Genomic DNA, 143,607 nt, shown 5'->3' on the forward strand with positions numbered 1-143,607 from the left:
TTTTAAATGAAAGTACACTCCACAGAGTCAGGGGACGCTCAAGCAAGCAGCTCAAGAGCATTGGTTACAGAATATTTTGGGGTTTAAACGCCCTCTAGAGATTTCCCATTGGTTCACTCTATGCAAATAAAGTAGTGGGCCATGACCAGTCTGATTGGTTGTGGGAAGGGACCAATCAGAGGCACTTACATTTTCCAACTGCCACGCAGCAACTGCCACAAAGAAAAAGGAGGAATTGAAAGCGGAATAGCCTGTGATGTCCAGTCAGCATGAATCAGCCTTAGGTTCCCTGCCTCCAGACCCTATTCTCCTGCCTCAGAATGTTTTTCCGTTTGTTTGTGTCATCTCTGATTTCTTTGAACAGAGCCAAACCATATCACGTGGGGTGCATGATTGTTCTTGGTGTCCATTGATTTTTTTTTTCCAATGCAGCTGCTGGTGCAATTTTCACATTACCCTGTGATAACAGCTTGGATCTTGTAAGCTAACACCAAGAACAACCATGCACCCCATGTGATATGGTTGGGCTCTGTGTCCCCACCCAAATCTTATCTCCAGTTGTAATCCCCACATGTCAAGGGAGGGATTACAATTGGGCAGAGGGATCATTGAATCATGGGGGTGGTTTCCCCCATGCTGCTCCTATGACAGTGAGTGAGTTCTCACAAGATCTAATGGTTTTATAAGTGTTGGAAGTTCCTCCTTCACTCCTTTCTCTCTCCTGCTGCCATGTAAGACATGCCTGCTTCCCCTTCCACCATGATTGTAAGTTTTCTGAGGCCTTCCCAGCCATGTGGAACTGTGAGTCAATTAAACTTTTTCTTTTATAAATGACCCAGTCTTGGGTAATTCTTTCTAGCAGTGTGAAAATGGACTAATACCACACGTGAGTATTTGGGACCTCACAAGCACAGCTGGTGAGGGCTCAAAGCCAGATGGTTTCATTTCCTCTCTCTTGTGCTTCTCTCTGACTGGTAGAAAATTGGTGAATCACAAAAACATATTTAAAATGGCAACTATGTGAGGCTTGCAAATATGGGGAAGTGAACAAAAAAAGTAATATTTAAAAAGTAGAACACAAAAGAGTTTGCACAGTCTTATTTAAGCTGTGCCATACATGTTCATAAACAAGTTTGCAAGATAATTTGAAAATTATTACAATTTTCAAATACAACGTATTCTTTCAGTTTAAGTTTAAAAGCATGCATTTAGAAACAAATTGATACTAAAAAAAAAAAAAAAAAAAAAACCTTAGCCATCCAAAATCTTCAAATATCCCGAACAAGTCTTTTTGTAAAGGTGTCTATAAGTCAGATTTTACTATACTTTGAAAACTTGTAATAAATAATGCAGTTGACAAAATAATCTACACCGACATAGAAATAATCAATTTTTTAAAATTATTATTATACTTTAAGTTCTAGGGTACATGTGCACAATGTGCAGGTTTGTTACATAGGTATACATGTGCCATGTTGGCTTGCTGCACCCATCAACTCATCATTTACATTAGGTAATTGTCGTAATACTATATATATAATCACTCATAGTTATATAATATTGTACATATTATTACATAGGTATGCAGGTCCTCAACTAATGTTATTTTGTTCAGTGTCATTTAGTTATGTGGGTGAGAAAAAAAAAATCAATTCCTGGCCAAGGCCACTGTCTGTGTAGAGTTTACAGGTTCTCTCTTTGTCTCTTTGTGCGTGTTTTCTCCAGGTATTCCAGTTTTGCCCTACAACCCAAAGATGTGCACATTCGGTTAACTGTTGCATCTACAGTGTCCCAGTAAGAGTGAGTGTCGGCCAGGCATGGTGGCTCACACCTATAATCCCAGCACTTTGAGAGGTCCAGGCAGATGGATCACCTGAGGTCAGGAGTTCGAGACCAGCCTGGCCAACATGGTGAAATCCCGTCTCTATTAAGAATATAAAAATTAGCTGGGCACAGTGGTGTGCACCTGTAGTCCCAGCTACTGGGGAGGCTGAGGCAGGAGAATCGCTTGAACCCAGGAGGTGGAGGTTGCAGTGAGCTGAGATCATGCCATTGTAGTCCAGTTTGGGTGACAGAGTGAGACTCCATCTCAAAAAAAAAAAAAAAAAAAAAAGAATGAGTGTGGGTGAGGGTGTGAGTGTGCCTTACAATGAAATGCAGTCCTGTCCAAGATTGGTTCCTACCTTGTACCCTGACCTGCTGGGATAGCCTCTGGCTACTTGTGTCCCTGAATTAGAATTGGTAAGGTGGGAAATGAATGAATGAATTTATAAAACATATTATAACATCAATATGTGTAAAGTGCTTAATAACCATGCAAATACACAACAATGAACAATGCAGTAATGGAGTACAGACACGCTCGACGAGGCTGACGTATTTTTTGTTTTGAACCCTGAGGTGGTAGGAGGTGCTCTTTGCAATATTTGGTTTCCAAACATGTATTCATTGATTTAACCCATCACCACTATGACCACCATCACTTACTGACTCACTAAGAATTGGGTAAGTAATTATCTTACATGTTCATAGTGGCATGTTCATAGCTCACTGTAACCTCGAACTCCTCGGCTCGAGATCCTCCTGCCTGAGCTGCACAAGTAGCTGTATTAACCTTTCTTAAATGTCTCCATAGCTCTCATATATTTCAATGTTTAATATGAGAAGTGTTTTGGATCTTTATTTAGAAACTTGGTGATGTTTTTGTGACCAGAAATATGCTATAGGAACTTAACTCTTTTCAATATCAATTACCTTTCAGTAAAATTGGTTTAATTATACACATTTTTGCTTAAAGTCCCAGTTTCTGAGAACCTACTGATGATTTAAGTAAGAACTTACTCTACCACTGAACATCTACAATGAGTCAGGCATTGCTACAAGCACTTTTCATCCATTACCTTTCAAGAATTCTCTCTGAGGTAGGTTTTAGTGTCTTCAGTTTAGAGGGTTAAATCATAAACAATATATAGAATTAAATAAGAAACTAAAACATCCAAAACTACAATGTTGAATTAAAAAGGAAGTTAACAGTAGCATAGATAGTGGACACCTTTGTAGAAAATTTTAAAACTTAAAAGGCTAAACAAGGCATTATTTAGGGATACCTACATAAGGAGCAAAATTATGATGAATGTCAAAGGTATTATGATTTTTCAGAATTTAAAATGAACGATGATTCTTTTTGGAGAGGCAAAGAGTTATACTTGGGAAGGGCAATAGAGTGGGAAAGTTGCATTAAGCAGATGTTGGTTTTATTTTTCACATATTTATGAAAAATAAATATATGCAATTGACCCTCTGTGTCTGTGGTTTCCACATCAATGAATTCAACCAACCTTGGATCAAATATGTAGTTAGGCTTATAATGGTTGTATCTGTACTGAACATACACAAGCTTCTTTTTGTCATTACAAAAGATACAGTACAAAAATTATTCACATAGCATTTTAAATGTATTGATAATCTAGAGATAATCTACAGTGTGCAGGAAAATGTTCATAGGTTATATGCAAATACTACATCATTTAATATAGACCCTTTGGCATCCAGAATTTTGATATCTGGGGGGAATTCTAGAACCAATTCCCTGTGAATACCAAGATGATTGTATGTGTGCATTTGTATGTATAAAATAGTTTGTAATAATTTTTTAATTTTTTAAAATAAACTTTGAAATGTAATTCATATACATTTATTATTCAAAGTGTAGAATGTAAAGTTTTTAATATGCTCACATACATGTGTAAGCAACACCAGTCATTTTAGAATTTTTTATCACATTATATGTACCCTTTAACTATCACCCTTCTATTTTTCCCACACACCTTCCCTTGAGCTAAGCAACTGGTAACCCACTTTGTATCTAGATGTCTCTGTGCTGAACATTTCATATAAATAAAATCATATATGTGGATGTTTGTGATGGGATTCTTTTACTTAGCATAATGTCTTCAAGTTTCCTCCAAATCATACCACAAATCCATACTTCCTTCCTCTTTATAGCTATCATAATAATTTTAAAAAATTATTTTGAATACTGGTGTAAGAAAAAATAGCTTAATTAAATTAGAAGAAAGTGAGAAAGACAAATATTTCTCTGAAATTCCTAAAGAATCTTCAGCTACTTTCAACATTAATGGAGACGAGTGGTGCTGGTTCTCTTTCCAAAATGTCACTTTTCCCAAAACTAGAAATACTAAACAGTGGGGGGTATATTTGGTTCCCAAGTGAATGTGAATATGGTACATAGTGGAATTGTTATTTTATTGAGGAAAGGAAAAAAGAAACAACAAAAAAGACATAGTAAGAGTAGGAGGAAATAAAGGAGGAAGGAAGTACAGCTTGTTAAAGTGGATAAACAGACCTCTGAGCAGAGAGAGGTAAAATAAAAGGCATCAGGACAGCTTGGGAACAGACTGAGAGTAAGGTGGCATATTTTTCATTTATTTGTATCTTCTTTAATTTCTTACAGGAATGTTTTGTAGTTTTCAGTCATTTGCCTTCTTGGTTAATTCCTAAATGTTTTATTCTTTTTGATGTTATTAAGGTAATTTTTTTCTTCTTCTTCTTTTCTTGAGACAGGGTCGCACTCTCACCTAGGCTGGACTGCAAATGGTGTGATTATAGTTCACTGCAACCTTGAATGCCTGGATTCAAGCTATTCTCTCACGTCAACCTCTGAGCAGCTAAGACCACAGGCATATGCCACCTGACCTCGTCATTTTAAAAAATTTTTTGTAGAGAGGGGGTCTTGCTATATTGCCTAGGCTGATCTTGAACTCCTGAGCTCACCTCAGCCTCTCCTCAAGCGTAGGGATTACAGGAATAAAGGAATAAGCCAGCATGCCTGGCCTGCTTTTTATTTTTATTTTTGAGATGAAGCCTTGCTTTGTCGCCCAGGCTGGAGTGCAGTGGTGTGATCTCGGCTCACTGCAAGCTCCGCCTCCCGGGTTCACGCCATTCTCCTGCCTCAGCCTCCTGAGTAGCTGGGACTACAGGCACACGCCACCAAGCTCAGCTAATTTTTTTTTTTTTTTTTTTTTTGTATTTTTAGTAGAGATGGGGTTTTGCCATGTTGGCCAAGATGGTCTCCATCTCCTGACCTCGCTATCAGCCCGCCTCGGCCTCCCAAAGTCCTGGGATTACAGGCGTGAGCCATTGCGCCCAGCTACTGACCTGTTTTCTTAATGTCTTTTTCAGATTAGTAATTGTTAGTATATTGAAATGGAATTGATTTTTATGTTCATTTATCCTACAAGTTTGCTGAATTCATTTATTAATCCAAATAGTGTGTGTGTGTAATCATTAGCATTTTCTACATGTAAGACAATATCACAAGATCATATCAGCTGCAAATTAAGATAAATTTATTTCTTCCTTGCCAATTTGGATGCCTTGTATTTCTTCTAGCCTAATTGCTCTGACTAGGTCTTCCAATACAATGTTGAATGGAGGTAGTGAAAAGCCCCCTGACAGGCCCCAGTGTGTGTTTTTTTCTCTCCCTGTGTCCATGGGTTCTCATTTTCAGTTCCCGCTTATACGTGAGAACATGGGGTATTTTGTTTTCTGTTCCTGTGATAGTTTGCTGAGGATAATGGCTTCCAGATCCATCCATGTCCCTGCAAAGAACATGATCTTGTGCCTTTTTATGGGTGTGTAGTATTCCACAGTGTATATGTACCACATTTTCTTTATCCAGTCTATCATTTATAGGCATTTGTGTTGATTACATGTTTTTGCTATTGTGAATAGTGCTGCAGTGAACATGTGTGTGCATATATCTTTATAATAGAATGATTTATATTCCTTTGGGTATATACCCAGTAATGGGATTGCTGGGTCAAATGGGCAAATTGCATTTCTCTAATGATCAATGATGTTGAACTGTTTTTCATGTTTGTTGGGTACATAAATGTCTTCTTTTGAGAAGTGTCTGTTCATATCCTTTGCCCACTTTTTGATGGAATTGTTTCTTTTTTTTTTCTTGTAAATTTAAGTTCCTTGTAGATTCTGGATATTAGAGCTTTGTCAGATGGATTGATTGCAAAATTTTTCTCCCATTCTGTAGGTTTTTCTGTTCACTCTGCAGATAGTTTCTTTAGCTGTGCAGAAGCTCTTTAGTTTAATGAGATCCCATTTGTCAGTCTTTCCTTTTTTGCAATTGCTTTTGATGTTTTTGTCATGAAATCTTTGCCTGTGTTTATATCCTGAATAGTACTGTATACATTTTCTCCTACGGTTTTTATTGTTTTGGGTTTTACATTTAAGTCTGTAATCCATCTTGAGTTAATTTTTGTATAAGGTGTAAGGAGGAGGCCTAGTTTCAATTTTCTGCATATGGCTAGTCAGTTCTCCCAGCATCATTTATTAAATAGGGAATCTTTTCCCCATTACCTGTTTTTGTCAGGTTTGTCAAAGATCAGATGGATGTAGGTGTGTAGTCTTATATTGGAGTTCTCTATTCTATTTCATTGGTCTATGTGTCTGTTTTTGTATCAGTACCTTGCTGTTTGGCCTTGTAGTATATTTTGAAGTCAAGTAGCGTGATGCTCCAGCTTTGTTCTTTTTGCTTAGAATTGTCTTGGCTATTCGGGCTCTTTTTTGCTTCCATATGAATTCTAAAATAGTTTTTTTTTAATTCTATGAAGAATGTCAATGGTAGTTTCATGGAAAAAGAATTTAATATATAAATTACTTTGGGCACTATGGACATTTTCATAATATTGATTCATCCTATCCATGAGCATGGAATGTTTTTCTATTCGTTTGTGTCCTCTCCGATTTCTTTTAGCAGTAGTTTGTAGTTCTCCTTAAAGAGGTTCTTCACTTCCCTTGTTAGTGTATTCCTAGATATTTTATTCTCTTTGTAACAATTTTGAACAGGAGTTCATTCATAATTTGGCTCTCTGCTTGCCTGTTGTTGTATAGGAATGCTAGTGATTTTTGCACACTGATTTTGTATCCTGAGACTTTGCGAAGTTGCTTAGCAGTTTAAGAGGCTTTTGGGCTGAGATGATGGGGTTTTCTAGATATAGAACCATGTCATCTACAAACAAAAATAATATGACTTCCTCCCTTCTTATTTGAATACACTTCATTTCTTTCTTTTACCTAATTGCCTTGGCCAGAACATTCAATACTGTGTTGAATAAGAGTAGTGAGAGAGGGCATTCTTGTCTTATGCCAGTTTTCAAGGGGAATGCTTCCAGCTTTTGCTCATTCAGTGTGATACTGGCTGAGGGTTTGTCATATATGGCTCTTATTATGTTGAGGTATGTTCTGTCAGTACCTTGTTTATTAAGAGTTTTTAACACAAAGTGATATTGAATTTTATTGAAGGTCTTTTCTGCATTTTTTTAATCATGTGGTTTTTGTCTTTGGTTTTGTTTATGTCATAAATAACATTTATTGATTTGCATATGTTTAACCAACCTTGCATCCTGGGGATGAAGCCAACTTGATTATTGTGGATAATCTTTTTGATGTGCTGCTGGATTCAATTTGCCAGTGTTTTATTGAGGATTTTTGCACTGATGTTCATCAGGGATATTGGCCTGAAATTTTCTTTTTGTTGTTGTTGTATTGGTCCCTCCTGCACCTGGAGGTATCACCAGTGAAGTTGTCTCCCTTGGCTGGGGTTGGGGGCTCCGCTGGCTCTGTACTGCTCCTGGGTCGGCTGTTGCCCCACCCTGCTTTTCCTTACTCTCTGTGGGTTGAGCCAACTTCCTAGTCAGTCCTGGATACCTCAGTTGAAGGTGGAGAATTCACTCACTGTTTCACGAGATCCATGGACCACAGCTGCTTCTAATCAGCCCTCATGACTATTTCCCAGCCAACAATAGAGTTTATCTGAGCAAAACATGATTCAGGAATTAGTCAACACTCACAACCAACATGTTCAGAGAGCTCAGAAGTGTGAAAATAACTGGATTGATTACAGTAAGGTGTGTGCCTCATTTAGATATGCTCTGATCTGCTGGCTGCCTGGAATTGGCTGAAGCTCAGTGCTTGTGACTAGCTGAGACCTAACTATCTATATCAAAAAATATACTCCTAAGTTGGGTTTTTGTTTGTTTGCACACAAAGTTAGGTTGTAGTTTATTACACAGGAACTGAAAGTAGAAAAGCAGCATCAGAACAGTGGTCTTCCACTTACTTCATTTAACAATTTCTCCCTTGTGGTCAGCCTCTCAATTCTAAAAGGCTGACAAAAACTTTGGTATTGCAACCACTCTGTGACCATCATAATAGGCTTGTTTAGTCTCAGTATGGAATTCACAGTCACAATGATAGGTTGGTCACATGATCCCTGACATTCTTCCTGTTTTAATCACAGTGACACCATTTAACAAACAATGGAGGGCTGCAAAACAACATTTAAGACACTTGAGAGAATACAGTACACAAGAAAGACTATTACGATGACTGTCAGGATGATAGTACCAATAGATTGAAGTGTACGCCTTAATAGAATCCCCACAAATGAAACCGATTAAAATTTACGAAAGAATCAAGTTCATGAAATACAGGCAATTCATCAGTATTTGAGTTCAATTGGTCATCATCTTTGTTCAAGGTTTAATGCTGATTAAGGACCGTAGTTCACTGTAGCATGGTCTGATTTAATGAGGATTCCATCTTTATCTTTAGCCTGGTAACACAAGTAATAGAAGCCTGGAGACCCACTAGAAAAAACATAAATATTAAAACAACTTTTAAAGTTAAGATTGTCATCCACCATTTAGGATGCCCACAAGCAAACTGTTAGCTTTTCCTATAAACACATCCTGTATTCCTTTCTCTTGATGATTTTATTTAGTGTATTTATTATCAGTGTCTTAAGAAACAGGGATATCAGCCACCTTTTAAATTAAGCTTTCTGTAGTAGCAAATCAGGGGAAGAAAAATACAACATTCAGTTTTGTTTTGCACCACGTACAGGTGTCCAACATAGTCCAAGAGGAGATCTAAAATTGTACCATGTCTCGTTAAGTGCTTCTGCTGAACACACGCTATCATTCACCTTTTGGAGGGTGGCTTCCACCTGTCGGAAGCCCTGGTTGACCACACAATTTAAGAATTTCACCAACGTATAAATTAGTTTCAAATTCCATACAACTGGTAACCCACTGCCAACAGGAGTGAGCTGCCAGGTTCACCTCCACTGAAGCATCTTTCTTCAGTAAAAAGTAGCTCATCTTCATCTATTTAAAGGTAGCTACTAGGAGGTGGCTCACACCTGTAATCCCAGCACTTTGGGAGGCTGAGGCAGATGGATTACTTGAGGTCAAGAGTTCAAGACCAGCCTGGCCAACATGGTGAAACCCCATCTCTGCAAAAAAAAATATATATATATTATATATATATATAAATAAATATAATATATATTTTTAAATTTTATAAATATATACACATATATTTTTGGAGTTTCACCATGTATTAGCTGGGCATGGTGGCACACACTGGCAATCCCAGCGACTCAAGAGGCTGAGGCAGAAGAATCACTTGAACTTGGGAGATGAAGGTTGCAGTGAGCTGAGATCATGCCACTGCACTCCAGCCTGGGTAACAGAGCCAGACTCTGTCTCAAAAAACAAACAAAAACAAAAACACAACAACAAAAATTAAGATAGTCTTTATTCATTCAGTTGTTGACCTATTTAACCTGAGGGTCAATTGTCCAACAATGGACATTCTCTCTTAAAATGCCCTGGCTTTCCACACTTGTAACATCCACTCATAGTCTTAGGAGCTTTTCCCTGCATTTCCCTTCTTTCTTGGTTTGAAGTCTATTATTGCTTTGTCTCTTCTGAGGCGGATCTTGATCTAATCTTTTTCTGACTACCTCTTCCATGGTGGAAACTGTGATTTTCACTTTTTGTTTCTGCTTCTCTTCCTCTGTCCTTACAAAGACCTTCTGAGCTTCCCTCAGGAATTCCTCAATTGGTTTCTCATTCCATCCATCAATCTTTTGTAATTTTTTTGTAATGTGAGGCTAGCTCTTAGTTACAAAGTTGATCTTCAAAACGCCTTGCCCTGCTAGGTAATCTGGATCTAGCCTGGAGTATTTTCTTATCTCTGAGCCTCTGCAGGAACGCAGAGGGAGTTTTCTCTTTTTCTTGTTGAATCTCAAATGCGTTTGAGACATTTTATGTCCTAGGAGTGGACTGATTCCTTGAATTATTATTTCCCTGAGGTGCTGCATTTGGGCCCGCTCCCTGGGATCATTATTATCCCATTGGGATTGACATTTGGAAATGTTTGTTCAGCTGGCAGCACTCCCTGCCCAGGAGGGTGTTGCCTCTCCCTGATGGTCATGGCTGCTCTCCTAATCATTCCCTTCTTCTCCTGTGAACAGGATATTCATGGTAGACATCATTTCAGCCCAGGTGTAAAAGCTGGGTCCTAGGAATGGGTGCAGCTGGTCTGCTAAACCTAGGGGATCTTCTAGGAGTGGCTTCATTTCCTTCTTGAAATTCCGAACTTCAGTACTTGCAAGAGGAGCATTTACAAAGCCAATCTCTCCCTGTCCCACGGGAACTTCCCTAAGAGGGAACATGCTCGATGCCTGCTGTGCTGAAGGGATAGGGAAGTTCTCAATATCCCTCTGACACTCTTCTAATTCTTTTCTTAAATTTGGATAAGGATTTAAAGGAGCAGTTGGCTTGGCTCCCCCGTGGTCTCCGGGTCTTTCTTCCTCTAACCCTCCTGCTGCCCCTTGATCTTCCTGTCCCCTTTTTTGTGAGACATATGATAGGGGTCCCAGGACTTTTCACTGGGTGAGGGCTCTTCACCAGGCTCTTTTTCTTCTTTTTTGAGGGGGATCATGGGGGCTAATTCCTTGATTCAGCAGAGAGTAACCTGTCTCTTCTTGTGAGGATGGGGTTTTATTATTCACATAGAGAATTAAAACTTGGCACACCCAATCCTCATCTGAGCCAAACTTAGGCCAAAGACCAAAGGCTTAGGAATGGGGTCTTTGAACCAGACAAAAAAGCAAAACTCTTTTGCTTTTCCTTGTCCCTGGTTCGAGGTTTGTTCCACCAAACCTGCAGCAATCTCCCCAAAGGACTATCTGGGGGGAGGTCAGAGGGAGTCTCTTTGGCTCCCTCTTTCCTTTGGCTCCTAGACCTAGAATTCCTGTCTCCCATTTTCTGCCAGTCTCTGTGTCTGAGTTTTTTCCTGTGTATTCAATCCCCCTTACTGGAGGTTTCTTGCAAGCCCCGAGACCTCCAAAAATGCCCCACCACCAAGGCGGTACTTACAGTCCGATTTTCCTACCTTGGCTGGTGCATGAGTTTGCCTGGTTCCCGCGGTGCCTGCTTTTCTCCCTGTGTTGCTTCTGCTGCCTCCTGAGTAACAGTCTCTGGTTTGTCTATGGCTTCTGCAGGGAGCTGGGAGGGCTGGACCAAGCGGGCCACCTAAATCTGGTGGGACACATCTCCCCTCTCGGCCAAAGTCCCACTTCACACAGGCACAGGGATCCCAGATGGGCCCCCAGGTTTGTGAGAAACACACTCACCCGTCCAAACCCAAAGAATGGACTTAGAGGCCTGAAGAACAGCAAAAGGGAGACTTTTAATAACGGTCTTGCAAGATGGGGTGTCTGGTGGACAGACACAACCAGGCAGTCACAACAGGTAATTTATCTCCCAGTGCACAAGTCCCTCCCCCAGTTCCTCACTGGTTGAGTACTGTGGGGTTACAATCTTCCCAGACATTGCCCAAGTTTCATTATCCCCCTTGTAAGATTATACCGCTGTCCCCTTCCCTGCTTAAGTTTTGATTTCCCGATAATGAAACTTTCTTCCCTTTTATGGGCTGACCCCTCCCCTACATTCTGTTCACTTCTCGTGAACTTCTAGGTGCATAAGCCGTGCGGTCTGTTACATTTGCAGGCTGGCTGCCAGTGCTTAGATTTATCATGCTGAAAATGGACCATTTAAAATGTTTTCTCACAAGTCTTGCATGTACAAACATGGAAGGCAACATTCACATTCAGAAGCACAAAAAGCAAACAAACTGGGATCAACAATGCTTCATAGATTCAGTAGAGAATTGAGTTTACAGGGCAAACCACTGCTCTAAATTGGAAAGATAGAGAGACACTTTCAGACAATCATAACTTACTTGATCAGAAAACTATAATAAACCTCTGTGGGAAACAGTACAAGTGAAAGAAAATCTAAATTCTAATTGGTGAGTTGCTTAAGTTTGAGAGTTAAAATCTCCAGAGTATCCATTCTCAGGGGTCCTCACAGATGGATGAGTTCTTCTCCAGAAACACTCTCAACCCTGTCCTCATGAAGAACACAGCATTGCCTCCTGCTTCCAGCAGGAGAAAAGTAACAATTTTCAAATATGTCCAGATAATTCTGTTCTTAAAGTTCCAGCCTTCAAAAACAAACAAACAAAAACAAACAAAAAAACCAACCACCTGTTTCTCAAAAGCCAAACTAACTGACATTTTACCAGAGCCAAAACTCTTGGGTTAATGGAAATACCTAATTCTGTCTCCCTCTAACATTCTTGAGCCAACTAATGTCAGTAAAATTGACAAGTACTTATGAAAGTCATAATCCAGGGAGACACAGACTTCCCACAAAGGAGGCCAAATTATAGGTCAGTAGACCATGTCCTGTCACCTTCTACCTTACCACAACATCAACAACAGCAGAACACATACATAATCAAAGCAGAACCCATCTTAAAAGCTATTTGCCTCAGACGTTGTTTAAGAGGCCTCTAAGGGTACAGCAGTAAATTGGATAACATTGATGAGGTGAACCAACGTCTATAAACACACAATATACAGAAACTGAATAATAAAGAAAAAATCTAAACAGACCAACAGTTGTGGGAGATTAATGGAGTAATTAAATGCTTCCCAACAAATAGAAACCTATGACCAAATAGTTTGACTGCTAAAATCTATCATGTGTTTAAATAAGAATTATCATGAATCCTCCTCAAGCTCTTCCAAAAAAACTGAAGAGAGGGGAACACTTCCAGACTTATTCTATGAGGCCAAAACTGTGTTGATGCCAGAAATGGACAAAGACAATACAAAAAAAAATGTTGACAAATGTCCTTTATAAATATTGGTGCAAAAATCCTCAAATACATACTAGCAAATCATATTTGGCAGCATATACAAGAATTACAAAACATGACTAAGTGAAATTTACCCCTAAAATGAAAGAATAGTTCAACATACAAAAACAACCAATTTAAACAGCACATTAGCAATATGCCCAAAACATTACAACAATCTCAATTAAACCCTTAAACAAGTGGAACTAATAAATGAATTCAGCAAAGTTGCAGAATACATAATCATATGCAGAAATCAATTACACTTGTATACAATAATAACAAATAATCTGAAAAGAAAATTAAGAAAACAATTTATTGAGCAATAGCATAAAAAATAAAATACTTAGAAATTAGCCAAAAGGCAAGAAACCTGTACAATGAAAACACAAAATATCACTGAGAGAAATTTTTAAAAATACAAATAAGTGGACACATGCCTTGTGTTCATGAGATGGACAACTTAATATTGGCAAGATGTTGATACTACCCAAATTGTCTACAAATTCAATGCAATCCCTATAAAAATCCCAAAGTCTTGTTTCACAGAAACAGAAAGCACCATTATACAATTTATATGGAATCTCAGGAAATTCCGAATAGCCACAAATAATTTCAAAAGAGCTAAGCTGGAAGTCACACTCTTCCTGATTGTAAAACTTGCTCAGACTTACAGTAACAAAAAGGCTGGTACCAGCATAAAGACAGAAATACATACAAATAGAGCAGAACAGAGAGCCCAGAATATACCCTCACATGCATAATAAAGTAAGTTTTAACAAGGTTCCAGTATTACACCATGAAAAAAGGAAGTCTTTGGAAAAAATGGCATGGGGGAAAATAAATATTTACCATTTAGAAGTATGCAGTTGAACCCTAAACTTCACCACATACAAATGAAATCAAAATGGATTAAAGACTCAACAGCAAAAGTTAAAATTAACAACTCTTAGAAGAAAATATAGGGCAAAATTTTACAATATTGAATTTTACAATGATTTCTTGGATATGACACAAGAAGCATGGAAAAGAACAATAAAACCAAAATTTGACGTCATCAAATCAAAAACATTCATCCGTTAGGGGACATTGTCAATAAAGTGAAAAGGCAACCCATATAATTTTAGAAAATATTTACAAATCATATATCTGGCAACGTGTTGATTTTCAAAACTCGCAATGAAAAGGCATTTAACAAAATTTAACACCCTTTTACAATAAAAGACACCTCAATAATTTAGGAATAAAAGATATCTTCTTCAAGATGCCATAAGTCATCTTTAAAAACCCCATACGTAACATTGTACTTGATGATAAAAGACTGCTTTATCCCTGAAATCAGAAACAAACAAGAATTTCTGCTCCTGCCACTTCTACTCAACAAGGGAAGGGAGGTGCTATCAGGTAAATTAGGCCAAAAAAAAAAAAAAATATATATATATATATATATATATGCCAGTTTTATTAAAGGACAAACATACATAGTTCCCCAGACACAGATTACACAGACTTTGTTACTCACTAACCTTCAGAGACAATCACTCAAAGACACCAATAGATGCTCAGATAGACACACACAACCCAGGCCTCTGCTTTCTTTAACACTATTCTCATTTAACAGTAACTACCATCTGATACACGTGTATTCTCCCTATAGCTCTCATTTCCTCTTTTCCAGAATGTCCACTTTAAGTGGACAAAGAGAGTGGGTCCATTTTATTCACCTCAAAACCTACTAGAAGATCTGTTACACAGGAGATAGTTTATACTTAATAAATCACTGGACACACACGTGCGTAAGCACACACACACACAAATGGGTTTTACACAAACTTCCTCACAGGCTCACATCCACTTGATTTTTTACACAGTGAATTATTCTCAACCCATGCGGCAGAGAGCTGTCTCTTGGACTCCAAACCAATTCCCAAAGGTTAGTTTACCAAAATGAGTTGAAAATGTGTATCCACACAAAAACCTTCACGGGGGCCGGGTGCGGTGGGTGGCTTATGCCTGTAATCCCAACATTTTGGGAGGCTGAGGCGGGTGGATCACCTCAGGCGAGGAGTTCGAGAACAGCCTGGCCAACATGGTGAAACCCCATTCCTACTGAAAACACAAAATTAGCCAGGCGTGGTGGCTCATGTCTGTACTCTCAGCTACTTGGGAGGCTGAGGCAGGAGAATTGCTTGAACCCGGGAGGTGGAGGTTGCAGTGAGCTGAGATCACGCCATTGCACTCCAGCCTGGGCAACAAGAGCGAAACTCCATCTCATATATATATATATATATGTATGAGATATCTATATATAGAGAGAGATATAGATATATCACAGAGATATTCTTAGAAACATTCATAATTTAAAACCTGACAGCAACTAAGATGAAAATGTGTTAGAGTTACAAAATTAAAATACAAAAATCAATTCCACTTTTATACACTTGAAAAGAAATATCTAAAAATGAAATTAAGAAAAAAAGTCATTTATAATAGCATCCAAAGAATAAATACATAGGAATACATTTAACGGTAGAAGTACGAAACATAGACTCAGAAAACTACATACCTTGTTGAAAGAAGCTAAAGCTGTAAATCAGTGGAAAACAATCCCACATTTATGGATTAGTAGGCTTAATATTATTAAGATGGCAATAACTCTTCAAAATATCTATAGATTCAATACAATCCCTTGATAGGAATTCCAGGTGACTACCTTGTGAAATTTTAAAGTTGATGCTGAAATTTACATATGAAATTACAAAAAACTCAGAATATCCCAACAATCTTAAAAAAGAGCAAAGTAGAGGGACTCAAACTTCGCAATTTCAAAATGTGCATCAAAGCAACAAAAAACAAGATAATGTAGTTAGTAAAGGCACAAGGAAAAGTTGTTTAGATAAATGATACACGATAGAAAGTCCAGAGAGAGTGACATCAGCAAAATGGCAGAGTGAGCTACTCCACACACCTGTCACTGCACAGAAACATAAAAAAAAGCACGACTATCAGCAACAACTTTGTCAATACTCTTGAAAACTATCAAAGGTTTACAGTGATCATGTGAATGCAGAATCAAGGAAAACAAGTAGAGTTTTTACTTGTCTTTGCCCAAACCCTCCCTTTCTCAGGGCCAGTCTTAGGCAGCAGCTTGGGTTCCCTATGCAAGAGTCTGGTTTCAGAGGGAGAAAAACAGATCTTATTTGCAAATTATTGCATTTGTATGTTACAATTTCTCTGTGTGCTGAAGAATTGAGAAAGCCCCTTGCCTGCCCAAGAAATACACATTTTCAGAAAAGACTAGAGAAGACTCATTTGCAGCAGTGGTTGATCTCTAGGCTTAGTTCAGTGGGAAGGGAAGGCTGAAGCAGAGTTTTAAACAGCTGAAGTGTGAAAGAAATACCCCTTCACAGAACCGTTTACACAAACCAGAAGAGGTAAGGCTTTTCTCTATTTCTTCTTCTCTTTTCTCATTCAAGGAGATATGTGTCAAAACACTACTGAACACAAGCAAAAAAAAGATCAGACTTTAGTGACTATATACGAGTAATGCAGTCCCTGCAAAAATATTTTGGAAAAGTCACTTTAAAAAGTAGACAACTACATTCTTCCACAAACAAGAATAGCAAATACTAGAGAAGAGGGAATAATTTCCTGAGTTATCTCATTAAAATATTTAAATGTTCACTCTTCAACTACTAAAATTACAAAGCATATGAAGAAACAAGAAAATGTGACTGAGGAATGAAAAAGATTGTTTGAGCTAAACCATTTCTGAAAAACCCCAGACGGACATACTAGACAAAGACTTGAAGTCAATGTATTAAATCTTTAGTATGTATATGCCTAAACCAGAAGATCAAAATACATGAGGCAAAAACTTCTAAAACTGTTAAAAAATTAAATATTTACAATGATAGTGGCAGACACCAACACACCTCTATCAGTAATTGACAGATCAAGGAGGCAGAAAATTAGTAACAATATAGTTTAACACCACAGTATCAATCAACTGAATTTAATTAGTATTTGCAGAATACTTTAACCAACAACAGCCAAGTACACATTCTCATAGAAAATCAATGAATATTCACCAGAAGAGACCACACTCTGAGCCATAAAATGCATCTTAACAAATGTAAAAGACTAGTTAACATATAAAGTATGCCCAAAAAACATATTAAAATTAAACTAGAAAGCAATAACAGAAACAGTTGTAAAGCCCTTAAATAATTGTAGACAAAACAACAAAGTTCTAAATAACACAAGAGTCAAAGAAAAATCTCTAGAGTAATTTAAATATTTTGAAAGAAATAAAATAAAACTATATCATATGAAAATTTGTGGAATACAGCACAAGCAGTGCATAGGGGGAAATTTAGTGCACTGAATGCATATACTCGAAAGGCTGAAAGATCTAAAATCTGTAACCTAACCTCCCACATTAGGAAACTAGAGAAAGAAAGTACATCTAAATCAAGCACAGAAAATAACAATGAGAGAAGACATCAATGAAAATGCAAACAGGAAATCAATGGAGAAAATCAACATACAAAATGCTGGTTTTTCATAAACATTGATAAAATTAATAAGCCTATAGTGAGGCTAGAAAAATAGAAAAAGCATAGAAATGACTAATTAGAAATAAAAGAGGGGCCATCACTACTAATCTCATGGACATCAAAAGGCCAGTTTCATAACCAGAAAGTTGATAACTTAGTTGAAAAAAACCAGTTCTTTGAAAGATGCAATCTCCCAAAAGTCACACATGGAGAGATAAACAATATGACTAGGTCTATATGTATTAAAGAAATCGAATCAATAACTAATAATTGCTTACATAAGAAAAAGAGGTCCAGATGGTCTCACTGGTGAATTGTGCCAAACAGTGAAAAAAGAAAACAGAAAAACTGACACCAATAAGCCACAATCTCTTCCAAAAAATGGAAGTAGGGTAAATACTTTCTAAATTCACTCTATGAGGTCAACATTACCCTACTACCAAACTACATGGATACATTACAAAAAAAGAAAATTATAGACAAAGAAGTCTCATGATCATAGTTGCAAAGATTCTCAACAAATACAAGCAAAGTGAATCTAAAAATGTATTAAAAATTATACACCACAACCCACATGGGAATTACCACAGATGGAAAAGGCTGATTCAAAATTCAGAAGTCAAGTAATGTAAACCATCACATCAGAAAACTAAACAACAAAAATTATTATATTAATAGTTGTAGAAAAACCATAGGCAAAAAAAGGGAAAATATATTGAAATTAAGGAAAAAGAAATTAAACTGTCTTTGCTTTCAGATGATATGATTGTCTATGTAGACGATTCCAAATAATGAAGAAAGAACTGCTGGAATTAGTAAAAGATAATAAAAAGGTTGTAGAATATGAGGTTAATATACAAAAGTCAACCATTTTCTGTACATTAATAAAGAACAATTGGATTTGAAATTACAAACACAATACCATTTTTATAGCACCAAGAAAACAGACAAAAAATATATATATATACACATATATATGACAAAGATCTTCATGACAAAAACTACAAGTTTCTAATGAAAAAATCAAAGATTTAAATAAATGGAGAGATGTTCCATGTTATGGAAAAGAAACCTCAATATTGTTAAGATGTTGGTTTGCCCCAATTTGAATTATATATTCAAAACAATCCCAATAAAACTCTTTATAAGTTATGTAGTCAATAATGAAAAATTGACCCTGAAAATTATATGGAAAAGCAAATGACCCAGAATGGTTAACAGAACAAGGAAGAGTAAATTTCCAGTACTCACACTACATGACTTTAAGATTCATTATAAAATTATAGTAATCAAGACAGTGTGGTATTTGGGAAAGAATAGACAAATAGGTCAATAGAACAGAATAGAAAATTCAGAAATAAACCCACAAAATTCAGTCAACTGATCTCTGACAAAGGAGTAAAGGAAATTTAATGAAAACTGGTTTTTTTCAACAAATATGGCTTGACAACTACACGTCTATACGCAAAGAAATAAATGAGACAAAGACCTTGCCATTTTCACAGAGTTAATCCAAAATGAATCAAAAACTTAAACGTGAAATGCAAAATTTGAAACTTCCAGAAGATAAGGCAACAGAAACTCTAGGACACCTTGGGTTTGACAATAAGGTTTCAGATGCAACACCAGAAGCATGATTCTGGAATGACAAAATTGATGAATTGGACTTTAATCTTGTTTTGCAAAAGATAATGTTAAGACAATGAAAAGACAAGCTGCTGAATGAAATGAAATAATTGCAAAAACATAGTTAATAAAGAACTGTTAGTGAAAATATATAAAGAAGTCTGAACAACCCAGATGCCAGTCACAAGCCCTGTGGGACCATCGACACTTCTGAGCTACTGCCTATAAATTGACCAGTTTATAGGCAGTTAAAAATCTAAGGGAAACTTTAAGACATACTCAGATACTTTGCTGAATTGCAGCAGGAGAAAATGTCTTATCAGCAGACCTATCTTTACGTCACTTGCTTTCAGAATAAGAGGCTATTTCAGGCACAGCAGTTTTAGTCTGTGTTAAAAATCGTAAGCGGCCTAAAAATACCCAAAAATGATGAAAAGAATTTGCAGATATATGGAATACATTATATGTTTTCAAAGTCTCCTGTGATGAAAAATAAATAATGTGTTGTTTGGCTTTGATTTCCTGAACTCATTCCTCAGCTATTTTCCAAAATATTCCATATCCTTCCGACATGCTTCTGCAGTTCCTTGAGGGGTTATGCCAATGATAAACAGTACCATATGGGCACAAATATCAAAGAATTCTGCTTCGACAGCAGAAGTATAACTCTCTAGAACCTTGTTGCATGAGTAGTATGGTCTATGGAGGTACACAGGCTTTGGAGTTACAGTTGATTGTGTATCCCAGCCCAGCTGCTTAGTAGCTGTGGGGTTTTGGAAGTTTCTTGACTAGGAACACTTATATAAACCTCATCTGCAAGAAAAGGCATAATGATACTGATTGCAAAAATTCTTCATTCCTCCCTGTATACACGTACTTTGCAAAGTGCTTTTATAGCTGCTGCCTTCGAAAGGCAAAATCTGTATTTCAAAATGTTTAGAGTCTTACTTGCTCTGGTCAACAGAAAACTGAACATATTAACAGTGTGCTAGTTTGGGACCTAGGCGCAAAACTTGAGTGCTTTTGTTTTTCTTTCAGAATCCTGTTATCTCTGTGATAATAAGCATATGTTAACTTGCTGGGAGATGAGATACCACATGGAGAAGAACGAAGGTGCCCCAGTTGACAGGCAACTCACCCCTAGAAACAGCTGCAATCAGCCTCTGACCACACATGTCTGAAGGATCCCAGCTGAGACCAAAAGAATTGCCCAGCTGAGTTTAGCTTAAATTGCTGACCAGCTGAATCATGAGCTAGTAAGTTTCAGGTGGTTTTTATGCATCACTAACTAACTAATACACACGCCCATTACAGACAGGTTGTCAGAATTCAATGAGAGATTGATTACTAGTTACCTGCAAACAGTAGACACCCTATAGGTATTGATTTTCTTTTCCCTTTATTTAAATTTGGATCTCTTGTTAGACGGTGGTGAGTTATGTAAAGATACAGGTAGACATGTGTACATGTGATTGGTGCATAAATTCACCCAGTCTCCCACACCATAGGGGGAAAAAGACAACCAATAGCCTGTTCATTAGGGCCAAGGCCAAATACCAATATCAGAAGTTTGTTTAATCTATTTTCTCTATATCTAAACTTTGGAAGGCAAAGCTGTGGAAGACCTGAAGACTTGAGGTTAGGTCCTCCTGGGGGCTCCATTGTTCTTTTTTTCACTGCCTGATTTTTGGAAGGAAGATGGACAGCAGGCGGGGCAGCAGTGGTCCACCTGTGGACACTCTTTCTGCAGCCCTTGCTGTTTCTAGGGCCTTGTCCCTTCAGCCTTTGGCCTGGGAAGAGATGATAAGGAGGCACCGATCTTTCACTTCTGGAAGGAAATGAGGGTTCAGACCCTTCACTTCCCTCAGGGCTGCAGGTCAGTGTGACAGCCACTGGCCCTGTGTGCGTACTGAGGGCCTGGAATGTGGCTGAACTGAGACGTGCTGGGAAGGCGAAATACAGAGTGAGTTTCACAGATTGACTACCGAAAATTATATAGTTCATTAATATATTGATCATACATTTAAATGATATTTTGAATATATTGGGTTAAATAAATTATTACAATCAGTTTCACCTGTTACTTCTAATGTTTAAAAGGTGGTTATTAGGAAATTTAAAATTCACACGTGGCTTACATTTCATTTCTTAAAGGATTGCCTCCTTTTTGAAATTTCAGGCTGCCTGATCAAACTACCAGAGGTCAGAAAGGTCATAAAATCTGAAACGTTAAAATCATTGCCATTATATTGTTTTCATTTGTGAATAACATATATATTATTTATAAATGGATATAACCTTATACAAAAGGTTAAATGAAAATACCCCTGGGCTGGGCCACAAGCAGGAAGCCCTGCATGAAAAGCCTGCAGCCAAGAACCCGTCACTTCGTCGCCTTCAGCCCAGCGTCCGATCACGTCCTCCGTCACTCAGTGGCTGAGGGGCGGGGCCTGGAGCCCTACCCAATCAGGGGCGCTGACGCAGGAACCGTCCAATCAGGCGCGCAGCCGGACAGAAGGGCGCGGCTTCCGGGATCTGGCGGGGCCTTCGTCTCTCTCTGCAGCACTAGCTGGGTCTTCTGTGCTCGGCGTGCTCCGCTCTGGGAAGCCCGGGTGGCCGCCACAGCCTCTTGCTCTTTGACCTGCAAGTATCAGGAGATCCATAGCTAAGAAGGCTGGACACCCGGGAAGCTGGGAAATGGTGAGTATGTGGGCGAGGTCCCGAGGTGGGCAGGGGGCTGATGGAAACGGGCTGGAACTGGCTGTGGCGGCCGCAGGCCTCCCCACAGCTCCCTCCGGAGTCTGCAGACCCGAGACCCCGCTGGACCCGGCCCCAGCTTCCCCTGGCCTCAGGATGTGGGCTTCCGCCAGCCTCACCCGGCGTCCGGTCCGCATCTGTGCTCGACTTCCGCCCGGCCCGGGCCCTGGCTGGCAGCTGTGCGGTGGCGGCGGCAGGGGCCTGGGGGAGCGCCCGGACCCAGGAGGAGCCACTGCGTGGGAGGAGCTGTGGGGCCTGGGGTCCCAGGCCTCCCTTCTCCTGGTAAAAATGAAAAGGGAGTCAAGGTTTTAACGTTAAAGAGATTATTTGAGCAAAGAGCTGTTCATCAGTGCAGAGCGCCCAGTCATGGTTTGTGGGTGCTTGGAGCAAAGGCTTTTGTAAGGGGCATGAGGAAGCGAACCACATTCAGAAATTACAGTGACAGTTGTGGAGTCGCCTCATTTGGACTGTCCAGGTGGAAATTTCCTGATTATGTAATGAGAGGTTAATTGGAGGTTTGCGGTTGGTTCAACCTGAATATCGTTTCCCCCTAAGGTAGTAATTTACAAGACATGTATTTAAGCTGGATTTTTTTCCTTAGAAACCAATGGTACTAGTGCTACTTCAGTCTAACTGACTGCTAGTTAATTATTTTAAACACTCCAGAGGGGGACTGGTTTCCACTGCGTTTCCAAATGTGTAACAAGCAGGGTCTCACATCCACCATCCTGTCCCCCCAGCCTATTTGTCCCTTATTGTACATTTCACACACAGTATTTTAATCATTTTTTCACAAAGCATTGGATGGCACTTTTTTAGACATCTGTTTTCTGTTTGTAAACGTTTTATGTGAGCAGAGAAGAATCCCCTGACACACTGCTTTAAAAAAATCTTTGCATCTCTTCTTTTATCTTCCCCAGGCACAGACACCTTATCGGAATGTCTTTGGTTTGAGGTTCTGCTTTGGAAATTGTACAAGGTCATGTGTCCTGAGCCACCCTCCTGTCTTTTTCTGTGCCTAGGTTTCATAATTGTCTGCGGGTGACCCAGGACTGTCTCAAGGCATGTTTAGTGACCATTAGCACCTTGTTCCTTTCCTCCCAGAGGACAGCCTCAGTGATGGAGGTGGAGCCTCTTAAGGGAGCAGATGGATGCCCTGGGGCTGAGAGGAAGCTGGTTCTACCCTTCAGTTACAAAGCTAACCCCTTAGGATATGCAGATTGTCTTCACCCAACTCCAGCTTCTGTTCCTTGGAGACACATTGCTGGTCAGCCAGTTGGATGCTGATATTGAGAAAATAAAACAGAAATGATTTCTGACATCTGGGTTCTCTCAGACTTGTGAAGGGGAAAAAACTGTTCCAAAGGACAAGGAAAACCCACTCCAGTGAGGGGGTGCAAGAATCTGCAGTCAAACCACTTGGGGCACAGTGTGGTGGCTCCTGGGCAAGGGGGGAAGGTGGTCAGTGAGCAGTTCAGGGAGCAGTATGGAAACAGAGGAATGTCCCAAGTGATAGGATGGCCTGACTTGGCGCTTGAGTCAGATTTGTCAGCATTGCCACTTCCTGGGTTTTACACCTTGACAAATTTTTTTCACTTATTTCAAGCTTAGTTTTTTTATTAACTGTCAATTGCATTTTAGCAGTAGAGCTTCAAAGGTAAGAAAATGTTTAAGAGGTGGATTTCAGAAAAGACATTAAATATATAGTCAAATATTCACTTGTTAAAAATTCTGATTTACCTTTTTCTTCACTAGAGTGAGTGTAGTGAGTTTGTCAGGCCTGTTCTTTTTTAGGGGGTGATTTTAAACAGAATCCCAGGACTTAGCTGTGGGAATGCTACCAGGGAAAGTAATAGGGAAAATCCTCTTCCAGTATGGCTATAGGAAATGAATACATTTCCACAAAAAAGTAGTAGATTAATTGGTGAATTACATTGATTCGTCAAAATATGAGTTCCTCTTTTTTGCAGGGTGGAGGACTTGTGGAGTTGATATCTCTGTTATCTAGATGTCTGAGTTTAATACTGAATTTTAGAAGATAGGACTTGGCATCTCCTAGATATGCTCATATGTGATTGTTTACTGAATAATTTGAATTATGGAAATAATGTGACATGTTTATTGTCTGAAACTGATAGTTTTGCTTTTTCTATTGAGGTATACAATGTAAGTGCCTTTTAATTTTATTCTCTTAAATAAACATTCTGTTTGAGTGATTTTGCTGGATCCTTCAAACACTGGGCATTTTCTCATTTACAACTAAGTAACCCGGACTGGGAAATAGAAGTTGGAGCCTAGTGACTCTAAGCTAAGGCCAATCTTGAGCCTGCAAAAGGAGGTCATTGAAGGCCCAGTTAGTTCTTCCTGGGGAGCCTCCCCTGCAGGTGTCCCAGCCTGCACACCCCAGCATGAAAGGAGCACTTCATACCGACAGGAGCTGTATAGCCCTGGAGAGCTGGGATCCACAGGCGGATGCTGTTGGAGTCGGGATGGAAGGAGTCTGGAGGCTCTTTCTGAGGATGGAATTGTTATTGCTCTGGGACTGTTTCTAGACTTTGTCAAATAAAACAAATTCACATTTAGGTAAGAAGTTACTTAATTCTAAAGGAGTATTACAACAGAGGGAAAGCACCAAGTATGATATCTTCCAGGATCTCAAAGGGTGAGGCAGGCAAGGGCTTGCTTTCATTTGGAGGAACAAACCAGAGTACAAAGGTGAGAGTGAGAGGACAAGATACAGGGTGGCAAATCAGATCCTAGATCAGAGAAAGTTCGACTCCCAAATCAGCCTTAGGAGGGGCATAAATAGGAGCTGTATGTTAGCTCAAGCAGAGGGTGGTACAAATTCAGGGGCCTGGGAGGAGAGAATCTTAAGCAGTTTGGTTAATAAGTATTTTGTTCTAACAACTGAAGACAAAATTGTTCAGCTGACTGTTGATAGGGGGAAAAAATGGGAATTTGAGAGTCTGTGCCTGGCCTCGTGATAGGTATAAGAAGGAACTTCATCGAAGTTACAATGAGAGGGGTGTTGCTTTTTATTAAGCTATTCTTGGAGAACACAGAGCTGAAGGATTTCATTAATCACAGCTGTATTTACCCGTTCCATCTTCCCCCATGACTTTCCATTGCCATATTCAGCTCTTCCATTTGACTGTTCCTGAGTTGTGTCTTCTACAGTAAACTGGTAAACGTAAGTACAGTGCTGTGCTGAGTTCTGCGAAGAGCGCTATCAAATTATTGAACTTGAGGAGTGGGTGATGGGAGTTTCTGATATATAGGCAGTAGCCCAAAAGTATTGGTGGGCCCCCGGGGACGTGTGACTGGCCCCTGCCGTGGGGGCAGTGTTGTGGGACTGAGTCTTGAACCTGTGGGTCCTGTGCTCACTTTGGGTGGTGTCAGAATTGAGTTTTTGGACACCCTGTTGGTGTTGGAGAATTGGTTGGTGTTCAGCAAACTCCACACATTTGGTGTCAGAAAAAAAGACATCACAGCCTGTAATCCCAGCACTTTGGGAGGCGGAGGCGGGCAGATCACGAGGTCAGGAGATTGAGACCATCCTGGCTAACATGGTGAAACCCCATGTCTACTAAAAATACAAAAAATTAGCTGGGCGTGGTGGCGGACGCCTGTAGTCCCAGTTACTTGGGAAGCTGAAGCTGGAGAATGGCGTGAACCTGGGAGGCGGAGCTTGCAGTGAGCCCAGATTGCGCCACTGCACTCCAGCCTGGGCAACAGAGTGACACTCCGTCTCAAAAAAAAAAAAAAGACAAGACATCACAGCGGCCTGGGCTGGAGGCATCTCAGGGTGTCCCAGGATTAGGAAGCTCTGTTACGCTGCACGCACATTGCACATTCTCCTGGGATTTCAGCTTTCCTCTCAGGATCAGACAGGACTGAGGACTTAGAAGCAGAGTTCTGAAGACCGACCCCCCTCTTTACTCTGCTGCCACTACACGATTTTCACCCCCTTGTAAACATACCCACTAGGCACTGACATGGCGATATCCCTCCCAGAACAAGGCTTCACCCTCAGGAATCCCGTCACAGCACCTTTGCTTCTAGAGTTTCCTGTAGAAAACCCACACAGGTGCCTGGAAGACTCCTGGCCTATCCCCGCCCCCAGCAACCTGGTCTCTCCCAGGCTTTTGGATGATATGACCGTCATCTCATCTGCCTGCATGAACACAGGAGTGAGCCGGAGCATAGCCCCACTTGGGCCAGTACCTGTAGGCACAAACCACCTCTTCACTAACCCTGCGCTGAGTACTTAACATGGGTACTTGCTAGCACTTTTCTATTTTTTTCTTTCCTACAAACCCTCTTTGATATGCACAGTTTGTCCAAGGCTAACCCTCAAGTGCCTGAATCTAGACCTACAGGAGTTCAGATATCCATGAGTCCAAGACAATGGCCCTTAACTTAGCTGTGGATGGTCACTGAAGGCCCAGTTACTTCTTCCCAGGGAACCTGGGCTGTGGCAGGTCATTGAAAGCCCAGTTACTTCTTCCCGGGGAACCTGGGCTGTGGCAGGTCATTGAAAGCCCAGTTACTTCTTCCTGGGGAACCTGGGCTGTGGCAGGTCATTGAAAGCCCAGTTAGTTCTTCCTGGGGAGCACCCCCTGCAGGTGTCTGTACACCCTAAACATGAAAGAGCTCTTCATACTGAGAGCAGCTAGAAATAAGAGGCTTAATTCCCCCACCAGAAAATAGGAGAATAAATTTTGCTCTTCTCCCCTTTTTTAAAGCTTTTATTTACTTTATTTTATTTTTTGAGACATGGTTTCATTCTTTTCACTCAGGCTAGAGTGCAGTGGCACATTCATAGCTTACTGCAGCCTCAAACTTCTGGGCTCAAGTGATCCTCCTTCCTCAACAGCGAGAACTAAAGGGACACACCACACCACATGGTGAATTTTATTTTTTATTTTGTGTGGAGGTGAGATCTCACTTCTGTTGCCCTGGATAGTCTCGAACTCCTGGCTTCATGCTGTCTTCTTGCCTTGGCCTCCCAAGTGCTGGGATTACAGGCGTGAGCCACTGTGCTGACATAGACATCTTAAAGCCCCAGTTTCAGAGTGGCACCCTTTGAGTTTTCCAAGTCCAGTGACCTGTTACAGTTGTGTGAGAAGCTCCTGGTATAAAAAGAGCCTGGTGGCCGAGGTGGGCAGATCACATGAGGTCAGGAGTTCAAGACCAGCCTGACCAACATGGAGAAACCCCATCTCTACTAAAAATACAAAATTAGCTAGGGTGGTAGTGCATGCCTGTAATCCCAGCTACTCGGGAGGCTGAGGCAGGAGAATCGCTTGAACCCAGGAGGCAGAGGTTGCGGTGAGCTGAGATCGTGCCATTGCACTCCAGCCTGGGCAACAAGAGTAAAACTCCGTTTAAAAAAAAAAGAAAAGGAGCCTAGTGACAGAATCTGTAAATGTAAACAAGAACCTCAGCAGGGCGAGGTTAGGGCCACAAAATAGGCAGAGCCATGGTCACAGTCACACCCACCTGTAATGTGTGATACGGAAGCACTGTTGTCCTTTCTCTTACTCAAGATTTAGCTAATTAGGGACAGGTGATATCTCCTCTGGATTAAGAATCTGCCACTCCACCATGGCAGTTTTGTGTGTTTTTTGTTTTGTTTTGTTTTGAGATGGAGTCTCATTCTGTCACCCAGTCTCATGCTGGAGTGCAGTGGGGTAATCTCAGCTCATTGCAACCTCCACCTCCTGAGTTAAAGCAATTTTCCTGCCTCAGCCTCCTGAGTAGCTGGGATTACAGGTGCCTCCCACCACACCCAGCTAATTTTTTTGTATTTTAGTAGAGACAGTTTCACCATGTTGGCCAGGATAGTCTTGAACTCCTGATCTCAGGTGATCCGCCCACCTCAGCCTCCCAAAGTGCTGGGATTACAGTTGTGAGCCACCATGCCGGCCTGTTTTCTATTTTTGCCCCACAGAATCAGCTGGGATCTCTCTTGCCTAGATCACCATGGGGACATAAGCCCAGGGTCACTGAGGACCCTGTCACAGGTACCGGAGAGTCTTTAAACATTAGTGCAGACTAAGGTCAGGCTGACAAAAAGGTCTAAATCTGCTTCCAGTCTATGGCCATACCACTCCGAACATGCCCAGTCTCATCTCATCTTGGAAGCTAAGCAAGGTCAGGCCTGGGAATTCTGGATCCTGTAGGCTTTTTTCCTGTTTTTCTTATCCATTAAAAATAAATAAATAAACAAAGCTGCTTCCATCTCAGAGGAAGAGAAATGAGTCATGCATGTTTCTTCTTCCCCCCCTCCCAAAAGGAATCTCTTTGATTGATATCCAGATGGGACTGGCTCCAGTTTCCTGGTATTGGGTAAAAAACAAGGAGGAGATCTTGAGACTCAAAGTGATAAACCAGTTGTTTCCATTTCATATGGCCGTTACAAAAACAGATGACACAGTCATGGGTCCTTACCAACCAGGCACTTTCAGTCTAGAGCCAGTGGATAAACGGTTGAATTCAGCATCCTGTGGTCAGTACAAAGAAGGGAGGTAGGGAGGTATACAGAGGTTTGGGGCTTCATTGGGGCCACTTCTCTTTTCTTGTTCTTTTGTGAGTTCTGGTGTTGCCACCTGAAGGGCTATCCGTGGACAAATAGTGGTTATTATCTTTGTTTCTATTGCATTTTCCTTGCCAAGAATAAATATTTAGTTTCTAATATATTTGTCCTAGAAAGCTCTAAGGGTGTTGGTTAAATTGGTCGTTACTGTATCTTGTAAAATAGACGAGGAAGTGGCTAAAATTGGTTAAAATTACACAAACTCTGGGAGTCAAGTGTCTGTTGGTCAGGCTTAGGAAAAACAGAACCGGTAGTACCCAGAGGCATAAAGATGAGAAGCTGAGGGCCTGCTTCTTGGCCCTGCTCTGCCAGATCAACCTGCTTCCCAGGCCTTCTCCCATCCTGAAATCTCCCGCACAGAATTCCTTAGAGGACATCAGAGTTTCGCATGGTGGTTCCTGTGATCTCTCGAGAGGAGGTGCTCACAATTTTCCCAAATCCAAAAGCAGATAAACGAGAACAAAGAACTGTGTGATTGGGGACCTTTGTTTTTCGTTGAGACCAGTGCTGCTGGAGACATGCCACCCAGCAACTGTTCCTTCCTGCAGGTCAAATTGTTTTTCATTCCTGCAGATCCAGTAGTTCCTACTTACAAGAAAGTAAATACAAACACGACAACGAAAAATCCCTGTCAACTACATGTAACCCCTTCTTTCTGTATCTCTCCCATCTGTCTGTATTTGGCTTTTATTCTATATATTTTCTTTTTTTTTTTTTTTTTTGAGACGGAGTCTCGCGCTGTCGCCCAGGCTGGAGTGCAGTGGCCGGATCTCAGCTCACTGCAAGCTCCGCCCCCCGGGTTCCCGCCATTCTCCGGCCTCAGCCTCCCGAGTAGCTGGGACTACAGGCGCCGCCACCTCGCCCAGCTAGTTTTTGTATTTTTTAGTAGAGACGGGGTTTCACCGTGGTAGCCAGGATGGTCTCGATCTCCTGACCTCGTGATCCGCCCGTCTCGGCCTCCCAAAGTGCTGGGATGACAGGCTTGAGCCACCGCGCCCGGCCTATTCTATATATTTTCTTTCTAAAACTCAGTGATGGAGAAACAGATAAAGAACAGCTGGGCCCTTCGTGTAACTCCTGGGGATTACGGAACATTGCATTAATGCCCGTATCCATGTTGTTCTCCCAGTGCAGGCTGGTCTTGAACTCCCGACCTTAGGTGATCCGCCTGCCTCGGCCTCCCAAAGTACTGGCATTACAGGCGGAAGCCACTGCACCCGGCCAAAGCATTTCTGTTGTGATACCAGTGTTGGGCACAAGGGACTCTGTGCTGTGTTTGCCTTCTCTCGCTGAGTGCTGCTGATAAGGAGTCCGGGGGAACAGTATCAGAAGACTTGTTATAGAAGCCAGTTTGCAGACCCCTTTCACACCTGCGGAAACACATGACTTAGAATGGGGCCTGGAATACCAAATTAGAATGCCAAATTCTTTATATGTACATTGAAGCCTGAGAGACAATATTCAGCTATGTTCTCAGCCCAGGCTTCCAATTAGAATCAAATAGCCAGTTTGGAGAACTACCATCACATGTGCCCTCTCCAAAGATCCTGTCTGTGGTCTGAATGGAAGCATAATTGTTGTTTTAAGTAAGTGCCCCCCAGTGATCCTATGGTGAGATGAGAGTCAAGCTTGAGGGCTCCCAGATACAGTCACGAGACTTGAGTTCCAAAAGGAGGTCAGAGGGCTCTACTTGGGTTGGATAGGGGTAGGTCACCAAGGTCCATATTTCCTTTGCTGTACCAGAAATTGCTAGAGTTCATGGCAGGGGAGATCACCTGAAGGCAGGAAATTTTTGGTCTTTATGTGGTAGCTCATTTTTCCTCTCTCCTGTGACAAAGAATAGGGGAGTATTCCCTTTTCTGCACTTCAGGGCCTTCTACCTGTAGGTGTGCTGGTTGCAGTTGAAAGGGTTGTGCTGACACCTTTAAAGGCATATTCTCAAATGCAGGTGTGATTTGTCCAGATAATCGCACCTGAGAAGGAATCCCAGAGAAGAAGGAAGAAGAGGAAGAAATGGCTGGTTCTCAGGTGAATGTGTCTGGGTTCAGGGGATGTGTCCTCTTTTCTTCTGGGACGTTATGTGTTTAGAACTTGCAAACCTTTATTTCTGTACTTCTGATGTACTTGCCTAATGTGTTTCTTTCCAACTACTTCCCCCCCAGCTCTTTCTTATGATTGATTATCAAGGACCTCTGTAAAATCCTTCCTCCTGTATACCAGAACCTTCTCTCCATTGTCTCCATCCAGGCTTCTTATATGTCATGACCAAATCTTACCATTAATGTATGATGGGCAGTATTGAAATGTTCTGTGACATGTCAACATGGGAAAGTGTGGATCCCCAGGATTACCCCTGGGAATGGGGCTGGGTCTTGGGGTGTCAGTGAAGAAGGGGACCATGTACTGTTTAGATTTCATCCACATGCTCCATCATCTCTATGCAGAACAGAATTAAGAAAAGAGACATTTAAAGAGGATGGCATTCATTGCCTGGAATAACTTAAAGTTCTGAAAAGAGAATAATTAGAAGACACTTGCTGTCTAGGATGCTAAAGAAACACTATTGAAAAACACTATTACAGATTGAAGAACCAGGGAAATATCTATAGCTTGAACTTTGCATAAAACTGATGTTTCTGATGCAACTGGAAACCATCATTCTCAGCAAACTATCGCAAGAACAGAAAACCAAACACCGCATGTTCTCACTCATAGGTGGGAATTGAACAATGAGATCACTTGGACACAGGAAGGGGATCATCACACACCAGGTCCTATTGATGTTTCTGGCCAGACACTGTGGCTCATACCTGTAATCCCAGCACTTTGGGAGGCCAAGATGGGCAGATCACTTGAGGTCAGGAGTTCAAGACCAGCCTGGCTACCATGGTGAAACCCCATCTCTACTAAAAATACAAAAATTAACTGGGCGTGGTGACGTGCGCCTGTAGTCCCAGCTACTTGGGAGGCTGAGGTGGGAGAATCCCTCGAACCCAGGAGGCAGAGGTTGCAGCGAGCCGAGATTGCACCATTTTACTCCAGCCTGAGCGACAGAGCAAGACTGTCTCAAAAACACAAAACAAAAAACCAGATGTTTCTACATGATTAGATTCAGATTGTAATTTACTATTTTTGTGGCCAATAATATCAGAGCAGTGATGTTGTGTCCTTGATGTCATGTGATCCTTGTATGTGATCCTTGATGTCATTTTATCCTTGACATCCTTGATGTCAATTTATCCTATTATAGTTGATGTTAATTTTGTTTACTTGTTAAGGTGCTCTCTGTCAGATTTTTGGCACTATAGAGTTATTTTTCTCATTATTATTTAATACCTTGGGGAGATTTACTGACTGATATAAATAAGCCATCACATTTAATTGGGAAGCTCTTCTTTCTTTTTAGATTCTCCTTGCTTATAGCTTGCTTTGGAAAATGAAGGCTCTCGTGTTTATTGGTTAGATAAACTGAAATAAACACAGGCTCTGCCACTTCCTGCATGTTCGAAAGAATATTTTCCTTGGCCCAGACACAGTGGCATCACTGTATAGCCCACTTAGAAATTCAGAAACTCAGGCTTCACCCTAGGTCTGGATCAGAACCTGCATTTTAAGAAGAAGATCTCTAGTTTATTGTGTACACATTAAAATTTGAGGGGTACCTTCTGATGAATCTACATATGAGAAATATTTACAACTTATCCTGTGTGATGTGAATATAGCAGGAAAAAAAATATATGTGCCTGTGTTGATACCCTTAATTTTATACTGTATTATTCACGAGAGTAGAATATCTACACTGGTTATGTGGAGCTTATGCCATCCTCTTTCTTCAGAATTAAGAGAATATGTTAGAGAATATTTCTGTGTTTACAATTATTTGATCATTTCAGTCTCTTGTGTAAGTAAGAACTAGTTCTCTCTGTCTCTCTTTGTGCCTGGAATCAAATTAAGAACTCTACCCATGGCCACTTGATAAGTGTGTGTTTTCTCCTTTCCAGGGACTGTTGATATTCAGGGATGTGGCCATAGAATTCTCTCCGGAGGAGTGGAGCTATCTGGACCCGGCTCAGCAGAATCTGTATAGGGACGTGATGTTAGAAAACTACAGAAACCTGGTCTCTCTGGGTGAGGATCACTTCAATGCACAATTTCTATTTTATGCTAAAGATTTTATTTCCTTCGTTGTAGAATATTTTTGGGAATTTCTGCTTTGCATGAATGAGTTTCAGATTTCTGCTTTCAAGGAAAACTTGGGGATTTGTTGGTGTAGAAGAAAATAATCTTGAAGGTATTTTATCTTGACATTATCTTTCCTTTCTTGAGGTGATGTGCATACTCTAGTGGTGGTAATTCCAGAAATTTCGTGGCATAAAATAGTGTTGCTACACCCTAAAAAATCCAGTTACCACCACCAATTTTTGATTCAGTAGCAATAGGTAGTGAAGCTAGGGACTCACAAATTTAAAATACTTTCTAAATATTCTAAAGGTTCTGTGAGGAAACAGTATTTTGGGATTAATTTTCTAGAATCTGCTATTTCCTCATTTCTCTACTGAGCACAGTACTAGGTTGGTAATTAGAGAATCCAAGCAAGAGTCATGCTACTTTTTAAAAAATAAAAAAGGTCCTTTTAAAAAAATTTTTTTTTAAATAAAACAGGTATTGCTGTTTCTAAGCCAGACCTGATCACCTGTCTAGAGCAAAGGAATGAGCCGTGGAATGTGAAGAAACATGAGACAATAGGCAGACACCCAGGTAGGTGGGAGTAAATGAAGTAGATGATACAGATGAGAGGTTCAAAGATCAAGGAGGAAGCCAGACCTTAAAATGTGGTTTGGGAAGCTCTGCTCCAATGGAAATGGTTTCTGAGAAGCCTGCGTTTCTTTCCCTTGCGCTCACAAAGCAACACCTCTGTCCCACGCTCTGAAATTCTTTTAGGGCTCTGCTTTCCCTTCAGTGACCTTTCCTCACGATGACAGTGAGAGCCAAAGTCGTCTTCATAGCTTGGAACAGACCGTATGATCTGATTGTTCTTCCATTGCTTTGGGGACACAGGAATATCTGTATTTTTGAAAAGCTGTGTGTTAAACTATTTTTTAAGTTCCCTTTTTGCATTATGTCTAAGGTGTGTGAGAGGAGTGGGATTTGGCTCCGAATCCCAGGAACACTAGAACAGATGTTACATGTTTTCTGCTTTGTGATTTCCCATTCTAGAGAGGTTTTAAATGTCAGTCTATAGAAATTTATACTCAGTAATTTTATAAGAACACTAGATATCTCCCTAAATGTAAGAAACTGTTATTTTTTATTAAACATTTATTGTTTTAGTATAAACTGAGATTGGTAATTTAAACTCTGCCCAAAATTCTCAACTGTAGTATGGTTTAGTGTATCTGTTCACTTCTGTATTAGTTGGTTTTCACACTGCTAACAAAGACATACCTGAAACTGGGAAGAAAAAGAGGTTTAGCTGGACTTACTATTTCCACATGGCTGGGGAGGCCTGAGAATCATGGCGGGAGGCTAAATGCATGGCAGCAGCAAGAGAAAATGAGGAAGAAGCAAAACTCCTGAGAAAGCCATCAGATCTCATGAGACTTACTATCATGAGAATAGCCCGGGAAAGACCGGCCCCCATGATTCAATTACCTCCCCCTGGGTCCCTCCCACAGCATGTGGGAATTCTGGGAGATACAATTTAAGTCGAGATTTGGGTGGGAGCACAGCCAAACCATATCAACTTCCGAGATTTCTTAAATATGCTATGTATTTGGGTAGCTTAGAGCAGTGCTAAGCATATATTTAACTTCCACTTGCTACCTTAGTTTATAATAACTATAATTTTATAATTTTGTTTGCTATGATTGGAACTGTTATTCATATATATGTTGGTGTGTATACATTTGTGTATATATGTACATGTGTGTAATGTGGATTTTTTCACAAATAAAAATTGTGTAAGTGTTGTGTACAATGTGATGATTTGATGCAACTATCTTAGCAAATTTTAAGCATACAGAACACTATTATGAACTACAGTCACAATGCTATACACTAGATCCCCAAAATGTATTTATCTTATAATGGAAAGTTGTACTCTTTGAACAACAGCTCCCTATTTTCGCTGCCTCCAGCCTCTGGCAATCATCTTTGTACTCTCTGCTTCTATGAGTTCAACCCTTTTTGATTCCCCTTATAAGAGAGATTATGCAGTATTTTTCTTTCTGTGCCTGGCTTATTTCACTTAGCATAATTTCCTCCATGTTCATCCATGTTGTTGAAATGGCAGGATTTTATTATTTGTAATGACTGAATAATATTCTAGAGTGTGTGTGTGTGTGTGTACTTTTATTTTTAGTGTCTGCAGACATTTGGGTTGTTTTCATATCTTGGCAATTGTGAAAAAATGTTGCAGTGAACATGAGGGTATAGTGTTTTTTTTTTCTTTTGAGATAATTATTTTATTTCTTTTGGTTATTTACACAGAAGTGGGATGGATGAATTATATGGTAGTTTTATTTTTTCATTTTTTAATTAAGAACCTCCATACTGGTTTTGCTAATGACTCTATCAGTTTACAGCACAGCAACAATATATGGAATTTATTTTTCTTCACACCTTTGTCAGTACTCGTACTGGCTTATTTCAGTTAACATAATATTCTCAAGCTTTATCCTTATCGTACAATATTTCCTTCTTTAAGGCTAAATCTCAATTTTATGTATATGCCACATTTATTTTTATTCATCAGTTGGGGGACATCAGGGTTGATTCTGCATTTTGGCTTTTGTGAATAATGCTGCAATATATCTTCTAGGTTCTGAGTTGCATACTTTGAATATATACTCAGAAATGGGATTGCTGGATTATATGATAATTCCATTTTTAGTGTTTTGAGGAATCTCTATACTGGTTTTTAATAGTGGCTGTGTCATATTTTTAATAGTGACTGTTGTCATATTTTTTCATCAACAGTTCACACAGGTTTCCATTTCGCCACATCCTTGACAGATTAGTTTCTGTTAGTCTTTTTTTTTTTTTTTTCCAGACAGAGTCTTACTCTGTCACCCAGGTAGGAATGCAGTGGCGCAATCTCAGCTCACTGCAACCTCTGCTTCCTGGGTTCAAGTGATTCTTGTGCGTCAGCCTCCTGAGTAGCTGGGATTACAGGCATGCACCACCATGCCCGGTTAATTTTTGTGTTTTTGGTAGAGATGGGGTTTCACCATGTTGGCCAGACTAGTCTCGAACTCCTGGCCTCATGTGATTCACCCGCCTCAGCCTCCCAAAATGCTGGGATTACAGGTATGAGCCACTGTGCCCAGCTCTGTTCGTTTTTAATAGTGACCATTTTGATGGATGTGAGGTGATACCTCATTGTGATTTTGCTTTGCAGTTCTCTACAAATTAGTAATTTTCAGCATTCTTTCAAGTGCCTGTTGGCCATTTGAGTATTATCTTTTAAAGAAAAGTCAGTTCAATCCTTTGTCCATTTTTAAATCAAATTATTATTTTTTGGGGGCTGAGTTTTAGGAGAGATACATTCTGTACATTAACTCCTATCAAATATCTAATAGGTAAATATTTTCATCCATTTTTAAGGTGGCATTTTCACTCCACTAGTTGTTTCCTTTAATGTTCAGAAATTCTGAAGTTTGTGTAGTTCAGTTTTTTTTGTTCTTTGTTGCTTATGCATTTGACATCATATCCAAGAAAACAGTGCAAAGACCAATGTCATGATCTCCTCTATATTTTCTCCTGAGAGTTTTGTTATATTTTCACATTTAAGCGTTGAATCCTTTTAAAATATTGTTTGCATATAATGCAAAGGAAGGGTCCAACTTAATTTTTTTCATGTAGATACTCAGTTTTCAACATGATTTGTTGAAGAGTCTCCTTTCCCTATTGTATGGTCATAGCAACCTTGTGGAAGATCATTCAATTGTATACAAAGGGTTTATATCTAGGTTCTCTCTTCTATTTCATTATTTGTCAATGTTTATCTTTTTATAGCTTTGTGTAATATGTTTAAACCAGGAAGTGTAAAGCCTCCTCTTCTTTTTATTTTATAGTTTTTGTTGTTGTTGTTGTTGTTGTTGTTGTTGTTTTAATAATAGAGGCAGGGTTCAATCTGACTTCAAACTCCTGGCCTCAAGTGATCCTCTCATGTTTACCTCCCAAAGTGCTAGAATTACAAGCATAAGTCACCATACCCATCCTTTTCTTTTTTTGAAATGGTGTTTAGCTAGTCATAGTTTCTAAGCAAATTTTAGGATTTGGAAAATATTTCTGCAAAAAAAGTACCATTGGGATTTTGATAGAGATTACGTTGAATTTGTATATCACTGTTGGTACTGATATCTTTTTTTTTTTTTTTTTTGAGACAGAGTCTCAGTCTGTCACCCAGGCTGGAGTGCAGTGGCACGATCTCGACTCACTGCAAGCTCCGCCTCCCGGGTTTACGCCATTCTCCTGCCTCAGCCTCCTGAGTAGCTGGGACTACAGGTGCCCGCCACCACACCCAGCTAATTTTTTTGTGTTTTTAGTAGAGACAGGGTTTCATCGTTTTAGTCAGGATGGTCTCCATCTCCTGACCTGACCTCATGATCCACCCGCCTCGGCCTCCCAGAGTTCTGGGATTACAGGCGTGAGCCACCATGCCCGGCCAGTACTGATATCTTAACAAAAAATCATCTGACCCTTGAGCAAGAATATGTTCAACGGTGTGTTTAATTTCTACATATTTTGGATTTGGTTAGGAAAAAATACATTGTTTGATTTCAGCTTCTTAAATTTGGTAAGTTGTTATGTGTCCTAACAGAATGAATACACAATTTATAATATTGTGTATTCTGCCTTTTTTCCTGGAGAATTCTGTACATGTCTGTTAGGTCTAATTAGTCTATAATCCTTAAATTTTCTGTTTTCTTATTGATCTTCTATGTGATTTTTCTATTCATTATTGAAAGTGGAATCTCGAAGTCTACAATTGTGTTGCTGTGTATTTCTTATGTCATTTCCGTCAATATTCACTTCATATATGTGGCAGCAAATATTGCTCCATATATACACATACACACACACACATATATATACACACGTATATATGTATATATATATATACACACGTATATATATACACATATATATATACACGTATATATATGTATGTGTGTGTGTGTGTGGAGTGTGTGTATATAAAACTGTTAAAGATTTTTGGTAAATGGGCCTATTTTACCATTATATCAATCTTTGTCTTGTGTGACAGTTTTTAATTTAAAATGTATCTTGTATAATTGTGGCCACACCACCCAATTGTAGTTACTATTTTCATGGAATATATTTTTTTCATTCTTTACTTCCAGCCAATTTGACTCCTTTAGAGTTACAGTTGAGTCTGTTGTATACAGCATATTTTAGAATCTTGTTTGTTCTTAATCCATTCAGCCATTTTCTTTTCATTAAGGAATTTAATCTATTTATATTTAAAATAATTCTTAAAGGAAATGACAGTACTATTACAATCTTGTTTGTAATTGTTTTCTGTTCCTTGTAGATATGTTGTCCCTCATTTCCTCTCTCACCTCTCTCACTGCCTTCCTTTTTGTTTTGTTGACTGTGTAGTGACATGCTTTGATTCTTTTCTCATTTTCTTTTGCATTACTTCTATAAGTACTTTCTTTTTTTATTTTTTATTTTTTTTTTATTTTTTTATTATTTTTTATTTTTTATTTTTTATTTTTTTTTTTTTGAGACGGAGTCTTGCTCTGTCGCCCAGGCTGGAGTGCAGTGGCCAGATCTCAGCTCACTGCAAGCTCCGCCTCCCGGGTTCCCGCCATTCTCCTGCCTCAGCCTCCGGAGTAGCTGGGACTACAGGCGCCTGCCACTTCGCCCGGCTAGTTTTTTTTGTATTTTTTTAGTAGAGACGGGGTTTCACCGTGTTCGCCAGGATGGTCTCGATCTCCTGACCTCGTGATCCGCCCGTCTCGGCCTCCCAAAGTGCTGGGATTACAGGCTTGAGCCACCGCGCCCGGCCCTTATAAGTACTTTCTTTGTGATCACCTTGAGAAATGGACAGTTCATAAAACTTCTTAAAGTTCTGATAATCTATCTCATAACTTCCCTACAATTGAGTATGAGAATTATTTATCTTTATATCCCCCATTTGATATTAATGTCAAAAATTATATCATTTTATATTGTGCGTTTATTAATAGATTTATGGAGATTTATGTTGTTTTTCACATTGTACAAAATTTTTGGTTTTATGTAACATTCGGCAATTCTATTATCTGTGTATATATTTACCTTTAACAGCTTTATATTTTCATATGAATTTATGATGTTGTCCAGCATCATTTTATTGTTCAACATAATGGACTGCTTTTATCATTTCTTGTAGGACCGTACTAGTAGCAGCAAACATTCTCAGCTTTTGTTTATCTTGGAAGCCTATTTTTCACTTATTTTTGAAAGTAAATTTCTTTTAGATCAAGTATCCTTAGTAATATTTTTGGTTTTATCTCATTGAAATTTTAGAAGTTCTCAGCACCGCCCCCTTTTTTAAAAAAATAACTTACCACTTTTCACCTGTATCTTCTTGGTATCTTTTTATTGGTCTACTGAATGGTTTCCATTAAGTCCAATATTTCATCTTCATTTTTTTCCATTTTTAAATGTTACATACAACTCAATATTTATAAATGATATGTCTTCAATTTGCTGATGTTTTTTCTGCCTCATTAAGTCTGCTGTTTTAGCTCTTTAGTAAATTTTTTAACAGAGTGTATTTTCCAGCTCAACAATTTTAGTTAGGTTTTTGTTTTTGTTTTTGTTTTTTTGAGACAAAGGCTTGCTCTGTTGCCCAGGCTGGAGTGCAATGGAGTGATCTCTACTCACTGCAACCTCTGCATCCCAGGTTCAAGCAATTCTTCTGCTTCAGCCTCCCGAGTAGCTGAGATTACAGGCGCCTGCCATTATGCCCGGCTAATTTTTTTGTATTTTTAGTAGAGATGGGGTTTCACCATGTTGGCCAGACTGGTCTTGAACTCCTGACCTTGTGATTCACCTGCCTCAGCCTCCCAACATGCTGGGATTACAGGCGTGAGCCACCACACCCAGCTTAGTTGGGTTCTTTTTTATAGTTTTTTGGTTTTTTTTTTAATCTCTTTGTTGATGTATTATTTTCCTCATGCATGGTTTTTCTGTTTTGTTTTGTTTTTTTTAAACAGGGTTTCACTCTGTCATCCAGGCTGGTGGTATGCAGCAGTATGATCATAGCTCACTGTAGCTTCAAACTCCTGAGCTCAAGTGATCCTTCCACCTCAGCCTTCTAAGTAGCTGGGACTATAGGCATATACCACCATGCCTGGCTAATTAAAAAAAAAAAAATTGTAGAGACAGTCTCACTGTGTTACTCAAGCTGGTCTTGAACTCTTGGTATCAAGCAGTTCTCCCACCTCAGCCTTCCAAAAGCTGGAATTCCAGGTGTGAGCCTCTGTACATAGCCAGGATTTATTTTTAAATGAATAAGCAGAGTATTTTACTTTATGTAAACCATATTGCTCTTGTCACCATGCCCAACCTGATTTTGTATAGTTATCTATATGTGTTCTACTTTTGGTCATTGAACATGTTTAAGATGATTACTGTAAATTCTTTGTCAAAAACATGCAAAAATCTCCCTTTTTTAAGGGTCAGTTTCTAGAGATTTGTTTCTTCAAGTAGGGCAGATTTCCTATTTTCTCTGTGTGCCCTGTGATCCCATACACAGAAATTTCTGTAGTACTAGAATGATGATATATGAAACAACTGTGCTCTGGTAGTCTCACAGAAGCGTGCTTATAGATGACACATTGCTTTTCCCTTTCTGTTTTTGAGATTCTCTTCTCATCTGTAATCTTTTTTTTTTTTTTTTTTTTTTGAGACGGAGTCTCGCGCTGTCGCCCAGGCTGGAGTGCAGTGGCGCGATCTCGGCTCACTGCAAGCTCCGCCTCCCGGGTTCACGCCATTCTCCTGCCTCAGCCTCCTGAGTAGCTGGGACTACAGGCGCCCACCACCGCGCCTGGCTAATTTTTTGTATTTTTAGTAGAGACGGGGTTTCACTGTGGTCTCGATCTCCTGACCTTGTGATCCGCCCGCCTCGGCCTCCCAAAGTGCTGGGATTATAGGCGTGAGCCACCGCGCCCGGCCCTCATCTGTAATCTTTTGAAACTGCTTATAATGTATCTTGTTATGGGTCTGTCTGTGTTTATCCTATTTGAAATGTGTTGAGCTTCTTAATTTATTTTTTTACATTTGAGAATTTGTCAGGGTTTTTTCTTTTATTCTTCAACCCAACAATTTCTATTTCTTTTTATACTTTTCTCATTTTCTTAATTTCATGTGTTTTCCCATTTTACTCATTGGCCATTATTCAGATGGTTATCTCAAAATTTTCAGGTAACTTATATATCTCCATTTCTTTAGGGTTGATTTCTGGATATTTATTTATTTATTTATTTATTTTTTGATTGAGCCATGTTATCCTAATGTATATGTAGCAATCTTTGGTTGAGATTTGGGCACTAAAATCCACCTGTCAAAATCTTTATAAAATGGCCTTGTCCTGGGTAGTCTGACACCAAGTGACTCAGGTTAGGGTTTCCATGAGCCTCTCAAACCTATTCTCAGGATGTATGTTCTCTGGAATTTTGTGTTTAATTTCCAGTTAAAGAGGTTTACCCTTGTTTCTTCTTTCTTTCTTTCTTCTTCTCTAATCAATTATTTGCTAAATCTGTTGTCTGTCTGTGGTACTGCAGCTTCTCTGCTGCTATAACAATTATTTACCTTTGGTCTCAGCAGAACCAACCTGTAATTCAAAGGTTGGTTCTATTCTACCATTATTCCTATCAGCACTTTGGGTCATGGGAGACAGAAACTAGTCTTTGGAAATTCCATCAAAAGTATGGGCATATGTGCCACTACTGTTTCTACTGAAGGAGAAGCTAGGAGTTGGGAGTTTATTCCTGAAGTCATTATGCTGTATTGAGGGGAAGAAAGAGTTGTGGTGGGTAAATGTAACAAGCTTTCCTTCTTGTCTGTGGCTTTTAATATGGTTTCTAGAGTTCTCACAAAGACATTTTGTTCAGTATATTTTTGTTAGATTATGTTCATGAAAAAATCAGGGCCTGTAGTATTTTATTATGCTATCTCGCTAATGTGTTTAGTATAATTTCATACATTATCTTTTTAGATTATATTCACCTAAGTCCAGTAAGTTGGATAATATGTTATTTTAATTTTTTTCAGCTGTTTCTTCTCATTTCACCCAAGACCTCTTGCCAGAGCATGGTATAAAAGATTCATTTCAAAAAGTGATACTGGAAAGATATGGAAGCTGTGGCACTGAGAATTTAGACTTAAAGAAAGATTGGGAAAGTGTGGGTGAATCTAAGGTGCAGAAAGAATGTTATAATGGACTTAACCAATCTTTATCAACTACCCATACCAAAATCTTTCAATTTAATAAATGCATGAACGTCTTTAGTAAACCATCAAATCTAAATAGACATAAGATAAGACATACTGGAGAGATATCTTCCAACTGTAAAGAATGTGACAGTTCCTTTTACATATCCTCAATTCTAACTCCACTTCAGAGAATCCACACTGCAGAGAAATCCTACAAGTGTAGACAATGTGGGGAAGCCTTCAAGCACTGCTCATGCTTTATTGAACATAAGACAGTTCATAATGAAGAGAAACATTTCAAATGTAAAGAATGTGGCAAAGTCTTTAAATCCTTCACAAACCTTTCTAATCACATTATAATTCATACTGGAGAGAAACTCTATAAATGTGAAGAATGTGGCAAAGCTTTTAACCACAGTTCAAACCATGCCAAACATAAGAAAATTCACACTGGAGAGAAACCCCATAAATGTGAAGAATGTGGCAAAGCCTTTAACTGGTTCTCATACCTAACTCTACATAAAAGAATTCATACTGGAGAGAAACCCTACAAATGTGATGAATGTGGCAAAGCCTTTAACCAGTGTTCAAACCTCACTAAACATAAGAGAATTCATACTGGAGAGAAACCCTACAAATGTGAAGAATGTGGCAAAGCTTTTAACCGGTGCTCACACCTTACTGAACATAAAAGAATTCATACTGGAGAGAAGCCCTATAAATGTGAAGAATGTGGTAAAGTCTTTATATCTTGTTCAAGCCTTTCAAACCATAAGAGAATTCATGCAAGAGAGAAATGCAACAAATCTGAAGAATGTGGCAAAACCTTTAACCACTGCTCAGACCTTAATGAACATGAGAAAATTCATACCTGAGAAAAATCCTACAAATGTACAAAATGTGGCAAAGCCTTTAATACCTGTTCATGTCTTACTCAGGATCAGAGTTCATGTTGAACTAAAGAATTATAAATATAATGACTGTCAAAACACCTTTCACAGAAAAAAATAATTTTACCACAGATTAATTTGTTCATTAATGGAACTTTAATTCTCCGTCTTTTTTTTTTTTTGGTCTACATAAATCTATCCTTATGCCAGTACTATATTGTTTAATTACTGTAACATTGTAGTAAGAGTTTATATCAGGAGTGTAAGTTACTGAATTTTGTTATTGTTTTTCAGAATTCTTGTGTGTTTAATTTTCTTTACATGTTTATATGGATTTTAGGAAGAGCTTGTCAATTTCTATTAAAGAAAAGCTACATTGGAATTTGCATTGAATCTGTAGATAAATTTGTTGGGTATTTTGATCTTCAAATTCAGTATTGTTATCTTTGAATATTGAGTATATCTCAGTTTATTCAGCTCTTTGATTTCTTTCAGCATTTTAAATAATTTTCAGTGTATAGTATGTGCAGTTATTTTGTTAAGTTTGTTTCTAATTTTTTTTTCTAGGATACTATTAATGAAATTTTAATTTAATTCTTATTTTGTTTATTGCTATGATATAAAAGTACTATCTAACCTTGCATGTTGATCTTGTGGCATTGATGAACTTCATTAGCTCAAGTAGGTTTTTATTTATTTATTTATCTATTTATTTAATTTCTTTTTTTTTTGTTTTTGAGATGGAGTCTCACTCTGTCACCCAGGCTGGAGTGCAGTGGCCGGATCTCGGCTCACTGCAAGCTCCGCCTCCCGGGTTCACGCCATTCTCCTGCCTCAGCCTCCCGAGTAGCTGGGACTACAGGTGCCTGCCACCACGCCTGGCTAATTTTTTGTATTTTTAGTAGAGACGGCGTTTCACCATATTAGCCAGGATGGTCTCCATCTCCTGACCTTGTGATCTGCCCGCCTCGGCCTCCCAAAGTACTGGGATTACAGGCGTGAGCCACTGTGCCCAGCCTCAAGTAGGTTTTTAATGAATTTCTTATACTTTTAAAATACAACATTATGGCAATAAAAGATTATTCCACTTCTTTTCTAATCTGGAGAATTGTGTTGATTTTTCTAGTATAATTTTCTGGCTCATATCTCCAGTACAATGGTGAATAGTGGTGAAAGTAGAAATTCTTGTCCTGTTTTCAAACTTGCATATAAGGCCCCCAGTCATTCACCATTAAGTATATTAGCTTTTGGTGTGGGGTTTTCCATCTTGGCTCACTGCAGCCTCAACCTCTTAAGCTCAAGTGATATTCCCACCTTAACTGCCTGAGTAGTTGGGACAACAGGCATGCACCACCATGTCCAGATAATTTTTTTTTTTATAATATTTTGTAAAGATGGGGTCTCCCTATATTGTCCAGAATGGTCTTGAACTCCTGAGTTTATGCAGTCTTTCCACCTCAGCTTCCCAAAATTCTGGGTTACAGGTGTGAGCCACTGCACCTGGCCGATTTTGGGTTTTCATAGAGGCCTTTTAGCAGGTCTCAAAAGTTTTCTTCTAATAGTTTTCTTGATGTTCTGTCATTCACAGGTGTTGAATTTATCAAGCTTTTTCTATTTAAATTATTACATTTTTACTTTGTTCAAGTAATATTGTATCATATTAAACCAACATTGCATTGTGAAAATACCCTGCTTAGTCATGGTATATAATCACTCTTATACCTTTTTATATTCATTTTTAAAATATTTCTTGGAATTTCTGTGTCTATATTTAAAGAGGATGTTGTTTCATAGTCATCTTGTGATTCTTTTGTCTCATTTGAGTATTATGGTATTACTGGCTAATAGATGAATTAAGAAGTGTTACCTCTTCTACTGCTTGAAGTTTTTGTGAGAAATTGATGTTTTTCATTAAATGTTTATGAAATGTACAACTTAAGCAGTTTATAACAGCTAGTCTATCTAAAAAGATTTTAATTAATTTTTTGTTATATGGATATAAGTATATTCTTTTGTGTGTGTGTGTGTGTATATATATATGTATAATGAAACAATTCACAGGATGTTTTTTCAGTTTCCTTTGTAATCCATCCCTATCAATATTTTTTTATTTCATAGTATGTCATGAACAATTACTCTAGGCACTTGACATGGAATAATTTGAAAAAATAGAGAATGAGTCCTGTACTACAATCAACAAATAACTCAAGATTTTCTCCATTTTTAGGATGAAGAATATGAATATAGTTCTGTTACATAATATTTGTGTTTACTGTGTGAGACAAATGGGTTACTGAATGTAAAAATAATTAGTGAAACTGCCCTTTGATTTTGGAATGTATGAAACAGGCAAATGCCCTACCTTCTATTTTTATCAATATTTAGATAAGACAGAAAAATAAATTTTAATAAGATATACAGAATAATCTTGTATTTGAAGAATGCTATGAAAAAGATAATTTGGAGTAGTAGTTAGCGTATGGCTCATATAATGTGTTAGGTACTATTCTAAGCTATTAAACGTTTGTATGCTTAATACCTAAGAGTTTAAAGTGAAGAAATCAAAGATTCATTGAAAAAGAAAAATTGAATTTTAAAAAAATTGTATTTTTAATTGAAAAATAGTATATATCTATCTACAGTGTAATATTTTGATATATGTTTATGTTGTAAAATGATTAAATCAAGTTAATGTTTATAGCTTCATTTGTGGTGAAAACATCGAAAATAGTCTTTATAGCAGTTTTGAAATACACATTATTTATTACAGTCACCATTCTGTGCAATTGATCACTAAATCTTATTTCTCCTAATTGAAACTTGGTACATGTTGAAGAACATTTCCCCTCTTTTTATTCACTCCATCTCCTAGCCTCTGTCACATTTTCTTTTTTTTTTTGAGACGGAGTCTTGCTCTGCCACCCAGGCTGGAGTGCAGTGGCCGGATCTCAGCTCACTGCAAGCTCCGCCTCCCGGGTTCACGCCATTCTCCTGCCTCAGCCTCCCGAGTAGTTGGGACTACAGGCGCCCGCCACCGTGCCCGGCTAGTTTTTTGTATTTTTTAGTAGAGACAGGGTTTCACCGTATTCGCCAGGATGGTCTCGATCTTCTGACCTCGTGATCCGCCCGTCTCGGCCTCCCAAAGTGCTGGGATTACAGGCTTGAGCCACCGCGCCCGGCCGCCTCTGTCACATTTTCATTCATATTAGGTAACATTAAGGTCATTATAGAAATTAACTTTTTGGTGTCCCACAACTAAATGAACATAAATAATGTTTACTTTGTTAGTAAGTTATACTAATTAGGCATAGGAAGAAATGGCAGCTGTTTTTGCCAGTAAACAAAGGATGCCCATTATTTTAAAATATTAGATATGAGTATTTTAGGTGGTAAACTTTTAGGCCTAAAATATATCATTGAATTTATTATCCCAGAAACCCAGCAGGTCATATTTTCTGAACATTGTAAATAACAATAGAAATTATTGACTAAAATGTTACCAGCAAGTACTATCTCACCACATGAAAACTGCATTGAAATTTTTAAATTTGTAGTTCAAATGGAAGACTCAAACAGATTCTTTTCATGGATTCAGGGAAGTGCTCATGAGGAAGCATGGTGATTGAAGCCAAAAATCTGAATTCAGGTAAATAATTCTGCCAATATGATCTCAATGGTGTAGAAAATCAGTAGTTTTGGCCATATATAGGTACTGTTCTCTGACATAGAGTACATTTATTTCAGAAATTTGTGCTAAATGTAAAATCAGTTCCCTAGTATTAAACTCTACAAATTATTATTATTTTACAGTATGTTGAGGAAAGGATATGTTCTATATAAAGTAACTTGAGATTTATTGTCTATTACAAAAAAAAATTGTGTAAAATATATTTCACGTGTACACTGTTGACATTTGCGCTTGTTGGAAAATTACTATAGATTCTACACATTTTAAATGTAGAAAGCTAAAATCCTCAGAAAGTTACAAGAATCTTTAAACGACTGTATAGCATTGAAAGTGAAAGTAAAATATGAGAATTTTCCAACTAGAGAAGCAAACGAAAGAAATCATTTAGGAAAATAATCAACTGAGAAGTAAGCGCTCCTGTTAGATATGGGTGGTCAGAGTTGCCAAATCCATGTGGGTTGCCCAACTTGCCATAAAGCAAATTTAAAAAACAGACATAAACTGCAGATGTCTGAAATGTAATATCTCCCATAAGTGAAAAGAAAGTTAAAACTTATGTTACACACAGTTATAGGACTTATTTTTTAAATGTTTAAGTCAACACAATGAGAAAAATAGGAAAAAATATATATATTACAGAGCAAAAGACTACAAGCTTGACAAGCCATATTTGAAAAAGAGCCAAATACAAACAACCTACTTAATATACAACGTATGGGTTAAATATTAAATTAGTCTCAGCTGATGTGATTAGTGAACCGAAATACTGAGCATGATTAATGTAGTTAAATACAGTGAAAAGGGAAAACAGCCCCCAACCTTAGCAGAAGGTCTAAGGCCTGGCCCCTGCCCCCCATCCCTGCCCGGAGCCCTAACCTCTGAGGCAGTCTCCAAGCCTTTGGGAGTAGCTTCTGAAGATGAGTTGGTGGTTGAATTCCTGCAGGACCACAATGTAGCCCTGTATCCCATGCCCCTCAGACATTCAAGATGGATGAACTGGCTGAGATGCAGCAGATTGAACAGTCAAACTTCCTCCAGCCTCCCCAGAGAGCCCCTGGTGTGGCCGACTTGGCCTTGTCTGAGAACTGGGCCCAGAGTGTCTTGCAGCTGGAGATGCTGTGGATGTAATTCAGGATTGTAATGAGACAGACTGGTCCCAATCATTCATTTCTGAAGTTACAGACCCCTTGGCTGTTTCCCCCACCTGTTGGACTGAGGCATATTTGGAGCAATCAGGGGAGAAGCTGTGGTTGGGAGAGCCTAAGGGAGCAGCAGCTGCTAATTGTTGGACCATGAATGAGAAGGATCGGCAGCACATGGCCAATGACTTTGTGGCCAAAGGGGATGACCCCAAATTGGCTAATTCTGAGTACATCAGATGCCTGGGTTGACCATTCACAAGACCAGTAAACACAACTGCCCTTGATAGGGAGTTTGAACGTGCCAAGTCAGCTATACAGTTGCAGGCAGAGTTGGAGGAGATGGCAAAACGAGATGCTGACGCTCACCCCTGGCTTTCTGACTATGATGACCTCACATCAGCTTCCTTTGATAAGGGGTACCAGTTGGAGGAGGAGAACCCCCCGCGTGATCACCCTTAGCCTTTCAAAGAAGGGCTGCAGCGACTTCAGGAGCGGGCCCTGTTGTGGGAAGTCAGGGACCCCAAACGGAGGGACCGGCTGAAGCCACGGCAGAAGAACATAAATTGTGAAGATTTCATGAGCATTTATTAGTTTCCCAAATTAATACTTTTGTAATTTCTTATGCCTGTCTTTACTGTAATCTCTGAACATAAGTTGTGAAGATTTCATGGATATTTATCACTTCCCCAATCAATATTCTTGTGATTTCCTATGCCTGTCTTTACTTCAGTCTCTTAATCCTGTCATCTTCATAAGCTGAGGATGTATCATTAACTGTGATGATTGCATTAACTGCACAAATTGTTTAAACAATATGAAATCTGGGCACCTTGAAAAAAGAACAGGATAACAGCGATCAATGTTCAGGAAACAAGGGAGATAACCATTAGGTCAGGCTGCCTGAGAGCTGGGCAGAACAGAGCCATATTTCTCTTCTTTCAAAAGCAAATAGAAATATCGCTGAATTCTTTTTCTCAGCAAGGAACAGCCCTGAGAAAGAGAATATGTTCCTAGGGGGAGGTCTCTAAAATTGTCGCTCTGAGAACGTCTGTCTTTTATGGTTGCAGATAAGGGATGAAATAAGCCCGGGTCTCCCATAGCGCTCCCAGGCCTATTAGGATGAGGAAATTCTCACCTAATAAATTTTGGTCAGACCAGTTGTCTGCTCTCAAACCCTGTCTCCTGATAAGATGTTATCAATGATAATGCATGCCCGAAACTTCATTAGCAATTTTAATTTCGCCTGGTCCTGTGATCTCACCCTGCCTCCATTTGCCTTGTAGTATTTTATTACCTCGTGAAGCATGTGATCTCCGTGACTCACACCCTATTCGTATACTGCCTCCCCTTTTGAAAATGACTAATAAAAACTTGCTGGTTTTGTGATTTGGGGGGCATCATGGAACCTGCCAACATGTGATGCCTGCCCTGGACACCCAGCTTTAAAATTTCTCTCTTTTGTACTCTCACTTTATTTCTCAGACTGGCCGACACTTAGGGAAAATAGAAAAGTACTCATGTTGAATTATCAGGGACAGGTTCCCCCGATAGTCCCTGCCAAATGCTGTGCTGCTTTTTGAGGCAGCTATGCAGCAGAATCCTAAGAATATGGAAGCTTGGCAGTACCTGGGTACCACCCAGGCAGAGAATGAACAAGAACTGTGAGCCATCAGAGCATTGCAGAGGTGTCTGGAGCTAAAGCCAGATAACCAACAGCACTGATGGTGCTGGCTGCAAGCTTTACCAATGAGCCCCTGCAGCAGCAGGCCTGTGAAACCCTGCTACACACCAGCCTGTGCCTATCTGGTGACACCTGCTGAAGAAGGGGCTGGTGGGGCAGGACTGGGCGCCAGCAAGCATATCTTGGGATCTCTGTTGTCTGACTCCCTGTTTCTTGAAATGAAGGAGCTCTTCCTAGCAACTGTGCAACTGGACCCTATATCCATTGACCCCAATGTGCAGTGTGGCTTGCAGGTCCTTTTCAACCTGAGTGGAGAGCATGACAAGGCCATGAACTGCTTCACAGCTACCCTCAGTGTTCGTCCCAATGACTATTTGCTATGGAATGGAAACCAGAGTGAAGAAGCAGTAACTGCATACCGCCAGGCCCTTGAGCTCCAGCCTGGCTGTATCCAGTCCCACTGTAACCTGGGCATCGGCTGCATCAACCTGGGGCTCACTGGCAGGCTGCAGAGCACTTTCTGGAGGCCCTGAACATGTGGAAGAAAAGCCAGAGCCCTCAGGGTGAAGGAGGTGCCATGTCAGAGAACACTTGGAGCACCCTGCGTTTCGCATTCTGTGTTAGGGCCAGAGCGACACCTGTGGGGTGGCTGATGCCCAGGATCTGTCCACCCTCCTAACCATGTTTGGCCTGCCCCAGTGACAGTGGGATGGGCTGCCCTGTGAGTGTCTGCCTAGACAGTTCCCCCCTCTGGATGTGATGTGAGTCCCTCTCCCCAAATGCACCTACCAAGCGGGTGGGCTGATGACCATAAGTGGTAAGGCCTTTCAGAAGCTGCCTCCACATAGGGCTGGGTAGTCCGTGTTCTAGTTCCTACATAATCATAGGAAAACACGGCTTGTTTTCTCTGCGTCCCCTCATAATTGAAGGGCTGTACATCCAGCTACAGAGCTCTCTGCTCATCATTCTTGAGGATGCTTTTTGGGTAGGACCCAATGATCTAGGCTAACTGTTGTCATCAGCTGCCATTTCTGATAGGGTCTACCGCATTTGTCATGTCTCTCCTTTCCCCCCTGTTACTGGGAATTGGTAATAGTTCAGTGTAAGTAGGAGCTTCATCTGCTGTGGCCTCTAATGATGACTGTCTGGGATCAGGTGTTAGGAGTTGGCCTGTCAGATGGAATTGTTTATTTGGCTCTGCAGAGCTGAGTTTTGGTAGGGGTGCTCATAGTTCTGTCATTCTTGGACCTCTCCTGGCTGAGCTCCGATTCCCTGTGAGTACGATGCAGAAATGCTGTGTCGTCATCCCAGCAGTCCTCAGGAGCTGCCAGGGCCAACTGTTACAGAGTGTCTGGGTGTGGGGTGGGAGGAAGGTTCACTTGTGAAATGAGGCTGGGTGGGAGTGGGGAGGGACTAGATCAGATGATATCAAGAGCTCTGTTCTGGGGCCTTGGTGGGAGAACAGAGCAAGTGGGAAGGGGGTGTGATGAATGCAGCAATCCCTCCTCCTCTTAGAAGTACCTGTGAATAGGAATTGGGCTAACTCTTCTACTAGGTTGGTTCAGAGATTGCAATCTTGCCAAATTTCTAGCAAAGAGCAGGTTCAGTGTTACCATAAGCCTTTGCTGTACCTCTTGAAATGTTTCTAGGGGAAAGCATTGGAAAGTCCCCTTCCCCCATATTGTCTTCAGAAGGTGAAAATTGAGGGAAGATGAGGGAGCAGCTTGGATTCTTCTCAATTGTCCCCCGCATGGGGAGATACACTAACCCCCAGAAATGACTGCTAAGCCTCTTGCCTTGTCTTTAGTGGCTAATGATCAGACATATATATATATGTATATTTTAACTACCATGATCCCAAGATTCCTTTCTGAAATTTATTTTTCTTCATAAGAATATGTGTAAATGATTTACAAATAAGACTAAAATGTTTGTTTAAAAAGAAGAAAAAGAAAGAAAGAAAGACACAGAAAGAAAGAGAAAGAAAAAAGGAAGGAAGGAAGGAAGGAAGGAAGGAAGGAAGGAAGGAAGGAGAAAAGAAAGAAAGAAAAGAAAGAAAGCAAGCAGCCAGGCATGGTGGCTCATGCCTGTAATCCTAGCACTTTGGGAGGCCAAGGCAGGCGGATCATGAGGTCAGGAGTTCAAGACCAGCCTGGCCAACATAGTGAAACCCTGTCTCTACTAAAAATACGAAAAATTAGCCGGGTGTGGTGGTGGGCGCCTGCAATCCCAGCTACTACAGAGGCTGAGGCAGGAGAATCACTTGAACCTGTGAGGCAGAGGTTGCAGTGAGCCAAGATTGCACCATTGCACTCCAGCCCAGGTGACACTCCAAGACTCCATCTCCAAAAAAGAAAAGGTAAAACAAATACATATATCTATGAAGACTAGAATGCTAGAATGAGAAGGAATAGGACAAATTTCTTTTTTTATGGGATATATTAAAATAATTTGAATAATGCCTTTAAGAGTTGGTGGTTTGTAAGTTTCTACACTGAAAACCTGACATAAATCCTTGAATTCAGAAATGCAGTGTGTCAAAAAGTGAAAAAAAAAATTACTTAAAAGAAATAAGCTGGATAACACCAAAGAGAAGAAAAATACTAAAAATCAGTGTAATGATGAGAGCAAAATTTCTACAGCTTTTATAAATCTCAAAGCATAAATAGGAATAGTGCTAAGAGAAATTATTTATTAAAGCTAGAAGTAGATACTAGGCTAAAATACCTTTAACAAAAAAGGGTAAATTAAAATATATTTTTAAAACCCTGAGTGATTTGTTTACCAATAGGAGCTTTTTAAAAGTGTACTTCAAGTAGAAAAAATAATGTTTTGTGTATAAGATTCAAAATGAAAGTGTGGCCAGACTCGGTGGCTCACACTTGTAATCCCAGCACTTTGGGAGGCTGAGGCAGGTGGATCACGAGGTCGAGATCAAGACCAGCCTGACCAACATGGTGAAACCCGTCTCTACTAAAAATACAAAAATTAGCCACACGTGGTGGTATGCGCTTTTAATTCCAGCTACTCAGGAGGCTGAGGCAGGAGAATCGCTTGAACCCAGGAGGCGGAGGTTGCAGTGAGTGGAGATCACGCCACTGCACTCCAGCCTGGGCAACAGAGCGAGACTCCATCTCAAAAAAAAAAAAAAAAGAAAAAGAAAGTGTAAGAGACTTGTTTTGGAAATATCAAGCCCTGATGGACATTGAACTAAAGAAATTAGACTTTGGCAGCATCAAGTAAACTATTTAAATATAATGCAATTGCTATTTAATTGGTTGCATTTAAGTCAGTTAACAAATCCTGTGCTATTTGCATAGTTTAACTGGTGGCAGAAAAATCTATTTCTCTTCAGAAGATTTTTGTCCCAGTACAACCTTGTTAAAAATGGGTGGGGCACTTTGATAGAAATATTTTTTAGAATATTGATGATTCTTCCATCAGGACTGATTTGTACCAAAAGACAGACAGTGGCACAGAGAGTGACCACAGGCATCTGGACATCCTGGATCACTGGGCCAGGAACCCATCACGTGCTTAAGGAGGATGAAGTAATAATGTCCACTGAGGACATGACCACAGAGCAACTCACCAGAAGACACAGGCTGGTCTGCGTGGCCCTTTTCTCTGGGGAGGCTCTTGGGGAACGGCTGGTGTTGCAAAGGCTCCGGTATCACCTCTCATGCCTGAACAAGAGAATGACCACGTACATACTGGAGAGCAGCATGATTCCTACAAAAAAAAATATTCTGAAATAATATTAGAATAAAAAACAGTCCCCTGAGAATGGAGCTCATTGGAGAAAGTGAGCAGAAGTCACTGACACTCGGTAAATTAAATTGGTCTGGGTCACACTGAAACAAGCTACAGTGCAGATGATCATGCTACTACTGGAAGATAATTTATGTTTTTGTTTAAGTCTCACCTACCACAAGATGCTAGGGCTGACGGTGATGGCCTGGAGCATGCTCAGGAGGCAGGTGGTGGTGACGGCCAGACCCCTCATCACCTTGTTCATGTAGAATAGTGCTTGACATTTGAGGTCCTCCCAAAAATTCAGTGACTCAAACGCTGTCTAAAGAGAAAAAAATCCACTACAGTGGGGTGCATCATTGAGTGAACAAAAGTCAAGTGACAGGTGATCAGGTCTGTGTGCTTCGGCCTGTGATCCAGGAGTGTGAAGATGAAGAAGAAAAGGAGAAAGGTGTTGACTGGGACTGCAACGTCAGCTTGAAAATAATGTGTTCTTAATAATGAACTTTATGTATTTTTCATGTTTTACTTTTTTTTTTTTTTCAAGACAGGGTCTTGGTCTGTCACCCTGGCTGAACTGCAGTGCTACAATAATAACTCATTGCATTCTGGGTCCCCTGGGCTCAAGTGGCTGCCTGCCTCCCTCTCCCAAACAGCCAGGATTCCAGGTGAAGCTAACTGTAGTGCTGTTGGAGTCTCACGATGCTGCCAGGCTTGTCTTGAGCTCTTGGCCTAAAGTGATTCTCTTACCTTGGCCCCCCAAAGCACTAGAATTACAGGTGTGAGCTACTTCACCTGGCCAGAAATTGGCTTTGTACATCAGAAAAATCCCAAAAGATCTCACATCATCATTGTTAATTCTGCATTAGTGAAAATTATCACAAATCACTTTTTTTTTTTTTTTTTTTTTTGAGACGGAGTCTCGCTCTGTGGCCCAGGCTGGAGTGCAGTGGCGCGATCTCAGCTCACTGCAAGCTCCGCCTCCCGGGTTCCCGCCATTCTCCTGCCTCAGCCTCCCGAGTAGCTGGGACTACAAGCGCCGCCACCTCGCCCGGCTAGTTTTTTTAAAAATATTTTTAGTAGAGACGGGGTTTCACCGTGTTAGCCAGGATGGTCTCGATCTCCTGACCTCGTGATCCACCCACCTCGGCCTCTCAAAGTGCTGGGATTACAGGCTTGAGCCACCGCGCCTGGCCACAGATCACTTTTATTGTTTTACCCTCTTAATCTTGATAAGCCGTATCTCATATAAATTATTGATAATCCAGCCTCTGCATTATTTTCTACACCAATTAGTATATGAAATACCAACACATTTCTTATAAGATGCATACTATCTATCTGTCTATTCCTGGGTATAGTTACCCATGGTACCTGAGCATCCCTCTTTAGAAATTGTATCTTTTTTTTTTTTTTTTTTTTGAGACGGAGTCTCGCTCAGCCGCCCAGGCTGGAGTGCAGTGACCGGATCTCAGCTCACTGCAAGCTCCGCCTCCCGGGTTTACGCCATTCTCCTGCCTCAGCCAGGAGTAGCTGGACTATAGGCGCCCGCCACCTCGCCTGGCTAGTTTTTTTTTTGTATTTTTAGTGGAGATGTGGTTTCACCGTGTTAGCCAGGATGGTCTTGATCTCCTGACCTCGTGATCCGCCCGTCTCAGCCTCCCAAAGTGCTGGGATTACAGGCGTGAGCCACCGCGCCCGGCCTAGAAATTGTATCTTTGTTCTGCATTCTCATTTTATATTTATCACATTGATGCTACAAATAAAAAAAAAAGACCCAATCATATGTGCACAGTGCAACTGAATAAAATGTATGCTAATAGGAAAAGAATCACCAAAACAATTGAAAAAATAATATCTAGGCCGGGCGCGGTGGCTCAAGCCTGTAATCCCAGCACTTTGGGAGGCCGAGGCGGGTGGATCACAAGGTCAGGAGATCGAGACTATCCCTGGCTAACATGGTGAAACCCCGTCTCTACTAAAAATACAAAAAACTAGCCGGGCGCGGTAGCGGGCGCCTGTAGTCCCAGCTACTTGGGAGGCTGAGGCGGGAGAATGGCGTGAACCCGGGGGGCGGAGCTTGCAGTGAGTCGAGATCGCGCCACTGCACTCCAGCCTGGGAGACACAGTGAGACTCCGTCTCAAAAAAAAAAAAAAAAAAAAAAAAAAAAAAGAAAAAATAATATCTAGTTGTCTTTCTGACATGCTGACCTTTCAATGCTTTTAATTCTTTGTCTCTCACATTTTGAATCTTTGTGATTAGACGTTTGAACCTACCATAGTAATTCAGGATAGTATCCTTATTTTTCGCCAATAAATTAGCAATTTTGATCCCATGTGCAGCTTCTCATACCCATTGCCATGAAGTGTATATTTGCTGTATCTGAGAATTAGAACATGGACACCTTTGGAGGGCATTACTGTGCTTACCAAACCCTATTAGCTGTGTCACATAAAAATGGCTCTGGCTCTCTTACAGTTTAGTTTCCATCTCAAAAATAAATTATCTACGTCTCAACAGAGGATCCCCAATGTCCAGCTGTGAATTGTCAAGAGAATAACACTAGTTGTAATCACTTTATGACAACCATACAGTTGCATCAAAATGATCAAATGTTGATCCTTTTCTTGAGATTCCACTTAATAGAGAGATCCCCTCTTTTGCTTTGAAAACACTTATTTCTCCAATAATAAAGGTAATTTCCCTCTAGTTTTGTTAGGATACCCATAGTATCAGAACACCTGGCATAATTTCACTGAGCAATTTTGAAATTACTCTCTAATGTTATTGGCCAAGATGCAGGCATAATTGTTTTATCAAATTAGTGATTAGAACAAGTCAACTTAATGACACAAAAAATTAGAAAACCATTCCACACCACTCAGTTTTTTCTGAGATGACAGCTGTCAAAATTATATTTTAAAGGTCACTTATCACAGTACCATCCCATGTATATATGGAGCAATAGATGATAGATTAGATAGATGTAGATATCTCAATGCAGAAATGGTGACAATTAGTATTTTCGCCTCTTACTCAGAAATTAATGGTTAAGGTAGAAAATTTCTCTAAAACAACCTCATATGTATGAGCTAATCATTTCAACCTCATATGTTGAAATGATTGTTAATAATTCTTCAAAATCTTAGTAAAGGAACACACTTCCAGAACCAAACAACAGACATTTCCATGAACATGCACCTTTACCCTCAGCACAACTTGGTTTTGCTGTCATGATAAAACCAGGAAAAGAGCCAGGATATCATTGATTTAAAGGCTTAATGGTCTTTCTTTGGAGGAGTATAGCTCCAGTAAAAGAATACTTGGACTTGGACTATTAATATATGTGCAATTATTTATAAACTACATGTCCACATAATTTCGTTAATAAAACACATGTAAGCCATATAACGAAAAGAGATAAAATAGGAAATCGATGTTTTATTCTCTTACCCTAAGATATATTTAGCTCACCCCACGTATTTCACACACTTCTCTCTACAAGTAACCATCACATGCTGAAAAATACTTTATCTGCTGAATCGCCAGATGGAGTCCCTCCAACAAGTCTCTTGAGGTCATTGGTGTTGAGACTGCACAAGAAAGGATCACAATACTGTGGATTAGAATTGACAGCTAAAGTGTATTTATTTTCATTATTTCTTTTGGAAATTTATCTCTCAGAATCTAACTGCTGATCATTGTCAAAGACATGTGTGTGCACCCAAAAGTCATTTGTCATTTATTTAAATTTTAAAGTTCATTTTCTGTCCTATTTTTTACTTGATGAATCTGGCAACTTCACTACGAATCCCAGGATTTGCAATAATATGGTACTGACCTGGGAGAAACAATATAGAAGAACATAAGCAGAGAGCGTATCTCTAGGTGGATCACAGTGCAAAGGACTATTGGGTCTTACATGATACGTTGAAAACTGATCAATTTAATGCACATCTCAGCCCTCCCTATGGGAAGTGACAGCCATGGGTGGCTGGGGCTGAGGGTGAAGCTCCCAAGCCCTCTCAGGAAACAGATAATGCAGATCAAGTTCATCCTCACGTTGGCTTTCACCTCAGACTATTCGAAGTATTGTAAGTCCCAGGTATTTACGTAATTATGAATAATGATGGAAAAAATTTACCATTAAATGAACAAGACACAAAAGACTGATGATAAAATCTGTGAGCTTAATCGACACATCTGAAGAAAAGAGGAGCGTACTAGAATGAAAAAGCCATTTACACAAATCCAGAAGCAATTTTACATGCAACTTTTACATGCAACTGATGTGTTCTTTGAAAAAAAAAGTTTGCTGAGAACTCTCTCCTCAACTCTATTACAATATATAATTTTTACTGTTATTTGTGATAGATGGTGTCATTTTATAAATGACTGTACAGTGATCATTGTGGTCATTTAAGAGTATAATCTTTATGATAAAGTATCCCGTGTTTTGTTTTATTAATAAAAATGTCATTGTTATTACATGCAAGTAACAGCCAGCATTTTAAAACCTATGACTGGTCATTGATAACATAAAATGATTATAAGAATTTCACATTAAAAGTCAAAGAGGAGATGGCTAATGCATGCTGGGCTTAATACCTAGGTGGTGGGTTGATAGGTGCATGGGCCCAGACTCCCCTTTTCTCTGTGATTGGAGTGGATGCCAACAGTGAGGAGAAGCCAGACAGTGGGAGCAGCACTTCTGAGCCTGTGGGGGTGAGGGGGACCTCCCTGGGCCCTCCAGAGTTCAGAGATGCCTGGGTCTGCAGCCGTGGCGGCTGCGCCCAGGAGGGTGGGGCTCCTGCCTGCTCCAGCTACCAAGAGCACAGGGATGCCCAGCTCACCGATGGGTCAACCCCAAGAACATTTATAATTTCTCTAGAATGGCATAACCCTTCTGAAAGCTGACAGGGACCTTGGGAATCTTCTTCCAGAGGGCCCTGGTCAGGGATGTTGGCCTAGCTGTGAGACAACCTCCTACCCTCCCTGTGCCTCCTGGGCCAAGATATGGAAACCTCACCACGATGCCCTGCCAGTGGCAACAGGCCAAGGACGGGGTCCGCTTGGGAGGCGCAAGCGGTTCTGGGGCTCCCAGGAGAATTTAGAACTTCCTGCAGACAGATGCCTCTTTTTCTTCACTTGTGGTCCAACTGATATACTGGATGGTGAGATAAACCGTACATTTTAATTTTTACGTGTTTTTTTCATTATATGCAAAATGTATATTTAAACAATCAGACACTGGATTTGAAGGGAAAAGTATTTGAGGTTCATTCTTTTCTTTCAAATGTCATTTAGTCCTGTGTATGAACAGATTCGCCCTATGTGTAGCAACTATGTAGATAAAAGAGTTATGAAATTGTTTTTGGTTTTACAATGCTATATTAAAAACATTAAAATTCACCAATCAAACAATCTATGCAAGGGTATTATGTTTTTTTTGTTATTGTTGTTAAAGTCCTGAAATACACAGATAAGAGCCGAATGAGTAGCCACTGGTAGAGAAACAGTCTTCACAGGGCCAGTATTTTTCTGCCTCATCTCATCTGGCTGCTGATCAACACGTGTCATTTCGTACAAACAAGCACAGAAAAACAGCAATATGCTTGTGTGCCTACCCCAGATGCTTTATGTGCAATAATGGAATGAGGAAGGGGAAGATAAGAGAATGGAGAAAAGGATACTGTACCAGTCAGAACGTGGAGTCAGAACATGGTGAAATCACATGGTGGTTTTCTACACGAGAATGTCTGCTGGAGCTGTAGGAAGAAGTTCTAGGGGAAGGAGCAGGTGTGTTCTTAGAAGACCCTCCTGTCTGCTGCTGGACACATCACCTGTTTATTTGTCCTCCATTTCCCGCTTTGCAGGTGTGTCAGTTTCACTGAGTAACCAGTCCTAAAATCCACATCTGATTTGCTTCATGGCCACGCCCTGCCATTCGCCAGAGGCTTCCACCCCTTCATTCAGTGATGTGTGCTTCTTCCCCTTCAACTGCACCCCAGACCCATCCTAGCCTCCACCTTCAAATGCACAGAATTGTTGTTCTGTCTTGACTCAAACGTTTTTCCTGCCGCAGCAGAGCACTGAAAGTCTCTTAAGTTACAGCTTCACAACAGAGGTCCAAAGTCTGCACAGAACCAGCAAATCTGCAGCCGCAGGAGCAGCAGCACGATGAGGCAGCAGAGCTTTATTCCACGTTTTCATCACCGTTCCTACAACAGCAGTGGCAGCAGCAACAACGGCTACTACTGCTAATTGTGGTAAAAATACTTAGAATAATGATGCATCATAATAATTGTAGTTGTCGACACTTTTGGTTTATATATGATTATTTGTTATGTTCTACAATTTACTTTTAGTAATATACACATAACTTTTGTCATCAACATCAGGACCCTAAAACACCACACCTGGTGAATGAATGTCACCTATGGACCTAAGGCCTTCACCTGCTGGTGCAGGCCCTCTCACCACTCCATCTCCAGAGGATCTGGTCCACCTTCTGAGTCAATATAGTAGCCCTGACACTCACATGATCTATTTGAAGTCTTGGAAAACAACCTTCCCTTGTTAAAAATCAAAGGATGGGCCAGGTGCGGTGGCTCACGCCTGTAATCCCAGCACTTTGAGAGGCCGATGCAGGCTGATCACAAGGTCAGGAGATGGAGACCATCCTGGCTAACATGATGAAACCGCATCTCTACTAAAAATACAAAAAACTTAGCCAGGCGTGGTGGAGGCACCTGTAGTCCCAGCTACTCGGGAGGCTGAGGCAGGAGAATGGCGTGAACCCAGGAAGCGGAGCTTGCAGTGAGACAAGATCGCACCACTGCACTCCAGCCTGGGCGACAGAGCGAGACTCTGTCTCAAAAAAAAAAAAAAAAATCAAAGGATGGCTTCAAATTGTATTCAGCTGTTTTGTTAAATGGCAGCAGGAAGAAATTTTTCTCAGCAGGTCTATTTTTATGTCACTTGCTTTCAGAGTAAGAGGTTATTTCAGACACAGTGGTTTGATTTAGTCTTTGTTGAAAATAGCCTACAAACAACAAAAAGGGAGGAACAGAATTTGTGTTCATGTGGAGGGCATCATCTCTGCTTTTAAATAAAAAATATATATCGAACGTTGGTTTCCTAAATTAGGAAATCAACCATTTCCTCAAATTATTTCAAGTTATTCCAAGATGCTTCAGAAGCATTCTCTGGAGGCAACTGTTCCAAACGGTGAAAAGTACTAGATAGATCAGAATCTCACAGGATTCTTACTTCTATTGCAGAAGATTACTTTCCAGGACTTCAAAGGTTTAGAGAAGCTGCTTGATTTGTGTGGCTTACAGAGGTGCTTGGGCTTTGGAGTCAGGAAAAGTTAATCCTGAGGCCCAGCCCAGCCTCTTAGTAGCTGTGAGGCTTTGGACAAGTTCCTTGTCTTGGAAAGTTATATAAACCTCATCTGCAAGAAAAGGCATGATACTGATTGCAAAAATGACAGCAATTCTTCATCCCTTCCTGTATTTATGTCCTTTGTGATATGCTTTTATAGCTGCTTTCATTGAGAGGCAGAATCTGGTTGCCAAACCTTGAATCTCACTGGCCTGATTTGCCCTGGCCAATAGAAAGCTGTGAATATGACCGTGTGCCAGTTTGGGGCCGAGGCACAAAGCTCTTGAATGCTTCTGCTTTTTATTTCAGAACCCTGTCATCTCCATGATAACAAGTCCCTGTTAGCCTGCTAGAGGATGAGATACTATAGGGGAGAAACCAAAGTGCCACAGATGACAGGCAGCTCACCCTCAGAAGCAGCATTGCCTAGTCAAGCAGCAGCTGACCACACGTACCTGAAAGGGCCCGGCTGAGACCAAAAGAATGGCTCACCTGAGCCCAGCCTAAAAGGTGGACCAGCTCAATCTAATAAGTTTTGGGGAGTTTTACTGTGAAGCAGTAGGTAATATGTACACCTAGCGCAGACAGGGTGCCAGGATTCAATGACATGTTGATGACAAGTTACGAGGCAAACACATGGCACCCTGTATGCACTGATTTCCTTTTCCCTTTATGTAAAGCTGGATCTCTGGTTAGACAGTGTTGAGCCATACAGAAGTGCATGCAGACATGCATGCATGTGATCAGTGCTTCAACTCACACACTTAAATTCCACACCACAGGAGGAAACAGAAAACCACAGCTTGCCCATTAGGGCCAAAGCCAAATTGCAAAATGAGAAGTTTGTCTTGAAGGTATTCCCTCCACATCTAAAGTCCTGAGGTTAAGGCTGTGGACAAATCTGAAGACATAGGTTTTCTTCTCCTGGGGCACCTCGTCTTTTTTTCACTGTCTTATCTATAGAAGAGGCTGGGCCCCTGGCAAGAGCAGGTGCGAAACAGTAGAATCCCTCTAGATACTTATTTATTGCAGCCTACTTCTCTCTTTGGGCACTGTCCCTGCCACCCTTGGGCCCGAGGAGAGATGTTAGCAGAAAGAGGGCGTTCCCTCACCTCTGGCAGAAAAGAGGGGTTCGGGCCCTTCACTGCCTGAGGTCAGGGGAGCCAGAGCCTTCAAAACTGCACTTCAGTGTGACAGTCACTGCCCACAGGGGTCTACTTAGCCCCTAGAATGTGGCTGGTCTGAATTGGTACGTGCTGGAAGTTTAAAACGCAGAGTGACTTTGAAAGATTTAGTACCAAAAAACAAAGAACGACTAAAAATCCTTCATTAATATTATATTGATTATATATTTAAATTATAATATTTTGTATATATTGAGTTAAAGTATTACAATCAATTTTACCTGTTTATTCCTCTTTTCTTTTGCTACTAGAAATTTTAAAATGACACCTGTGGCTCGCATGTGATTTCTATGGAAATTGCTGCTTTGGAGGATTGCTTCCCTTTTCAAAACTCGGGCTCCTCGGACTGCTTCCTCAGAAGACCAGAGGCCATGAAGGTTAGTAAGTCTGAAATGTTAAAAGAATTATTATTATATTGTTTCCTATTTTAAATATCATATATATTATTCACAAACGAATGTAACGTTGTATACAAGGTTAAGTGTATATAAATGAATGTCCCCTAGGCAAGGCTGGGTCCCAGCCCCAGAGACGAAGCCCTCCCCGAAAAGTGCTGTTGCCAAAACGCTGCCTCATTCAGACACGCGTGGGAGCGTGTCACCTGTCACTCAGGGCCTCAGGGGGCGGGGCCTGAGATCCTACCCAATCAGGGGCACCGGGGCGGGGACTGCCTAATCAGGCGCTCCGCTAGAAAGCCCGAGGCGGCTTCCGGGTCTGCCCGGCCTTTGTCTCTCGTGTCCGCACGTGCGTGGCGCGGTCAGTAGCCGGCGCTTCTCCGTCGCTCCTGGGGGTTCAGGAGGCTGTGCCGCAGCCTGGGTCCTCCTGTGACCTGCGTGTACTGGGGGATTCGCAGGGAGGATGTCGGGACACCCCGGAAGCTGGGAAATGGTGAGTTGCGCTGCCGGGGGTCTGGAGAAGGAAAGGGGCTGTGGTGGCCCCCGGCCCCGGGCTCCCAGCGGTCGGCTCCCGAGGGAGGACCCGGGTCCCTGCTGGCGCGGCGCGGCCCTCGGTCCTTTCTGGAGCCCGGCGGGGCTGGGCGGGCAGCGGCACCCCGGGCTCCCGTCCCATCTCTGCATGGCGACTTCTGTCCTGCCCGAATCCGCTGCCTCTCCAGCCCCGCACCCGCAGCCCCGTTTCCCCGGGATCCTGCAGTGAGACCCGAGGGTCCTCAGGGGAGAGGCCCAGCGCGGGGTGCGAGCTCGCGCCTGCGAGGATCTGTGGCCACTGGCGTTTCCAGTCCCTCTTTAATCCTGTTGAAAATTAAACTGAGGTTTAATTAAAGCGTTGCAGAGTTTGAGCAAACAGCGATTCATGAGTAGGGGAGCACCCAGCCACGGTTTTTGGTTTGTGGGCCACCGGACGGTCTTGATGGAAAGGCTTTTCTAAAGTGTGTAAGGAAGCAAACCAAATTTATTTTTTCTTTTAATGATTGGGCGGGTTGGTGGGGGAGTCTCTCTATGTTGCCCAGGCTGGTCTTGAACTCCTGGTCTCAGCCTCCCAAAGTGCTGGGATTACCCTGCCCAGCCCAAAGCGACCCCAATGTAATAATTGATTGGTTGTAATTATGTAGTTCTGTTATTCGGATTATTTAGGTGGATGGTTCCCGGTTATGTAATCAGAGGTAAATTGATGATTTGGAGTTGGTTAAGTTTTGGTTCCCTTCAAGTGACTTACTTTACAACGAAGGCATGAAGTTCCTTTAGGTTTTCTTGGTGAGGAACTCAGGGCACCGTAGTCCCTTTAAGGGAGGAGACCACCCCTCATACTGTCTTATGCCCAGTTTCTGCCTCCAAAGAAAGAAGAAGTAAAAACTAAAAGGCAGAAATGAAATCCACAGGCAGACAGCCCGGGCGGCGCCCTGGGCCTGGTTAAAGATCGACCCCTGACCTAACCGGTTATGTTATCTACAGATTCCAGACATTGTATGGACAAGTGTTGTGAAAGTCCCTGTCCTGTTCTGTTCTGTTCTGATTACCAGTGCATGCAGCCCCCAGTCACGTACCCCCTGCTTGCTCAATCGATTAGGATCCTCTCACGCGGACCCCCTTAGAGTTGTAAGCCCTTAAAAGGGATAGGAATTGCTCACTTGGGGAGCTGGGTGAGTCTTGCCAAAGCTCCCGTCGGAATAAAGCCCTTCCTTCTTTAACTGGGTGTCTGAGGGGTTTTGTCAGCAGCTTGTCCTGCTATAACTTCAGTCTAATTTCTTCCTATTTAATTATTTCCACAGGGGTACTGGTTTCCCCTGCATTTTCCAAATGTATGGCAAGCAGGGTCTCAAATCCGTGACCGTATTCCCCAGCCTCTCTTCTAGAACTTGAGTAAAATTCTAAATTTCCAGTTTCTTCCTCATACTCTCAAACTCCAGCTTCCCCTCTGCAATTTACAACATTTTTAACTATTTGTTCTTTATTGTGCATTTGAACCAGATGCAGTATTTTAATGGTTTATCATGTTTTCACTGATCAGTGAGGAACTGTTTCTGAACATTTCACATGAAAACAGAGAATAATCACCTGATCTAGTCCACTAGAAAAAATTCTTTGTGCCTCTCCTCCTCTCGTCTTCCCTAGGCACACACACTTTACCAGAACGTCTTTGGATGGAGGTTTCCCTTTGGAACCTTCACGTGGCGATGTGTCCTCAGCCACCGTCCTGTCTTTTCTGGGTCCTGGGTTCAAAAACTGTTTGAGGATGACCTAATGTGCCCACACTGGCCATGTCTCTTGGAGTGTCATAAATAGTGAATGTCAGCCGTTGGGTCCTCTTCTCCCAGAAGACAAGGTGAGGTTTAGGGGTAGAGCCTCTCAGAGGAACAGCTGGATGGCATGAATCCCCTGGAACTGAGAGGAGTCTCCTGGGATACTCTTCTATACTCTTCCTCTAAAAAGCTAATCCAGTGGGTCTTAGATTTTTTTTTTCTGTCACCCCTGTTATCACTCCTTAGAGACAAAATGCTGGTCAGGCAATCAGATATTGGTATTAATGGAAGAAAGAATTTCTGCCCTCTGAATTCTCTCATACTTGTGAAGGGAGAACAGCTATTCCAAAGTGCAAGGAAACACCCTCCCTGCCCGCCACCCACCGCAGTGAGGCAGGAACCTAAAAAGCAAAATGCATTTGGGGCACAGTGGGGACACAGCGCAGCTTGTTGCGGGAGGGTGGGCATTGAGTACTGTCCTGACCAGGATGGGGTGGGAGGGCACGGTGGGGACACAGCGCAGCTTTTTGCGGAAGGGTGGGCATTGAGTACTTCCCTGAGCAGGATGGGGTGGGAGGATTCAGGTGATGAGATGGTCTGACTTGACCCTGGAGTCAGCCATGTCCGTGTCAGTCAGTACTGCTACTCCTTGTGTTTGTCACCTTGAAAATATTTGTTCACTTATTTTAACTTCAGTTTTTCACTGATTGAAAAATACATTTTATCAGTACAGCTTGAGAGATAAGAAAATATTTTCAAAAGGCCAAGAAAGAGGTGTATATCAGAAAAATATTAGATATCTAGTGATATATTTCATTTGTTAAAAATTCTTAAATGCTTTTTTTCCTCCCCAGAGGGAGTGTAGTAAGTTCCACAGATTCGTTCTTTTCTAGGGGATCGTTCCAACCCCAATTCCAGGGCTTAGCTTTGGGAATGCTGCCAGGGAAAAACAGGGACACTGTCTGCCGTTGTGGCTGCAGAAAAACACGTTTTCACAAGAAAGTATAGTAGGTAAATTAGTGAATAACAAAGACTCACTAAAGCATCAGTTCCACCTTTGTGCCAAGCGGAGATTTTGTGACAGCGGATGACTCTGTTTCCTGTTACCTGGATGTCCAAGTTTAATGGTAAATCTGTGGGTGGGGACTTGGCATTTTTAGATGTGTTAACATAGAAATAATTTCTTTATGAAATGATTTGTTATCATGGAAATAATTAAGTGACTTGTTTATTGTATGAAATAAATACTTCTGCTTTTCCTGTTGAGGTATAAAATGTAAGTGCCTTACAATTTTATTCCTTCCAACAAACATAAAAACTGAGTTTGAGTGATTTTGCTGGACTCTTCAAACACTGAGTATTTTTTCATTTAAAACAACGTGGGGGCCGGGCGCGGTGGCTCATGTTGGTAATCCCAGCACTTTGGGAGGCTGAGGTGGGCGGATCACTTGTCAAGAGTTGGAGACCAGCCTGACCAACGTGATAAAACCCCGTATCTCCTAAAAATACAAAAATTAGCCGGGTGTGATGGTGCACACCTGTAATCCCAGCTACTTGGGAGGTGGAGGCAGGAGAATCACTTGAACCTGGAAGGCAGAGGTTGCAGTGAGCAGAGATCATGGCACTGCACTCCAGCCTGGGTGACAGAGAAAGACTCCGTCTGAAAAAATAAAATAAAATATAAATAAAATGTGGGCTGGATGTGGTGACTCATGCCTGTAATCCCACCCCTTTGGGAAGCTGAGGCAAGAGGATCACTTGAGCCCAGGAGTTTGAGACCAGCCTAGGCAACATAGCAAGATTCTGTCTCTACAAAAAATAGAAAAAACGCCACGTTTGGTGGCACATGCCTGTAGTCCCAGCTACTTGGAAGGCTGAGGTGGGAGGATTGCTTGGGTCCAGGAGGCTGAGGTTGTGGTGAGCCATGATTACACCACTGCAATCCAGTCTGGGTGATATTGAAACCCTGTCTCAAGAATAATATAATGATAAAGAATAATAACAATTCTTTTAAATCATAATCATTGTTTTTAAATCATCATATACATATTGATATATTAACATAACAATATTATTAAATATAATTATTATTATGGTTTAAAAAATGAATAACCTTGACTGGGAGAGTAGAAACATGAGCTTAGTGACTTACAGCTAAGGCCAATCGAGCCTGTAGGAGGAGGCTATCGAAGAGCCTGTTCGTTCTTCCTGGGGAGCCTGTCCTGCTCACACCAACCATGAAAGGAGCCCTTTATACTAACAGAAGCTACAAGGCCCTGGAGAGCTGAGGATCCACAGGCAGATGTGGCTGCTCTTGGGATAGGAGGAGGGGTTGTGATGCCCTTTCTAAGGGTATAATTGTTACTGTCCCGGGACTGTTGCAGTAAAATTCTATATTTCCGGTTCCTTCCTCACACTCTCAAACTCCAGCTTCCCTTCTCCTATTGACACCATTATTAACTTATTACTTATCAAATAATTTCAGATTTAGGTTAAAAGTAACTTTATTCTAAAGGAATGTTGCAATATGGAAAAGGACCAAATATAAGATCTGTAAGCTTCTCAAAGGTCAGGCAGAAAAGAGCTTGCTCTCATAGGGAGGAGCGAACATGATTAGAAAGGAGTTGGGAGGGAGAGAGCAGGGTGGAGGTGGCAAAATCAGATCCTAGATCAGAGACTGTCTCACCCCGAAGTCAGCCTGTTCTTAGGAAAGATGTAAAGAGGGATTATATGTTGACTGAGGCTAAGTAAGAGTCAGAGTTTGGGGGGCCTGGAGGTAGGAGAGAAAGTTAAGCAAAGTTTGGATAACAGATTTTTTTTCTTTTTTTTTTTGAGACGGAGTCTCTCTCTGTCGCCCAGGCTGGAGTGCAGTGGCGCGATCTTGGCTCACTGCAAGCTCTGCCTCCCGGGTTCACACCATTCTCCTGCCTCGGTCTCCCGAGTAGCTGGGACTACAGGCGCCCGCCACCACGCCCGGCTAATTTTTTGTATTTTTAGTAGAGACGGGGTTTCACCGTGGTCTCGATCTCCTGACCTTGTGATCCGCCCGCCTCGGCCTCCCAAAGTGCTGGGATTACAGGCGTGAGCCACCGCGCCCGGCCAACAGATATTTTTTTCTGACTACTGAAGAGAAAAATGTTCATCTAATTGTTTATGAAGCAAAAAAAAAAAGAATTTACGGAGTTTGTGTCTGGCTTTGTGAGAGGTAAAAAAGGAAGCATCATCTAAGTCACAATGAAAAGGATGTTTCTTTGCAGTAAGCTGCTCTTGATACATGGAAATGATAGCGGATTTCTTTAATCACAGCTGTTTACCAGGGTTACCCACCCACCCTACCTTTCCCTGCCTCTTTTGCTCACCCTATACATTTTTTCCCTTTGACTATTTCTGAGTTGTGTCCTTTATAATAAACTGTAAATATAAATAAAGTGATTTGCTGAGTTCTGTGAGTAGTTCTGTCCAATTATTAAACTTGAGGAGGGGGTTATGAAATTCTGTAGTTCATAGTGGCTCAGAAGTACAAATGGCCCTGGGGCTTGGGACGAGCATCTGTAGTGGGGGCAGTGTTGTGGGACTGAGCCCCAAACATGTGAAGTCTGCGTCGACCCCAATGGTTCCGAATTGAGTTGCACGTTCAGTTGTGTTGGAGAATTGGTTGGTGTTCAGCAAACTTCACACATTTAGTGTCAGAAGAAAAGACATCACATGTCAGAACCTCAGACTGACTCCCAGTGACTGGTCAGTGGTGAGAATTGAGACCCTGGAGGAAGGAGCATTTTCACCCTGTGAGGAGGGGACAGTCAGGAGTGTGGAGCTCCCAGCATTGAATGTTGTGGCTGCTCAGGTTTTCCTCATTCACTGCCTAGGAGTGAGCCACCCGGGGCTGCCTCCCCACAGTGAGGGTGAGCCCTACGCTTATGAACGTGAGTATATAAGATTTGTATTTTCTTATTTGAAAATCCAAGTTAATAGATGTGGTCTGAAAAAGCAAAGATAATTCTTGAAATAAATTGTTTTATGCTAAATTCAAATAATAAGTATGTGAAGAGTCATGGACTCACCACCCGGGAAATAAAGAGGCCCTGGGCAGTTCTGGTGTGTCTCCCTAATCCCACCTGTCTTCTGCCCACAGAGGTGATTGCGGTCCTGATTCTTTTTTCATTCTTTTCTTTTTTTTTTGAGAGGGAGTCTTGCTCTGTCACCCAGGCTGGAGTGCAGTGGTGTGATCCACCTCCTGGGTTCAAGCAATTCACCTGCCTCAGCCTCCTGAGTAGTTTAGATTACAGGTGCCCACCACCACGCCTGGCCAGTTTTTGTATTTTAGTAGAGACAGGGTTTCACCATGTTGGTCAGGCTGGTCTTAAACTCCTGACCTCAGGTGATCTGCCCGCCTTAGCTTCCCAAAGTGCTGGGATTACAGGTATGAGCCACCATGCCTGGCCTCTTTTGTTATTCTTCGTGGCTTCTTTTTGTGGTTTCTTTGCCTCAATCTGTTGCACACATACTGCTGCCTGAGGGTGGAGGGTCAACCAGTTTACCCACCCATTCCATTGCTCACGGGACTTGAGTTGTTTCAAGTTTGTTTTTAATGTGACGATGTTATTCTTGGTTTTGTCCCCAAGTGCTAACAGTTTATAAATGTATTACTTATTGGGAAAAAATTGCTGGGTTGTAGATGATGGATACATTCAGATTTACTAAGAACTGCCAGTGGAATGTACAGATTTGCTGCTTGACTATTCATGCCTGTGCTTTTATTCCTTTTCAGTATTTATTCAGGCCAGATGTGGTGGCTCACGCCTGTAATCTCAGTGCTTTGGGAGACTGAGGCAGGAGTCTGATACCAGCCTGGCAACGTAGCAAGACCCCCATCTCTACAAAAAAATAAAAAATAAACATGAGTTGGCATGGTGGCACCTGCCTAGCTACTGGGGTGGCTGAGGCAGGAGGATTGCTGGGGTCTAGGAGTTTGAGGTTGCAGTGAGCTGTAATGGAACCACTGCACTCCATCCTGGGTGACGGAGATACCTCGTCTTTAAAAAAAATTATTCTTGTTTATTTCTGTGTGGTTATATATTGCTTCTTGCTAATTACCATTCGCTTTGAGCATTTGTGTGTGTGTGGTCTTTCATCTTCTTTGAAATAGTTTTTCATCATTTTCTCACATTTTACCTGTTTGCATGTTTATTGCTTTTGTCATTTGTGTGTGTATGTTTTTGTCAAGCACACTCCAAACACTAATCCATATTCGTTTGTAAAGACTGTAAATACTTTTTCCCAGGTTGCATTTTGCTTTTCACTTCATTCTACAAGTTCTTAATTTTAGAACAGTCAAACTTGTCAGTCTTTTCTTTGGGGCTTTATTTTCTCACATAAGAACCTGATAGATAGGAGGGCTTGCTGAGCTCACAGAGTTAACTCTTACGGTCTCCCTGCCTCATCACCAGGGAACAGTCCCCACTAAAGTCAGAGTCTGGCTTCCAAGCTTGAAATATATTTAACTTTCCGAATGTGGGTTTTCATTGTGAACTGTGGGTGAAGCAGAGTCCTCTTCTGAGCCAGTTTAAACGTTTGCTTTTCTTCTCTTTTAATTTCTGTATAGACTGTTGCTGCCATATAACTCTAGTTTTTCCATATATTTCATAAATTTAGTTCTTTGTCAGTGTCTTTTTATTTTTTATTTCTGTGGCCGAATATGAGCAGCTTGAGGAATGGGGTTTGAGGAAGCCTTGGCTATGGGCCAGCAGCCTCCTCCCAAATTAAAAGCCTGGTCCGGGCAACCATCCTTTCCTTAGGTCAGGATGGCTCTGTTGGTCACTGAGTCTGTGCTTCCCTGTGCACACGTGTGATCCTGTGTTCAGGAGGAAGAAGCAGGAAGAGTTTAAGGACTGCAGGAAGATGCAGGGCCCACTGTGGAAAGCCAAGGCCAAGTCTGGCTTACAGGCGAATGTCCCCTGGCTGGGGCCCTTCCCCCAGCTCTCAGGTGGAAGCCCTGTCTCAGTAGAGCTGTAGCCAAAAACCTGGGGTTCAGACCTGATTTAGTCACATGGTTGGTAGCATCCCCTGTCACTCACAGATGGAGGGGGCAGGGCCGGGAGTCCTGTACAGTCAGGGGCACTGAGTTGGGAACTGTCTAGTCAGCTGCACAGTCAGAGAGGAGGCAATCTGCCTGGGCTGCTGTCTTTGTGCCTACCCGCTGAGCTTGTGGTCTGATCTCCGTGGCTGTTTCCTGGGCTCTGGGAAGCCCCAGGTGACTCTGCTGTGGTCTCTGTCACCTCGTGACTTTCAGGAACTGGAAGAGCCCTAGGAAGAAATTTAGGATACCCCAGAAGCCAGGAATGGGCAGAGCCAGGCCTCCCAAGAAGTGGGCGAGGTGTGGGTAAAACCTGCTGGAAACGGCTGTGGCAGGACCCAGGCCACCCTGCAGTCAGCTCCGGAGTCTGCAGCCCCTCCTGCTTGCTGGTGCAGCCTGGCCTCAGTATCCCCTGGCTGTAGGGCGGGGACTGGGTCTGCAGTGGGGAGCCGGGCATCCTGCAAGGATAACAGAAGGGTCATCAGGGGAGAGTCCCTGCTTGCTGGGGAGGGGTGTTCATGTGTGGGAGGAGCTTGTGGTTCCTGGGATTCTCAGTCCCTCCTTTCTCCTGTCAAAAATTAAACACAGCACCTTTCCATTTTCAAGAGTTTATTTGAACAAACAGTGATTCATACATTGGGGAGCACCTGGCCATGGTTTGTGAGTTGAGGGTCCACCAGAGGGGCCTGATGGGAAGGCTTTTACAGAGTAGCTGATTGGTTGCAGTTATGTAGTCCTCTTATTTGGACTATTCCGTAGATATTTGCAGAGATTAATTGGAGGTTTGTGGTTGGTTAAACCTGAATTTTCTTGTGAGTAATTTACAAGAGTTGCATTTGAGTTAGACTTCATTAATTCACAACATTATCCACTATTTGTCCTTTATTCTACATTTCAAACACAGACATAGTTTTAATTGTTTATTATTTTTTCACTAAATAGTAGATGTTACTTTTTAAGATTTGCTTTTTGGTTGTGAACATTGCACATGCGGGGGAAGCAGAGAATCATCTCCCACTCTTGCACTGTAAATGATCTAGTTGCCTCTCCTCTTTTTATCTTCCCTAAGTGCAGATACTTTATCAGAATGTCTTTGGGTTGAGGGTTGTTTTTGGAAACTACAACAGCGATGTGGCCTCAGCCACCTTTCTGTCTTTTCATGGTCCTGGGCTTCAGAACTGCCTGGTGATGTCCCAGGAGCCCACAGTGGCCATGACCCTGCAGCATCCAGGGAAGCCAGACCATGAGTCATCTCCAAGGACAGGTGAGTGGTGGGAGTGGAGCCTCCTCACAGGGGGTCATCTGGAGGCCCTGGAGCTGCTGTGCCCTTCATTTAAGAAGCTCATGTCTTAGGACAATTCGAGTGTCTCTCCTCAACCTGTTTTTTGTGTTTTTTGTTTTTTTGTTTCTTTTTAAATAAAAACTGGCAGATTTATTCCACAGGGGCCCATTTTCAAGAAGCTGAAGGTGGGAGAGAAGTTTCCTTCCCTTTTCCTTTCTCCCTCATCTTATTTTATCCACAAGGTAAAAAAAAAAAAAAAAAACAAATGGCCTGGAGCCTCAAACCTACCCCACAAAAAACACGAAGAAACTGAGATTCCAAAATGTTACAGCATTTTAATTTCACTTAGAAAAGGGGGAGGAGCCAGAGGGAAAGGGAGTCCCTGGAGTTGGGGGAGGCACCCCAAGCTGGTGGGACACCCCCTCCCCTTAACTAGCTGCCTCAAATGGGGCGGGCCTATAGCATTTAAAAACTCCACAGCCCATTTTATAAAACCAAACAAAAAAAATCCGTTTTTCTCTGAGACCCAAATATATATATGTAAAAAAATATGTAAAAATATATATTTAAAATTATGTGTGTATATATATACATATATATAATTTTTAAAATTACATATGTGTGTGTATATATGTGTGTGTGTGTGTATATATGTGTACATATATATGTGTATATGTATATATATATACACACATATATATACACACACACACACACACATATATAATTTTTTTTTCTGGGACAGAAAACAAATTTGGAAGCATTAAGCATTAAAGTGATTCTGGAACAAGAAAATGTGAAATTCCCTCCCTCCTTCCCCGTCATTGTGGGTTAACTGGTGCATCCTAAGCCAGGGACCAGCCTCCAGGTGATGGCAGAAGGGAAGGAAGCAAAGGGTGAGGAATCCCCATCCAATCAGCAGCCAGTATGGGTGTGGGCAGGGTACGAGTCCCCAGCCAATCAGCAGCCAGTATGGGTGTGGGCAGGGTACCAGTCCCCAGCCAATCAGCAGCCAGTATGGGTGTGGGCAGGGTACCAGTCCCCAGCCAACCAGCAGCCAGTATGAGTGTGGGCAGCTGTGCCGGGAAACCCACATGCACTTAGGGTTTTTCACGTGGAATGGGGTGTGGGGAAGATGCATTCCTGTGCAGTCTTCGGCCAGTTTCAAGTCAAGTGGAGGCAGGAAAGCGGGGTGACAGGCGGGGTGTGCAGAAAGGAGATGTGGGTCTTCTGGATCCCTGTGGTCAAGAATCCCGCTTCCTCAGCTCCTGCACAAAGCCTTCAGTTACTTCCTCTTGCACTTTGTGCGGTGTTCCTCACCTCTTTCAGAATCTCCTGTTTCACTCTTTCCAGGTGTGCATTATCACTGGAGCTGGGCATACAGGCTCAACCCCAGTTTTTATTCCTGGGACAGACACTGGTGTCATCCAATCCAGTGCTGGTATTTTGAGGGAAAGACAGAAATGATTCCTGCCCTCTGAATTCTTTCACACTTGTGAAGGGAGAAAAACAATCTTTAAAGAACAAGAAAATTTCTTCCCAGTGTTGCAGGAAGTCAGGGACCTGAAACAAAGGGACCAGCTGAAGCCATGGCAGAAGAACGTAAATTGTGAAGATTTCATGGACATTTATTAGTTCCCCAAATTAATACTTTTATAATTTCTTAGCGCCTGTCTTTACTGCAGTGTCTGAACATAAAGTGAAGATTTCATGGACACTTATCACTTCCCCAATCAATATTCTTGTGCTTTCCTGTGCCTGTCTTTAATCTCTTAATCCCATCATCTTCGTAAGCTGAGGATGTATGTCGCCTCAGGACCCTGTGATGATTGCATTAACTGCACAAATTGTTTAAACAATAGGAAATCTGGGCACCTTGAAAAAAGAACAGGATAACAGCAATCGATGTTCAGGGAACAAGTGATATAACCATTAGGTCTGGCTGCCTGAGAGCCGTGCGGAACAGAGCCATATTTCTCTTCTTTCAAAAGCAAATAGGAGAAATACTGCTGAATTCTTTTTCTCAGCAAGGAACAGCCCTGAGAAAGAGAATGCGTTCCTAGGGGGAAGTCTCTAAAATGGCCGCTCTGGGAACGTCTGTCTTTTATGGTTCAGATAAGGGATAAAATAAGCCCGAGTTTCCCATAGTGCTCCCAGGCCTATTAGGATGAGGAAATTCTCACTTAATAAATTTTGGTCAGACTGGTTGTCTGCTCTCAAGCCCTGTCTCCTGATAATATGTTCTCAATGACAATGCGTGCCCAGTGGGACATGAAACTTCATTAGCATTTTTAATTTTGTCCCAGTCCTATGATCTTAACCTGCCTCCATTTGCCTTGTGATATTTTATTCCCTTGCGAAGCATGTGATCTGTGTGACCCACACCCTATTTGCGCACTCCCTCCCCTTTGAAAATCATTAATAAAAACTTGCTGGTTTTGCAGCTTGCGGGCATCACAGAACCTGCCAACATGTGATGTCTCCCCCAGACACCCAGCTTTAAAATTTCTGTCTTTTGTACTCTTTCCCTTTATTTCTCAGACCAGCCAACACTTAGGGAAAATAGAAAAGGACTCACGTTGAATTATCGGGGGCGGGTTCCACTGATACCTGGGAACATGACACAAAAACCTGCCAAGCAAACTGCACCTTAGGCACACAGTGGGCCACAGCGCAGTGCACTGGGAAGGCGGTCCTTGAGTACCTAGTCTCCGAGGAGAATGGGACCAGAGAATCTCCTGTTTTAGACATGGTCTTTCTTGATATGTGAGTCAAACATGCCTGTGTTCCAGTTAGCACTGCTTCTTCTTGGGCTGTCCTCTTGCAAAGATTTGTTCATTTATTGGTGCCTTAGGTAAACGTGAAATGTATTTCATCAATAGAGCTTTAAAGATAAAATATTTACAAAGAGGCAAAGAAAGAAGTGGATTTAAAATATCTACATTTGTATGTAGGTATTTTATATACGCATATGTCAATATTTTAAATCCACTTTGTATATATATAGTTTTTTTAATTAGAAATTTTTTTTAATGTTATATCAATAAATTTGGGGTAGCAGGTGGTTTTTGGTTACAAGGATAAGCTCTTTAGTGGGGATTTCTGAGATTTTGGTCCTGTCACCTGATCAGTGTATGCTGTACCCAGTATGTAATCTTTTGTCCCTCACCCCCTCCCACCCTTCCCCCCAAATCACCAAGGTCCATTGGATCATTCTTATGCCTTTGTATCCTCATAGCTTAGCTCCCCCTTATGAGAACATAGAATAATTGGTTTTCCATTCCTGAGTTACTTCACTTAGAATAATGGCCTCCAACTCCATCCAAGTTGCTGCAAAGCCCATTATTTCATTCCTTTTTATGGCTGAGTAGTATTCCACCACATTTTCTTGATCCACTCATTGGTTGATGGGCATTTTAGGTTTGTTCCATATTTTTGCAGTTACAAATTGTGCTGCTATAAACATGCGTGTGCAAGTGTTTTTTTCTTGCCTTCTCTTTTTTTTTTTAAATTGAGACGGAGTCTCACTCTGTCACCCAGGCTGTAGTGCGGTGGCACCATCTCAGCTCACTACAACCTTCCGTCACGTGGGTTCAAGGGATTCTCATGCCTCAGCCTACCAGTAGCTGGGACTACAGGCATGCACCACCACGCCTGGCTAATTTTTTTTTTTTTTTGTATTTTTAGTAGAGACAGGATTTTGCCATGTTGGCCAGTCTGGTATCGAACTCCTGACCTCAGGTCTTCCACCCGCTTCAGCCTCCCAAGGTGCTGGGATTACAGGCGTGAGCCACTGTGCCCAGGCATGTTTTTTTCATATAATGACTTCTTTTCCTTTGGGTACATACCCAGTAGTGGGATTGCTGGATTGAATGGTAGTTCTACTTTTAGTTCTTTAAGGAATCTTCATACTGTTTTCCATAGCAGTTGTACTAGTTTACACTCCCATCAGCAGTGTAGAGGATTTTCCTTTTCACCACATCCACACCAGCATCCTGGCATCTATTATTTTTTATTTTATGATTACAGCCGTTCTTACAGGAGTAAGGTGGTATCTCATTGTGGTTTTAATTTGCGTTTCCCTGATAATTAGTGATATTGAGCATTTTTTTCATATTTATTGGCCATTTGTATACCTTCTTTTGAGAATTATCTATTCATGTCCTTTGCCTACTTTTTTTTTTTTTTTTTTTTTTTGAGACAGAGTCTTCCTCTGCCAGGCTGGAGTGCATGACCTTGGCTCACTATAACCTCCACCTCCCGGGTTCAAGCCATTCTCCTGGCTCAGCCTCCCAAATAGCTGGGATTACAGGCACCCACTACCACGCCCAGCTAACTTTTGTATTTTTAATAGAGTCGGGGTTTCACCATGTTGGCCAGGATGGTCTCGATCTCCTGACCTTGTGATCCACCTGCCTCGGCCTCCCAAAGTGCTGGGGTTACAGGCGTGAGCCACTGTGCCCGGCCCTTTGCCTACTTTTTTGATGGAATTTTTTCTTGCTGATTTGTTTGAGTTTTTTGTAAGTTCTGGTTATTAGTCCTTTGTAGGATGCATAGTTTGTGAAGATTTTCTCCCACTCTGTAGGTTGTCTGTTTACTCTGCTGATGATTTCTTTTGCTGTGCAGAAGCTTTTTAATTTAATTAGGTGCCATTTGTTTATTTTTGTTTTTGTGAATTTGCTTTTGAGTCTTGGTCATGAATTCTTTGCCTAAGCCAATGTTTAGAAGAGTTTTTTGATATATGTTATTTTCATTCCCCTGAGCATATGTAGTAATTTTTTGAAGTCTCTTCTTTTGGGTAATTTCGAATGAAATTCTAGGGCTTTTAACCAGGAATCCTACTAGGGAAGAGAAATAGGAAAAATCTCTCTTCCTTTATGGTTACAAAAAGTGAATACGTTTCCACACACAAAAGTGTGATACATAAATTAGTGAATTACAAAAATTAACCAAAACATCAGTTTGTTTCTTGCAGGATGAAGAATTTGTTAGAGTGGATAAGTCTGTGCTATTTTCTGTTGCCAGCATTTGGCACATTAATGCTGAATCTGTACAACAACCTTGCCCGATCACTGTGCCCCAGATTTCCAATACTGTGTTGAATGGGAGTGATAAAAGCAGGTGTTCTCTATAGCTCTTTCCTCATCTTGGGAGAAAAGGGTTTTTTGCTTGTTTGTTTCGGTATTTCAGCATTGATGGTGATGTTAGTGCTGGTTTTTCATATTGTAGTTTCCTTTTAGTCCTCATTTATTGTGTTTGTATCATGAATGGGTCTTAACAATTTGCCAAATACTTTTCCTGCATCAGTTGCAATAGTTATGATATTTCAGTCACTTTGCTAATGTTATGTATTACACTGATTGATTTTTCATATATTGATCCATTTTATTTTAGCAATAAATCTCACTTGGTGCATAATCCTTTTACTATGATGCTAAATATGGTTAGTACTTAAGTGAGGATTTCTGCACTAAGTACTTAAATGAGGATTTCTGCGTTAGTACTTAAGTGAAGAGTTCTGAGTTAGTAGTTATAACTGTACTTCATATAACTGTATTTTATAGTTACATCTGTAGCTTTTGTAGTGTCTTTGTCCATCTTTAGTGTAAGTGTAATTTTTTGGCCTCATAGACTGAGTTTAGAAGTGTTGCTTTCTCTTCATTTTTTTTGGAAGAGTTTGAGGAGGCTTGGTGTTAATTTTTTTTTTAATTTTTTTGAGATGGAGTCTTGCTCTGTCGCCCAGGCTGCAGTGCAGTGGCGCAATTTCTGCTCACTGCAACCTCTGTCTCCCAGGTTCACGCCATTCTCCTGCCTCAGCCGCCCAAGTAGCTGGGACTACAGGCGCCCGCCACCAGGCCCAGCAAATTTTTTTTTGCCTTTTTGGTAGAGATGGGGTTTCACCATGTTAGCCAGGATGGTCTTGATCTCCTGACCTCATGATCTGCCTCATGTTAGCCTCCCAAAGTGCTGGGATTACAGGCATGAGCCACCACGCCCAGGTATTAATTTTTTTAATGTTCAATAGATGTTGTCAGTAAAACAATTTGGTCTTGGGTTTTTATAATTTAGGGGTTCTGATTACTACATCAATGTCATATAACTGTGAATCTGTTTAGATTTTCTAATTCTTCATGATTCAGTCTTGGTACACTGTGTATTTCTAGACGTTTGTTCACCTCATCAGTGTTATCCAACTTGCTGGTGTGCCCTTAGAGACTTTTTACGGAAGATTTAAGACACAGATTTCTTTTATATGTGTTTTACTCTTCTTGTATTTGTATTCTGCTTGTTTTGTAAATGTTTATTTTAGGTTCAGGGGCACATGTACACAATAGTAAATACATGGAATCAACCTAGATGCCCATGAACAGTAGACTGGACAAAGGGAATGTGGTGTATACACATTTGTGAACAATGCTGCCGTGAACGTATGCATGCGCATTTCTTTACAGTAGAATGATTTCTGTTTCTTTGGATATATACTCAGTAAATGGGATTGCTGGGTTGGTGGGAGTTCTGTTTTAATTTCTTTGAGAAATCGCCACAGTGCTTTCCAAAATGAGTGAACTGAATTCCCACCAGCAGTGTATGAGCATTCCCTTTTCTCCACAACTTTACCAGCATCTGGTTTTTTTGTTTTGTTTTGTTTTGTTTTCACTTTATTTTTTTTTTTGAGGCAGTGTCTTGTTCTGCCCAGGCTGGAGTGCAGTGGCACGATCTCGGCTCACTGCAGCCTCTGCCTCCTGGGCTCAAGCAGTCATCCCACCTCAGCCTCACGAGTAACTGGGACTATGGGCATGTGCTAACAGGCCCGGCTAATTTTTTTATTGTTTCGTAGAGACAATGTCTCACTATATTGTCCAAGCTGGTCTGGAACTCCTGGCTATTTATATGTGTGGATTTGATCTTGTTATTGTGTCATTGGCTAGTTATTATGCAGACTTGTTTGTATGGTTGTTTTATAGTGTCACTAGTCGATGTACTTAAGTGTGTTTTTGTGGTGGCTGGTAATGGTCTTTCCATAGTTAGCACTCCCTTTAGGACCTCTTGTAAGGCAGAGCTAGTGGTAACAAATTATCTTAGTAGCTGCTTGTCTGAAAATGATCTTATTTCTCCTTCGCTAATGAAGCTTATTTTGGCTAGATGAGAAATTCGTGGTTGGAATTGCTTTTCCTTAAGAATGCCGAATATAAACCCCGATAAGGCACAATAAATTTTCTGGACATTAGAGAAAAATTACTGGACTGTAGATTGTGATAAAGTTCAAATTACTGGAAATAGCAATGGAGTCTGTCCACTGCCTTGGCCTTCATTTCTGCGTGTTTATTTGGTGTGGTGATCACCACTTGAGATTGTCTAATTTTCATTCTTCTAAAGAATGTGAACTATTGTCTATATGCCATACTATTTGGCTATCTTATTACCAAGAAAATGGATCTCTTTCCATAAATGGTCTTTTATCTTGTTATGTATCTTTTGCTTATTTTTTCCTCATTTTAAAATCATGTTTTCATTCATTTTTACTGTGCACACTAATTTATTTTATATTGCATGTATTGCAGATTTTTATTTTACTGTTTTTTGTCTTTTAATTCCCCTAATTTTAATATATTAGAATTTGTCAGTCTTGGCGGGCGCGGTGGCTCAAGCCTGTAATCCCAGCACTTTGGGAGGCCAAGGCGGGTGGATCACGAGGTCAGGAGATCGAGACCATCCTGGCGAACACGGTGAAACCCCGTCTCTACTAAAAAGTACAAATAAAGTAGCTGGGCGTGGTGGCGGCGCCTGTAATCCCAGCACTTCGGGAGGCCGATGCAGGCTGATCACAAGGTCAGGAGATCGAGACCATCCTGGCTAACACGATGAAACCCCATCTCTACTAAAAATACAAAAAAACTAGCCGGGCGCAGTGGCGGCGCCTGTAGTCACAGCTACTCGGGAGGCTGAGGCAGGAGAATGGCGTGAACCCGGGAGGCGGAGCTTGCAGTGAGCTGAGATCTGGCCACTGCACTCCAGCCTGGGCGGCAGAGCGAGACTCCGTCTCAAAAAAAAAAAAAAAATTTGTCAGTCTCTGTTGTTTGCTCCTTTTCTCCTATTCATTTGTCAGAAAAAACCTTGTCTGTGACTTCTGCAAGCGGTCTATTTGTACTTTTTACATTTGAATATACAACAAATTGATTATTGTCCACCTAACAGAGGGCAATGCAATCCATTTTTTTTTCCAATTAAATAACAGCTTTGTTCCATGTTTAAAGTGCTTGGTACTTCCTTCCCTGTCCTGCAGCGCCTCCTCTGTTCTTAGTCAGCTTTCCGTATCAGTTCCAGCTCATTAAAGACTGTGTGCCTTTCTCTCGGCCTAGTTCTTTATCCTCTGCTTGTACCACGCTGCCCTGAATATTACATCTGAAAATCACTGATGGATGTTAGACAAGCCAGCACACTGCTATTCAGAAGACTTTGACGGGTGTTAAGCATTTATTATTTCTGTAGGTTTTGAAAAGTAGTTTCTGCTGAACTGCTAGAAAGTCTGTTTCAGGCATCTACAAAATTTTACATGAATATCATTTGTGAGAGGTGACATCTAGATGACATTGAGCTTTTTTCTTTGAACGCATGCCTTTTCACTTATTCCATTCTGCGTTGACATTTTTCAATAGAAATTGTAAAATAATTATTTTTAGATTATTGAATATTGATTATTAGTGTTAATTACCTCTTGATTAAATTTGGGCTTGAGTGAACCATTTATAAGCTTCTACACGTTTTCTCTTGGTGTAACCACATGGATTGGGCTCAATTTCCCAATTAAAAAGTTGTGACATCACATATGAAATATTGTCTCCCAGGGAAGCTCATCGGATACTCAGTGCTCAGAGTGTGTTTTCGCTTGTTTATTGAGGCTGATCCCCTCAGTGAGGCACCACTGCTACAATAAAACAAAATAATAGACTTTTGGAAGGAAAACAGGAGTTCAGCAAATTCCAGATTGTTTAGATAAACTATTTAGCAACAGTGAGCCACTTTTATCACTTAGGTTGTTGGGATGCCTCTTAAAATGTAAGTGCCCTGGTACCAGCAAAGTTTGAACTTTGTAGCAGGTATTTCTAAGGATAAGTAATCTTGTGACTGCTAATATTAACTCTCCTATGCACACCAGATAATAAGACTTTGTTATGGTATGTGCTACAGGTATATTCAATAAAGAAAAATCATAACAGCAAATATTATTCCCTGGACCCACCAGCAAGAAGGGTGTTCCTTCTCTGCTGCTGCCTTGCTGAATAATTCAACTTTAGCATAAGAACTGCTGGCTGGGCACGGTGGCTCACGCCTTTAATCCCGGCACAGACAGGTGGATCACGAGGTCAAGAGATTGAGGCCATCCTGGCCAACATGGTGAAACCTCGTCTCTACTGAAAATACAAAAATTAGCTGGGCATTGTGACGCGTGCCTCTAGTCCCAGCTACTTGAGAGACAGAGGCAGGAGAATCACTTGAGCCCAGGAGGCAGAGATTGCAGTGAGCTGAGATCGCGCCACTGCACTCCAGCCTGACGACAGAGTGAGACTCCATCTCAAAAGAAGAAAAAAAAAAAAAAAGGACTGCTGTGTAGGAGAAAGTAAGTGTAGACAGAGTCATAGTTCTAGGGACCAAATTGTGGAATCAGTGTTCGCCACAGAATCAGGTTAACATCTTATGAATTGACTACAGATTTCCAGTGCTTTCAGTCTCATCCATCCTCTACAAAAATGTGAAATGTTTTAGAACTCGGTTGCCTTTGAGGATGTGGCTGTGAACTTCACCCAGGAGGAGTGGGCTTTGTTGGATCCTTCCCAGAAGAATCTCTATAGAGATGTGATGCAGGAAACCTTCAGGAATCTGGCTTCCATAGGTAAGAGTCACAATATTTCCTTACTTAGTCAATCAGAGAATAAGTGTTTCATGGTTTGCAGTGTCATTCCATGATTTGGAATATGCAAAGGGAACACGTTGATGAATGAATGAGGCATGGACCCAGCGTGCAGTGACTCTTGTTTCTTAGTTTGTTTTTTAATTGTTATAACAATACCTGATTCTGGGTAATTTACAAAAATAGTTTTATAATGATTTATGATTCTAGTGGCCAGAAAGTCCAGGTTTGTGTCTGGTAAGGACCTGATGCTACTTCAGCTCAGGGCATGAGGCAGAAGCGAGTGGGCATCTGCAAAGGGATCACCCAGTGAGAAAATAAGAGCAATGCTTGGCAGCTGAGCTTGCTTTTGTGACAGCCTGCCCTCTGGCAACTCATTCAGTCTCGCAAGAGTAAGAGAAAACATGCATTCCCAAGCAAGGACATTAATCTGTTAATAAGGAACCTGTACCCATAACATGAACGATGTTGCCATATTGGTGACCAAATGACAGCATTCATTTTGGTGGGTACAAACCATATCCCCAACATAGCACCTAGAATCTGTAATTTTTCTATCATTTCAAATAATTTGTAATCTATTTCTGGGTCTACATTTTAGGAAACAAAGGGAAAGACCAGAGCATTGAAGATCAGTACAAAAATTCTTCAAGAAATCTAAGGTAATTTGCACTCACAAGAGGAAGCAGTCCCCTTTGGGGACAATTGTAGTATATAATCATATGTTTAAAGCAAACAAGGCCAGGCATGGTGGCTCACACCTGTAATCCCAGCACTTTGGGATGCTGAGGTGGGCGGATCACCTGAGGTCAGGAGTTTGAGACCAGCCTGACCAACATGGCGAAAGCCCGTCTCTACTAAAAAATACAAAATTAGCCTGGTGTGGTGGTGCATGCCTGTAATCCCTGCTATTTGGGAGGCTGAGGCAGGAGAATCGCTTCAACCTGGGAAGCGGAGGTTGCAATGAGCCAAGGTTGCACCATTGCGCTCCAACCGGGGAAACAAGAACAAAACACCATCTCGGGGGGAAAAAAAAACCAAGCAAACAAAATAAATTAAAGACAACATCAATTTATTCCCAAAGTTTTTACCAAAAATACATACGTCACTGTAACGTAGATGTTAAGTGTTTGCAAAATAGTTCACTTGAAAACAGTATTGTTTTAGTCTACTTGCATTGCTATAAAGGAATATCTAGGCTGAGTAATTTATAATGAAGAGTTTTATTTGGCTAATGGTTCTGCAGGCTTTATAAGAAGCATAGAGCCAGCATCTGCCTTTGATGAGGACCCCAGAAAGTTTCCAGTCATGGCAGAACGGGAAGGGGAGCTGACATGTCACATGGGGAGAGAAGGAGCAAGAGAGAGAGAAAGGAAGTGCCAAAGTTTTTGGTTTTTGTTGTTTTGTTTTTTTGAGACGGAGTCTCACTCTGGTATCCAGACTGGAGTGCAGTGGTACAACCTTGGCTCACTGCAACCTCCGCCTCCCAGGTTCGAGCGATGCTCTGGCCTCAGCCTCCCAAGTAGCTGGGATTACAGGCACTCACCACCACATGCAGCTAATTTTTGTATTTTTAGTAGAGGCAGCATCTCACCATGTTGGCCAGGCTGTTCTTGAACTCCTGACATCAAGTGATCTGCCCACCTCGGCCTCCCAAAGTGCTGGGATTACAGGCGTGAGCCACCGCGCCTGGCCATTTTTTTTTTTTAAGCAGTCAGATCTTTCAGGAACTAATAGAGTGAGAAGTCACTCCTTATGTGGAATCTGCTCCCATGACCCAGACACCTCACACCAGGTCACACCTCCAACATGAGGATCAAATTTCAGCATGAAATTGGAAGGGAGTAAATGCTCAAACTGTATTCAATACTAAGAAACTGCGTATAAGAATATTACTGTTTTGTTAATAGCTATAGGGGAGGGAACCATGCTGTAGACTAATCAATCCATTTATGTTCAATTTGTTTATGTTAGAAAACCTGCACTTTCTCTGATATTGGTAGCAGTGTAAGTTCAGACTTAGTAATAAAAGAAAATAACTAATAAGCCATTAATGATGGGGTTGTCATTTTTTGTAGAAGTCATATGATAGACATACTATGTAAAATTAAGTAAGTCAGTGTAGAAAAACCTTCAGATGCCAAATTTTAATCTGAACAAAATAATTCCTACTGGAGTAAAACCGCGTGAATGCAGTGCGTGTGAAAATTTCTTCGTACGTCATTCATCCCTTCATAGACACATCATCTCTCACTCTGGAACAACCCATATGGGTGTGAGGGATGCAGAAAGAAGCCATATACATGTAAACAATGTCAGAAAACTTTCCTGTCTGTCACAAGCGTTCAAAGAGACACAGTAATGCACACTGGAAATGGACATTATAGTTGTACAATGTGTGAGAAAGTTTTTAATATTCCCAGTTCATTTCAGATGCATCAGAGAAATCACACTGGAGAGAAACCCTATGAATGTATGGAATGTGGGAAAGCCTTAGGTTTTTCCCGTTCTCTTAATAGACATAAAAGGATTCACACTGGAGAAAAACGCTATGAATGTAAGCAGTGTGGGAAAGCCTTCAGTCGTTCCAGTCACCTTCGAGACCATGAGAGGACTCACACTGGAGAGAAACCCTATGAATGTCAGCACTGTGGGAAAACCTTCCGTTATTCCAATTGCCTTCACTACCATGAGAGAACTCACACTGGAGAGAAACCGTACGTGTGCCTGGAATGTGGCAAAGCGTTCAGTTGTCTCAGTTCCTTGCAAGGACATATAAAGGCTCATGCTGGTGAAGAACCGTATCCATGTAAGCAATGTGGGAAAGCCTTCAGATATGCCAGTTCCCTTCAGAAACATGAGAAAACTCATATTGCACAGAAACCCTATGTATGTAACAGTTGTGGTAAAGGCTTCAGATGTTCCAGTTCCCTTCGTGACCATGAAAGGACTCATACTGGAGAGAAACCCTATGAATGTCAGAAATGTGGTAAAGCCTTTAGTCGTGCTAGTACTCTTTGGAAGCATAAAAAAACTCATACTGGAGAAAAGCCCTATAAATGTAAAAAAATATAAAGGCTTTAATCACTACAGTTTTTGTCAAAAACATGAACGATCACATACTTGAGAGAAACTCTGAATGTAAGGTGTAGGAAAGTACTTAATTTCCCCAGATTTCTTCAAATACATGAAAGGAACCAAACTGGAGATAAACCCTATGACTATAAGCAATAATGTAAAGCATTCAGTTTTCCATTTCTTTTTGAAAACTTGAAAGGACTCACTGAAGAAAATGCGTATGAATGTGTAAAATGTGGGAAGGCCTGCAGTTGTTCCAGTGGTATCTGATGGTATAAAATAACTCATTCTAGAGAAAAACTTTATGAATGTATCGAATGTGGGAATGCCTTCATTTATCCTATAACTCACTCAGAGACACATGGTAACACATACTGCAGTTTGACCTTATAAAGAAAAGAATGCCCACCAGATTGAAACCCTAGTAGTTTGGGAAATACAGAAAATTCTGAATTTTAACAATTACTTTAAAAGTCATGTGAAAACTCCTACTGGAAATAAATCCTATAAATGTAAGTATTATGGAAAACCTTATGTAAAATAATTATAGTACAATTCTCAAGAAAATTCCCTATGTGAATGAGATGTTTTAGGAGCTATGAATAAATTGAATATATCAGTTGCTAATTTTTAAAGAGAGTCTCTAGAATATAGATTTTCACTTCTTTTGAAAAAAAAAAAAAAAACATTGAGGCAAGACATCTTTTTTTTTTTTTTTTTTTTGAGATGGAGTCTCACTCTGTCGCCCAGGCTGGAGTGCAGTGGCACAATCTCGGCTCACAGCAAGCTCCACCTCTCAGGTTCACACCATTCTTCTGCCTCAGCCTCCTGAGTAGCTGGGACTACAGGTGCCGCCACCACACCCGGCTAATATTTTGTGTTTTTAGTAGAGACAGGGTTTCACCGTTTTAGCCAGGATGGTCTTGATCTCCTGACCTCGTCATCCACCCGCCTCAGCCTCCCAAAGTTCTGGGATTACAGGCGTGAACCACCACACCCAGCTGAGGCGAGACTTCTGTAAGTACTCTTCAAGCAGTAGTACAAGAGTTAATATGTGTTCTTCTTTTTTAAGCCGGTAAATAAATTTCCTTTTTCTCCCCATTTTAAAGTGTGTTGGTTATATATGGGTAAATTGAAATGTATTTCTTTTCCTTTTTTTTCTTGCATAGCCATTTTTAAAAATATTTTTTAAATATTTAAAATATAAAATATTTTTAAAAATTTTTGTGGGTTACATAGTAGATGTGTGAAATATATTTGTAACATGTATGTAGGTTTAACTTCTGTGTAGTTTAATTGTTTTGTTATTAATTGATAAATGAGTCTATTTTCTTTGCTAATAGAGTTGCTGTCAATTTGTAAGTATGTAAAGTTTATTATAGAGTATATTCTCACGTGAATTATTATTTTCATCTGTTGTTCTTTACATTGTCATTATTTTTGGCTATTTGCACCGGTCACATTGGTTTAAGGAGAGAGACCTGTGATCGAACAGTGTCTTGTGTCTAATCTGGGAAAGAAAGCATCCAGTCTTACCATCATGTATGATGTTAGCTGAGGATTTTTAAAATAAATTCCTTAAAGTAGATTGAGAAAGTTTCCTGCTGTCCATTATTATTGAATATTTCATTGTCAAGTATTGTTGAAGTTTTTCTCATGGTTTTTGTGCATCTATTGGAATGATCTTGTGGTTTCTGAAATTTATTCTGTTAACATGGTGTATTACATTAATTGACTTTCTAAAATAACAGATTGGGTCTAACTTTGTCACCCAGGCTGGTCTCAAACTCCTAGGTTCAAGTGATTCTCCTGCCTTGCCCTCTCAAAGTGTTGGGATTACAGATGTGAGCCACTGTGCCCAGCCAAATTGACTTTTAGATGCAAAAACAACATTGCTTTTTTGGGGGATTAAATCTCTCTTGGTAATGAAGTATAAGTCTTTTTATGTGTTGGTAAATTCAGTTTTGTAGTATCTTTTGAGACTTTTTGCATCTATATTGAAAGAAATTTGGGTACCCTAGCGTAGTTGATAGTGGTGTATACTATATAGTATACTATATAGTACTATATAGTATTATTTCGTATATATGTAGTTCATTAGTTCATTCTCATGCTGCTATGAAGAAATTCCTGAGACTGGGCAATTTACAAAGGAAAGAAGTTTAATTGGCTCACAGTTCAGCATGGTAGGGAGGCCTCAGGAAACTTACATTCCTGGCAGAAGGTGAAGGGGAAGCAAGGCACCTTCACAAATTCACAAGGTGGCAGGAAGGAGAAGTACAAGCAGGGAAGATGCCAGATGCTTATAAAACCATCAGATCTCATGAGACTCACTCATGATGAGAACAGCATGGGCGAAACCATCCCCATGATTCAGTTACCTCCACCTGGTCTTGCCCTTGACACATGGGGATTATTACATGTCAAGGTGAGATTTGGGTGGGGACACGGAGCCAAACTGTATCTGTGTGTGTGTCACACGTGTGCGTGTACAAGGAGACATCCACTCTGGGGAGAATTAGGCATCTCAGACAGTTGCCTGACAAGCGATTGTTGTGTAGGAAAACTTAGTGACCTTGTGTTTTCTGTGCTGCTTTTTCTCTTGCTGCTGTTATGTGCACTCTTCTGATGAGGTGCATATGCATAGTTCCTCATGGTTTAGGTGCAGATGAGCAAAGAGAAGGGAAATAATCATTTTATATTATTCCCTCCCAAAGTATGGGAGAGTACCCCTCCCAATACTAAACTCCTAGCCAAAGTGTGGGCTTTCCTTAGCATTGCTGCTCACCAGCATTCTCCTGTGACCACAAGGCTTGATGAACTTAGACAAAATGACCTTCTTATGGACGCTAACTTCAGCAAGATATAGTAGACCTCACTGGAGGCTTAGGTGATCTTCTGCACTGTGGGTTGCCAGGCTTCTGAACTCTTTCCCTTAACCACACAGATGGTCTACACTGTTTGTTACCAGGTAGCGATAGTACCTGAAACCTGTAACTTTACATGAGTAGAAATCCAAAATGTTATAAGGCAATTGTTATAGCGAGAAAGGAGAAGGCTAGTTATGTGATGTGCTCACATCCAAAAATCTAATAGCGGATGACTCACCAATCATAATAGAGCATGTCAGTTAAAGGCACTCCGTGACTTCAGTCCAGACAGGATCAAGTCCCCACTCTACTCCTGTCCAGTGTCTGAATTTAGACAAATCACTGACTGTCTCCATGTTTAAGTTCTCATCCTGATAATGGCAGCACCTACCTCATAGATTTGTGAAGAATAGAAAGTTACTACATGGCTGCTCATCATAACAGTGATGAATACATTGCAGGGACACTTTAAATGGTGTACAACAAGTAATGTATGAATTTACTAGGGTACCCACATCCTTGCCAACACATGGTATTTTCTTTTTCTTCTTCTTTTTTTTTTTTTTTTTTGAGACAGAGTCTCGCTCTGTCGCCCAGGCTGGAGTGCAGTGGTGCGATCCCGGCTCACTGCAAGCTCCGCCTCCCAGGTTCACACCATTCTCCTGCCTCAGCCTCCCGAGTAGCTGGGACTACAGGCACCCGCCACCACACCCGGCTAATTTTTTGTATTTTTAGTGGAGACGGGGTTTCACCGTGTTAGCCAGGATGGTCTCCATCTCCTGACCTCGTGATCCACCCGCCTCGGCCTCCCAAAGTGCTGGGATGACAGGCGTGAGCCACCGTGCCCAGCCCAACACATGGTATTTTCTGTCATTTTCGTTTAGTCTTCTGGTTGCTGTGTGATGGTCTCAGGCTTTATTTACATTTCTCTGATTGCTAACAGACTTGAACATTTCAGCACACTTTTTAGTTATTGGATAACCTCTATTTTGAAGACTTATTTTGCTCATCTCCCACTATTTTAGGGGTCTTTTTCTTCTTGATTTATAGTGGTTCTTTACATGAAGCTGGGTAAGAGTCCTTTCTTTGGTATTGCTCTCACTCAGTCTCTCTGTATTTTGATAAGCTCTTAATTTTAATAAATTGTATTTATTATTTTCCCCAGTATATTAAATATTTTTTATTTAAGAAATATTTCTCTTAAGGCCACAGAAATTTTGTTTTTTAAATGAGGATATATATTTAAAATTTTATTTTGCAATTCATTCAGAATTTAGTGTTTTTGTGGCTAGGAATTCAATTTTTCCAGTAAACTAACAAAATATAATTTATTCTGTATTTTGATAAGTTGTTAATATTAATAGAATGTTATTTGTTCTTTCCCCCAGCATATTAAATTTTTTTGTTTTATTTAAGAAATCTTTCTCTATTTTAAGACCACAGAAATGTTTTTGTTTTTTTAATCAGGATGTATATTTAAAATTTGATTTAGCAGTTTATTCAGAATTGAGATTTTTTTTGTGGCCAGGAATTTTTTTCCAATAAGCTAACAAAATATAATGAATTCTTTTTTATTTGCTGTCACCTGTCATTGTCTCACCCAAGTTAGTATCATCTCACCCTCAGAGCTGGCTTTTCGGTGAAGACATATAATCCTGCTCATTTCTTCATCTTTCGGTTCTCAGCAGCCCCACAGCACCAGAGTCAGTGGTGGTTTTGGTCAGAAATCTTCAGTGGGCCTTTTTTGCTCAATGGATAAATTATTTTCATATTTTATTTGTATGTTTAATTTTAAAATATTAGTTGACAGATAATATTGGATATATTCAAGATATCTCCAAAGACACATTGTGTGGTAATTGTTACAAAACCAGTGTCTGCCATGACTTACAAGTTTGTCCTCCACCTAAATTCGTGTTGAAACTTTAAACTCCAAAACAATAATATTAAGAAGTGGGGCCTTTAGCGGGTGGTGAGGTCACAAAGGCTGTGCCCTCATCATTGAGATTAATGACTTCATAAAAGAACTTGAGGGAGTGAGTTCTGCCCTTTCTGCCCTTCTGCTATCTGTGAACGTAACATTCAGGGAGTCATCTTAAAGGCAGAGAGCAAGGTCTTCACCAGAGACAATCTGCCAATGACTGGATTTTGCACTTCCCGGCCTATATAACTGTGAGCGATGAATTTACATCACGTATAAACTACCTAGTCAGGTATTTTGTTAAAGCAGCAGGAATGGACTGAGGCAACATCTGTTGCCACCCGTGCTGTACATTAGATTGCCAGAACTTATTCATCTTAAAACTGAAAGTTGGTACCTTTTGAGCAATGTCTCCCCATATCCCCTACCTTCCGGCCCCTGGAAACCACTATGTAGTCTGTTTCTATGAGTTCAATGTTTTTAAGCGCCATCTATAAGTAAGATCATATAACATTTGTCTTTCTGTATCTGACTTATGTTATCTAACATTCTCCAGCTTCATCCATATTTTCACAAATGACAAGACTTTATTCTTTCTTATGGCTGAATAATATTTCATTGTGTGTGTGTGTGTGTACATCTCACAATTTCTTTATCCGTTCACCTATGAATGGGCATTTAGGTTGTTTCCGTGTCTTTGACTATCGTGAAAAATGCTGCAATAAACCTGTGATTGCAGAATTCCCTCTGAGATACTGACTGTATTTCCTTTGGATGTAATACCCAGATGTGGGCTTGCTGAATAATATGGTAGTTCTATTTTAATATTGTGATGAGCCGCCTTACTGTTTTTTATACGGACTGTATCAATCTTCTCATATATGTAAGGGAATGTTGCTCCCTTTTGGGAGACAATTCTTCATGGATCTCTCACTTCATTTTCCCACATCTTGTGTAAGCGTTTCTTCTGGGCTGTCTTTTTCAGAATTTTTTTAAATGAAAGAAACAGACTTGAAGGATGTGTCTCGTCAGGTCTGTAAATAAATACTTGGACAATTGAATAAAGATTATGCCTTTCTCTGAGGCACTGGTTGGCAGGTTTTCTTTGAAACACATGTTAAAGCACTGGGATTTCTTAACCTTGAGATTCCTCAGCTGTGATCAAAATCTACTGCGCAGAAAGTATCCAGTTGGCTCTCTTGGTGTCATCCCTGTCACTTGGAGTGGAATGGGGAACAAGTGCAAATATGGAGCTCTTGCTTTCGTTTGTGTGGTGAATCATCAAATATTTTCATCAGGCCCAGGAATCTCATGCCTTCTTTTAATATCCATGGAGTTGACAGTCTTAATTTTTTGGCTTGTAAATAGAAAAAAAAAAAATCCAAGAATGTTCACATTTTTGACAGCTTGGGTGATGATGAGATTGATTCTGAGAGATCTATAACCTTATAACTTTGTATAAGAGGAAAGTAGAAAGATTCTTCACAGACCTGGCCAGGGCGTATGAGAAGGCTTCCTGGAACAAGCAGCAAATTCTCTCACCCAAACGAGAGTGAAGTGAGAGTAAGATCCCTCCATTCTCCAACCTGTTAGCGAGGCTGTTGTGTGAGAGGGAGAATTGAAAGGAGCAGTCTAAATGTGCCTCATATGTTCATTCTCCTAGCCAAGGTCGGAAACAATGAGGAGTCCCCGAAGCTGATAGAAGACTTAGGATAAATAGAAAATATTGTAAGTTCTTGTGGTTTTGCTGAAAGCAGTCAACAGGCTGCTAGCAACTGAAAGAAAATGTGGGTGTTGGTACCTTGCTTATAAGCAGAGAGTCTCTCTTTGTACTTGCTGATACCAAAACTCCACTGACAGGGCTTGGGCAGGGTTCACCATGAGGGCAGAAATGCCACAGAACAATGGAGGTGGAGCCTTTGCGGCTAACTCAATGTCCTCTGTGTTTCTACACCAAACTTCACAGTTAGAACTGTGTTACCTGTGTTTGTGCTTCCCTGTCCCCTGAGTGCTGGCGGGGATTATTCCAGTCTGGGTGAGAGACAGACTTCTCCATTTGCCACAGAGGGCAGGTCAGTCTTTATCATGAGAACCTTTATACTCTGATGTCCAAAATGTTCACCCTGCATGAGCTGTTAGCTGCAAAGACAGAGGTGTCTGTCTAGAGCGGTAATATCGCTCTGCTAGTAGATGTAGCTGATAATTGAAACCGTGCTTCAGAAAGTTAAAGAAGCAGCCAGGCGCGGTGGCTCACCTGTAATCTCAGCACTTTGGGAGGCCGAGCCGCGTGGATCATGAAGTCAGGAGTTTGAGACCAGCCTGGCCAACATAGTGAAACCCCATCTCTAACAAAAACACAAAAATTAGCCGGTGTGGTGGTGTGTGCCTGTAATCCCAGCTGTTCTGGAGGCTGAGGCAGGAGAATGGCTTGAACCCAGGAGGTGGAGGCTGCAGTGGGCCGAGATCAGGACACTGGACTCCAGTCTGGGCAACAGAGCAAGACTCTGTCTCAAAAAAAAAAAAAAAAAAGTTAAGCCAATGACTAACAGAAATCCTTGAGTTTACAGGATGGCAAATTAAAACAAAACAAAACAAAACACACACACACAACTTCCTAAAACACTGAAATTCCCTTCACTTATGGGATAAAGTGGCTGAAATTGGTTTGAACAAATATAACCAATGGGACTGTGCACAGAGTGAGCTTGCTGACATCATAGCCTGAATTTCTACCACGTTTCCTAACTCCCCCAAAATTTGCACATATGACCCATGAGGAAGCATGAAGAACTGGGCATGCCCATGGGTATTCCAGACCTCCCATTACCATCTGCTAGTCACCTCCTAAGCTCAGAAGCTACCCCCGTGCCTTTTCTAGTAGAAATTCTGCTGTGATGCCACCAGAGGGAGACAGATTCCAGCTTGGGACTCCTGTCTCTTTGGGAATGAACTTTCAATATAAAACTTTTCTCAAAAACAAAAAACCAATGACAACTCAATGTATTGGCCCCTAGCATATTGGGTAGTAAGCCCTGTTTTCTCAATAACAAGAAGACCTGGAAAAAACCCAGAGCTCCGCTTTCCAAATAAGGTTTAGTGAAGCTAAGTGGGCATATTTTCATTGCTCAATTCTTCCAACAGTCAAGAAAAACGTGATCACTTTGCCATTTGGAGCCTTTGACAAAAAGAGACTGCACCTAAACATATTCTTTGGCGTGTTTGACTCATAGCCACCCTGACACTAGAACAGGTTACACTAATGTGCAAGTCAGTTATAAGCTTGCTACAGAACTCCAGTCAAACTGAATCCCAACTCAAGGAGGGCTGGGGGCTGCCTAGCTTTGTATTCCAATTTTGAGGTGGGTCAATTTGAACTCTTATGAAAGACCTCAAAAGACTACTTGTTAAATATAAGTAATGTGTTCTAGAAGGAAATTGGACTGACACAGAAATAGTTCTAAAGGGAAAATCGGAGTCTCTGTGGTGGGAATTTTATGCCCTGCTGCACTATCTGGAGCAAAGCTTCTGGCTCTGTGGGGCCCCTACTTCACTAAGTATTCCCTAAATTTCTTCCCTGGTTTACCGATAGGTCAGGGAAACTGATACCTCATGGTGTTCACTGAGCTACTGTCTACGGTGGCTTTTGAACTTCAGTGCTAGCCATGCGGAACCTGAGTGGGGTGGTCATGCCACTCAATGCTCAGAACTCAGGTTTCATTGCTCACATTCTAGCTGTTTGGTCTTTTGCATTAAAAACTACAGACTGTCTGAAAAAAGGAAATCTTTCAGGCTGCAAACTGGAAATAACCTCAGCAGCTGATTTACTGCTGTGTCAGGTCACTCATTTACAAGTTTTTGGCCGGGCGCGGTGGCTCACGCCTGTAATCCCAGCACTTTGGGAGGCTGAGGCGGGTGGATCACCTGAAGTCAGGAGTTTGAGTTGGCCAACATGGTGAAACCCTGTCTCTACTAAAAATGCAAAAATTATCCAAGCATGGTGGCAGGCGCCTGTAATCCCAGCTACTCAGGAGGCTGAAGTAGGAGAATCGCTTCATCGCTTGAACCCAGGAGGCGGAGGTTGCACTAAGCCGAGAATGCACCATTGCGCTCCAACCTGGGTGACAAGAGTGAAACTCCGTCTCAAAAAAGAAAAAAAAAAAAAAAAAAAACAGAAGTTTTTAATAAGAGCCTGTTCTCTGAAGAGACTGACTGTAACCAGGCTGTGGGTTGAGTCTGAATCCATGTCTAATGCCGAGGGCATCACCGCGGCCAGACTGTGGTTCTTGGTGAAAGGTGATCTTTCTGTCTCACAATATGGGAGGCCCCCGACTATTCTCAACAGAATGACTTCACCGACCTTTGGACTCACTTCGGAAGGTATTGTTAATACCTCATCACTGCTCACACCGTCAGCATAAAAACTGACTCCAGACACACCGTGTGTCCCTCAAAACTAATCTCTGTCACCTTTTCAAATTTCAGAACCATTTGCACTCTGACAACGTTGTGTCTCTTATCATCAAATCTACTAGAAATTGGCTGACTGGTTTTGCCATCTTTTCCTTCTCCTGATCCATATGTTACAATTTGTTGATTGAATGTAATTCTGTCTAAAAAGGAATAATCTCTTTTTGACTGCCTCCAGGATAAGAATGAAATGGTTGAGGGCTGTAGAGATCTGTTTCCCAAATTTGAGATTCCACGCTGACTACTTGAAAAGATACATCTTACTGGCCGGGCGCGGTGGCTCAAGCCCATAATCCCAGCACTTTGGGAGGCCGAGGCGGGTGGATCACAAGGTCAGGAGTTCGAGGCCAGACTGGCCAATATGGTGAAATCTTGTTTCTACTAAAAATACAAAAATTAATCAGGCATGGTGGTGGACGCCTGTAGTCCCAGCTACTCAGGAGGCTGAGGCAGGAGAATTGCTTAAACCCGGGAGGCAGAGGTTGCAGTGAGCTGAGATCAGGCCACTGCACTCCAGCCTGGGAGACAGAGTGAAGAAAAGAAAAGAGAGAGGAAAGAGAAAAGAAAGAAGGAAGGAAGGAGAGGGGAGGGGAGGGGAGGAGAGGAGAGGAGAGGAAAGAGGAAAGGAAAGGAAAGGAAAGGAACTGGAAGGGAAGGGAAGGGGAAAGGAGAGGAGTGGAGGGGAGGGGAGAGAAGGGGAGGAGAATACATCTTCCTTTCCCCTAAATGCAACCCTAGCTTAGTTTGTACTAGACTAGGGTTTAGAGCTAGTCTTTTGCAGCCTTTCATAGAGTTCCAATTGACCCACCTCAAACGTGGGTTATAGAGCTACACAGCCCTCAGTCCTCCTTGGGTTAGGATTCAGCTTGACAGGAGCTCTGTAACAAGCTTTTAGCTGACTTCCACATCAGCTCTAACTAAACGCTAGCTTTCCCCTAACTGCTCCAAGCCTAGTTTGTAGTAGGCTGAGTGGCAGCCTAGCCCAAAGTGGGATTATGATACTCCAACTTAGTTGTGGTTGAGTTTTATGTGAACATTTTTGTCCCTATTTCATCTGGCTTTTCTAGATAAAATGTCTAGGAGAAGGTAGGAAGTGACCAGAATCAAGGTGAAATTCTTGGTGCTGGAATGAGATACACTAATTTTGTGGATGTAGTTGGGGAGGGATAGCTACCCGAAACCTGCAGAGTAAACAACTCAGACCTCAGGAGATACGGAGAATGGAGGGCATTAATACCTTTTTGTCTTTCTGAATCACCCTTAGTGAGGGCCAAAGAAAAATCTGGAAATCATCTTGGGAAAGGACAGGGTTAGTATTGGAGCAGGTGGTAGGGCAGGCGCTGTGGGTTCATATCCTTTTGGTCTCTCCACATCACCCTTCAGGGTCCTTTGGGACTGTTCCGTCTCTCTGTGATGTGGATGTGGAGTTTTATTGAGCATGCATGCTCACTGCCTCCCTGTCTGAGGCTACAGGTGTAGATGATAGGGAACTATTACTTTTTTTTCTGAGAGATTTAGTATCTCATGGCCGAGCTTAAGCTGGATCTATGGAGCACTGATCCCATTGTCTACTTCTGTGAGCTAGAGCTCCTCCATCTAGTTTCTACCATCTAGAGACGAATCTTGTCAATACTTGGGTAAACCTAAGACATAAGTCAGGTAAGGGAACCCTAGACATAGCCCGGCTCTTGCCTTGTTCCTCTTCTCACTTGAAATCTTGTTGGCTCAGAGAGATCCCCTCAGGTGGAGTCTCTCAGGAGCGATTAGAACATTGAATTCTAGAGAAGCTGGGGGAACAGGGCAGGGTCCCAGTTCAAAGCTTCTGTCAAAAGCTTCCAGTCTGTGTGTAGTAAGTAAATCTAGAAACGATCCTAGAGCTCTGGATGGATCACTAAGAGAGGGCAGGATTTCTGTAGATCAGAATACCAGGACACACGTCCCTGAGTCACCTTCCGGGGTCAGATTCTTGGTTAAACCTGTGTGGTGGGGGCTGTAGAGCAGCGTATGCCTGGGAAAGCCTCTGATGACACATTTCCTCAGGGATTTTTTTAGGCCTGATTTCCCTTTGAATTTACTTTTACAATCCTTTTGTAATTTTATTTTTCACATCAATTGTAACTTATAAATTGGTATTATTATACATATGTAGGCATTTGGGTGTGTTTTGAAGGCATGTCCTGCTTCAGACTGATTTGTGGTATATTGAATTAGGCCCATTTACTGGAATTATCAACTGCTCTCCTCCAACTACACCAAGAGCTGAAGATTCTGGGGACGTCAGATTGGAGATGAAATAGAAGAGAGGAGAAAACAGCTCTCTATCCCACATGCAGATTCTTTATGGATAAAATGCATAATTACCTAAAATGTAAAATACTCAAAAAATTATCTAATCAGTGTGTAATGGAAATTATAGAGCAAAGAACAAAACAAATACCAAAATACTTTTCTTTTTTCTCCATAAACATTAAATAATTTATATAATGAAATACTGCATGATCCCAGTGTAAAATGCCAATAGAATATATGTAAAAACAAAAGACAGTATCTGTATTAGATTTAAAATCTCCTATAGCCAGGCGCGGTGGCTCAAGCCTGTAATCCCAGCACTTTGGGAGGCCAAGACGGGCGGATCATGAGGTCAGGAGATCGAGACCATCCTGGCTAACACGGTGAAACCCCGTCTCTACTAAAAAATACAAAAAACTAGCCGGGCGAGGTGGCGGCGCCTGTAGTCCCAGCTACTCGGGAGGCTGAGGCAGGAGAATGGCGTGAACCCGGGAGGCGGAGCTTGCAGTGAGCCGAGATCGCACCACTGCACTCCAGCCTGGGCGACAGAGCAAGACTCCGTCTCAAAAAAATAAAATAAAATAAAATAAATAAAATAAAATAAATAAAATATAGGCAAATGATATAAGCCAGGTGAAGAATAGGATCAATAAGCATTTAATATACCTTGTTTTAGATTCTATGTAAGAAAATAAAAAGTAAATAACAATGGCATGGCGATTTCATCAAACTGAACAAATAGAAGCATTTCTCCAGAGAGAATATGCTATTAAAGATTGGTAAATATCAGTCTTCTGAGGACTCGGCCTGGGAGAGTGAAGAGCTACAGCCTTTTCTGAGTTCCAGTGGGGAGGATATAAATATATATTCATTTTGCTACTCTTTTTAATATACAAACATATATGAATGATTACACCCTAATGTATTTTCTCATTTACAGAAATGCGTGACTGTCATAAGACAGCCAGAAGATGTCAGATGTCTTATATGAAATACAAAATGTGTCAGTAATCAGCCCTAAAGAAAACGAGATTTACCATTTTCAATGTATTGTTCAAGTTCCTTTTCTACAACACCACAGGTTCTGTTATTAACATGGTGTATCTAAAGTTGTCACTGCTGGTCATCCGGAAGAATCTGGGAAGCAGCAAGTCTTTGTTTTCACTCCCAGACCTGTTTTCTTTGCTGAACAGGGTCAGGAGACCCCCAGGTCAAGCTTCTTCTCATCTGTAGATAGGCTGAGTTACCTTCAGTCCAAAAAAGGGCTGGGCCTGTGTTTCTCCCAGAAGGAACTCTGCACTTCTCCAGCCAGGGCGGGACCCTGGGACAAGTCAGCGTGGCTGAGATTCGCAGCCCGCAGCAGGGAACACAGGCCACCTGGGAGTCCATGGTGTAGACGATCTGTACTGCAGCACAGAGGCCCCCAGAGCTGGCGAGCTAAGAGAGCTGCGCCCAGGTCAGCAGAGAATGGACCTACTGTGCTTGTGTCTGAGCTAGGTCTTGATAAGTGGCCTCAGACTTAGCATAGATGTCATCAGGCTTTTCAGAAGTGGCAGCAGGTGATGTCCTGGGGACTGAGATATGGGCTGCTTGCTGGACCCAGTGCAGACCCTTGGGGATCCACTATGGCAGGCACCACAGGTCTGCTCAGTTTTCCTGCTGTAGGGCCCCCAGCTCATGACCACAGAACAGTCACCTCTCCCCTGGCTGAGCGTAGCCACCAGTAGTGGCCCAGAGTTTCCCATGGAGAGCCTCCGAGAGGCATATGGAAGCCCCTCTGCCACTGCCACAGTCATGGTTCTATCCCTGCTGCCTTTGGTCTGGGGAAGAAACAAAGAACCTGAGAGCTACAGCCAAGCTTACAGCCACCACCACAGCCCCACACCGAGAGCAGACTAGTCTTTCTCCCTGTGAGAGCTACACCCAAGCTTACAGCCACCACCACAGCCACCATACCAAGAGGAGACTAGTCTTTCTCCCTGTGAGCCTTCATCCCATTGCTCCCCAACAAGTGGAACCCCAAGCTTATGCCAGCAGTGCAGCTGCCCCACCCACCAGCTGAACACCCCCAATAACCGTGGTTCTGCATTTCTTGGAGGTAGAGCCCTCAGGAGCAACCAAAAGCCTTTCTACCACTGCAGTGGAACTGCCCTTGCTATCCTCAGACAAATGAATGAACAAATACCATAAGTGCCTTATCCATACCTCCAACAAACTGCACTTGACCCAAGGAGAGGAGACCAGTTCATCTCCCACGGGTTCCACCCACACCCCTGCTTGTCACCAGATAGGAAACCCTGGGCTTGGACCCACAGCACAGACCCTCCATCCTGGGCTGGTTGCACTTAGCAATTGCTAACTGGCACCTCTGGGGTGGAGCCCCCAGGAGACAAGCAAAAGACCTTTGGCCACAACCACTATTAAGGTCCCTTCCTCTGCTGCCTCCAAGCCAGAGGAGGAACATAAACCCTGAGACTGCCCCAGAGCTGTGGTGGGCAGCCCAAGGGTGCCAAGCTGCAATTTATAGCCAGCATTCAAGTGGGAGAGAAGCCTGCACTTTCAGAACATCGAGAGAAGCGTGACTGCAACTGTCAGAAAATATAGGGGAGCCACATGACCAAGCAAGAGCCTACCAACTAACCAGTATGCCTAAGCACCACCTACTGGATCACATCCCAAAGTTCCAACACCAAAAACACCTTGCTATCATTCCCCTCTGTGAGACCAAAGACAAGTCAGCTACAAATGAAGACGCTGCACAAAGCCTCGGCTCTGTGAAAACATCGAGAAAAAAGGTGTACTCACTGTACTCAATCTACACTGCAGTTACAGGAACACCCACGTGCAGAGATGAAAAAGAACCATTGAAAGAACTCCAGTAACTCAAATGGCCAGAGTGTTATATGTCCTCCAAATGACCACACCAGTTTTTCAACAGGGGTTCTTACTCAGGCTGAGCTAGCTGGAATGACAGAAATGGAATTCAGAATATGAATAGGAATGAAGATCGTCAACATTCAGGAGAATGCAAAACCCAATCCAAAAAAACTAAGAATTGCAGGAGCTGAAAAACAAGATAACTGATATAAAAAAGAATCTAATCATTCTGACCGAGCAGAAAAACACACTACAAGAATTTCATAATGCAATCGCAAGTATTAACAACAGAAGAGACCAAGTGGAGGAAAGACTCTCAGAACATGAAGACTGGCTTTCTGAAATAAGACAGACAAAAATTAAAAAGAATAAAAAATGAACAAAACATCTGAGACATACGGTGTTTTGTAAAGTGGCCAAATCGATGAATTATTGGCATCCCAGAAAGGGATGGAAAGAAAGCAGACAAGTTGGAAAACGTTTTAGTATATCGTCCACGAAAACTTCCCCAACCTTGGTAGAGAGGCCAACAGTCGCATTCAGGGAAACCAGAGAACCCCTGTAAGATTCTATACAAGAAAATCATCTCCAGGACACATAATAATCAGATTTTCCATGGTCAAAATGAAAGAAAGACTATTAAAGGCAGCTAGACAGGGCAGGTCACCTACAAAGGTCACCCCATCAGGCTAACAGCAGACCTCTCAGCTGAAACCGTACAAGCCAGAAAAGACTGGGGGCCTGTATTCAACATTCTTTTTTTTTTTTTTTTTTTTTTTTTGAGACGGAGTCTCACTTTGTCTCCCAGGCTGGAGTGCAGTGGCACGATCTCAGCTCACTGCAAGCTCCGCCTCCCGGGTTCACGCCATTCTCCTGCCTCAGCCTCCTGAGTAGCTGGGACTACAGGCGCCCGCCACCACGCCTGGCTAATTTATTTGTATTTTTAGTAGAGACAGGGTTTCACCATGTTAGCCAGGATGGTCTCAATCTCTTGACCTCGTGATCCAACCGCCTCGGCCTCCCAAAGTGCTGGGATTACAGGTGTGAGCCACCACGCCTGGCCTCAACATTCTTAAAGAAAAAACTCTTCAACCAAGAATTTCATACCCAGCCAAACTAAGCTTCCTAAGTGAAGGAGAAATAAGATCCTTTTCAGACAAGCAAATGCTGAGGGAGTTCATTACCACCAGACCTGCCTTACGAGAGATCTTGAAAGGAGCACTATATATAGAAAGAAAAGTCTGCTACCAGCCAATACAAAAACACACTTAAATACACAGATCAGTGACACTATAAAGAAACCACACAAACAAGCCAGCATAATAACCACCTAACAACATGACAGGATCAAATCCACACATATCAGTACTAACATTGAATGTAAACAGGCTACATGCCCCACTTGAAAGGCACACAATGGCAAGCTGCATAAGAAAGCAAGACCTGATGGTATGTTGTCTTCAAGAGACCCATGCAGTGACCTACGCTCACAATAAAGGGATGGAGAAAAATCAACCAAGCAAATGGAAAACAGAAAAGCAGGGGTTACAATCCTAGTTTCTGACAGAATAGATTTAAACCAACAAAGATTTAAACTGACAAGGGTATTACATAGTGGTGTGAACCATGAAAACTTGAGATGAGTCACAGTTAATTTAGAAAGTTTATTTTGCCAAGGTGAGGACACTCATCCATGACACAGCCTCAGGAGGTCCTGACAACATGTGCCCAAGGTGGTCAGAGCACAGCTTGGTTTTATACATTTTAGGGATACATGAGACATCAATTGACATATGTAAGATGAACATTGGTTCAGTCCAGAAAGGCAAGACAACTCAAAGCAAAGGCAGGACAACTCGAAGGGAGGGAGCTTCCAGGTCACAGGTAGGTAAGAGACAAGTGGTTGCATTCTTTTGAGTATCGGACTAGCCTCTCCAAAAGGAGGCAATCAGATATGCATTTATCTCAGTGAGCAGAGGGGTAACTTTGAATAGAACAGAAGGCAGGTTTGCCCTAAGCAGTGCCCAGCTTGACACTTCCTGTTATTTCTTACTGTCAATCATGTTCACACTCAGCCTTAAACAATTTGCCAATTACACTTTTCAGTTTTCCTGCAGATGTACTGGTTCATGAAGATGTTGTGCTCATGAGTTTCTACTCTAGTAAGTTTTGGGTCTATGTATGTACCTTTCTTTCTCTGCACTCTTGGGGCAAGGATTTGCCATATGATTGATCAGAGAATTGTTCATTTTAAATTAGAACAGAATTTTTATTCTTTCTTTTATTCTAAAAAACAAAAACAGGATACATGTATAGAACATGTGGGTTTGTTACATGAGTATACGTGTGCCTTGGTGGTTTGCTGCACCTATTGACCTGTCCTCTAAGTTACCTCCCCTCATCCCCCAACCTCCAACAGCCCCTGGTGTGTGTTGTTCCCCCTCTGTGTCCATGTGTTCTCAATGTTCAGCTCTCACTTATGAGTGAGAACATGCGGTGTTTGGTTTTCTGTTCCTGTGTTTGCTGAGGATGATGGCTTCCAGTTTCATCCATGTCCCTGCAAAGGACATGATCTCATTCCTTTTTATGTCTACATAGTGTTCTATATATGTCTACATAGTGTTTTATATATGTGTGTGTGTATATATATGTGTGTGTATATGTGTGTGTGTGTGTGTATATATATATATCACATTTTCTTTATCCACTCTATCATTGATGGGCATTTGGGTTGGTTCTACATCTTTGCTGTTGTAAGTAGTGTTGCAGTAAACACACGTGTGCATGTGTCTTTATAGTAAAATGATTTATATTCCCTTGGGTATCTATGCAATAATGGGATTGCTGGGTCAAATGGTATTTCTGGTTCTAGGTCCTTGAAGAATCTCCACACTGTCTTACACAATGGTTGAACTAATTTACATTCCCACCAACAATGTAAAAGTGTTCCTATTTCCCCACATCCTCACCAGCATCTATTGTTTCCTGACTTTTTAATAATCGCCATTCTGACTGGCATGAGATGATATCTCATTGTTTTGATTTGCATTTCTCTGATGATCAGTGATGTTGAGTTTTTGTTCATGTGTTTGTTAGATGCATAAATGTCTTCTTTTGAGAAGTGTCTATTCATATCCCTTGCCCACTTTTTGATGAGTTATTTGTTTTTTCTTGTAAATATATTTAAGTTCCTTGTAAATTCTGGATATTAGACCTTTGTCAGATGGATAGATTCCAAAAATTTTCTCCCATTCTGTAGGTTGCCTGTTCACTCTGAGGATAGTTTCTTTTGCTGTGCATAAGCTCTTTAGTTTAATTAGATCCCATTTGTCAGTTTTTGCTTTTGTTGCAATTGCTGTTGGCATTTTTGCCCTAAAGTTGTTGCCCACGCCTATGTCCTGAGTGATATTCCCTAGGTTTTCTTTTTCTTTTTTCTTTTTTGTATTTTTAGTAGAGACAGGGTTTCACTATGTTGGCCAGGCTGATCTCGAATGCCTGACCTCGTGATCCACCCACCTTGACCTCCCAGACTGCTGGGATTACAGGCACGAGCCACCATGCCCAGCCTCCCTAGGTTTTCTTCTAGAGTTTTTATGGTTTTGGATTTTACATTTAAATCTTCAACCCATCTTGAGTTAATTTTGGTATAAGGTGTAAGGAAGGGGTCCAGTTTCAGTTTTCTGCATATGGCTGGCTAGTTTTCCTAGCACCATTTACTGAATCAGAGATCCTTTCTTCATTGCTTGTTTTTGTCAGGTTTGTCGAGGATCAGATGTTTTTAGATATGTGGTAGTATTTCTGAGGTCTCTGTTCTGCTCCACTGGTCTATATGTCTGTTTTGGTACAAGTACCTTGCTATTTTGGCTGCTGTAGCCTTGTAGTATAGTTTGAAGTCAGGCGGCATGATGCCTCCAGCTTTGTTCTTTTTGCTTGGGATTGTCTTGGCTATATGGGGTCTTCTTTGATTCCATATACTTCTTTTTTTTTTTTTTTTTGAGATGGGTCTGACTCTGTTGCCCAGGCTGGAGTGTGGTGGCATGATCTCGGCTCACTGCAACTTCCACCTCCTGGGAGCAAGCAATTCTCTTGCCTCAGCCTCCCCAGTAGCAAGGATTACAGGTACACGCCACCATGCCTGGCTAATTTTTGTGTTTTTAGTAGAGATGGGGTTTCACCATGTTGGCCTGGCTGGTCTCAAACTCCTAACCTCAAGTGATCTACCCGCCTTGGCCTTCAAAAGTGCTGGGATTACAAGCATGAGCCACTGTGCCTGGCCAATTCCACATGAAATTTTAAATAGTTTTTGCTAATTCTGTGAAGAATGTCAATGGTAGTTTGATGGGAATAGCACTGAATCTATAAATTACTTTGGGCAGTGTAGCCATTTTCGTGATACTGATTCTTCCTGTCCATGAGGATGGAATGTTTTTCCATTTGTTTGTGTCCTGTCTTATTTCCTTGAGTAGTGGTTTGTAGTTCTCCTTGAAGAGGTCCTTCACATCCCTTGTTAGCTGTATTCCTAGGTATTTTATTCTCTTTGTAGTGATTGTGAATGGGAGTTCATTCATGATTTGACTCTCTGCTTGCCTATTGTTGGTGTAACAGAATGCTTGTGATTTTTGCACAGTGATTTTGTATCCTGAGACTTTGCTGAAGTTGCTTATCAGCTCAAAACGTTTTTGGGCTGAGTTGATGGGATTTTCTAAATATAAAATTATGTCATCTGCAAACAGACTTCCTCTCTTCCTATTTGAATACGCTTTATTTCTTTCTCTTGCCTGATTGTCCTGGCAAGAACTTTCAATACTATATTTTGTTGTTTTTTTGTTTTTTTGTTTTTAATCATTATACTTTAAGTTCTAGGGTACATGTGCACAATGTGCAGGTTTGTTACATATGTATAAATGTGCCAGGTTGGTATGCTGCACCCATTAACTCGTTATTTACATTAGGTATATCTCCTAATGCTATCCCTCCCCCATCCCCCCACCCCATGACAGGCCCCAGCATGTGATGTTCCCCTTCCTGTATCCAAGTGTTCTCATTGTTCAGTTTCCACCTATGAGTGAGAACATGCAGTGTTTGGTTTTCCTTCCTTGTGATAGTTTGCTCAGAATGATGGTTTCCAGCTTCATCCATGTCCCTACAAAGGACATGAACTCATCTTTTTTTGTGGCTGCATAGTATTCCAAGGTGTATATGTGCCACATTTTCTTAATCCAGTCTATCATTGGTGGACATTTGGGTTGGTTCCAAGTCCTTGCTATTGTGAATAGTGCCACAATAAACATACGTGTGCACATGTCTTTATAGCAACATGATTTATAATCCTTTGGGTATATGTCCAGTATTGGGATAGCTGGGTCAAATGGTATTTCTAGTTCTAGATCCTTGAGGAATCGCCACACTGTCTTCCACAATGGTTGAACTAGTTTACAGTCCCACCAACAGTGTAAAAGTGTTCCTATTTCTCCATATCCTCTCCAGCACCTGTTGTTTCCTGACTTTTTAATGATCGCCATTCTAACTGGTGTGAGATGGTATCTCATTGTGGTTTTGATTTGCATTTCTCTGATGGCCAGTGATGAGCATTTTTTCATGTGTCTGCTGGCTGCATAAGTGTCTTCTTTTGCGAAGTATGTGTTCATATCCTTTGCCCAGTTTTTGATGGGGTTGTTTGATTCTTTCTTGTAAATTTGTTTAAGTTCTTTGTAGATTCTAGATATTAGCCCTTTGTCAGATGGGTAGATTATAGAAATTTTCTCCCATTCTGTAGGTTGCCAGTTCACTCTGATGGTAGTTTCTTTTGCTGTGCAGAAGCTCTTTAGTTTAATTAGATCCCATTTGTCAATTTTGGCTTTTGTTGCCATTGCTTGTTGTGTTTTAGTCATGAAGTCCTTGCCCATGCCTGTGTCTTGAATGGTATTGCCTAGGTTTTCTTCTAGGGTTTTTATGGTTTTAGGTCTAACATTTAAGTCTTTAATCCATCTTGAATTAATTTTTGTATAAGGTGTAAGGAAGGGATCCAGTATGTCTAGCCAGTTTTCCCAGCACCATTTATTAAATAGGGAATCCTTTCCCTATTTCTTGTTTTTGTCAGGTTTGTCAAAGATCAGATGGTTGTAGATGTGTGGTATTATTTATGGGGGCTCTGTTCTGTTCCATTGGTCTATATCTCTGTTTTGGTACCAGTACCATGCTGTTTTGGTTACTGTAGCCTTGTAGTGTAGTTTGAAGTCAGGTAACGTGATGCCTCCAGCTTTGTTCTTTTGGCTTAGGATTGTCTTGGCAATGCAGGCTCTTTTTTGGTTCCATATGAACTTTAAAGTAGTTTTTTCCAATTCTGTGAAGAAAGTCATTGGTAGCTTCATGAGGATGGCATTGAATCTATAAATTACCTTGGGCAGTATGGCCATTTTCTCAATATTGATTCTTCCTATCCATGAGCATGGAATGTTCTTCCATTTGTTTGTGTCCTCTTTTATTTCATTGAGCAGCGGTTTGTAGTTCTCCTTGAAGATGTCCTTCACATTCCTTGTAAGTTGGATTCCTAGGTATTTTATTCTCTTTGAAGCAATTGTGAATGGGAGTTCACTCATGATTTGTCTGTCTGTCTGTTATTGGTGTATAGGAATGCTTGTGATTTTTGCACATTGATTTTATATCCTGAGACTTTGCTGAAGTTGTTTATCAGCTTAAGGAGATTTTGGGCTGAGACAATAGGGTTTTCTAAATATACAATCATGTCATCTACAAACAGGGACAATTTGACTTCCTCTTTTCCTAATTGAATACCCTTTATTTCTTTCTCTGGACAGAAGTTCTCTGACCAGAACTTCCAACACTATGTTGAATAAGAGTGGTGAGAGAGGGCATCCCCGTCTTGTGCCAGTTTTCAAAGGGAATGCTTCCAGTTTTTGCTCATTCAATATGATATTGACTGTGGGTTTGTCATAAATAGCTCTTATTATTTTGAGATACATCCCATCAATACCTAGTTTATTGAGAGTTTTTAGCATGAAGGACTGTTGAATTTTGTCGAAGGTCTTTTCTGCATCTATTGAGATTATCATGTGGTTTTTGTCTTTGGTTCTGTTTATATGATGGATTACATTATTGATTTACATATGTTGAACCAGCCTTGCATCCCAGGGATGAAGCCAACTTGATCATGATGGATAAGCTTTTTGATGTGCTGCTGGATTCGGTTTGCCAGTATTTTACTGAGGATTTTTGCATTGATGTTCATCAGGGATATTGGTCTAAAAGTCTCTTTTTTTGTTGTGTCTCTGCCAGGCTTTGGTATCAGGATGATGTTGGCCTCATAAAATGAGTTAGGGAGGATTCTCTCTTTTTCTATTGAGTGGAATAGTTTCAGAAGGAATGGTACCACCTCCTCCTTGTACCTCTGGTAGAATTCGGCTGTGAACCTCTCTCATCCTGGACTTTTTTTGGTTAGTAGGCTATTAATTATTGCCTCAATTTCAGAACCTGTTATTGGTCTATTCAGGGATTCAACTTCTTCCTAGCCTAGTGTTGGGAGGGTGTATGCGTCCAGGAATTTATCCATTTCTTCTAGATTTTCTAGTTTATTTGCTTAGAGGTGTTTATAATATCCTCTGATGGTAGTCTGTATTTCTGTGGGATCAGTGGTGATATCCCCCTTATCATTTTTTATTGCGTCTATTTGATTCTTCTCTCTTTTCTTCTTTATTAGTCTTGCTAGTGGTCTATCAATTTTGTTGATCTTTTCGAAACACCAGCTGCTGGATTCGTTGATTTTTTGAAGGGTTTTTCGTGTCTCTATCTCCTTCAGTTCTGCTCTGGTCTTAGTTATTTCTTGCCTCCTGCTAGCTTTTGAATGTGCTTACTCTTGCTTCTCTAGTTCTTTTAATTGTGATGTTAGGGTGTCGATTGTAGATCTTTCCTGCTTTTTCTTGTGGGCATTTAGTGCTATATATTTCCCTCTACACACTGCTGTAAATGTGTCCCCGAGATTCTGGTATGTTGTGTCTTTGTTCTCATTGATTTCAAAGAACATCTTTATTTCTGCCTTCATTTCGTTATGTACCCAGTAGTCATTCAGGAGCAGGTTGTTCAGTTTCCATGTAGTTGAGCGGTTTTGAGTGAGTTTCTTAATCCTGAGTTCTAGTTTGATTGCACTGTGGTCTGAGAGACAGTTTGTTATAATTTCTGTTCTTTGACATTTGCTAAGCAGTGCTTTACTTCCAACTATGTGGTCAATTTTGGAATAAGTGTGATGTGGTGCTGAGAAGAATGTATATTCTGTTGATTTGGGGTGGAAAGTTCTGTAGATATCTATTAGGTCCACTTGGTGCAGAGCTGAGTTCAATTCCTGGATATCCTTGTTAACTTGCTGTCTCATTGATCTGTCTAATGTTGACAGTGGGGTGTTAAAGTCTCCCATTATTATTGTGTGGGAGTCTAAGTCTCTTTGTAGGTCTCTAAGGACTTGCTTTATGAATCTGGATGCTCCTGTGTTGGATGCATGTATATTTAGGACAGTTAGCTCTTCTTGTTGAATTGATCCCTTTACCATTATGTAATGGCCTTCTTTGTTTCTTTTGACCTTTGGTTGGTTTAAAGTCTGTTTTATCAGAGACTAGGATTGCAACCCCTGCTTTTTTGTTGTTTTCCATTTGCTTGGTAGATCTTTCTCCATCCCTTTATTTTGAGTCTATGTGTGTCAATAGGAGTGGTCAGAGAGGTCATCCTTGCCTTATACCAGTTTCCAAAGGGAATGCTTCCAACTTTTGCCCATTCGATACAACATTGGCTGTGGGGTTGTCATAAATAGCTCTTACTTTTTTGAGATATGTTCTATCAATACCTCATTGATCGAGAGTTTTTAACATGAAGGGATGTTGAATTTTATTGAAGGCCTTTACTTCATCTATTGAGTCATGTGGTTTTTGTCTTTGGTTCTCTTTATGTGATGGATTATATTTATTGACTTATGTGTTAAACCAGCCATGCGTCCCAGTAATGAAGCTAACTTGATCGTGGTGAATAAGTTTTTTGATGTGCTGCTGGATTCAGTTTGCCAGCATTTTCTTGAGGATTTTTGCATTGATGTTCTTCAGGGATATTGGCCTGAAGTTTTCTTTTTTTGTTGTGTCTCTGCCAGGTTTTGGTATCAGGATGATGCTAGCCTTATAAAATGAGTTAGGGAGGAGTCCTTCCTTTTCAATTGTTTGGAATGGTCTCAGAAGGAACGGTATCAGCTCCTCTTTGTATTCTGATAAAATTCTTTGAATCCATCTGGTCTTGGGCTTGTTTTGGTTGGTGGGCTATTAATTACTGCCTCATTTTCAGAGCTTGTTATTGGTCTATTCAGGGATTTGACTTCTTCTTGGTTTAGTCTTGGTAGGAGTCCAGGAATGGATCCTTTTCTTCTAGATTTTCTAGTTTATTTGGATTGAGGTGTTTGTAGTATTCTCTGATGGTAGTTTTTATTTCTGTGGGGTCAGTGGTGATACCCCCTTTATCATTTTTTATTGTGTCTTTTTGATTCTTCTCTTTCTTATTAGTCTAGCTAGTGGTCTCTTTTGTTAATTATTTCAAATAACCAGCTCCTGGGTTTGTTGAATTTTTTTGAAGGGTTTTTTGTGTCTGTATCTTCTTCAATTCTTATCTCATCTTAGTACTTTCTTGTCTTCTGTTAGCTTTTGGATTAGTTTGCTTTTGCCTCTAGCTTTCTAATGTAGGCATTTAGTACTATAATTTTTCCTCTTAACATTGCTTTAGCTGTGTCCCAGAGATTCTGGTACATTGTCTCTTTGTTCTCATTGGTTTCAAAAAACTTCTTGATTTCTGCTTTAATTTTATTATTTACCTAGCAGTTATTCAGGAGTAGGTTTTTTGATTTCCATGAAATTGTGTGGTTTGGAGTGAGTTTCTTAATCCTGAGTTCTAACTTGATTGCACTGTGGTCTGAGGGACTATTATGATTTCAGTTCATCTGCATTTGCTAAGAATTGTTTTACTTCCAATTGTGTCATTGATTTGAGAATAAGTGCCATGTGGCACCGGAGAAGAATGTATATTCTGTTGATTTGTGGTAGAGAATTCTGTAGACATCTACTAGGTCACTTGATCCAGAGCTGAGTTCAAGTCCTGGATATCCTTGCTAATTTTCTGTCTCATTGATCTAATACTGACAGTGGGGTGTTAAAATCTCATACTGTTATTACATGGGAGTCTAATTCCTTTTGTAGGTCTGTAAGAACTTGTTTTATGAATCTGGGTGCTCCTGTATTGGGTGCATATATATTTAGAATAGTTAGCTCTTCCTGTTGAATAGTTCCCTTTACCATTATGCAGTGCCCTTTTTTGTCTTTTTTGATCTTTGTTGGTTTAAAATCTGTTTTGTTAGAGACTAGGATTGCAGTCCCTGCTTTTTTTTTACTTTACATTTGCTTGGTAAATATTCCTTCATCCCTTTGTATTGAACCTGTGTGTGTCTTTGCACATAAGACGGGTCTCCTGAATACAGCACACTGATGGGTCTTGACTCGTTATCCAGTTTGCCAGTCTGGGTCTTTTAATTGGGGCTTTTAGCCCATTTACATTTAAGGTTATTGTTATTATGTGTGAATTTGATCCTGTCATCATGATGCTGTTTTGTTATTTTGCCCGTTAGTTGATGCAGTTTCTTCTTAGTGTCATTGGTCTTTATATTTTGATGTGTTTTTGCAGTGGCTGGTACCAGTTTTTTCTTTCTGTATTTAGTGCTTCTTTCAGGAGCTCTTGCAGGGCAGGCCTGTTAGTAACGAAATCCCTCAGCATTTGTCTGGAAAGGATTTTATTTCTCCTTCACTTATTAAACTTAGTTTGGCTGGATATGAAATTCTGGGTTGAAAATTCTTTTCTTTAAGAATGTTGAGGCTGGGCACGGTGGCTCATGCCTGTAATCTCAGCACTTTGGGAGACCGAGGCAGATGGATCACCTGAGATAGGAGCTCAAGGCCAGCCTGACCAACATGACAAAACCCCATCTCTACTAAATACAAAAAATTTGCCAGGTGTGGTGGCCATGCCTGTAATCCCTGGTAATCAGGAGGCTGAGGCGGGAGAATCACTTGAACCTGGGAGTCAGAGGTTGCAGTGAGCTGAGATCACATCACTGCACTCCAGCCTGGGTGACAGAGTGAGACTCCATCTTAAAAAAAAAAAAAAAAAAAAAAAATATTGAATATTGGCTCCCTCTCTCTTCTGGCTTGTAGTTTCTGCTGAGCTATCTGCCGTTAGTCTAATGGGCTTCCCTTCGTAGGTGACCTGGCCATTCTATCTGGCTGCCCTTAACAGTATTTCCTTCATTTTGACCTTGGAGAATTTGATGATTATGTGTCTTGGGGTTGTTCTTCTTGTGGATTATCTTAATGGTGTTCTCTGTATTTCCTGAATTTGCATGTTGGCCTGTCTTGCTAGGTTGGGGAAGTTCTCCTGGCTAATATCCTGAAGTGTGTTTTCCAGCTTGTTTCCATTCTCCCTGTTCTCCTGGTACTCCAATCAGTCCTTGAGTTCGGTCTTTTTATGAAGTCTCATATTCTTGGAGGCTTTGTTAATTCTTTTTCATTCTCTTTTCTCTCTTCTTGTCTGCATGTCTTATTCAGTAAGGTGGTTTTCACACTGTGATATCCTTTCTTCTACTTGGTCAATTCAGCTGATACTTGTGTGTGCTTCACGAAGTTCTCATGCTATGTTTTTCAGCTCCACCAGGTCATTTATGTTCTTCTCTAAACTGGTTCTTTTTTTTTTTTTTTTTTTTTTTGAGACAGAGTCTCGCACTGTCGCCTGGGCTGGAGTGCAGTGGCACAATCTTGGCTCACTGCAACCTCCACCTTCCAGGTTCAAGTGATTCTCCTGCCTCAACCTCCCAAGTATCTAGGATTACAGGCACCCACCACCACACTCGGCTAATTTTTTGTATTTTTAGTAGAGACGGGGTTTCACTATGTTGGTCTCGAATGCCTGACCTCATGATCCACCTGCCTCAGCCTCCCAAAGTGTTGGGATTACAGGCGTAAACCACCGCTCCCGGCCTTAAACTGGTTATTCTAGTTAACAATTCTTCTTGTAGCAGGAGGGGCTGCAGACAAAACTCCTCAGACGTCGGGTTAAAGAAGGAAGGAGCTTTATTCAGCCAGGAACTTCAGCAGACTTGTGTCTCAAAAGCCGAGCTCCCCAAGTGAGCAATTCCTGTCCTTTTTAAGGGCTCACAACTCTAAAGGGGTCCGCATGAGAGGGTCATGATCCATTGAGCAAGCAGGGGATACGTGACTGGGGGCTGCATGCACCGGTAATCAGAACGCAACAGAACAGGACAGAGATTTTCACAACACTTGTCCATACAATGTCTGGAATCTATAGATAACATAACCGGTTAGGTCAGGGGTCGATCTTTAACCAGGCCCACGGTGCGGCACCCGGGCTGTCTGCCTGTGGATTTCATTTCTGCTTTTTAATTTTTACTTCTTCTTTCTTTGGAGGCAGAAATTGGGCATAAGACAATATGAGGGGTGGTCTTATTGTCTTATGCCCAATAAGGGGTGGTCCTCCCTTATTCTAACCTTTTATCAAGGTTCTTAGCTTCTTTGCATTGGGTTAGAACATGTTCCTTTAGCTCATTGTAGTGTTTATTACCCATCTTCTGAAGCCTACTTCTGTCAGTTCATCTTACTGATCCTCCATCCAGTTCTGTGGCCTTGATGGAGAGATGCTGTGATCGTTTGGAGGAGAAGAGGCACTCTGGCCTTTTGGGTTTTCAGCATTTTTTCATTGATTCTTTCTCATCTTTGTGAGTTTGTCTAGCTTCGGTTTTGAGGCTGCTGACTCTTGGATGGGGTTTTTGTGAGGGCCTTTGTGGTTGTTGACACTGTCAGTTTCTGCGTGTTTGTTTTTCTTTAAGTAGTCAGGGCCCTCTTCTGTAGGGCTGCCTCAGTTTGCTGGGGGTTCACTTCAGGCCATACTCATCTGATTCACTCCCATGCCTGGAGATGCCACTCAGGGAGGCTGGAGAACAGCAAAGATGGGCGCCTGCTCTTTCTTCTGGGACGTCTTACCTCAAGGGACACCAACCAGATGCCAGTAGGATCGCTCCTGAATGGGGTGCCTGACAACCCCCGTTGGAGGAAACAGGGAGAAGGACCCGTTTAACGAAGCACGTTGTTCCTTGGTGGAGAGGGTGTGCTTCGCTGGGGGGAAACCACTCATCTGGGCTGCTGAGATTCCTCAGAACTACAGGGAGGAGGGGCTAAGTCTGCTCGTCTGCAGAGACTGCGGCCACCCCTCCCCCTAGGGGCTCAGGCCTAGGGAGATCCAAATTCTGTCCCTGAGCCTCTGGCTGGTGTTATTGGAGACCCTCCAGGGAAGCCCCGCCCAGTGAGGAAGGATGGGTCAGGGTGAGGCCTGAAGAGGCACTCGCTGCAGGCTGCCACAGCCCTGTATTGGGCTGTAGGGACAGGTCTTGGGACCGAGCTGTCCCGCCTCCCTGGCTGAAGCAGGGGAAAGTGCAGCCGGGAGCTTTAGAAATGGGTGCCACCCTTCTCCCGCCCAGGGAGCTTGGCACGTTAGGCAGTTGCAGTCCCAGTGCTGGCTGCTGCCCCTCCCCCAAGGAGCTCAAATGGCTTGGACAGCAGGCAGCAGCCAGTGCTGGTTGCCCCTCCGCCCGGGAGGTGGGTGGGCTTAAGAAGATTCCAGCTGAATGGCTGTAAGAATCCGGGCATTCGGCCGGGCGCGGTGGCTCAAGCCTGTAATCCCAGCACTTTGGGAGGCCGAGATGGGCGGATCATGAGGTCAGGAGATCGAGACCATCCTGGCTAACACGGTGAAACCCCGTCTCTACTAAGAAATACAAAAACTAGCCGGGCGAGGTGGCGGGCGCCTGTAGTCCCAGCTACTCGGGAGGCTGAGGCAGGAGAATGGCGTGAACCCGGGAGGCGGAGCTTGCAGTGAGCTGAGATCCGGCCACTGCACTCCAGCCGGAGTGAGACTCCGTCTCAAAAAAAAAAAAAAAAAAAAAGAATCCGGGCATTCCAGGGTTGGGCCGCTGGGCCTCGGTGGCGTGGGTTTGCGAGTGGGATCTTCCCGTCCGTGGGTGGCACAGCTCCATGGAAATAGCACAGTTTCCTTGGCGGGGTTGCGCAGTCACTCACCGCCTCCCTCGGCTGGGGGAGGAGGTGCCCCTTCCCCGCATGTTCTCAGATGGGCCGCGGGCACCACACCGTTCTTCCTTCTGTCCGTGGGGCACGCCATGCTTCTAGGCAATTTTGATGAGAGAACCTGAATACTTTGGTTGCCGGTGAAGGATTCACATGCTTATTATGTTTTTTGTTTGTTTTGTTTTGTTTTCAGACGGAGTCTCGCCCTGTCGCCCAGACTGAGGTGCAATGGCGTGATCTCGGGTCACTGCAACCTCCACCTCCTGAGTTCAAGCGATTCTCCTGCCTCAGCCTCCTGAGTAGCTGGGATTACAGGCATGCGCCACCAGCCTGGCTAATTTTTTTTATCTTTAGTAGAGATGGGGTTTCACCATGTTGGTCTGGCTGGTCTCGAACTCCTGACCTCATGATCCGCCCGCCTCGGCCTCCCAAAGTGTTGGGATTACAGGCGTGAGCCACCGTGCCTGGCCTATTTTGCATTTTCTAGAATTTTAGATGAATACAATTGTACAATATTTACTTTTCCCCAGTTAAAATAGCTTTTATTCAAATGTCCTTAGCCTTATCTGGATTATTTTACTTGGACTAGTTAATCTGAGATCCATCCACATTGCTGCATGTGGTTTAAATGGGTGAATCATAATGCTGTTTGAATCCTCTCTCAATAAAGGTGTTACCAAAAACTCCCGTGAGATACCACTGCATTCCCAGTAGAATGACTAAAATGAAATAAATAGACAGCTGGGTGCAGTGGCTCAGGCCTGTAATCCCAGCACTTTGGGAGGCCGAGGCAGGCGGATCATGAGATCAGGAGTTCCAGACCAGTCTGGTCAATATGGTGAAACCCCATCACTACTAAAAATACAAAAATTAGCCGGGTGTGGTGGCAGACACCTGTAATCCCAGCTACTCAGGAGGCTGAGGCAGGAGAATCACTTGAAACCAGAAGGCGGAAGTTGCAGTGAGTGGAGATGGTGCCATTGCACTCCAGCCTGGGCGAAAGAGCAAAACTCCATCTCAAAAAAAAAAAAAAAACAGACAAAAAAAACAGGTGTCAGTGAAGATATGGAGAAATTGGAACCCTCACACCCTGCTGGTGGGATTGCATAACGGTGCAGCCACTCTGGAAAACAATCTGGTCTATCCTTGCAATGGAACCTTATTCACCCATAAGAAGGAACAAAGGGGCGCTGTGGCTGACGCCTGTAATCCCAGCACTTTGGGAGGCCTAGGCAGGTGGATCACTTGAGCTCAGGAGTTGCCAGCCTAGGAAACATGATGAGAGCTCATCTGTACTAAAAATGCAAAAAAAAAAAAAAAAAAAAAAAGAAAAGCCGGGCATGGCAGTGTGTGCCTGTAGTCCCAGCTACTTGGGAGGCTGAGGTGGGAGAATCACCTGAGCCTGGGGAGGTTGAGGATGCAGTGAGCCATGATCACACCACTGGACTGCAGCCTGGGTGACAGCGAGACCCTGTCTCTAAAACAAAACAAAAGGAATGAAATGCTGATACATACTACAACATGAATGAACCTTGAAAGTATTTGGTTAAGTGAAAGAAGCCACATACACACACACACACACGAACCTCACATATTGTATGATTTTATTTTTATGTGAAATGTCCAGAATTGGCAAATAGAGACAGAAAGTAGATTAGTGGTTGCATAGGCTGGGGTAAGGGTGGCTGTGGGAAAAGGAGTTGGCTGCTACAGGATGCAGAATTTCTTTGTGGGGTGATCATCTCAAATTGACTGTGATAGTGGTTGCACAACTCTGTGGATGTACTAAAAGCCACAGAATCAGGGCCGGGTGCGGTGGCCCACGCCTGTAATCCCAGCACTTTGGGAGGCCGAGGTGGGCGGATCACAAGGTCAGGAGTTTAAGACCATCCTGGCCAACATGGTGAAACACCACCTCTACTAAAAATACAAAATTAGCCAGGTGTGGTGGCGTGCGCCTGTAGTCCCAGCTACTCAGGAGACTTAGAGGTAGGAGAATCGCTTGAACCTGGGAGGTGGAGGTTGCGGTGAGCCGAGATCGCACCATTGCACTCTAGCCTGGGCAACACAGCAAGACTCCCTCTCAAAAAACAAAAAAAAAAAGTCACAAAATCATTCTTTTTTTTTTTTTTTTGAGATGGAATTTCGCTCTGGTTGCCCAGGCTGGAGTGCAATGGCGGGATCTCGGCTCACCACAACCTCCACCTCCCAGATTCAAGCAATTCTCCTGCCTCAGCCTCCCGAGTAGCTGGGATTACAAGCATGTGCCACCACGCCCAGCTCATTTTTATTTTCGATAGAGACGAGGTTTCTCCATGTTGGTCAGGCTGGTCTCAGTCTCCTGACCTTAGGTGATGTGTCCGCCTCGGCCTCCCAAAGTGCTGGAATTACAGGCGTGAGCCACTGCACCCGGCCCAGTCATTCATTTTAAATGGCTAAATTTTATGTGTGTGAATTATATCCCAATAAAGCTATTACCAAAAAATGGCTCAGGTACTGAGTTCTACGCACATTACATTACACACCCACCGGTTTGTCCACGCATTCATTTGTTGATTGGCCATTGTTAGCGGTTCAGCTCTTGCCCATTATTAAAATCCCAGCACTGGTGGCTCAGCTTGTAATCCCAGCACTGGGAGGCAGAGAGGCAGAGAGGAAGTGGGATCACGCGAGTCCAGGAGATGAGACCAGCCTGGCCTAACGGTGAAACCCGTCTCTACTAAAAATACAAAAAAATAGCGGAGAGGCGGTGGTGAGGCATCTAGCCAATCCCAACTATGCACCGGGGAGGCTGAGGAGGCGGAGAATGGCGTGTGAACCGGGAGGCGGAGCTTGCAGTGACCAGAGATCCGGCCCTGCACTCCAGCCTGAAGGCAGGCGAGACTCCCGTCTCAAAAAATCCCAGCACTTGGGGAGAGGCCAAAGTGGTGATGGGCCATCCTAGAGCAACATAGCAAGCCCCTGTCTCTACAAAGAGAATTCAAAATTAGCCAGGCCTGGAGGCTTGTTTCCATGGTCCCAGCTACACAGGAGGAGACTGGTGTGAGATCATTTGAGCCAAGGTTTGAGCTGCAGTAAACCATGATCATGCCACTGTACTCCAGCCTGGACAGCAGAGTGTGACACCACTGCCTCTAAATAAATAAATAAACTGCAAGCCAGGTGGGGTAGCACATGCCTGTAGTCCCCGCTACTTGGGAGGCTGAGGCAGGAGGATTACTTTAGCACAGGAGTTCAAGTCCAGCCTGGGAAACATGGCAAGACCCTATCTCAAAAAAAAAAAGCTGCTGTCATTTATATGTGTCAGTTATACCTCAGTAAAGCTGAAGAAGAAAAATAAATAAAAAATTAAAAAAACAAGCTTGTATGAACATCCATGCATGAGCTCCAGTATGGACATACGCCTTCCCCCACTCCCAGGTAAATACACAGGGGTGGAAAGTCTAGATCACACGGTAGGTATGTTTAACGTTTTAAGGAACTGATCAACCATGTCCCAAAGCAGCCTCATCAGTCCGCTCCCCCACGGACAGTGTATGAGGGCTCCACATCCCCACACTCTTGTCAACACTTAACATCATGAGTCTTCTAAGTTAGAAATCTGATAGATACGCCGTAGTACCTCATTGTGATTTTAAGCTTGTATTTCCTTAATGGATAACGATGTTGAACATCTTTTCATGGGCTTATTTGCCATCTGTATAAACTTTTAGGTTCAGGGCAACACGTGCAGGTTTGTTACGCACGTAAACGTGTGTCATGGGGCTTCAATGTGCAGATTATTTCATCGCCCAGGCATTAGGCCTAGTACCCATTAGTCACTTATTCCTGATTCCCTCCATCCTCCGACCCTCCACCCCCTGAGAGGCCCCAGTGTGTGTTGCTCGCCTCTATGTTTCTACATGTTCTCATCATTTAGCTCCCATGTATAGGTGAGATCATGTGGTATTTGGTTTTCTGTTCCTGTGTTAGTTTGCTAAGGATAATGGCCTCCAGCTCTATCCATGTCCCTGCAAAGGGCATGATCTCAACCTTTTTTATGGCTGTGTATTATTCCACGGTGTATATAAACCAGTCTGTCACTGATGGGCATTTATGTGGATTCCATGTCTTCACTCTGGTGGATAGTGCTGCAGTGCACATATGCATGCATGTGTCTTTGTAACAACGATTTATATTCCTTTGGGTATATACCAAGTAATGGAGTTGCTGGATCAAATGGTATTTCTGGTTTTAGGTCTTTGAAAAATCACCGCACTACTTTCCACAATGGTTGGAAATTGACACTCCCACCAACAGTGTATAAGCATTCCCTTTTTTTCTGTAACCTTGCCAGCATCTGTTATTTTTTGACTTTTTAATAAGAGACATTCTGACCGCTGTGACATGGCATCTCATGGTGGTTTGGATTAGCATTTCTCTAATGATCATTGATGTTGAGCTGTGGTTACACGACTCCAGTGTCCCAGTGGCTGAGCACAAAGTGTAACCCCAACTTGGATTTGATTCACTGTATGTGGGTGACCTTCCGGGGAAGCTGACTCACAGGTGGCAGGGACCTACCTCCTTCACTTCCACTCTGCCCATTGCTCAGTCTAGTCCTGGCTCTGTGAGAGGCACTGGGAAAGGCAGAGGAGAAGTTGGCCAGTCAGATGCAATGAGCATTTCAACCTCACATACTTCACCTGGTAGCTCTTCGGGTGAAAGTTTCCATGTTTTTTCACAGCCCATGTTCCTTCCCCAGCCTGTCTATAATGGAAAGTTCATTGTCAATTGTGGAAATAGATACAGCAAATTTGGGTATCAGGTTATGTTCACACATGATTGGTGCAACTGAAATATAATAACAGATCTCATTCTGTAGTTAATAGTTTGTGTTCAATTACACCAAAAAAGACCGTTGTATACATAAGAACACAATATGTGTATTGTGTCTCATGTACACTGTTGAAAAGGTAGCAGCCCACGATTGATGAGATAGTCCAGTGATCTTATGAGATACAAGTTTGTTCTTATGTTCTCTCTCTGACATTGTCTGTACTTAGTTATTGTGTTCATGCTTATTCCTTCATGGTCCAAGTTGGCCGTCCCACCTCCAGGTATCAACCCACATTCCAAACAGCAACCAGGAGGAAACATGAAGCTGACAGGTCATGGGGAATTAGGTTGGCAGCCATTGCTTTTGAATTTAGAGAAGGCCAGCCTCCCCAGGCACTTCTTTCTAAGTCTCATTGATCATAACTCAACCATGTGGCCACCATCAGCAGACATCTCCCTGTAGCACTGTGAACACATGAGAACGTAATTGGGGATGGCCGTTGTTACTTGAACTGTTTTGAAAGATCTGACATAAAGGTCATTGCCTTGTGCACTTCAACAGGGTGTTATTACAAAACTCCCAGGCCTGGGCATGGTGACATACACCTGAAATCTCAGCTATTTGGGAGGCTGAGGTAGGAGGATTGCTTGAGCCCACGAGTTTGAGGCTGAAGTGTGCCTGTGAATAGCCACTGCACTCCAGTGCCTAGGACACATAGGGAGACCTCACTTTTTTATGGCTGCATAGTATTCCCTGGTAAAGAAATGTACCACATTTTCTTTATCCCCCTTCACTGTTGATGGGCATTTATCCACTTCACTGTTGATGGACATTTAGGTTGAATCCATATCTTTGCTATTGAAGTCACACTTTTTAATCAAGTTACTTAACTTTCCTATGTTCATTTATGTGTTATATACCAAAACATTTTTATTTCTGTGGTTTTAATGACACCTAATATGATTATCAATGTGTCATTCTCCATAAATCATTGTGTTATATGTGTTAAATGATTACATACTAAGTGTATAGGTATAATAATGACTAACACATTATATGAACTAAATAAGTACTTATCACTCTGATTCATCAAATTTCCATTGTTCATCCCATTCATAATTTATTAAGTGGTGTAGTATTTGTTCTTATCAACATTTGCTTTTCTGTCCTATCTAAATATCAATGAAACAGTGGAGGCGGGCTCAGTTTCAGTGCTGTCTTGAAATAATCCAAAGTCAGATGGCATGCTTCACTGGTTTCCTTTAGATCCAGTAACTTACTCGACTCACACAATAAAATGAGTTTTAAGTATATCAGCTATCCTTATATTTGTCATGCTACAACAGAGAAAACTCTGGGTCGCCGGGCATGGTGGCTCACGCCTGTAATCCCAGCACTTTGGGAGGCCAAGGCAGGTGGATTGCCTGAGCTCAGGAGTTCGAGACTAGCCTGGGCAACATAGTGAAACCCCGTCTCTATTAAAGTACAAAAAATTAGCTGGGTATGGCAGCATGCGCCTGTAGTCCCAGCTACTCAGGAGGCTGAGGCAGGAGAATTGCTAGAACCCGGGAGGTGGAGGTTACAGTGAGCCAAGATCACGCCACTGCACTCCAGCCTGGACGACAGAGCAAGATTTTTGTCTCTTAAAACAAAAAGAGAATAAAACTCTCGGTCATTCACTGATGACACCGAAACCTTACCCTCATAAATCTTCCATGTCGACTGCCCAGAAAACCTAAAAACATGGAACACTATGGAATACTACAAATTAAGAATAAATATCTCATTAGGTACAAATTATCAAGGTAAACCCAAGATGAAATAGGATAAATACACATATCATAGTAAAGAGATTTAATTAATCTAAAAATATACAAAGTTGCAGAGAGAAAAGCAAATGTTTTTGAACCAATTAGAGACAGTCACAGGAGTGATTCCCACTTTTATGAATTGACACGTTGTTGAGGGGAAACTACATCTAATTTTGGACTTTGGTTCATAGCAGGTTCTATATGAACCAACAACTTCATATCCTGGAGAACTACTCAGTGCACAGGATTTTGTTTCCTGCTGGTGCCTTTTTTTTTTTTTTTTTTTTTTTTGGTGAGACGGGATCTCACTGTCTTCCAGGCTGGAGTGCAATGGCACCTTCTGGGCTCACTGAAGCCTCGACATCCAGGGCTCAAGTGGGAAAATTGCTCCCACCTCAGCCTCCCAAGTAGCTGGGACTACAGGCACGTGCCACCACACCCAGCTCATTTTGTTGTATTTTTTGTAGAGACAGGGTTTTACTACATTTCCCAGGCTGGTCTCAAACTCCTGGACTCAAGTGATCCTCCTGCTTCAGCCTTCCAACATAATTTTGTCTTTCATAGGTTACTCCAAAAATTCTATAATGCTAGTAGATTTCAATGAAATCTACCAGTGAACTGAAGACTTAAGTGAAGCGAGGCCTCCAGCCTGCCCATTCCCCTGTACCCAGCCAGGGGAGGTGCCCACCTTGGGAACAGTGAGGTAGGGCGTGCTGTCCAGCCTGTACCCAGCCAGGGGTGGTGCCCACCTTGGGAACAGTGAGGTAGGGCGTGTTATCCAGGCCTGCCTTGCTGCCACTCACCTCCATGTGCTGAGGCGCTGTACACCTGCCATGGAGCTGCACCTCGCTGCCCAGCAGAAGGGGCTGGTGAGGAGAGCACGTTGAGGGGCCCAGCTGGGTTAGGGCTACCTCACTTCATGCTCCCTGCCTGAAGGCCACCGCCCACACAGCGTGTCCAGCATGTAAGTTTGCTGGATGCTGCTGAGCTTGTTCTTCATGACACGGGTGGAAAACAGCAGTTTGAAGGCACCGCACTCTTCATAACCAGACTCTACCGCTGGTGCCTCAGCTCCACGTGGAAGCGCGGGAGAGAGGATGGCAGCCCTGCCCCCACCACCCTCCAGGCCCACCTTGATGCTCGCGTGTGATGCTTTCCACGGAACTTCTTCTGGCTCTTCAGCCAGATGGAGGGAATAGAGTTGCCCACGGTCAGGCATCAGAAGCAAATGGTGTTGGTGTCTGGCACCACAAGCTGGTTCCTGTCCACCCACTGGAGCTGAGTCCAGTGGGGTCCCTGCTGGCAGAAGTGCACAGGAAGGCCATAGCCAAGGTGGGGAGCAGAGGCCCATCTGACCCGATGCCCTTCCAAAGCTGCCCTTGCCCACGCCTGCGATCTTGGTTTTTCCTCCTGTGTAGGGAGTGTTGGCCTTTCAAAGACCCCTGCCTAAGTAGAGAGGCTCCCAGGAGCCTTGACATCATGTTCCCCCACGTCAGGCTTTCTCAGAGCTGGACCATGTGTCCCCTCCCCGTCTGCTTCCTCCAACTGGCAGCTCCTGCTGAGAGGTCCGGGGTGCTCCCCCTTGGCCTTGGGGCGTTCAGGTCATAAGGGCATCTGCCAGGGGAGTACCCACCTGCCCGAGGAAGCACACTGAGGCAGGCCCACCAGGGGAAGGCCCAGGACCCAGCTGGTTGCATGAACCAGGACAGGCCTTGGGAGCAGTTTACCAGAAGGGGAAATCCGGCTGCCTGGAGAACTGGGGGCCTCGGAGACGGCTGGGCAGCGATGGCCCCCTGGAGTCTGCGCCCCTAGTTCTCCCTCTGCAGAGCTCCAGGGCTTGGTGGGCACCGGGTGAGGATGGCATCCAGGAGGCCCTGCCTCTACCCCCTTCTGGTGTCCGGGGCTGCTGCAGCCTCTACCCTCAGCCCAACGGTTTTCTCCTTCCTAAGGACTGGTTTGGGGGCAGCCTTCCTGCCAAGACTCTTGGAAATGCTGAACTGTCATCCCCCAGGAGGGAGCACCAGGGGCCCAGGAGGAAGATAACCCCTCCCCATGATGACCTTCCTGTCACCACCCACAGAGACACGCCCCCTCCCCATGGTGACCTTCCTGTCACCCACCTACAGAGACATGCCCCTCCTCATGGTGAATTTTCGTTACTCTGCTACCTACCTACAGAGTATTACGCTCTCTCTATGATGCATTCTTGTCACTACTTACAGAGATATATGCTCTCTATGAGCGACTAATTTTTCTGTTACCAAATTCCACAGAGATATGCTCTCTCTATGATGACTCTTCTTGTCACTCTACTTAAGAGACATGCGTTTCTCTCATGGTATTCTTGCCTGTTACTCTGGTTGTGGGATATGCTCTCTCTATGGTGAATTTCCATGTTACCTTACAGGGATATAATTTTCATAGAATGGTATTCTTAAGGCTACCTACAGGGATTACGTTTCTCTCTCCCTTATGGTAGGATAATTTTACGTTTCCATATATTACGTTTCTCTCTATGATGAGATTTGCTGTCACTATTAGGGATATGCTCTCTCTATGATATTTTACAGCCACTTCCATAGGGATATGCTCTTTCCTTATGATGACTTCCAGTGTTACCATAGGGGATATTCCTCCCTGTGATGACGGCATTGTCACTCACCTGCAGGGACAGGCCCCCTCCGGCCCCCTCCCTGTGATGACTTTGCTGTCACCCACCCACAGGGACATATGCCCACCTCTCAGGGGATGATGCCAAGGCACTGGTGGGCACAGTGTGGACAGATGCTGGGAAGAGGCACCTCCCAGAGCTCTGAGCTGCCCTCCCAGGCTTCCCGGGGTGGGGGCAGAGACCCCAGGAGACAGTGAGAGCCTAGGAAACTGCAGCAGGGGCTCTTTCTCAGGACCAGGCAACCACAGTGACTCAATGGTGCTGTCCACGGCCAGACAATGCCTTCTGAAATGCTGCTGTCCAGGGATCCTCACAGCCCAAGCTCACAGGGGATGAAAACACCTAACTCCTACCTGGGATGGTCAGGTAGGCGGGGGCAAGCAGGGACTCAGGGCGAGAGTACCGGAGTATGTGGTCAGGAGTAGGGGCCATGGGGACAGCACAGCCAAAAGAATTCTCGTCCTATCCCAGGATCCACTGCTCTGGCCTCTGGTCCCCTGGGCTTTCCCCGACTTCCACCTCCCAGGCTGGCTCCTCCTCACCTCCTTGCCTGCTCCAGTACAGCGGGCATGGGGGCTCAGCCCATGCGCCATTGGTCCCCAGGTTGTGTGACTGCCCCCCTCCGTGTCCATCCCAGGATGACACTCACTTGCATATGCACGTCTCTTGGCTTCTCCAAAGCCAAGTCCCACCTCCCCACGCAGGCCATCTACAGTTGAGCAAAGTGCACCTGCCTCTGTTCCAAGCCAGAACCCCTGGGCATTGTCCCCCTGATTGCTGTCTCACACCCACAGCCATCTTCTGGGAAACCCAAACCCTGCTGGCACTAATCTACAGCCCCCCATAGACACCCTCCCCCGCACTGGGCAGTGGCAGTCATCTGCTGGTGCCCTTAATGCCTGGGTCCATTCACCGCATTGCAGCCACCTGAGCTCTGCTGTACTCACATCTGCGGGCTCCACCTCACCCAGAGTCAACACCAAAGTCCCCACAGGCCAGCCCTGGCCTCCTCCTTGCTCCTGGAGCCCTCGGAGCCCTGTGCCTCAGTCTCCCCATCTGCAGCATGGGTGTCCCCTCCCACCCCCAGCCTGCTACCCAGGGCCCAGGGCCAGGCATACAGACCCATCTCAGTGGCCCAGCTCCTCCTCCACCCTGAGGCGACTTAGGGAGGCCATGACCCAGACCTCAGTCCCTCACCTGCCTGTGGAGGTCTGGGCTTGCTGGGTAGGAGCAGGCCTCACCCCCGGCCAGTCTATGTGCCTGGAATCTGGTCTCCCCTGTGTCTTAGCCTCATCCTCCCATCTTCCTCACCTCCTGAGGATGGAGCAGCTGCAGGGCAGGAGAGGGTGCGAGTGGGCGGGGGCCCTAAGGCAGCCCACATCCCGGTGCCTGCTGCTTCTCAGCTGGGGGAAGGAACTTTCACCCCAAGGGCTCAGTCTCTGACTCGCCCCAGGAGGACCCTAGGCGCCCCTCACAAGCGGGAATGGAGCCCCTCAGGCAGCACCTCCTGGGGGTCCTCTCCTCTCTACCAATGACAAGCAAGTCCTTCAGGGTAGGGTCATGGCAGCCACACCTCCAGAGACCCCTTGGCTGCTCCTGGACCACACAGCTGCTCAGGGAACTTTAACCTCTGGCCCCCTGCACACAGCCCGGCATGACCCCTGCAGGCACTCGCCTGTCACTCGCACACAGAAGGGCACAGGACACACAGCCTGGGGGAGCCGCTGCCAGCAGCTGTTGGCCTCAGCGTTCTCTCGAAGGCATTGAGCACCAGCAGCCACTGGGACCCCTTCAGAAAGCGGTTCAGGACACCAGCCCTGCCCCAACCTTGACCCAGACACCGCTGGGTGGGTGGCAGCTCAGCTCCAAGGTGTCCCCACTGGTTAAGAGTAAATATTCCTACTGGCCAGAATCAGGCACTGGGATCTCTCTCAGTGAGACAGTCAGCCTGATGCAGGCACCCCAAAACCTGGCACACCAGGACTCAACACCCCACAGGGAGGCCCCATGGCACCCCCACTTTACAGACACACCAGCAGAGGCCACTGGAGCCCTGAGTGAGGAAGGAGCCGGCCCAGAGCCTGGGGTCTCGGCAGACAGTGCTCAAAACCAGGCATGGGCTGGAAACTGCCTAAAGAGCCGAGGGTCAATATTTTCAACTTTGTCAATGCTTCCGTCCCAAGGACGGGGCCCTGCAGTTGCAGCGTGACCGCAGCCTTCCGCAGACAATGTGTAAAGGAACAGGCAAGGCTACACGCCCAGAAAACTTCACTATGGACATGGAAACTTGTAATTGGAAAGTGTCATAAAGTGTTAATCTTCTTTTGATTTTTTTCCTATTGCTTGGGGATGTAAAATTCACTCAGTTCATGGGCAGCACAAAAGCAGGTGGGGACAGGCTGCGCCTGGCTGACCTCTGGCTGACGTGGAGTTCAGGGGAGAAAATGATGGGATGGGGCAAGCCCAGCCCCCTCACAGTAGAGATTCACCCAGGAAGGGTCCCTGTCAGCACCCCCTCCCCATCCCTCGTCTTGGCTTCAGGAGTAGCTCAGGTGGAGAGTCGGGGAACAGAACGGGCCTCAGCAACAAGGATGGAGATGCAGGCCCAGGCAGCCGTGTGGACAGATCCACTCAACAGTGCACACTGCAGGGGCTGTCAACACCAAGCCAAACAGGCTTGACCAGCCAAGGGGCCCAGAGTGGGGGCTTTCGGGGGTGGGAATGTTCTATACCCTGCGGCTCATATGATAGCTCCACACAGCGGTAGTTACAGAAAACACACCCTGGGAAAAAGCAAAATACAAACAGGACACCAGGTCTGGCCAGTTGGGTCTCACAGGCCAGTGGAGTGAGGAGGCCCAGGTGGGCTCATAAGAGTGGCTAATAGCGAACTCTACCTGCATGGGGTTTGGAACCCTGTGTCTCCCAGAGGAGGACTCAGGCTGGGAGAAGGAAACTGTCAGAGTCACCAGGCGAGCTAGTCAGAGCTGGAGCCATAGAGCAGGTAAACAGTCCTGGGCCCCAACCCTGAAGGCTGAGAAGCTGGGGTGGGGGCACATCTAAGGGCAGATACACACAGGTAGCCCCTGGGCCCCTCCCCCTACCCAGTGAGCACCTAGCTCCTGAGGGGCCACCAAGGCCTGATAGCAGGGACGCACCAGCAGACCATCAGCCCCAGGCCTCTCTGCCAAGGTCAGACAATACCCAGTGCAGACAAGGTGGTTCTGCTGGGAAAGCCTCTCCCCAGATCCAGCTGGGCCAGCAATTCTTTAACTTGCCATTCTGCTGACACTGGGCCTAGATCCAAGGGCCCCGCTGCCCACATTGGCCACACCAGTCCTTGGCTCCCTGGCCAGGCCGAATTCTGCCCATCCTGCCTAAGCCAGCTCCACATGCCCAGTTCCCACCAGGATTCTGCCAGCCAGAAGGACCCCCACTCACCCCCTGAAGCATCCACAGGAGCCTGCGTCCCACAGGGACCTACAGCTCATGGCCAGGTCCTGTGGTCAGGGGTTCCCGCCCTGATCTCTTCCCTCCAGTGCTGGACATCGTGTCTTGTGGGGACCACCCAGAGCTGGGAGATGCCACCCCCCAGAAGGCAGAAAACTGACTGTTCATGGCAGCCTCAGGCCCAGGCCCTGGTCCAAGGGCAACAGCTGGTTGGTTCCAGTTTGGTGAGGGCAACTGACAACAGGTGAAGCCATCTGTATGAGTATTTCCTTCAAACTGGCCTAGTGAGGGGCTGGGGAGGACCCAGAGTAGCCCCCAGCCCCACCAGTGTAAGCAGGGGTGGGGGAAAAGACTCCATGTTCAGCCAAGGGCTGACCCCTGACCTGCCCACCCTCTCAGCCCACTAGGGGCCAGATTAGGGACCCCTGACTTCAGGCAGAGGCAGGCGACAGAGTTACTACCTCCTGTGAGCCCATCCCAGGGCCCCTGGGGACACATGGCAGGGCCGAGTTGGGGGAATGAGGCAGGGGAATGCCGAGTGAAGGATGTGTGGAACTGGGCAGGAATGGGCACTAAGGCCAGGGTCTGGCTCCCCCTGGGGAGGTGGCAGTGGAGCACGGGGCAGCCAAGCCCCCACATCCCCCACTGCCACCTGCCCAGCTGCCAGGCATAAGTGGTACCTATACTCCCCTGGCCGCTCCAGGAATGGTTCTTTTTTGATCAATAGAAAGGGGCCCAGTCCACACCCACATAGGCACAGGAGTCCACACACATCAGAGAACAAAACTGCTGTGCCAGGAAAGGGTGAAAATATTCCCCTCCTGCTGTGGGTCCCACAGCACCTGCTCCTGCCAGCACCCTCACCCCACAAGGTGCTGACCCAACCAGGGTGCCACATGCCAAGAACAGCCCAAAGGCTGTGGCAACCTGGAAGGGCTGTTCAGGACCTGGGCATGTTTCCCAGTCACAGTCTCCCCGACTTTGCTGCTCACTGGCCCTGTGCCTCAGTTTCCCCCACTGTGGCAAAAGGTAATCTCACCCTGAAGGCTAGGGGGTCTGAAAGCAGAGGGCGGAGATATTTCCTGTCCAGGGTCTCTTGCCCAGAGATCACTGTGCATCAGGCCATGGCCAGGCCAGTCTCCTGGGGGGACTGTGTTCCCTGTCCCCTGCTTCTGAAGTCTAGTGGTCAGATCCAGGTCGCTACAGTTAAGAGCCCCCAGTGTATTGGGGGAAGCCCCGGTTGGGGGGCGGGGGCGGATGGAGGTGGCATGATGCTCCATCGAAAGGGCCCTGGGTGGGTCCCAGAGAACAAGCATCAAATTGAGGCCCTTTTCTGAAGTTGGCTGCCCAAGGAATTTGAGTTTTGGAGTGAGATGAGAACATGGGGTCAGGGAAGAAAGCATTTTGGTTTTGGAAATGCAAAATGTTCTCTGAAGCTCTCTGAGGTCCAGATGTTTCGCTAGGTATGGGCTTTAAAAGGGCCTAGAAGGAGTGGGGGTGCCCATAAGGGACAATGCAGCCAGGGGCCAAGGTCCGGCCTGCCTGCCTGCCCCCCTGCAGGCATTCCAGAGTTCCATAGCGAAGTCAGAAAAGTAAAAAAGATCTGCAGCCAAGGAGGGCTCACGAGAGCTTACCAGGATTGTCCAGTTTAATCGTCAAAACACCCCTGACATACGGGTCCTTCCTGGCAGGTGAGGAAACTGAGGTTCGAGTAGGGCATCCAGAGCTGGGGCGGGCAGTTGGCAGCCTGCAGCCCCTGAGGTCCTGGCAGATCTTCCCTGGCCCCCAGCCAGACACGCTCCACTCCAGCTCATTCACCTGTCAATCACCTGTCCAGGACTCAGGCCGGCTGGGCCTCCCGGCCTCCCGCCAGCCCCCTTGCTCATCGCTGGGGCCTCCCTGCGAGGCTGTCAGCGGCCGAGGTGGGCGCCCTTGCCGGGGTGGGTAGCCGGCTGTCCCCCGGATCAGGCCCCCTGCAGCAGCCTGCCTGGAACCCGAGCCTGGCCGCGCAGGGAAGGAGCGGCGGCCCCGGAATGGCTCCGCCCAGCTAAGGCCCGGGCAGTGGCTCCCGTGCAAGGTGGGCCTGTGCACCCTGCAGCCCCTGGGCCCTCCTGGAAAATCCTTCGCATCCTGCGGGACCTGGACCGCCAGCGGCCTCCCAACCCTGGGCATCTGCCCCTCGCCTCCGCCTGGCATCGGACTTCTGAGAACCCTGGGCACGAGGGCAGCGTGGGCGCAGTGGAGGCTGTCAGTCCAGGCCGGCGCTGAGAGGACGCGTCCACCCCACCCTCCAAACGCCGTCCTCCTGCTGCAGCCAAAGCCGTCCCGGAGACGGGCCCAGGGACTCCCCGCTGCGGCCTCGCGCTCCGGGGTGGCCCCGCGGCTCCAGGAGTCACACCCTCCGCCGCGCCAGCTCGGACCGACCGCAGACTTCGGGAGCAGAAGCAGCGCCGCGCGGGTCCTGACCCCACACCCTGCCCCGGCGCCTCCGCCTGCAGGACCCTCCCCGGGCTCGCCGGGTCCTTCCTCCCCCGCCGCTCCCCCGACCGCGCGCGGTGCCGACGGCTCCAAGGCGGCGCCAGCCAAGACGGTCCCGGCCACGCAGCGGTGGGTGCGGCCCCCACCACGGGCCCGGCAGGCGGGGCGGACGCGCTCCCAGTCTCCGGCAGCGGACGGACCCCTCCGACTCCGACTCCGGCCGCCTCCTCCCCGCCGAGGTCCCTCCGGGGCGGCCGCCGCACACTTTCCGGAGCGGGAGCGACTGTGAACCCGAGTCCTCCCCGCGCCCGCCGGTCCCGCAACCCGGCCCTGCGCCCGCCCGGGGACCCACTAGTGCGGCCGAGCGACCCGGCGGGACCCACAGGGCGCCCCCTTCCCGCGTCCTCTCCACCCCCCCCGCCGGGGCCGAGGCGCCGGGTCTGGCGCGGGCTGCGGGACGGGGGTGCGCAGTCGGGACACAGTCGGTCCTACGAGGCCCATTGGCCTGGGCGGGGCTCAGCCTGTAACCCCAACAATTTGGGAGACGGAAGCGGGAGGCGCGCCTGGGTCCACGAGTTCAAGCCCCGTTGGGGAAATCCGCCCCGCACCGCCCGGCGGGTACCCCGAGTCCAGCGGAGACAAAGGATTTAGAAAGAGACAGAATAAGAGTTAAAAGGCGGGTCCAGGGGACCGGAGCGTCCGAGGCTTGCTCACGGCCCGAGCTCTCGGCCTCCACCCAATTTATTGGTTTACAAGCTCTTCGTGCTTAGGGCGAATGGGAGGGGTAAGAAGGGATGAGGAAAAGGATTAAAAACTGAAGGAGAACAAGTGAGTCATTCGATAAGGTGTATAGCAGTGGCGGTTTCTGCGGATTTTCCTTGAGCAAAGGCGTGTGTCTAAACTACTTAAGATCTTTAACTTAAGATCGGGACTGAAATGGGTGGGAGTGGGTTTCAGGAGGAGCCAAGATGTTTGATTATACTCCGCTTCAACGGAGTGTTATCTCCCCGAGCACCTGTAGCATGCGGCTGAGCTGGTACACTGTGGGGCATAAAGACATGAAGGCAATAAGGAGACTTTTCTCCTCAGAGGCCGCCCATGGCTCCCCACGGATGTCTCACACAGGGGAGACCAACTCATCTGGCATTCCAGAAACTCTCTTTCCCACATGTGCCCCTCTGTTTGTCTCTATTATATGTATGTATTTTTTTTAAATTAATAACCGCCATTGCTACTTCCTTCACTGTGTCTGGCTTCTCTCCCAAGGCGCGTCCGCATCTGTAGACTAAAAACAAACAGCATAAACAGACACAAACCAAAATAAAATTTGCAGTTGTTGATCTACCTGTGGTTTTAATCCACTTTAAAGGATTAGTGTTAGAAAGGCCATCAGCAGCTCCAGTAAGAATATCGGCTCCAGGCAACAGGCTGAGATGAGCCTGAGATGCCTCGAAAAGTTGTTTTTTCAGTTTAGCAAGATCTAATGTTAAATTATCTTCTTTTCCTTGTAGTGACGTCTAATCATCTCCCAGTGGTGTTCAGTGGCATTATAAGAGCTAGGAGTAATACAAAAGTCAGAAGTCTTCGAATCACATTGCATTTGAATTCTATGCTCCAAGCTCATAATCCGATCTCCCATCCAAATTACTGTTTGACGGAGATCATTCATGTGATTTGCCAATTTTTGTTCTGTTTGGCTTTGGGAATTCCAAAGCTTAGAAGAATTGTTCTGCCAACTATCCACAAAGCCCACAGTCTGAATAGAAGAGTGCAAAGCAACACCAGCAGCAGCAGCTATGACAGCTAAAAGGCCCATGATCACAGCTATTAAAGTAAATATGAATCTCTTTGATCTACTAAGTATTCCTTTTAGTACTTCGGTGGTACTATGTATGGAGGGACAGGCCTCCCAAGGTCTATTGAGGGAAACGGGTATCCAAACTCCTTCTCAGGCCCTAACCACTGTCTTTATTAGAGGTAGAATTAATGCAGGTAAAAAGACAACAGCTGAGGCATGATATGGTTTGAGAGTCAGGTAGGATGTTAATTTTTCCCACTGCCAATATAAAAGGAGGTTTAACACAGCTCTGCAACGGGACCGTCCGATTAGAGGTCTGGCTACAACAAATTGAAGTTTTTACCATGGGTCTCTGTTTTATATTCTCCTTTCCAAATCTGAATTGGGGTTTGAGCCATCATTAATTTCCACAATTCTGGATGTTCTGTACTTTTAATTGGGTCAATCATTTTTGGGCTTGGAGGAGCCATACCATTCTCCTCCCACTTAATAGGGTAATTTGTTTCAATTATTCTATGTAATTTTGGTGCATTATCTGGGTAGTCGTTTGCAAAAGTACTCTCTCTACAATCTTCGCTCTGTCCAGTACAATTTACTGCAAAGTGTCCCCTAGGGGCCCAATCAATGATGATTCCATAGGAATTATTTTGCAGTACAGCAGCACTGTTTGCAGTACAATCTTCCGAGGTTAGCACCTCTAGCTTCTCAGACCATTCAATGGCAGGAGGTTCTTATTAGGTTTAAATTTATTAATCTGGCGATGTGTCATAACATAGCCATGCTCAAGGTATTTAATAGTGTCCAGGCCGGGCACGGTGGCTCAAGCCTGTAATCTCAGCACTTTGGGAGGCCGAGACGGGCAGATCACAAGGTCAGGAGATCGAGACCATCCTGGCGAACACGGTGAAACCCTGTCTCTACTAAAAATACATAAAAAACTAGCCGGGCGAGGTGGCGGGCGCCTGTAGTCCCAGCTACTCGGGAGGCTGAGGCAGGAGAATGGCATAAACCCGGGAGGCGGAGCTTGCAGTGAGCTGAGATCCGGCCACTGCACTCCAGCCTGGGTGACAGAGCGAGACTCCGTCTCAAAAAAAAAAAAAAAAAAAAAAATAGTGTCCAAAGATTGAAATGTTCTTCCACTGATTACATGAATAAAGGCTTTTTATCCATCATGTGCAGGAACATAAGCCATCCAACTTTGTGTATCATAATTTAAACATCCCGCTGCCGGCCCCAGGCAGATGGGAGGAAAGCGATAACCAATAGAAATATTCATTAACATTCCTTCCTCCTCTGGATGAGTACGACCTCAGTTATCTGTTGGTCCAGGCATCCAGACACTATCATTAACATAAACCTCCACTGGGGTGTCTAACCATGTAACAGGCCTAACCAGTGGTGGGAATGGAATGTAGGCCCAATAAGTTTTTTCTTATATTCAGGGAGAGAAGATGATATTACTCCCAATATCGCAGGGGTTGTACAAACTTCCTGCGATATTGTTCCTAATATCCTGAAGGGGAGAGCATAATATTACTCTCAATATCGCAGGGATGTACACCTCCTTTGTAATATTGCTCTCCCCTCTCCCTGCCTAGCTATTACGATCCACATCGCGGGGGGTGAGGCACCCCCCACGATATGGGGAGTAATAGCCACCCCCCCCCCCCCCCTCCCCCCCCCCGGCCTTATATAAGGAGGCTGGCCTTATATAAGTGCCCCCCAATGCCATCGCAGGCTTTAATGTATTCACTTAAAGTTTTTTCCTCATTTAGATCTGCCTTTCCCTTAATAGGTCTAATTGCTGCCTGACATTCTGCATTAGCATTTTCATGAGCAAGCAGCTGAAGGATCACTTTCTTGGCATGAGAATCGGAAATAGCCTTTTGAACTGCATTGTGCAAACAGGCGATACAATCTGGATAAGGCTCCCTTAGACCCTGTTGAACTGTGTTAAAAGAAGGATAAGCAGTAGCAGGGTCGTGAATTTTTTTCCCAGGCTCTTAGGCATAGTTCTGAGCTGATCAACAACCTCATCACCCATTACCATCTGTTGATTTAGAGTACCCCATGCCTGTCCAATTACAAGCAAATGATCAGATATGATATTAACGGGACGTTGGGCTTGAGCATTTCTGCCTGATTTGTTGCTTCATCCGTCCACCAGATTTTATTTAAATTGGAGAAATTCAGAGGGAGACAGGGTGGATCGGGCTAATGCCTCCCAATCCACAGGTATTCAACGTCTGTTATAAGCCACACATTGTAACAAGGAATGAACATAAGGAGAATTTGGCCCATATTGTCCAATTGCTTGCTTTCAGTCTTTAATATTTTAAAAGGAAATGGCTCCCAGCATGCTTGAGCAAGTTCTCTAGCCTCCTCAGCTGGCGAAATAATGACCAGAAACTGCCAAGCATTCAAATCCCCCATTTCTTGTGCCTGGTGAATGGATGACTGGATTGTCCCTGCGCCATAATTTGTATTTGGACCGGCTGGCAGCATTCCTCTACCATAACTAACAGGTGGGCAAGCCTGGATCATTCATTCCCTCATACTAATTGGCTGTTGGACAAGCCTGAAGCTTCCCTTCGCCACAGTTAACAGCAGGGTCTGCAACAATGGGAGCCGCAAGGCCAGTCTCAGGCTCCCCTTCCAAAAATTCCTAAGGCTGTCCTGGGGGTGGCCATTCCAGACCTTCCCCTAAAGGCGCAGTAGGTGGCCCTGTTTCTTTTATAAGTTTTTGGAGATTAGCACACATACCTTCCCGTTTCTCGCCCTTTTTAAAACTAGACTGTCATAGTTCACTTAGCTGATAATTAGACTCCTGATTATTCAACTTTCCTATGTCATCCTGAACTCCTCCTTCTCCTCCTCAGTGTGGAAGGGCTCCAGGGCTGTTTTAACTGCCGACCACACAGACCAAGCAGAGACGGGAATATCGCGGCCCTCTTGTGCTCGTTTTAAGTCTGATCCCACCTTATCCCAATCTTCTACATTCCGGGAACCAAGGAGAATACTTGTCTACCAGAGGGAACAAAGATGTGAGATTTTGGGTACTGACAATCAATTACCCCTCCGCGGCGCAGTAACTGCTGCACAAGGCTTAAGTAATTAGCGAACTTACTCTCAGCCTGACCCACATTTTCCCGAGGTTTCCCCGGAATTCTCCGAGCGCCCACTTACCCTAGAGCTTGAAGTGAAAACCTACTGGGGAGTCCTTTGTCGGTCGTCCTCAACTTTCCACGCTCTGGTGTTCCTTCACTGGATTATTTGTAGACATTACGGGGAGCCCCGCCTTGGGCACCAGAGACCAGCTTGGGCAACCGAGGGAGACCCCGTTTCTACCAAAAAAAAAAAAAAAAAAAATTAGCCAGGTGTGGTTTCGCGCGCCTGTAATCCCAGCTACTCCTTGAGAAATCAGACAAAACCTGGCACAGAGACTGATTTTCTTCTGAAATGCTTTCTTCAAAATATTTCTAAAACAAAAGGGGGAAATTGGAAAGGAAAATATTTTGGGCCCCCTAAATCACTAAGATAAAGGGAAAAGTCAATCTGGGAACTGCTTAGGGCAAACCTGCCTCCCATTCTATTCAAAGTCATCCGCTGCTCACTGAGAAGAATGCATATCTTATTGCCTCCTTTGGAAAGGCTCATCAGAAACTCAGAAGAATGCAACCGTTCCTCTCTCACCTACCTGTGACCTGGAAGCCCCCTCCTGGCTTCCAGTTGACCCACTTTTGCTTCTGGTTGTACCGGATCAAACCAGTGTTCATCTTACATATGTTGATTGATGTCTCCTGTCTCCCTAAAATGTATAAAACTGTCAGATACAGTCAGTTTCTCTTCCAAGGTTTGGCATGTTAACGTTCTTGTGTTTTGTTGTCGAACCCAACTTTCTTGTTCTCCATGCCTCCTTGCCCTTAGTTACTGTAAACAACCTTCCCCCCGTCAGTTCTAATCGATCACTCACATCTGTTCCCTTGGTTACCTGCTCTGCACCCATTTCTCCCTTCCAAACCACACTTCCCACAGTTGTAACTCACATCCCCCTTCCCCCTTCCCCCTTCCTTATTTGGGAAAATATTCACAAATAGCCGACGGGGTCAGTTTAGATCTTGAGGTCCGGCCCCAGCCCATGCCAGAGGTAGGGATTGCGTCAGGAATAAAAACCCCTGCTTTCCTTTGTTCCGTGTGCTCTTGCGATTGTGACTGATGCGAGCAGCACGCTTCTGCAGAGGTAAATTGCGTTGCTGAGAAAACTTTCGCTTGAGTGCTAGTTTCACTTTGCGACACCGAGCATTTATCTCCAACAAAACCAAGCTGTGCTCTGACCACCTTGGGCAGCTGTCATCAGGACATCCTGAGGCTGTGTCATGCACAAGCATCCCCAACCTTGGCAAAATAAACTTTCTAAATACTCTTTTCCCCAAATGCTCGAGGAGACTGATTTGAATAATCATAAAACTCCGAGGCTGCACTCCAGCCTGGGCGACAGAGCAAGACTCTGTTTCAAAAAATAAAATAAAATAAAGTAAAATAAAATAAAATAACTCCGATCTCCCGCACAGCCGACTCTGCGTGAATTACTCTTTCTTTATTGCTATTCCCCCGTCTTGAGAAATCGGCTCTGTCTAGGTAGCGGGCAAGGTGAACCCACTGGGCAGTTGCAGAATTGTCATTATATTGCTTGCAATTTTATATCTATATTATGCACAAATAGCTATAACCCTGTATACAATGTTAAATGCGAAGGTCCTCCTTGCATGGTCAGATCCCAGCGCAGGAAGGACGCACCCCCTACAAACCGCTAGGCCAAAAGGGTCATTCTGGCCACATCCAGCCTGGTGAGATCGCAATTTCCTGTCACTCTGGGCCTGAGGGGGCGGGGCCTGAAGCCCCATACCATCAGGGGCGCTGGGGTGGGGACCCGCCAATCAGGCGCGCCGCCGGAAAGGAGAGGGCGGCTTCCGGGATCCGGCTGGCGGGCGCTTTGTCTCGCCTTGGCCACCGTAGGCTCTTCCTGTGAGTCTCCGCTGCTACTTCCTGGCTCTGGGAGGCCCGGTGCCTCTGCAGCAGCCTCGGCCACCCTGTGACCTGCGGGTATTGGGACATCCCTAGCGGACGCCAGGATACCGGGGGAGCCGAGGAATGGTGAGTGGACTGCGCCTGGCTTCCCGAAGTGGGGAAGAGGGCTGGTTGAAACCTGCTGGAACCAGCCATGGGCTGCGGAACCTGCGGACCGAGTCGCGGCGGCCAGCCGGGCCTCAGTCCCCTTCTGCGCAGGGCGGGGTGGGCAGCGGGACCCCTGCGTCCTGTCTGTACCTGCGGGCGCCACTTCCGCCGGCCGGAGCCCTCTCCGGAACCCCGCGCCTCCCCCACCCAGGTAGTGCGGTGACCACGGGAGGGTGATCCGGGAGAGCCCGACTCCGTGTGCGTGGTTCATGGAGCTTCCAGTCCCACCTTTCTCCCCCTAAAATTAACCTGAGGCTTTGTTAAAACGTTAAACGGCGTGTTTGAGCAAACGCGATTCATAAACCGGGTACCGCAGTCATGGTTTGTGGTTTGGGGTCCACGGGAGGGGCGTAAATGAGAGGCTTTGATAAGGTGAATGAGGAAGCAAACCATTTATTTATTTATTTATTTTTTTGAGACGGAGTCTCGCCCTGTCAGGCTGGAGTGCAATGGTGCAGTCTCAGCTCAGTGCAACCTCTGACTCCGGGTTCAAGCGATTCTCCTGCCTCAGCCTCCCAAGTAGCTAGACTTATAGGCGCCACCACCAGGTCCAGCTAATTTTTGTATGTTTAGGAGAGACAGGGTTTCGCCATGTTGGCTAGGTTGGTTTCGAACTCCTGACCTTAATTGATCGCCCACCTCGGCCTCCTAAAGCTCTGAAATTACAGGCGTGAACCACCTTGGCCAAAATATTTTTGTTTCCAAACTTTTTACATGAGAGGAAAGCGGAGAATAAATCATCTGACACTCTACTGTAAAAAAAAAACTTTGTGCCTCTCTTCTTTTCATCTTTCCTAAGTGTACATATTACCAAAATGTCTTTAGGTTGAGGTCCCCCCGTGAAAACTTTACAGGGTGTTGTGTCCTCAGCCACTCTCCTGTCTTTTCCTAGTCCTGGCATTTTAGAACTGTCTGGGGATGACCCAGGATACCCACAGTGGCCATGTCTATTGGAGGGTCTAGTGAGTATCAGCCCCGGGGTCATCTCATCCCCAAGGACAGCCTGAGGTAGGGGGTAGAGTCTCTCAGGGGAGCAGCTGGATGCTCTTGGCCTTAGAGGAATCTCCTGGTATAGTTTCATCTAAAATGGTGAGCCCTTAGGGTCATTAACATTTTAGGACATTAAAATTAATGGACAATACAATGTAATGTCATTAAAGTTAGGTCATTAAAATTGTTCCTCCAGCCCGAGTTTTTATTCCTCGGAGACACATTGATGGTCTGCCAATGGGATGCTGATATTGAGAGGAAAAGGCAGAAATGATTTCTGCTCTCTAGATTGTCTCAGACTTGTGAAGAGAGAAAAACTGTCCCAAAGGACAAGGAAAACCCACCCCAGAGAGGATGTGCAAGAACCTGAATATTAAAATGCACTGAAGGCACACAAGAGGACAAAGAGCAGTGCCAGTGCCTCCTAGGTGGTCACTGAGTACTTTACTGAACAGGATGGGTGTCCCCAGGGATAGAATGGCCTGCCGTGACACTTAGAAAGGTCTGTGTTGGAGTCAGCACTGCCTCCCTAAGTTTGTTACCTCGAAAAGGCTTGTCCGCTTATTTGAGTTTCAATTTTTCATTGACTGTGGTACATTTTGTCAGTACAGCTTGAAAGATAAAAATACTATTTCCAAAGAGGCAAGGTAAAATGATGCATTTTATTTGCTAAAAATTCATATTTATTGCTTCCCCAGAGTGAGTGTGGTAAGTTTTAAAGGTCTGTTCTCATTTTATTTGCTAAAAATTCATATTTATTTCTTCCCCAGGGTGAGTGTAGTAACTTTTAAAGGTCTGTTCTTTTTAGGGGTAATTTCAAATGGAATTGTAGGACTTAGCTTTGTAAATGCTACTGGTGAAATAAAAGTGTAACAGATAAATTGATGATTTACAAAGATTCACCAAAATGTCAGTTCCCCTCTTGTAGCATGGTGAAGAATTTATGACAGTGGACACATCTGTATCCTCTTATGTGGATATCTGAAGGTTTTTTTGTTGTTGTTTTTTGTTTTTTGGAGATGCAGTCTAGCTCTGTAGCCCGGCTGGAGTGTAGTGGCACCATCTCTGCTAACTGCAACCTCCGCCTCCTGGGTTCAAATGTTTCTCCTGTGTCAGCCTCCTGAGTAACTGGGATTATAGGCACCCACCACCATACCCAGCTGATTTTTGTATTTTTAGTAAACATGGAGTTTTAGGCCTGGCATGGTGGCTCATGCCTGTAATCCTAGCACTTTGGGAGGCCAAGGTGGGTGGATCACGAGGTCAGGAGTTCCAGACCAGCCCGGCCAACATGGTGAAACCCTGTCTCTACTAAAAATACAAAAAAATTAGGTGAGTGTGGTGGCAGGCACCTGTCATCCCAGCTACTCGGGAGGCTGAGGCAAGAGAATTGCTTGAACCCAGGAGGTGGAGGTTGCAGTGAGCCAAGATCTTGCCACTGCACCCCAGCCCAAGTGACAATGCGAGACTCTATCTCAAAAAACAAATAAACAAAAAAGACAGGTTTTTGCCATGTTGGGCAGGCTGGTCTCAACCTCCTGACCTCAGGTGATTGCCTGCCTCAGCCTCCCAAGGTGCTGGGATTACAGGCGTGAGCCACCATGCCTGGCCCACTCTGTTTTCTTTTTATTCCCTAAATTTTAATATGTTTCAGTTTGTCTGTTCCTTTATCACTTTTTTCTTCCATAAAAAAATTCTGCCTAATCCTTCGTAAAAAAAAAAAAAAAAAAAAAAAAAATCTTCCTGTGACTTCTGAAAGTGTTCTGGCTTTATCTTTCATATTTGAATATATAATAAGTTGATTATTGTTCATGGAATAGAGAAGAATGCAATGCGTTTTCCCAAGTAGATGCCAGCCTGGTTTGCCTCATATTTTAGAGTGCATGTGATTTCTTTTTCTATTCTACAGTGTCTACTCTATCATTCATCAACCTTCCATATAAATGCTGGGTCATTAAGACTTTTTTTGCCTTGGTCTGCTTGTGCTTGTTCATCTCTCTGCTAATACTGTGCTGTCCTGAATATTTTTGTTTGAAAATCTTGGAAGTATGTTAGGCAAGCCATCACTCTTTTTTTAGATGACTAAAAATCATTAGACATTTGTCATTTTTACTAGGTATGAAAAAGTAGTTTTTCTTGCCTAAAAAAGCCTGATTTGGGAATTTATGTGATTTCATAAGAATAGCATCTGGAAGTGGGGACATTAATGTCATTTTAAAAAACATGTGCCATATTTCCTCTTATTCCTTTCTGCTTTGACATTGTGCAATAGAAATTTTTAAAATTGTTGTATTAGGGCCGGGCGCGGTGGCTCAAGCCTGTAATCCCAGCACTTTGGGAGGCCGAGGCGGGTGGATCACGAGGTCAGGAGATCGAGACCATCCCTGGCTAACATGGTGAAACCCCGTCTCTACTAAAAATACAAAAAACTAGCCGGGTGTGGTGGCGGGCGCCTGTAGTCCCAGCTACTCAGAGGCTGAGGCAGGAGAATGGCGTGACCCCAGGAGGCGGAGCTTGCAGTGAGCCGAGATCGCGCCACTGCACTCCAGCCTGGGCGACACAGCGAGACTCCAAAACTGAGCAAAAAAAAAAAAAAAAAAAATTGTTGTATTAGTATTGTTAAATATCAATTATTGGTTTTATTTACTAAATTAAATTTAATAAGCCTATTCTTTCTTGGTGTAATCACATGGAATGGGCTCAACTCTCCAGTTAACAAGTGACAGCACATGTAAAACATTGTCTACCAGGGAAACTCATTGAACACTTCGTGTTCAGACTGTGTTTTGGTGTCTGGTTTCCTAAGCACCACTGCAGTGACATAAAATAATAGACCTTCAGCAGAAAAAGTTTTGGCAAATATATTGCATAAGCTGTTTAGATGCAGTGAGTCATTCTTATTACTTAGGTTGGTGGAATCCCTTTCAAAATGTAAGTTACTAATACAAACAAAGATTGAACTTTGCGAGCAGGCATTTTTAAGAATAAGAGTCTCAGGACTGATAATATTAACTCACTTACGCTCATTAGGTAGGACTTTATTATGACAGATACTAGAAATGTACAAAGTGAAGTTAAAAGGTAAATCCTAGCAGCACATCTTACTCCTTGGATTCTCTAATGAGATGGGTGTTTCTACTTTGCTGTTGCCTTTTTGAATAGTTCAATTCTAGCATTAGTACTGCTGTGTGGGAGGGAGTATGTGTGAACAGAGTTACAGTTGTGACAATCAAGTCATAGAATAAATGCTTGGAAATTTTAGAATCATGTAAACAGCTTACGAATTGAGTATAGATTCCCAGTGCTGTCAGTCTCACCCATCCTTCTATCCACATGTGTGGAATGTTCTAGGACTCCGTGGCTTTTGAGGATGTGGCTGTGAACTTTACCCAGGAGGAATGGGCTTTGCTAGATTCTTCTCAGAAGAATCTCTACAGAGAAGTGATGCAGGAAACCTGCAGGAACCTGGCTTCTGTAGGTGAGAATGACAACACATTTCACTTAATTACAGAAGTATTTCCCTATCATCAGTGCTATTTGTGATTTGGAATGTGGCAAGGGAATGATTTGGTGAAGAAATCAGGCATGGGCACTGTGTACAATGAACATTAAATCTAGTAATGTTTCTTTTTTTTTTTTTGAGACGGAGTCTCGCTCTGTCTCCCAGGCTGGAGTGACTGGGCGATCTCGGCTCACTGCAAGCTCCACCTCCTGGGTTCACGCCATTCTCCTGCCTCAGCCTCCCAAGTAGCTGGGACTACAGGTGCCCGCCACCTCGCCCGGCTAGTTTTTTGTATTTTTTAGTAGAGACGGGGTTTCACCGTGTTAGCCAGGATGGTCTCGATCTCCTGACCTCGTGATCCGCCCGTCTTGGCCTCCCAAAGTGCTGGGATTACAGTCTTGAGCCACCGCGCCCGGCAAATCTAGTAATGTTTCTATAGTTTGTAATAATTCATGATAATTTTGTGGGTCTGCATTTTAGGAAACAAATGGAAAGACCAGAATATTGAGGATCACTTCGAAAAACCTGGGAAAGATATAAGGTAATTTGCACTGAGAAGATGAAATAAAAGTCCTCTTAAGCACGTCATGAACTTAAAAACAAGCAATCAAAACAAATAAGAGTCGCTTGAAATTTATTTCGTTTTAGAAAAATTTCACCCAAATGTAACGTACTTCAATGTAGCAGTGAGTGTTTGGAAAACAGTTTACTTGAAAATAGTACTACAAAATTGTGTATATGAATGTTACTATTTTGGTCATAGCCGTGCAGGTGGTAGCTCTGTTTTCAGTAGTAGCCCATTTACTTTCAAATAATTCAGTCATGGCATAAAAACAAAAACAAAACAAAACAAAAATGCATTTTCCCTAGTATTGGTAGCAGTGTAAGTCCAAGACCTATTAATAAGTAGAAAGTTGTTAATAAACCAACCAATAATAATGTGCTTGTCATTCTTTTTACAGAAATCATATGGTACAGAGACTGTGTGAAAGCAAAGAAGGTAGTCAGTGTGGAGAAGTTGTCAGCCAAATTCCAAATCTTGATCTGAATGAGAACATTTCTGCTGGATTAAAACAATGTGAATGCAGTATTTGTGGAAAAGTCTTTGTACGTCATTCCCTCCTTAACAGGCACATCCTAGCTCACTCAGGATACAAACCATATGGAGAGAAGCAATATAAATGTGAACAGTGTGGGAAATTCTTCGTTTCTGTTCCAGGTGTTAGAAGACACAGGATAATGCACAGTGGAAATCCAGCTTATAAATGTACAATATGTGGGAAAGCATTTTATTTTCTCAATTCAGTTGAAAGACATCAGAGAACTCACACAGGAGAAAAACCCTATAAATGTAAACAATGTGGTAAAGCGTTCACTGTTTCCGGTTCTTGTCTAATACATGAACGAACTCACACTGGAGAGAAACCCTACGAATGTAAGGAATGTGGAAAAACATTCAGATTCTCTTGTTCTTTTAAGACACATGAAAGGACTCACACTGGAGAAAGACCCTATAAATGTACCAAATGTGATAAAGCCTTCAGCTGTTCCACTTCCCTTCGTTACCATGGAAGCATTCATACTGGAGAGAGACCCTATGAATGTAAACAGTGTGGCAAAGCCTTTAGTCGTTTGAGTTCCCTTTGTAACCATAGAAGTACTCATACTGGAGAGAAACCCTATGAATGTAAACAATGTGACCAAGCCTTCAGTCGCCTCAGTTCCCTTCACCTCCACGAAAGAATTCATACTGGAGAAAAACCCTATGAATGTAAGAGATGCGGTAAAGCCTACACTCGTTCCAGTCACCTTACTCGCCATGAAAGAAGTCATGATATAGAGGCTGGGTGTAGTGACTCAGCCTATAATCCCAGCACTTTGGGAAGCCAAGGTGTCTGTATTGCTTGAGCCCAGGAGTTCATAACCAGCCTGGATTAAAACAATGTGAAACAACCTGGGCAACATGGTGAAACTCTGTCTCTACAACAAATAAAATAATGCCGGGCACAGTGGCTCACACCAGCTACTCGGGAGGCTGGGGCAGGAGAATGGTGTGAACCCGGGAGGCAGAGCTTACAGTGGCCGAGATTGCACCACTGCACTCCAGCCTGGGCGACAGAGCAAGACTCCATCTCAAAACAACAACAACAAAAAATCATTGCTGGGCATGGTGGCACATTTCAGTTGTCTTAGTTCTTTTTCAAGGACATAAAAAGCCATGGGGGGTTGGGGGGAAGCCCTCTGCATGCAGATCACGAGGTCAGGAGTTCGAGACCATCCTGGCCAACATGGTGAAACCTCGTCTCTACTAAAAATACAAAAATTAGCTGGGTGTGGTAGCATATGCTTGTAATCCCAGCTACTCAGGAGGCTGAGGCAGGAGAATCACTTGAACCCGGGAGGCGGAGGTTGCAGTGAGCCGAGATTGTGCAACTGCATTCCAACCTGGCAACAGAGTGAGACTCCGTCTAAAAAAAAAAAAAAAAAAAGCCCATGCATGTAAGAAATGTGGTAACATTTACTCTTTCCCATTCCCTCATAAACATGAAAGAGCTCACACTGCAGAGAAACCTTAAGAATATAGGAAATGTGGTCAAGCCTTCAGATTTTCCTGTTTTTGAAGATTTGGGAGGACTCAGAGTTGGGAAAAGCCTTTTGAATTTAAATTTATGGTAAGGCCTTCAGTTGTGTTAGTTCCATTTGAAGACATCAACTCATTCCTGAGAAAAACCCTATGAATGTCCAGAATGTGGGAATGTTTCATTTCTCTCATACCCACTCAAGGACATATGAAAATGCACGCTGTAGCTGGCTGGACCTTGTAAATACAAGAACGTACACAGGATTAAAACTCTAACAGTTTAGAAACTGCAAGAATATTTTCAGTTTTAACATTTACTTGAAAAGCCGTGTGAAAACTCCCACTGGAAAGGAGTTCTATAAGTGAAGCTTTTCTAATTTGGAAAGTCTGATGCAAATTAATTATCGTGCAGTGCTCAAAAAAAATGTGTGAAATCTTCCACAAGTTACAAGTATATTGTTTTTATCAGTGACTCATTCTTAAAGAGTCTTGAGTATGCTTTTCACCTTATTTTGCAGGGAAACCTTGAGGTGAGAGTTCTGTAAATGCTCTTTGAGCTGTAGTACTTGAATTTCATAGGTAATGATATTTTCTTAAGTTGGTAGAATTTTTGTCTATTCATTTGATAATGTGCTGAATTCATGGTTGAATTTTGATGTTTTCCTAATATGTAGGTAAGTTTAATTTTTTTATTTTATTATTTTTTTTTTGAGACGGAGTCTCACTCTGTTGCCCAGGCTGAAGTGCTGTGGTGCAATCTTGGCTCACTGCAACTTCCGCCTCCTGGGTTTAAGCGATTCTCCTGCCTC

At 43.0% G+C, this 143,607-nt stretch overlaps 4 protein-coding genes, 3 long non-coding RNA genes and 1 pseudogene across 16 annotated transcripts; 6 read left to right on the plus strand and 2 right to left on the minus strand.

The window, feature by feature from the left end:
* The first annotated feature begins 21,822 nt into the window (after positions 1–21,822).
* On the plus strand, positions 21,823–43,621 carry LOC101010061 (zinc finger protein 682-like). 6 transcript variants are annotated; one of them, XM_021932118.2, is made up of 5 exons: positions 21,823–21,980; positions 30,584–30,663; positions 32,637–32,763; positions 33,298–33,393; positions 41,929–43,621. In XM_021932118.2, the coding sequence occupies exons 2-5, from the start codon at positions 30,649–30,651 to the stop codon at positions 42,963–42,965; spliced, it is 1,275 nt and encodes a 424-aa protein (XP_021787810.2). In that variant the 5' UTR covers positions 21,823–21,980; positions 30,584–30,648; the 3' UTR covers positions 42,966–43,621. The 6 variants fall into 6 exon arrangements, with proteins under 6 accessions (XP_021787810.2, XP_031516148.1, XP_031516138.1 ...); XM_031660278.1 differs by having other exon boundaries at positions 21,839–21,980; positions 30,566–30,663; XM_021932126.2 differs by having other exon boundaries at positions 21,839–21,980; positions 30,599–30,663.
* Positions 43,622–47,172: 3,551 nt separating this feature from the next.
* Positions 47,173–53,223, minus strand: LOC103880257. Its single transcript, XR_004180481.1, has 2 exons — positions 53,084–53,223; positions 47,173–47,784 (listed from the first exon to the last, which is right to left on the minus strand). It is a non-coding gene; the product is annotated as an uncharacterized LOC103880257 (long non-coding RNA).
* LOC101010424 lies at positions 47,413–50,854 on the plus strand (annotated as a pseudogene). The gene is made up of 2 exons (XR_001898015.3): positions 47,413–48,305; positions 49,362–50,854. The product of XR_001898015.3 is annotated as a peroxisomal targeting signal 1 receptor-like (transcript).
* Positions 53,224–62,477: 9,254 nt separating the features above from the next.
* Positions 62,478–86,452, plus strand: ZNF124 (zinc finger protein 124). 4 transcript variants are annotated; one of them, XM_031660303.1, is made up of 4 exons: positions 62,478–62,703; positions 81,634–81,760; positions 82,380–82,440; positions 84,212–84,275. In XM_031660303.1, exons 1-4 carry the CDS (start codon positions 62,674–62,676, stop codon positions 84,273–84,275), a joined length of 282 nt encoding a protein of 93 aa, XP_031516163.1. In that variant the 5' UTR covers positions 62,478–62,673. The 4 variants fall into 4 exon arrangements, with proteins under 4 accessions (XP_031516163.1, XP_021787860.1, XP_031516161.1 ...); XM_021932168.2 differs by having other exon boundaries at positions 62,506–62,703; positions 84,202–86,452; XM_031660301.1 differs by having other exon boundaries at positions 62,508–62,703; positions 81,580–81,760; positions 84,202–85,550.
* A 2,728-nt stretch (positions 86,453–89,180) lies between these two features.
* LOC116271736 lies at positions 89,181–115,650 on the plus strand. The gene is made up of 3 exons (XR_004180473.1): positions 89,181–89,898; positions 97,344–99,841; positions 115,626–115,650. It is a non-coding gene; the product is annotated as an uncharacterized LOC116271736 (long non-coding RNA).
* Positions 115,651–126,156: 10,506 nt separating this feature from the next.
* On the plus strand, positions 126,157–128,981 carry C1H1orf229 (chromosome 1 C1orf229 homolog). The gene is given in 10 exon segments (XM_031667931.1): positions 126,157–126,438; positions 127,393–127,508; positions 128,183–128,392; positions 128,394–128,467; positions 128,470–128,585; positions 128,588–128,686; positions 128,688–128,772; positions 128,775–128,909; positions 128,912–128,941; positions 128,944–128,981. Coding segments are annotated over 10 exon segments (1,185 nt in total).
* A 1,037-nt stretch (positions 128,982–130,018) lies between these two features.
* On the minus strand, positions 130,019–134,530 carry LOC116271734. Its single transcript, XR_004180471.1, has 3 exons — positions 134,188–134,530; positions 133,677–133,834; positions 130,019–130,248 (listed from the first exon to the last, which is right to left on the minus strand). It is a non-coding gene; the product is annotated as an uncharacterized LOC116271734 (long non-coding RNA).
* A 1,111-nt stretch (positions 134,531–135,641) lies between these two features.
* Positions 135,642–142,158, plus strand: ZNF669 (zinc finger protein 669). The gene is given in 6 exon segments (XM_031660269.1): positions 135,642–135,741; positions 135,744–135,770; positions 135,773–135,876; positions 140,067–140,193; positions 140,698–140,758; positions 141,180–142,158. Coding segments are annotated over 6 exon segments (1,365 nt in total). The 3' UTR covers positions 142,126–142,158.
* The last annotated feature ends 1,449 nt before the right edge of the window (positions 142,159–143,607 follow it).

The sequence above is a fragment of the Papio anubis genome, chromosome 1 (genome assembly GCF_008728515.1).
Source record: "Papio anubis isolate 15944 chromosome 1, Panubis1.0, whole genome shotgun sequence".
NCBI classification, from domain to species: domain Eukaryota; kingdom Metazoa; phylum Chordata; class Mammalia; order Primates; family Cercopithecidae; genus Papio; species Papio anubis.

Excerpts from the sequence above, each read along its gene's own strand:
- ZNF124 (XM_021932168.2), top strand. The coding sequence starts at position 62,674 with ATGTCGGGACACCCCGGAAGCTGGGAAATG. Across the intron at positions 81,761-82,379 it reads CAGGAATCTGGCTTCCATAG|GAAACAAAGGGAAAGACCAG; the intron begins GTAAGAGTCACA and ends TCTACATTTTAG. Across the intron at positions 82,441-84,201 it reads AATTCTTCAAGAAATCTAAG|TTCATTTCAGATGCATCAGA; the intron begins GTAATTTGCACT and ends TAATATTCCCAG.
- LOC101010061 (XM_021932118.2), top strand. Across the intron at positions 32,764-33,297 it reads CAGAAACCTGGTCTCTCTGG|GTATTGCTGTTTCTAAGCCA; the intron begins GTGAGGATCACT and ends TAAATAAAACAG. Across the intron at positions 33,394-41,928 it reads GACAATAGGCAGACACCCAG|CTGTTTCTTCTCATTTCACC; the intron begins GTAGGTGGGAGT and ends AATTTTTTTCAG.